The 134,200-nt window shown below is 37.9% G+C and overlaps 10 protein-coding genes across 16 annotated transcripts; 7 read left to right on the forward strand and 3 right to left on the reverse strand.

The window, feature by feature from the left end:
• Positions 1 to 819: 819 nt before the first annotated feature.
• Positions 820 to 11,322, forward strand: cdc37l1 (cell division cycle 37-like 1). The gene is made up of 7 exons (XM_067483741.1): positions 820 to 1,157; positions 2,261 to 2,560; positions 5,651 to 5,744; positions 6,413 to 6,528; positions 7,026 to 7,148; positions 7,668 to 7,838; positions 8,803 to 11,322. The coding sequence occupies exons 1-7, from the start codon at positions 1,053 to 1,055 to the stop codon at positions 8,917 to 8,919; spliced, it is 1,026 nt and encodes a 341-aa protein (XP_067339842.1). The 5' UTR covers positions 820 to 1,052; the 3' UTR covers positions 8,920 to 11,322.
• A 792-nt stretch (positions 11,323 to 12,114) lies between these two features.
• On the reverse strand, positions 12,115 to 19,385 carry ak3 (adenylate kinase 3). The gene is made up of 5 exons (XM_067483748.1): positions 18,985 to 19,385; positions 17,256 to 17,375; positions 16,727 to 16,899; positions 15,123 to 15,241; positions 12,115 to 13,235 (listed from the first exon to the last, which is right to left on the reverse strand). Exons 1-5 carry the CDS (start codon positions 19,130 to 19,132, stop codon positions 13,124 to 13,126), a joined length of 672 nt encoding a protein of 223 aa, XP_067339849.1. The 5' UTR covers positions 19,133 to 19,385; the 3' UTR covers positions 12,115 to 13,123.
• A 265-nt stretch (positions 19,386 to 19,650) lies between these two features.
• On the forward strand, positions 19,651 to 29,251 carry rcl1 (RNA terminal phosphate cyclase-like 1). 2 transcript variants are annotated; one of them, XM_067483738.1, is made up of 9 exons: positions 19,651 to 20,155; positions 20,636 to 20,707; positions 21,195 to 21,370; positions 22,096 to 22,170; positions 22,749 to 22,873; positions 23,234 to 23,359; positions 23,469 to 23,625; positions 28,058 to 28,161; positions 29,078 to 29,251. In XM_067483738.1, the coding sequence occupies exons 1-9, from the start codon at positions 20,026 to 20,028 to the stop codon at positions 29,229 to 29,231; spliced, it is 1,119 nt and encodes a 372-aa protein (XP_067339839.1). In that variant the 5' UTR covers positions 19,651 to 20,025; the 3' UTR covers positions 29,232 to 29,251. The 2 variants fall into 2 exon arrangements, with proteins under 2 accessions (XP_067339839.1, XP_067339840.1); XM_067483739.1 differs by lacking the exon at positions 19,651 to 20,155 and adding an exon at positions 20,243 to 20,442.
• Positions 29,229 to 35,599, reverse strand: anxa3b (annexin A3b). 2 transcript variants are annotated; one of them, XM_067483742.1, is made up of 14 exons: positions 35,462 to 35,590; positions 35,024 to 35,059; positions 34,888 to 34,935; positions 34,649 to 34,736; positions 34,448 to 34,542; positions 34,205 to 34,318; positions 33,757 to 33,847; positions 33,541 to 33,620; positions 31,392 to 31,448; positions 30,891 to 30,984; positions 30,506 to 30,601; positions 30,370 to 30,428; positions 29,888 to 30,010; positions 29,229 to 29,749 (listed from the first exon to the last, which is right to left on the reverse strand). In XM_067483742.1, exons 2-14 carry the CDS (start codon positions 35,033 to 35,035, stop codon positions 29,690 to 29,692), a joined length of 1,017 nt encoding a protein of 338 aa, XP_067339843.1. In that variant the 5' UTR covers positions 35,036 to 35,059; positions 35,462 to 35,590; the 3' UTR covers positions 29,229 to 29,689. The 2 variants fall into 2 exon arrangements, with proteins under 2 accessions (XP_067339843.1, XP_067339844.1); XM_067483743.1 differs by lacking the exon at positions 31,392 to 31,448 and having other exon boundaries at positions 35,462 to 35,599.
• A 1,556-nt stretch (positions 35,600 to 37,155) lies between these two features.
• si:ch211-282j22.3 (ER degradation-enhancing alpha-mannosidase-like protein 3) lies at positions 37,156 to 52,369 on the forward strand. Of its 2 annotated transcripts, none has more exons than XM_067483735.1 (20): positions 37,156 to 38,055; positions 38,204 to 38,249; positions 39,015 to 39,115; positions 39,811 to 39,850; positions 39,983 to 40,095; positions 40,506 to 40,659; positions 40,902 to 41,036; positions 41,170 to 41,275; positions 41,451 to 41,578; positions 41,735 to 41,860; positions 41,991 to 42,074; positions 45,987 to 46,070; positions 46,193 to 46,317; positions 46,485 to 46,650; positions 46,798 to 46,955; positions 47,062 to 47,179; positions 48,896 to 49,069; positions 49,231 to 49,396; positions 49,484 to 49,675; positions 50,297 to 52,369. In XM_067483735.1, exons 1-20 carry the CDS (start codon positions 37,904 to 37,906, stop codon positions 50,563 to 50,565), a joined length of 2,637 nt encoding a protein of 878 aa, XP_067339836.1. In that variant the 5' UTR covers positions 37,156 to 37,903; the 3' UTR covers positions 50,566 to 52,369. The 2 variants fall into 2 exon arrangements, with proteins under 2 accessions (XP_067339836.1, XP_067339837.1); XM_067483736.1 differs by having other exon boundaries at positions 41,451 to 41,548.
• Positions 52,370 to 53,984: 1,615 nt separating this feature from the next.
• On the forward strand, positions 53,985 to 70,586 carry npdc1a (neural proliferation, differentiation and control, 1a). Of its 2 annotated transcripts, none has more exons than XM_067483745.1 (9): positions 53,985 to 54,305; positions 61,946 to 62,095; positions 67,377 to 67,493; positions 67,670 to 67,888; positions 68,217 to 68,283; positions 68,646 to 68,736; positions 68,865 to 68,944; positions 69,055 to 69,154; positions 69,315 to 70,586. In XM_067483745.1, exons 1-9 carry the CDS (start codon positions 54,197 to 54,199, stop codon positions 69,384 to 69,386), a joined length of 1,005 nt encoding a protein of 334 aa, XP_067339846.1. In that variant the 5' UTR covers positions 53,985 to 54,196; the 3' UTR covers positions 69,387 to 70,586. The 2 variants fall into 2 exon arrangements, with proteins under 2 accessions (XP_067339846.1, XP_067339845.1); XM_067483744.1 differs by having other exon boundaries at positions 53,986 to 54,305; positions 67,667 to 67,888.
• Positions 70,587 to 74,786: 4,200 nt separating this feature from the next.
• Positions 74,787 to 79,063, forward strand: pou5f3 (POU domain, class 5, transcription factor 3). The gene is made up of 5 exons (XM_067483737.1): positions 74,787 to 76,694; positions 76,772 to 76,883; positions 77,148 to 77,278; positions 77,533 to 77,697; positions 77,770 to 79,063. The coding sequence occupies exons 1-5, from the start codon at positions 75,936 to 75,938 to the stop codon at positions 78,028 to 78,030; spliced, it is 1,428 nt and encodes a 475-aa protein (XP_067339838.1). The 5' UTR covers positions 74,787 to 75,935; the 3' UTR covers positions 78,031 to 79,063.
• Positions 79,064 to 80,085: 1,022 nt separating this feature from the next.
• fut7 (fucosyltransferase 7 (alpha (1,3) fucosyltransferase)) lies at positions 80,086 to 85,288 on the reverse strand. Its single transcript, XM_067483740.1, has 3 exons — positions 84,508 to 85,288; positions 82,852 to 82,951; positions 80,086 to 81,798 (listed from the first exon to the last, which is right to left on the reverse strand). Exons 2-3 carry the CDS (start codon positions 82,852 to 82,854, stop codon positions 80,716 to 80,718), a joined length of 1,086 nt encoding a protein of 361 aa, XP_067339841.1. The 5' UTR covers positions 82,855 to 82,951; positions 84,508 to 85,288; the 3' UTR covers positions 80,086 to 80,715.
• A 3,098-nt stretch (positions 85,289 to 88,386) lies between these two features.
• On the forward strand, positions 88,387 to 92,345 carry clic3 (chloride intracellular channel 3). 2 transcript variants are annotated; one of them, XM_067483746.1, is made up of 7 exons: positions 88,387 to 88,545; positions 88,728 to 88,824; positions 89,553 to 89,662; positions 90,144 to 90,269; positions 90,385 to 90,491; positions 90,884 to 91,059; positions 91,264 to 92,345. In XM_067483746.1, the coding sequence occupies exons 2-7, from the start codon at positions 88,789 to 88,791 to the stop codon at positions 91,426 to 91,428; spliced, it is 720 nt and encodes a 239-aa protein (XP_067339847.1). In that variant the 5' UTR covers positions 88,387 to 88,545; positions 88,728 to 88,788; the 3' UTR covers positions 91,429 to 92,345. The 2 variants fall into 2 exon arrangements, with proteins under 2 accessions (XP_067339847.1, XP_067339848.1); XM_067483747.1 differs by lacking the exon at positions 88,387 to 88,545 and adding an exon at positions 88,569 to 88,610.
• A 529-nt stretch (positions 92,346 to 92,874) lies between these two features.
• On the forward strand, positions 92,875 to 119,077 carry pnpla7a (patatin-like phospholipase domain containing 7a). 2 transcript variants are annotated; one of them, XM_067484111.1, is made up of 36 exons: positions 92,875 to 93,000; positions 94,273 to 94,324; positions 94,450 to 94,524; positions 94,936 to 95,023; positions 95,134 to 95,216; positions 95,437 to 95,537; positions 95,641 to 95,781; positions 95,860 to 96,019; positions 96,565 to 96,645; positions 96,893 to 97,021; positions 97,199 to 97,279; positions 98,101 to 98,230; positions 98,308 to 98,367; positions 98,529 to 98,605; positions 98,734 to 98,889; positions 99,083 to 99,160; positions 99,786 to 99,991; positions 101,679 to 101,810; positions 102,028 to 102,151; positions 103,413 to 103,526; positions 103,850 to 103,916; positions 104,059 to 104,208; positions 104,449 to 104,512; positions 104,666 to 104,834; positions 108,044 to 108,226; positions 108,386 to 108,504; positions 108,672 to 108,828; positions 109,733 to 109,849; positions 110,022 to 110,091; positions 111,016 to 111,132; positions 111,322 to 111,470; positions 111,616 to 111,768; positions 111,898 to 112,011; positions 113,679 to 113,763; positions 114,292 to 114,407; positions 115,987 to 119,077. In XM_067484111.1, exons 1-36 carry the CDS (start codon positions 92,981 to 92,983, stop codon positions 116,113 to 116,115), a joined length of 4,047 nt encoding a protein of 1,348 aa, XP_067340212.1. In that variant the 5' UTR covers positions 92,875 to 92,980; the 3' UTR covers positions 116,116 to 119,077. The 2 variants fall into 2 exon arrangements, with proteins under 2 accessions (XP_067340212.1, XP_067340213.1); XM_067484112.1 differs by having other exon boundaries at positions 114,292 to 114,420; positions 115,987 to 116,117.
• The last annotated feature ends 15,123 nt before the right edge of the window (positions 119,078 to 134,200 follow it).

Raw genomic sequence — 134,200 nt, forward strand, 5'->3', positions numbered from 1 at the left:
AGAATAGTAGTAAAATGACTAGACTAATACCCCAAACTAATTTTACCACTTAAATGCGCAAGAAATATAAAAAAGTATCCAAAAAGGCTTTTATTTTTAAAAGTGTGTTTCCTATGCTACACATCACCCTCTTCCAACTTTTTTGATATGTGCTGCTGCCATCCTATTCAAAATGAACTAATATTTTCTATGAAATGGTAATATGTCACAGTTTTAACATATGTTGATGAGATTTGGAATTGGGGTTGTATTACAGGTTATCATGTTTCATCTACGCGAGGCAAAACAGTCAACATTCAATTTTACTTATTTTCTATTCTTATCAAATTGCTTTAGATTATTATAGTAATTATTTCAACTATTTCAGCAAAAGCAAACCTTTCAGCAAAAACTTTTCAGTTTTTCTTAGCTTTGCTTGGAAAATCCTTTCAGTGCTGAAACATTCACACAGCATTTTCTTTTTGGAAATGTTTATTTTAAATTACGAGATATGTTTCTCGTAAATACGTAATTACGTAATTAAGCCTTACAGACCTCATAAATATGAGGACGTTTCAGAACGTGCCTTAGAATGATCAGGTTTTTAATATGTGTTCAGAATTACAAAACTATATTGGGAAACGATAGATAATTCGGTGGACTTCCCGAAATGTCAATAAATAGACTATAAACTGAGCCTCGCATTATGCTTTAAAGGCTGTATAAGGCTACAATAATAATAAGATAGGAACAAACTAGAAGTCAGTAGAACTCACGAAACGCTTGAGATTAGTGTCACGTGGTCAATGTTGTTTACCACGTGTTGTGCGTGTCACCTCTTAAATATACGGAAGCGGGTCACTGAACAGTCAGCGGATGTTGTTAGCTGGTGCTGTTGTTAACGGTGGCAGCAAACGTCACCCCTTCCATTATACCAAAATCAGTTCTGGCTGAGTTTTTGTTTGGCATTTATGTTATCCATATCTCTGGCAGAGAGCTTTTTAAGATATAGCTAGCATTAGCTAGTGGGTACTACAACAGAGCTAACAGCTAACGTTGGTTGCTTAGCAGTGATGGAGTGGCTGGATAAAGGAGCTCAAGTTTATCCAAATGAAGAATCGAGCAGTGATCCAGGTGCCACGCCCACGGAATACAGAGGTGTTTATCCTCAGTTGCAGGTAAATAACAAGCCAGTTGTTCGGTGATTGGCGGATGACTTCTACATTGTTTGGCAGCTCAAATGTAACTTAACAGCTTCAGCGCATGCTAGCTAGCTAAGGGAGTTTGAGGATCATTGAAGTGAGTTCATGCCAAGTGACGTAACATGCTAGTTAGTAACGTATGGGCTAACTGTGAACTGTTATTGTTAAAGCATAACATTTGTATACTTTTACCGAGTAACCTCTACAGCAAATCATCAGTGCCAGGCTGCACACTACACCTACATTTATGTTCAGTTAATGTTAGACTAGAAATACTCCATTTTATTGTGTAGCGAATGTGCCGATCGCTGCGATTGTGAGTTAATCGTCTTTTCGGCAAACTGCTAAAATCAGAGTCGGAAAGATTGCAACGACACGTGGGATAGGTGGTGACATCAGATACTACAACAGGACATGAAGCAGCAGCAGCAGCTTACTTTCCTATTAACCTAGCACTTCGGTAATATCCCACACTGACGACTGTGTGGCTGTTGGAATGAGAAAGGGCATGTGGTTGTTTGAGTGGCCATAGATAAATGGAAACACGGATATATTTATTTTTAGACCTGTTGCCCACCCTCTACCTAATACAAGCATGGTTGTGGTCATCAAGGCTTAAAAGCCTTTGGCCTAGATTTCATTGGAGATTCAGAGTGAGTGGGTAGATTGTAGCTGTCAGCATTAACGCCTTCAAGAGACAAGAACTTAATCTTGTGTCTTGTGACTATATAAACACAGGTTTAAAGGATTAAGATTATAAATTAAAAGCAAAGCTTCCTTATAACAAAACCGAATATAATCCCTTATTTACTTTTTTCTCAGCAGCATGATGTGATCTTGGATCTTTTGCCTGTTTCATCAGAACCCAGTGTAGATGGATAATTTTTAAATAAATTAATGCATCACCACAACATCTACAAATTCATGCTCTTATATTCACATCTTAAAAATATTGATGCACCATATATTGCTTTCATGTACTCGTACAGAGTATGGAAAGGCAGTTTAACTTGAGTCACAGACAGCATGTTCATTTCTCTAGTAATACAATGTTTTCCTCTCTATTTACCTTATACCAGTCACCATCATCACAGCTTTGTGATTGTGCCATGTCATCACTGTGCCAGAGTCAGCAGCGGTGTGTAAAGGCCTCTATCGTCTCCAGTTGGAGACTGGCTGAGGCACAGGACCAGCTGTGTTCACTAGGGGTCCACAGCTCAGAGTCACTGGAGCAGGAACGTGCTCGGAGTCAGGCCTGTCCCACAGAACTTACACACAATGAGGAGGAGTGGCGCCGCAAGGAGAGCATACTAGGGGGTCATGAACCCAGTCGCAGTCCCCTGCTCGAAGCTGTCGGAAGTTGGGATGTTTTTGATAAGGTAGCAGATATCCTGTCATTGTCAGAAGATTAAGAGAATACAGTGTGTTTTTTTGTTTTTTAATCAACACAATATTTCATTCTCATTGAGCTAGTACAAATTCTTCATGAGAAGTAAACTGGTCAACTGTATACAACCCAAATTCCCAAAAAGTTGGGAAGATGTATAAAACACAAATAAAAACAGAATGCAATGATTTGCAAATCTTATCAACTGATCTTTTATTCACAATAGAACATAAACCACTTATCAGGGGTTGAAACTGAGACATTGAAACATTTCATGGAAAATATTAGCTCATTTTGAATTTGATGGCTCCAACACATCTCAAAAGTTGGAACAGGGTGATGTTTACCGTTGTGTAGCATCCCATTTTCTTTTAACAACTGTCTGGGAAAAGAGGAAGAGAAATGTCCCATCTTTGTCTGATGCAGGATTCTACCTGCTCAACACTCCTGGGCCTTTGTTGCTGGATTTTTTTTGTTTTATGATGCACCAAATGTTTTCTATTGGTGAAAGGTCTGGACTGCAGGCAGGCCAGTCCAGCAAATGGACTTTTCTGCTGTTGTGATGGCTGCAGTATGTGATTTAGCATTGTCTTAATGAAATATGCAAGGCCATCCCTGAAAGAGATTTTGTCTGGATTGGAGCATATGTTGCTCTAAAACCTCTGTACTTTTAAATATAGATGGTGTCTTTCCAGATGTGTAAGCCGTCCACGCCATAGTCACTAATGCAACCCAATACCATCAGAGATGAAGGCTTTTGAACTATCTGCTGATAACAAGCTGGATAGTGCCTCTCCGTTTTAGTCCAGTGGACATGGCGTCCATGGTTTCCAAAAAGATTTTCAAATTTGGATCCATCTGACCACAGAACGGTTTTCCATTTTCCTCAGACCATTTTAAATGAGCTTTGACCCAGAGAGCACGCCAGTGTTTGTGGATTGTGTTCACATATGGCTTCTTTTTTGCATCGTACAGCAACAACTTACATTTGGGAATTGCAATTTCTGGAAGTGTTCCTGAGCCCATGCAGTGATTCCCGGTAGAGGATCGTGCCTGTTTTTAATGCAGTGCCACCCGAGGGGCCAAAGATCACATGCATCCAGTTTTCACCTTCGGCCTTGTCTCTTGCACACATACATTCCTCATGATCCTCTGAATCTTTTGATGTTATTATATACTGTAGTCAGTAGGGTCTTCAAAGTCTTCACAATTTTATGTTTAACATTTTTCTGAAGCTGTTCCACAATTTCTATACCCAGTCATGTTACTGACCTGTTGCCAATTAACCTACTTACTTGTCAAATGTTCCTACCATTTCTTTTGCTATTGGCAGCAATTACTTTTCCAGCTTTTTGTTGCCACTGTTCCAACTTTTTTGAGATGTGCTGCTGCCATCAAATTCCAAATGAGCTAATATTTTCCACGAAACTGTAAATTGTCTGTTTCAACATCTGATATGATTATGTTCTATTGTGAATAAATATGAGTTGATGAAAATTGCAAATCATTGCTTTGTGATTTTTATTTACATTTTCACATCTTCCCATAGTTTCAAGTAGGTAGATATCCGGGGGGGGGGGGGTGGAAATGTGGCCACAATAAGACTCTTCTAAGAAAAGTAACAGAAAAGTGCTGGTGATGGTTTGGGGGTGTGTGTCTCCATCAGGCACTTCCTTCTATAAAGTGGAAGGAAGAATGAATATAATCTAACACAGAAGATTTTAAAGCAAACGTTCCTACCATCAGTCAAAAACACTGCCAATGAAGAGGCAGTGGATTCCCTAGGTAAAGGGTGATCTAAAGTACAACGGAAAGTTGACTTTGGTATGATTTTTAAAAGAATAAGGTACAGTGCATTCAGAAAGTTTTAAGACCCCCTTCACTTTTGTAAATTTTATGTTGTAGTCTGACACAGTTATTTTTTTTCCTCATTGATCTACACTCAGTACCCCATCATTACAAAGTGAACACTGATGGCATTAGCCTAAGTATTCAAACCCTTTGCAACAACACTACACTTCAACTAAAGTTCTCTTGATTGTGACTGAGCTGTTTCTACCTTGACTGGAATCTGTCTGTGGTAAATTAAATTGATTGGACAGGATTTGGAAAGGCACACACCTCTATACAAGGCCTCGCGGCTGACAATGCAGACTATATCGGAACAAGAACCATGAGGTCAAAGGGACTGCCTGCAGAGTGCAGAAACATCAAAATTATGTTGCACTGCAGGTTCCCAGGAGCACAGTGGCGTCGATATTTCTCAAATGGAAGAAGTCTGGCAAGATTCAGGCAAGGTTCTCTGGTCTGATAAAACCAAGATTGAACTGTTTGGCCTCAATTCTAAATATTAAGTCTGGAAGAAACCCTAATGAACATCTCTGGAGAGACCTGAAAATGGCACAGACGGTCCCAATCCAACCTGACACAGATTGACAGGATTTGGACAGAAGAATGGCAGAAAATTCCCCAATCCAGATGTGCAAATAAATGTTTTAAATACATTTACAGACATCTGTTTTCAGGGTGCTGAGTATGAAATGATACTGATACTGATACTATAGTATCAGGCTGGAATATAACAAAATTGGTAGACAAAAATGATGAGGGTCTAATTATTTGCTGAAGGCCCCATTTGTTTTACCATGGCCTTTTCCTATATCCAGACTTAAATATCATTGAGAACCTGTAAATAGATTTGAAGATGCTGTACAGGGCAGAAACCCAAGCAATCAGACAGACCTGGAAAAGTTATGCCCTGAAAAATAGACTAAAATTACAATCTGAAACATTTCATAAAGGGGGATGCAACTTTTGAAATTAGATTTTATATTTTTAATTGTTTTGTAATGCTCTCCTTAACCAGTTTTGTTATTTCTGATGACTAGCTGAATGTGTTAAATGTTATGTTGATTTAAAATAAGTCTTTGCTTTACTCTTTGCAACTTTAAAATAAAGGGATGTAAAGTCTTGCACTCACCTGTAGTTACATTGTATTATCTTTTATTGTCACAGTTTGAATATACTGTCCCATGTGGTTGCATCATAAACACTCTTCAGTAATGTCTTCTCCCTCCTACAGAGTATCATTAATGTCCAAAATCAACCTGTCGAAATGGATCAGGACAAGTGCAATTCATTCCTCCAAATGTACGAGCAACAGCTCAGACATTTTGGTAAGTAAAGTCCGAATTGTTTGATCCTTAAAAAAAACATTTGGCTGTGATTTTAAGAAATTCAGCCAACTCCCTTTTGATTGTTAAATGGTTTGGTGACCTATCACATTGTTCATTATGAACTTGTCCCACATTGTTTAGCTTTCACAAACATAACAGAGAGGTAAGAGGTACTGGGATGATTACTGAAAATTTTCAAATCATAAAAACATACAAGATGCTCTAGAAATTGGTGTGAAGAATATGTCTGAATGTGGAGAAGTGATGACAGAAGTGTGGGTAGTTAAAAAGTTAAATTTAGTTTTTGTGATTTCACCCTTGTCCACAGACCAAGTTCAAATGCATAACACTAAAAATGAATTAGTTGTGCCATTTGTCAAATTTTAGGCTGCTATTTTGGTCTGCTGTGCATGAATAAGTGAATTGGTGAGAAACTATGTAGTCAGTGTGTATGATGAGCAGCATGCTCACTAATTACTAGCTAAACATGCAAATACTCCATCTTTAAGATAACATTTCACACTTTTGGCCTAGAGTTAATGACTACTTCTAATCTGATCAACAGATAAGCATTTTAAACACAAATTATTAGTCTGTCTTTGGCTACTGTTTTTATAGTTAATTTTTAACAATACAAACTAATATCTTCTGGGTTTTTTATTTGTCAGGTATGTTGCGACGGTGGGATGACAGTCAGCGTTTCCTTGCAGATATGCCTCAGCTCATCTGTGAGGAAACGGCAAACTACTTAATTCTATGGTGTATAAGACTACAGCAAGAAGGGGTAATGTTAAAAGTATCCTCCTTATTGAATTCCATTGTTTAGTTTTTTTTATTCGTAGTAGAGATTTTGACTCATTTATGTAGGTGAATCAGAGTTGTTATTAATGACAAAAATGGCTCTTTTCTTATTGCCCCACTAAGTTGTGACAGTAAAGTGCAGTCAGGGCTAAGGTTTAGTTAAGGTTATCACTTTATTATTTTAAAAATAGGGCAGGCAAAATGAATGCAAGGCACATCATTCAAAATAGAGCAGCTACTCTGTCTTTTAAAAATGTGGCCCTCATAGTCCCCTATACTCCATTTACCTTATTCTTTTGTTCGAATATCTGTAAATACCATACATATGCAACAGCATGAATGATAGGGACTCAGTCATTTTAAGCCAGGTGATATAACTCACAACTTAAAGGCTTAACATCAGGAGTGAACTGCTTAAGAGGGGTGACTCAAACACCTTCTGTTTAATTTCTTCATTTATTTTTGTATTGCGTCCTTCAGAAAGAAGCACTGATGGAGCAGGTGGCACATCAAGCTGTGGTGATGCAGTTCATCCTGGAGATGGCGTCCAACTCTCAGCAGGATCCAAGAGGCTGCTTCAGACAGTTCTTTCACAAAGCCAAAGTGAGTTGCTCACAAGTGTTCACCATCCTGTGTACCCCATATATTTAGGTCACCATTTCAAATAATTTTTAGAGTTCATAGCTCCATCACTAAGTAATCTCAATACATTCCATCAGAAGCATTGTAAATATGTGTGTAGGGACAAAAAAGTACTTTTAAAATTGTCTGGTAATGTTTGGCAATGTGGCAATGTTGCTTCTCATTCACTTATTCACACACACCAATGGCAGTGGCTACCATGCAAGGTGCTCACCAGACTCACCGGGAGCAACTTTGGGTTGAGTGTCTTACCAAGGTCACTTAGACACATAGCAAGCAGGTACCGGGAATCGAACCACTGACCCTGTTGTACGTGGATGACTGCCTTACCAGCTGAGCTTTAGCCGCCTTTATATACCTGTGTATACATGAATTTTTTTTTTAAAGCATTATAGGACATTTCAGACAGATATTGTTTGCTTCAAGCAAATGCAGCATGCATCAAGTTTTCTTACTTGTGTTGTCTTTTCTTTTTTATAGGAAGGACAAGAGGTCTACTTAGAAGTTTTCCATACAGAACTGGAGGCCTTCAAACATAGAGTTAGAGAATATACAGTCAAGTGTAGAGGTGATATCAACAATGTTGAACAACTGAACACTTACACAAAGTGCAGGCTCAACCCCAAAGATTCTCTGGGCTCTTTACATCCAGTAAGTGTTCATCTCTTCTCTTGCAGCTGAGACGTATAGGCTGCAGCAGTTAACCTGCACAGCTGCCACATGGCATAATAGAGGTAGTGTTTATTAGTCATCTGACTTTGAACTGGTAAAGGTGTCATCTCAATTTTAAAGCCCAGTTTCTCCAAGTGAGTAGCTCCCAATGCACAAAAATGCCCCATTTGCATCTTTTTGTTCCTTGTTGCATGACCAAAGCTTTACACACTGCCATTTTGAGGCTGGAATTCACCAGTGTGTCTCAATGTTCAATCCTGAGAAAAAACACCTTCTGTATGTAACATTGTAAACTAATTACAGACATGTAGGAAAGAAATTCAATATTCAGATGAAGTGGGGTGTGAAAGTGGGGTGTGGCATATTCCACAACCTTTTTCACTAAAACTTGATCTTTTAGTATGAAAGCCTTTTGTAAGTGAGGAAGAATGAAGGGCTCTCTTCCCGTTAGTTGGCCCCACAACTTGGCTAGCTGCCAAACATCGACTCACAGAAGTGAGGGGATAAACACCCTCCTCCTCCTTAGGAATGTCATTGGGCCTGTTGAAACTGAAAATGTTGTGCTCTTTTTTTATGTACCACCTCTCATCTCGTAGCATCTCTCTTCAACTCACATCCAGTCTCTGAGGAGTGACTGGAGGTGCATGCATAGAGGATGAGCTGTATTTCTCAAAGAAAAGATTTGTTTTACGTCTTAAGAGGAAGGAGATATTGTGAATGCAAAATTTGTATTTTAGTAGTAGCTCTGATTTGAGCTCAAAAAATGCTGAGGAGGCAGAGTATTGTTGCGTAACCATTATAATGCTCTAACTAGGCAGCAGTAGGCAAATTCCTAAGCACATGTCTCTCTGGCTTGATTTTTTAAAAACTATTTTGGATTTTTATGTGTGGATTGCAATACTCACTTGTGATCGTTTCTGATCCTGTTTTTATCTTGCACCAGGTGTCAGAATACCCAATGATTCGTTGTTTGGAGGCTGGATTTTGGACAAGCACAAAGAGTTGGGCAAAAGAGGACAAGACAGAAACAGACGATATACGGATGATGGAGACTTCTTAGAAAATGCTGGACTTTTCTTCTTTAATCTCCACTGTCTTTCCATTTAGGAACAACCTACGTTTTAAGCCCTCTTTACGCAGCAGACCAGCCTGTTAAACGCCAGTTTAGAGCAGGAATAAACTGATCGTGATCAGTCTTTGTATGTCACTGTAGTTGGCCTCTGGTGAGTTGTTTCTTGCAGTGCCTTTCGCCAGCAAAAAGCGACTAGTTTTGCATATCTGAAGTCATGCTTTAAGTCTATTTTTTATTTCTTCTGGAAAAAAAGACATCCTCACTGAAAAGCAATGACAATGGACAAAAAATTAAATTCCAGACAAGACAAAGGAAACTAAACAAAACAAGTCTCTGCAAAAACAGTTGAAGCCAATGGCAGGAACAGAACTTAAGCTAGAGGACATGAGAATTTTTAATGGTGCTTAAATTGAATTATGTTAATTTTTAACGACGTAATACCGACAGACCATTGGCATCCTGTGTATATTTCAGAGTAATGCTGAAAATTTTACATGTGCAATATTTGAAAGTTAGTATTCAAAGGTAAAATTTATCATGTCTGTAGGTACAGTAACAATTTCAAATGTAGAAGGTGAGGTGAAAGGTCAGCAGGTGTGTTAAATCATTTCTAAATCATGAGGAAGAAAAGATGTTTAGTTTATCTAAAGTCTGTGTTTGAAGTTTTCTGGTTGGTCATGTCATGCATTTTGATTAAAGACTGAGCCTTGCATCTTTTAAACATCTCTTACTTAGGCCTTCTTTTTTCCATTACGGGTGAACTTGCAGGCTCTATACAAATCTGCAAAGAGCACTTTGAATCTGTTCAATAGCACAATTTCAGAAATTGTATCCTAAAAAAAAGCAAGAGGATGTCAGTTGTGTGACCCAAATTTGTGTCCATTCAGCCAAGAATTTCAAAGGTCTGGATAAAATTGCAATAGAGATTTAAAAGCTCCTTTTAGTTGGGTCAGATTCACCCCTCAGGCTTCGGCTCTTTCAGCTTTCAGGCTTACAACTGATCTGCTTGTATAGAAATACATGCAGATCTCACAGGTTATTTTGGGCTGATTATCAGGAGAAAATAATGTGTGTGTGTGGGTGTGTTTTTTTTTTTTTTCCGCTGACACAGGTGCATTTTTTTCTGTCAGAAACACCATGAAGAGCACCAGCCTTGTTGCTTAGAGTGAGATGTTGTAATGTTTGATAAAATATACTACAAACCCAGTGTTTACAGATGCAAAATGGGAATTGAAAGCATGAAAAAGTGCAATAGCTCAGAGGATGTTATACCTTCAAGTTGGAGTAGTTAAAGTATATCATGAAAGGCAACAGGAGTGATTTAAGATTGCAAGAAAATATACCTTTTGTTGTGAGGTGCGGCTTAATAAATCACAGAAGTTTTTAACATTTTGCTAGATGCGTTCACATCTGCATATAGTTTTGTCTGTGCATAAAAATGTGTCTAAATTGACTTCATACATAATGCCTACAGCGATTGCTTCAAAAAAAGCTTCAGTTTCAAATTAAAACGGAAGATAAGTATATTCCATTGTATTATCTGAAGTGAATGTTGTTGCACACTTGGTTATATTGGCTCGTGTTGTCTCTGATTTCTGAAAAATAGTTGATTTCTTAAAAATGCTTGATAAAAGGCAGAGACAAATATTGCATGCTTCTTAATAATTGTCTGCAGGATTATGTTTGAGGGAGTATATATAACTGCATGACAAAGCACTCAGCTTCTGATTCACATACATGTGGTTAAAAGGATAGGATCAGACCAACTTTTACCAAGACATTTCAGGAAATTTTTACTTTACAGTCAGAATGTGAATTAGCCAAATTGAGTGGCATTTGTCACTTTAGTTGGTTATTATTCATCAACTGAATTATGCTTCTTTGGAGTTTATTTTAGGAGTTATTCGAATTTCAAGGGGTTCACAAGTGCAATGGTTTCACCCTGAAAACAAGTGGTCATATGGTTTACTAGGTCTGCATAGGTCTGTCCATTTTATTTCTGTCTGGTTATGGGAGTTGCCAGGCCATCTTTTACCCATTATCCTAAACTTGGTCAGAACTACTAGTTTAAGTGGTGGTGTGGACTGTTGTCAGCGGGGTCAGGGTGTGTAGTTAAACGTCTCAGTTCTGTGTTCTAAGCCAGAGTACGTGACAACAAGCAGCAGTGAGGAGGAAAAGAAGAAGGGCTGAGGTTTTTACGATGTATCTCCATGCAGAACGGAGCTCTTTGCATCCGAATGTGTCCGGCACTTTATATTTCTCTTTAAAACAGAACCATTTAAAACCAAACAAAGTACAACGTTTTAAACACGACTTAATGCCGTTTTATTTTTCGGTTTTTTTTTTTTGCTCCCAGTCATCCACAGTTTAATTTCAAATATTTTCAGTTTACACTCAGCCTTAGTTAAGTTTATGGGTAGAACTGTGTGATATTTTGTTTTGTGAGTTCTGTTGTGTTCTGGCCTTTTTGTGTGTGTCTTCAAAAGCATTGACAGATTTATTAGGATTTCAATTACTTGTCCCTCTTATTTTAACAAAGCAACAAAAACCTGTATTAAAAATTGCAGCGTGACACAAGGGTTTTACAGCAGACTGTGGAATTAAATATACTATATAATGCAATAAAGTACAGGTCATGTGTCTGTATCTTTAAAACTGCTGTGTGCTGTGATCATTTCACCTTTCTGTCATTTCAGACTTACATTTGCTCTGCACAGTACTGGAAATGGTCAGATCATATAAGAAGCATCATAAATACTGTTAAATAGTGGATGTGTAAGCAGTAAAGGCAAAATGTGTTGTAGTGCACTTGATGTCTTTATGGTTTGCCTACAAAGACAACTATGCAAACCTATTTGGGCTTAAACTAATGTAAACCTGTGGCCAATGTCTCTGGCATCCTGACTTCCTGTTATAAATGTTTCTGAAGCGAACCACAACATTCAATACTGCAATACTCTGTTGTCATTTGCTGCTGTATGAAACTTAAGACACAAACTTTTAGCACTAGTTTAATATTTAACGATTACAGTACTTTGTAGACCTAAAGAAATTCTACCACTAGCCCAACTTTTATTATTAAGTTGCAAGAACACTGTGTACAACTTTGGAAAAGGTTCTATGGTACATTGCAAGTCAAGTTAGCATTTGTGGAGTGCAACACAAGACCAAAATGCAAGAACATGGAACTGCAAATTAACATTTAATAAATGCTTCTAACAAGCTGATAACCATGTACACACAAGACTTTAAATGTTTTAAGTTCATATATTTATAACCAAGTATTCAGTTGTCAAATCACATTAAATGGCAACTATATGCAGTATGTTTACAGGCGTTGACAGAATACCTGGTTAAAATGGAAACAATTTTGTATATTGAAGAAGCAAAACTTTTAAGACTTCAGGTGTTTAGTAGAAGCTGTTATGTGATGGTTTAATTAAGATTAAGACATGTAGTCACTTCATACAATATTCAGTCAGTGGTCTATATTCATAAAACCTATTTAAACACGACATTCTCTGAGCTATGGTGTGTGTTATTTCAAAAGCAGTAAAAAGGCACTTGAATGCAAAAGCAAAATTACAGTAGTTAATTATGGCAAATTATGGCACATTTAACATTTGTGCAGTTATCCACTACACAGATGCCCGTCCCAATAACTAAGAACGTGGGAATAACTCATGATTACAATTAAATTTTTTAAAAACAAAAGTTAAAATGTGTGGATAACTCTACTTCTTAAGGTTTGCTGGATTCACCAGAGTGGACATAGCTATAACTATTTTCATATTACAATATCTTGCAGGAATGTAAGCTAGATTTTTCTACTGTTAAAAATCTTAAAATTTAAATCAGTGGTATCTCCTGGTTTTTTAAAGGCACGCTATAAAAGAGAGCCTTTGTGTGTTCAAACAACATGCTGATTGAAGGTCCTGAGAGTTTTCCAAAGTTTTCCACAAACTTTTACGCAATCAGCAGTCCAAAAGTGGGGTTTTTCTCAACATCTATAGTCCTGCTGTTGCCACCCCACACAAACTGTGTGAGCCTGTTCCTCACTTTGAACATTTAGAATTAATGCTAACACAGATGGCTCTCCTCTTGTTTCACTGACATCTGCATTAGACAATATGTACAGAATGATTTCTGCTGGTAAAATCAAATCCTTCCTTTGCCTTTCTGTGGAGTCTTTCTATGCAACCTTCTGGTTGACAGAGGTGAGTTTTCTGGAGAGGAAAGTCTCAACATGTGGCCAGATCTTGTTGGTTTCTGTCCCAGAGAATGTCTCTAGTACACCTTTACTCCTGGAGGGGCAAAGAAATGCAAAAATGGTTTTTCACAGTTACTATTCAAATTTTCTATCAGAAAAATGGGCAAAATCTAATGCTTAAGATTTTTACTTTCAGTATAAGGACAAGCAAATAAAACACAAAGAGAAATCAACAAATAAAGTAATTCATTGTCCTTTATTCTAAGTCTGTAGATGTAGATGTATTCAAATGATGAACGGTCTCCCAAATATTGTAGGCCACTAGCTAAGCAAATCCCTTTGATTTAAGGGAGCACATCATAATACGTTTCCCTAAAGTGTCTCTGGGCGAGACACTGAACCCCCAACAGCCAATTCCCATTTCATTATAGCCATTAACACTTCTGTCACTTCATTAAATATTCAGACCCATTAATTTCTTTGTACACTTTTCCTTTCAGTCTGATAATGACAGGACAAAACAATTAATTTTTTCTAGTCTAATCTAATAACTGAAGTGAAACACAAAGTAAACAGCATTCATAGCTGTGGCACTGCAGGATTTTTAGACGATGTAGACATATGCATCCTATTGTTCTTGAAATGTTTCTGATAGTATAAGGTTATCTGTGGGACGTTTAAACGATGGAGAAAGTATAAAATGACACACACCTATGTGTACAGGGTCCCAAAATTCACAATACATGTGAGGACAAAAAACAAACCATTAGGACTGCCACAATAGAACTGTGAGGTAAGTAATCTGGTTGAGAGTATTTTAAACACCGTTTGTAAAGCTTTTTGCACAATTGTGAACTGTAAGAAATTTCGAACCACCAGGACCCACCCTGAAACTTCCTGAGTGAGACGTTGTTTGTCCAGACAATACCAGGCCTTGTTTAGGTAGATGGCAAGAACCCAACACTCACTCTGGCATCTTCACAAGTCCCCTTTAAAGATGGGAATACTTGCTGCAATGATGACAATCTCAGCATGTTATAAAATAGTTTTTCATGGTGACATGGAGGATTTACTTAAAGGTTAGACTGCTTTCTTCTGTGTCAGAGAAGTAGGCTGGATTCTTCTTTACTCCTTTGTACTACTTGTTTTGCCTCTTAATTTACATTTCTTCAACTCTGTGTTTCAAGGGGCCAGAGACTCAGAGCCGACAACCTACTGATATTATTTGTATTGTATAGGGTGTTAAGTACAAGGAAACAAGGCTATAAATAGATCTTTCCTAATAATAAAATAAACAATGTATCTGAATTTAAGACTTTTGAATCATGACTCGGGCAGTACAATTGTTAAACTCAAATCACTCTTTAGTCAAAGGCATGAGACAGCACGCATAGAGTCTGCCAAATGGCAATAATAGTTCTCTGAAAGCATGTGGGAAAAGATTCTCTGATATGATCATGAACATTTGTTTTACTCTTTTTGTAGAACCCCAAGCACTATGCCTGGCCAACACTGGTCATTTTCAGCCAATAAAGGGAAGGATGAATGCAGCCAATACACATCCTTGAAGACAACCTGCTCCAGAGTGCAAGAATCAAGTTTCGCAAATCCAAATATCCAAAACATGTAGAGAAGACTCAAAGCTGGAATAAGTAGTGAAGTACTGAATCAAGGGTTGGAATGTTTTTTAAAAGATTATTGAGTGTCGATCTACAAAACCATAAGTGTGCAAAAAAAATGAAGGGTTCTGAGTATTCTTTGAAGCCGCTAGATATTAAAGCATCTGTGTGGACTTCACTGCGGTGAGATTTGATGCTGGAATGCATTCTAACATCTGCTAATTTCGGCCTCTTTAATTTATCTGTGCACCCATACTAAATAAATAATTGTAAAATACTGTGAGATGAGTTTAGAAGGTGTGATAGAGGGACAGATATGTAAGCAGGTTGGTGCATATTGAAATTTATTTGTGTTGTTCTACCTGTAATACTCTAAGACAGGCTCTGTCTGGGTTTTGTAGGCTTTCAGTCTCCGTGTAACTGTCTCAGGTGTGTCATCAGCCCTCTGCACCAGAGGCTCCCCTGTCGCATCATCAAAACCCTTGAGAAAACACACAATCAAATGTTGAACAAACTACTGACTGAATAATTAAAAACAACAAACTGTACAGCTATCACAATACTGTGTATACTGTATGACATTGCAGAGATTTGTTGATGCAGTCTGTGTTCTATTTTTAGTTGTGGGGCTCGGAAGACGTTTTACATATTATTGTGCTCACAGTGAAAATACTAACGTGCTTGTAGTGAGCCCAGCAAAGTCGCTACTATAGTTTAGCATGTTAGCATACTGTGATTTGCTTAAATGGCATAAAGCACAAAGTACAGCTAAAGCTGATAAGAATGCACTGCTTTTGCAGACATTTAATCTTTAAGTATTTGAAATAAAAGACATTTTTTATGGGACCCTCATAATAGATTATATGCTTTTCTAAATGTCTAAGTTTTAACACATCTAGACCAAATCTAAAGCCACACAAATAGAAATGTGCACCATATGGCACAAATTAGGGGTACTAATAATGGTGTGAGGTGCATTGACATTGTGATCCTAACACCAAAAATTCACTATCTGATCCAAATTAACCAACTGCACCCTCATAGAGGAATGTGTGCATATATATTTATATATTTCATGATAATGTGTTGTGACTTAAATAAACATGCATACAAGGTTACAAGAATGTGACATTATCCTCAGCTTACTCAGGGAGAATACACAGTCCATTAAGAGCACTGTGCTGAGCATGAACATGAACAGCATTTTATGAACAGCTTTTATAATAATAATAATAATAATAATCTTCATTAATGATTCACATGAAGAAAGAAGGATGTTTGTAAAACCTTCAATTTCTACTTCAAACAATGGCTCAAAGCTCATGTCAGATCTCTGTTACTAAGAAGATATAAACTACCTGTAACAGTCTTCAATGTTACTTTTTGAAGGGCAGATAATAACTTAAATAACAAGAAAATTTTAAATGCTTGGACTTTAAGCATTAACCTGATTAATGTTACAGGAGATTTATGTCTGTTTTGTCATACTATCCTGTTTCAAACAGAAGAACAGCAAGAAGCCAATGATTAACAGTAAATGTGCTGTTATTCCCCAGGGCTGTGGAGGAATGTGCTGCAAATCACATCCTCAGAAAAAACAAACACCTGACCACAAGTACTGTGAATCATCTATTGTTTACCCGGAAACAGTTTCAGAAATTGTGCTTAAAACCTTTTTGATGACCTGCAATTCTATGATGTAATTCATGACAAAAGCCAGTGAATGTGGGAAATTTCATGTTTCATTTGCATTTATTATAAAACTATAATATCAACATAAGGACAATTTTAAGTTACTTTTTGTCTTTTTAGTGGGTTCTTTACTTTATATTCCTCTTAGGCTTTCTGTTTCACTTTGGAAAATATACAAATGTGATAAAATTAACCACTGTAAAAAAAAATAAAATTAAAAAAACTGTCAGAAAGAGAAACAGCAAGTAGTAAGTATGGAAGGGTGTATATTTACAGAGACTTTAGGTGGGTTGAAATCTATGTTGTAGACTCTGCCACTGGGAAGGTGAATCCAGCGAGATGTCAGTCTCTGTTTGATGATCTCAAAGGGTACATTGAGGTTGATGACGGTATCTACACTGTAGGCATCATCCAGAGCCTCTGCCTGGTATATTGTACGAGGAAAACCTGGTTGGGGCAAAGAGGTGAAGAAACCTGAGGTGAACGGACCACAGAACAAGGAATTTCATGAATAGCCAGCTTATTGTTTAAATCAAAACCTAAAGGGGTTTATGTACTCATGGTTAAGTTTATATGAAGCCATAAGTGTAACACAATGACTGGTATGTCCAGAAAGATACCGTGAATAATCTGTTTAACAAGTGGTAACTGCTCCTATCTAATAACATTAAAATATCACAGTAGGATAAAAGCACTACATAGGCAGAGCCTTAACAATTTAAATATCAGTGAAGGATCATTGATCAAACAAACAGTGCTGAAAAACCTGGAATGGGTAGAGATACAAACTTGTCTGTTCCTACCATCAAGCAACCAGCTGCTCTGGTCCACTGCTCTTAGGTCACTTAGGATAAGACGGGACATGACGTCATCCGGTACCAGCTGACCCTGATCAATACAAGCTTTCATCAATAGACCAAGCTCTAACACACACACACACACAGAAAAACAAAGACAAAGAGAGGTGATACTAATCAATCAATTTCCTGATCAGACTTTTAAATTTCCTAAAGGCTAATTTAATCACAAAATGAAAGATAAGCTGCACCTACTTGTTAAAGCATCTTCCTCTAAATACATATTTGGTTTTGTATTGTTTAGCTGCTTCAGCACTGGAACTTGTGTCCATCATTGTAAAAACATTCTGTACAGCCAAGCATTTTATTTTAACACTGCAGCTGTTAAGCTCAATATAACACGATGCCTGTGTGATCTACAATAGGGGGTGAGTGTGACACAAAGTTCAGTGTTTTATTTTTTTTACTCTAAAGCTACAGCATCTTCTTCCTATGAGGTTGAGATGAAGAAAGTGATTCCCCAACAAGCCTCACAGAGATAACTCCATGGTGCTAATATACTGCTCTAATGTCACTATGAAAGTTTGTATAAACCTTGAGTATAAAATCAGATTGGCAAACCAGGGAATAACCAACTGTGGTCCTCTGACAAGATGTTTCCTGTGTTGAACACATGATGATTTCACTTTTGTAGATTTGTGGCTACACACTGATCCCATGGTGTTATGGCTTTAGTGAGTAAAGTATTGGCTAAAAGACAAAAGTAGCAGGATTTGCCTATTGACAAACACTGACTCTGTGGTATAGTTAATAACGCTCACACCCAATTGCTTTTCTATTGCTCAGCAGGTCAGTTGCAGGAAGTCAAAGGTCATGAGTTCACACCCAAAGACTGTTTGAGAAAAAGCCCACAGGGAAAGTCAATAAGAAGAACTGTTTTAACTGCCAGCTAGTTCAGAGGAGATGCTAAGCTGCCAAAAGCTTAGTTAAACAGGGCAACGTGGAACATGTATGCACGTGTACCTTTAGAAGCTATAACAGCGGGAAGAGAAAGAAATGTGCATAAATGATGGTTACAGCTTGGCTTTTCGGGAGTAACCACGGCAGATGACTCCACGCCTGACTCTGCACTGCTGCTGTGTAAGTGTCCAATCTTGGTCATACAGCTGTAAAAACCCTTCTTCTTCTGTAATCCCTCCTCCCAAGGGACAAAGGTGGCTTTAACACTACCTCCTTGTCTTCATTCAAGGTGATATTGAGGAATGCTGGTTTCCTTCCAAAGATCAGATAAAGTTGGTTCAAGTATTTCCAGTATCAACATCAAAGAATAGACTCTATAACCTTGGGGGACCACCTTGTTCCCTGCTAACACAAACTCTTTACCATTCTGTCATTTTACCCCGGAGAGGCATGTGACAGCAAGATAAGAAAATAAACATGCAGTTATAGCAGGGGTTTTATCGCAGTGGGGCAAAAACTAACTTCAGTGGCAGCGTATTTGTTTTTCACACTGTAGTGATCGTTGAATTTGGGGTTTTGTCGATATGTCTACCAGTGTAAATACTGCAGGCCTGCTGCCCAGAACAACAATGCTGAATGATGACTAGAGCATAAAAGTTTGTATTTTAACACGTCTGAGCATAGCTGGGATGGCCTTATGTTGCAGCCTACTTAGTTTTAAAAACACGTTGACTTAGACTGAGAAGGTTTTCGAGATAAGACACAACGGTCTTACCGGTTCTAGCGTTGATGTTGGCTCTCAAAATGTCCCCACTTGAAATGTGTTTCAGTCCAAAAGTTTTGACTATGCGCCCTGACACCGTTCCTTTGCCCGAACCCGGAGGTCCCATAATGACAGCACGTACAATCCGTTGGAGAACCATCTCTGGATGAATATTGGTGAAACTGAGTTCCTAGGAGCAGAGCTGTCCTTTCCTTCCCATGAAAGCCCCTCTAGATGCTCAATCCGAGCTGGATCGGAGCAGGTAGCTACTTTCTTTCCCAAGAAGTGCAGCGTAATCAAGAGTAGGCGCGTCTTTCACAGCTATTCTCGACTCTGACTGGACCTTGAGTTTTAATGTTCCCGATCATCACAGAAAACAGAAGGAAGAGGAGGAGACGAAGGAGGGGGAACAAGAGGAAGATAAGGAACGCGACCGCTGCCGTGCCTGTAGGGGCACGTAAGGATACGACGCACAGTGAGGAAAATGAGCTCCTCATCTGTGCAGTATGTCGGGAAACTTCTTCGTTTAGGTCACAGATTACGGTCTAGGGGAGATATATTTCTTGTATAACATTGTTATGTAATTGGCGGAAAAAGCTTGCGGTCTAGCTTGTGGCGATTAATCCCTTCCTATCCTCGACTCCTTTCAGCTGACAGACCTGCAGACTGATACGCATTAGGAAATGTGCGACCATCAATCTGTTCTGAAACAATTTTATGTGCAATTACATGTTTTCACAGATGCTTTTAAGGCTCTTAATATACGTTGTTCTACACATCTTCTTTTTTAAATAAAGACATAAATGAAACTTTGGTGGCTGCCAAACTGTTTACAATTGGAACACGTTTAAAACACAACGGTATTTTTCAACCACTCCCATGACGTTTCAGTTAATGGTATTTTGGTGGCATCTAGTGGCCCATTGCTGCGACGTGCGCATTTATGAAGGCATTTTGGACCCTCCTGGCTTGCCGTAACCTCACCTCACACCAACGTCTTCCTGGACAAACACACGTGGACTTCTACTGACGCCAGGCAGAAACAACAATAACATGGCAAGCCAGGGGCTCGTATACGACGGTTGCAATTTCTTCAGACAGCGGCTGGTCTTGTCTACACTAAGCGGGAAGCGTGTTAAAATAAAAAACATACGGTCCAAAGATGACAACCCAGGACTCCGCGGTGAGTTGCAGCTTTACTCTGCATGTGGCGTCGCAGCTAGCTTGGCGGGTAACAGGCTAGCTGTTACGCAGTTGGGTGTCGGGTCAGTCACTGGGTGTGAGAGATGGGGAATCGATGAGAGATTAATGTAAATGTAGGATAAATGCTGTCTTACTTTATTGCACGAAGTTGCGTCGGTTCTTTGACTACAAAAATAGAAAAGTGTTGAGGGAAACTTTGTCTAAACCTCACGTTGTTTAAGTGACTCATTGGCATATGTGACATCAGAACTTTGTTCAGTAGTCAAGGTTAGAGGCCTTACTCTACTTGTGTATTTTAGAAGGTTTTGATACTGTATAAGAAGTTTAAATATATACAACCAATCCAATTTATTACTTTAACCTACTTGTTGACCTCTAAAGTGGTGGCAGAATTGGCCTTAATCAGTATAAAGCCTGTCGTCTTTTCAGTATTTTTTTGTTTTCTGTTTGTCTTCTCCAGATTTTGAAGCCAGCTTCATCAGGCTGTTAGACAAAGTGACCAATGGTTCCAGGATAGAGATTAACCAAACAGGTGAGTCTTATATTAAGTATATGACTGCAGAGTTGGCTTTGTCACAGACTGTAGTTTAACTAATAACCGTTTACTGGCAGAATGTAATTGTGTTGATATTTCAGTATTGTGAATCTGATTATTAAAATTTTAGAACATATGCAGTCTATTGCACATTATTTTTGCTGTAATTCTTATGTATGGCTTTTTCCTCATATGTTAAAGTAGCTTTGGGCTGTTATTATATTTTATTCTATTTTGGCCAAATCTGATTACTGTAAACTTCTGTATGTGTGTGTATATATATATATATATATATATATATATAGAGAGAGAGAGAGAGAGAGAGAGAGAGAGAGAGAGAGAGAGAGAGAATAAAGTTACAGCTAAAAATTTAACTGTGTCAACGTCTTGCTGGGTTAAATGCCGAAAATAAATTTCATTTTACATGTAATACTCAATGAGAGTAAAAGAGAACATCTTCTTTTAATGTTTCTGTCTTCACAAGGTACTGTGTTATTCTACCAGCCTGGCTTATTGTATGGAGGCTTGGTAGAACATGACTGCAATGAGCAGCGTTCGATTGGATATTACCTCGAGGCCCTGCTCATGTTGGCACCATTCATGAAGTCATCTCTAAAAGCCACACTTAGGGGAGTCACAAACGACCCAATAGACCCTACGGTGAGGGACACGCACGTATCAGATTATTCTCTTAACTCATAGCTTTTGTTTTATTAGTCCCTTTAGCCTAAAACCTCCAAGTCATGAATGCACTGGGTGGAGCTGAAACATGCTTGTCCAAAGAAATATGTAAACTATGTTTTGTGGTTAAGTGCACAAACAGGCACTGCCCTCTAGTGCAGACATCTTTGCATGCACTTATATTTCAGCATGGATATTGTTGCATAGAAAAGCTAGTGTCTGTACAGGTTTTTACCAACCTAATGCGTGACATAATTTAACTGGATCCTAGTCATGTGTTTATAATAATTAAAAAGGGATTTCAACAAAGTGTAGAAGCATCTGCAGCTTCTGGTCCAGGAAATGAGCAATTATCTGTGAGCTTCCCCTCAGTTTTGCCTCAGTTTGTTTTTTGCACGTTTGAACGTTGTTATAGCAGCCAGTCACAAACACTGCGTCATTAATTATTTTCACTCTAAAGTGTTCTGCATTGTTTCAAAGTGTATAATGTTATGTCAAGAGACCACAGACTAGGAAATGGGGAGGAATGTGAACTGGGGACGTTGTAGAGAGGGGTTGTCATGGAAACTGAGCAGCGTCTGCGCTTGTTGTTGTGATGTGTAATGGTTCATTGTGGACTGTTGCCATGGCATTGTTTTAAAAGCCAGTGGCTGTTCATCAGAACACACAAGCAATTTTCAAAACTTAACCTCTGTTTCCTGCAGGTCGACCTGCTAAAGTCCACAGCCCTTCCACTGATGAAGAAGTTTGGTATGGATGGAGAGGGCTGTGATCTCAAGGTGAGGAAACATTGGTGGCCCATTGAAAATCATAGTATAATGTTTTAAAGTGGGTATAAAAAGTCCCCCCCCCCCTCCTAATGTAATACACCTAAAAAAAAATTGGTTTTTAATGTCACAAAATTAGTTACATAGAGATCCCCTGAGAGCCATAAATGTGTTTAAGGGATTGTAGTATAACCAAACCTTCATCTAGAAGGTCCAGTCCAGGTGAATCAGTATCCTGGAGCCAGCCACACTATAAAGACAAAAGTACACTCTGATTACTTGAAGAGCCTTATGACATCCCCATATCACAAGGCACATGGGGATTTTGAAGCCAAGTGAGAGAAGTTTTTATTATTATTATGATTGAACTATAATTGAGTTTTTGGCAGTCATACTAGATGCTACGATTGTTGAACAACCTGGGCTGTAGCTGCTGTAAAACATCTAAATGGTGGTGGCTAAACCCTATTTCCACTGTATATTCTGGGTGGGATGGGGCGGCTCCTAATATATACTGCTGCTTTTAGAAAGTAAAGCAGTATGACTTTGCTCTACCCATTTGCTCTATCAGTTTTCTGCTGTGCCCTCAGGTGGTTAAGAGAGGAATGGCACCTGGTGGGGGTGGAGAGGTAGTCTTCACGTGTCCTGTCCGCAGGACCATAAAGCCAGTGCAGCTGACTGACCCAGGAAAGATCAAGAGGATCAGAGGAGTGGCGTATCCTTGTCAGGCTTACATTTCTCACCTTTTTTCACACAAAAATTGTTCACTTTAGTCCTGCAGATTACTTGCATTGCTCTATTGAAAAGCTCAACTTTACAGCTTCACATCACTTGTTTTATTTTGTTTGGACTTGGCACCTGGTATTACAGATTGCCAATGAATTGAAAATTTGTTTATTGCTGTATTAAAAAACCTTTTATTGGTTTCAGATGTTTGTTTCATATGGTTGTTGTTGTTTAGTAAGTTAATATTCTTTACATCCTAATTTAAGCTAATATGTTCATTGGTTTGTTTGCACTACACAATAAAACCACAAACTCACACCATCAAACGTTCTTGACAGTTTAAACTCAGTTATTCGGTGCGAGTTTCTCCTCAGATGGCCAACAGGATAGTGGAGTCAGCCAGGGGCATTCTAAATAAGTTTATTCCAGACATCTACATCTACACTGACCATATGAAAGGGGCTAACTCAGGCAAGTGAGTATCTCAACAATCATTTATTTGGTATGTTTGTATGTTTTGTATGTATGTGCATCGATGCTGGGTCATACAGAAAGGCTTTATAATTCATGGTTCTTGACTACAGGTCTCCGGGTTTTGGTCTCACACTAGTGGCTGAGACGCTGAATGGCTGCTTCCTCAGTGCTGAGATGTCATCCACACCGATAGGGCAGGGAGATCCTGTATTGCCAGAGGATCTCGGTAGGAAGTGTGCCAAACAGCTTTTGGATGAGATACACCGGGTAAGCACTGCAAAGGGCCCACATAAAAAGAACATGCGCATTTCATGTACACATACCTTTTTGAAGTTAGGGTCAGATGCATTTTAGTTCTTTATATTTAGTAATTGGTTAGATGCTTTTTCTCAAAGTGACTTGCAAGTAAGGTACAAGGGATGCAACAGTCTAAGTCACTGAGAAAAAATTAAAGCAAAGTGATATAAGAAGAAGTGTTTCCATTTCAGGAGCTACTGCAAGTGCAAAAAACAAAATCACAAACACAAATCTTTTTTTCAGATTTAGGTGCATAGGAAGTTGCAGAAGAGTTCAGTTTTCAGCATTTTTTTCGATAGTTTGGAAGCTCGTTACACAGTCATGGGACCACTCAGCTAAAGAATTTTGCTGGGGATGTTTTGTGTGGTGATGGGACCACCAGACACCGTTCGTAGGCAGAGGGGGGAGGGGTTGTAGAACTGAATGAGGGAATTGAGGTGGGGCAGGTGCTGTTGAGTTGAATACTCAACAGCACCTGTCTACAGAGCTGGGAAACTAATGCGTGCAGATACAGGATGTAAAAAAATCTAAAGAGTGGTATGATGTCCTTTTTAGCTGAGTAAAAATGAGACTATCCTGGTGCCTTTTGTGTAATCTGGAGGGGTTTGTTTGTGGATGCCAGTAACCCCTGACAACAGGGGATTGCAGTAATCGAGATGTGATATGACCAGTGCCTGCACAATCAGTTAAATTGCATATACGAAAGGTAGGGTCTGATCTTTTGACGTTGTTGTAGAGGGCAAATCTGCATGCCCTAGAGAAAGACTAGAGATGTTGTCAGCAAAAGCTGAATTACATGCATTAATGTAGTGTTTCGACAGCAGTTGTGCAGGTTCTCTAAAGGTAACTCTGCAGGCAGCTGAAGGTTTATCCAGCACCTAACTGATCTAGAAAGCAACTGCCATCCAAAATATCAAGCCTGTCTTGCTATATTTGCATAGTTCAAGCAAGTATAGGTATTACCTTTCCAAAGTCTTTTTCAACATGTCTAATGATGGTTTTCATAAGTTTGTAATGTATTAATTTTTTTTTAATGAAAGTTTTTGGAGGGATGCATATTTTTTGTATGCCTGTGTGCAGAGTCATTTTATTCTGAAAACAAAAATATTTTAATATAGTACTCAGATTGAACTTGCTCAAAAATACACTTTTTCAGAGAAACGTTTCCGTTGTCATCGAAATTGGATATCGGGTCATGGTTACCGTACACACAACAGCTGGTGAACAAGTTTGCAGCCTGTCGCTGCCCATTTCAGAATTCTTGGGGAATACCTGACACAGTCAAGACACACTCTAATCTCTGAATGCAACAATGACATTCACTACCCTTGTTTACTGACATTCTCAAATAATGACCATCAGCCCTAGTCTAGAATTCATGTGAGAAACTACTTGTGGGCAGAGCACAATGCAGAAAGCTACTTAAGTGTATTGCTGTGCACGAAAATAGATCCTGGTTAACAAACCCATTAAAGTCTGCATGTTGGAAAAGTTAGCCTCAACTTAAAAGCCTGAATAGGTTTTACATTTTATCATTGACCTATTACTGCTTATTTTATGTGCTCCATGCATTGCTTATATTAAATGCACTTATGAAGTCACTGAATGGTTTCACTAAAGTCAATCAATAATGAATATCAGACTGCGCTCATAAACTTTGTTTTATTGATGGAACACACATGATTTGGTTTTGTGTCTACTACATTGTAGTTATTTATATCTTTCTACCTGTTGGTGTGTCTCCATTATGTGTAAATCCCTGTCAGACAACGTACACAAAGAATCTTACACAGTTACAGGAAAAAGAGCCCACTTCATCATGTATAATTCCATTTGTTGATTTTTCAGTTTACTTCCAGATGGCTCTGCCTGTCATAGGAGCCATGTGAGTCCAGTTAGCTGGTCAGGGTAGTGGTGATTAACACTGAAAGAGCAATATTGTTGGATTCACCCTCTTAACTCCAAGCAATAGCGTGGGGAACGTTTCTGTGTAGCAACCTCGCAGGGTGGTCGTTTAAAAACATTTTAAATGTTTTAGTTTTTAAAAGACTGAAAGTGCTGCAAGAACAGATGGTTTCACCAGCTACTTTTGGAAAATGTATCATTTGAATATCTACTGATTTTAATACCTAACTAAAGCAGGAGAACAGGTAGATTACTGTAGCTGAGAAGAGATGGATGTTTGACTCTGCTACTGGATTTATTTTTGAAAATGGAGAAAGGAGAAGATATTGGCTGGATTCATATTAAAGGCCATGGCTGCTCTGTTTGTGTGCCTTTTGTTTATTTTATGGTTAATCAGTACAGTCTTGTAGTAAATCAAAGCTCCACGATGGACATTTTAAAAGCAACGTTGGACAGGAGCTAATGTAAGTCATTAAATGTAAAGTTGTTTTTGATGTGAAATGACCTTTTGGTTTATATGAAATGTAAAGATGAGCTTAATTTTGTGTATGATTGTGTCAAGAGTAAGATTTTTTTTCATTGGCAGAATGTTTGTGCTTTTGTTTAAACTACATGTGTAAAAAAAAAAAAAGTTTAGGTTAGTAGTTACAGAATAGGGCTGGAGGCATTCACATCCGCAACAAGTGTCCAGTAAAGTTATGTATATATGAAGTATAACTTTTTTTTTTTTTTTTTTTTAATCGAGGTTGGTATTTGGCAGACTAATTGACAAAATTCTTCCTTTAAGATGTTAGTAAAATTGTGTTTTTGACCTTACCTTCTGATATTGTTCACCATTAAGCGAACAAATGGAAAAATATAAATTTCTCCACTTTGTGTTAAACAGTTTTAGGTTAAGAAATACTTGTTACATTTGGAAATCAAGTCTCTGACCTAAACATGGTTATTGCATTGTAGAACCAAGTAATTTACTAAGTCTGGATTTTTAAATTTGAATGTAGGGAAACTGGTTTGCTTTTTGTTTGAAGGATTCAAGGTACTTTTCCATAAGGTCCTGTGGCCAGTTGGTGGTGGCCGGCCTCTTGGGACATCTTAATTCTCTGGCCTTTTCCTTTGAAAGGCAGAGCTTGACACTAGCTCTCAGAAATTGTGTTAGTTTGAACTGGAATTAAGCTGCGTTTTAAAAAATGGAAAAGCATGTTTTGGACAATTGAAGATGAGCAACACAAAAAAGGTAAGGTGCTAAAATACAAAACATTTTCATTGGTTAACTTTATCTGTGCTCCAATTTGTGTAAAAGTTAGTGAAACGTCATAGAAGACCGTTATTTCATGTTCTTAACTGTTGAGCAGTTGAAAGGAAATTAGTATGACTGGTAAAATGTCTAGATTATTTAATGATAAACATTAGGATGGACATGCATTATGACAATCTTGAAATCTTGATCAATATGGTTTGTTAATGGAGTAAAAAGGTGGAAACGGTAGTGATAAAGATGCAATTATACATAGGGCTGGATGGGTGAATTCGTTTTTATTTGAGTTCCTGTTCACTGCGTTCCAAGAACAATGTCACCATAGTTTTGCCATGGTTTTAGTGGTATAAGTTTTGTTATTGAATCATACTTCAGCTGACAAGTTCACAATGTATGAGAGCTACATGCAGGCTTGGTAGGAAATTGTGTAGCTGCAGTTAAGCTGTTGCAAATTTGTACACCACATTATTGCAGAACTTTAAACTGTCAGTGTCATGTCAAAGCTGTACATATACAAGGTTTTAAGTTATTTTAGTTTCTCCAATATTATTCGGTGTGTCCTTGTCTTTATATGCAGTGGGAAAGGCACTCAACTGTTGTCTAGTGATTCCAATGGCATGTGATGACTTGCACACAGTGAACTGTCTGTCCTGCAAATATCTCATACATAGAAAATAAATTGGTATTAGTCAAAGTCCAGCCTTATTTGGGCAGAAAAACAAAACAAATCTAATAGGTTGCAGAAAGTGTCATGATATGAGAAATGCCAAAAGGCAAAATGTCTCGTCATTAAAAGCTGGTGAAATAACAATGTTGTATTTAAGAAGGAGATATACTAGTAAGTTTTGAAAAATGTCAAAGAAAAACTTTCAACTTGACAAAACATGATTAAACTGTAAACAAATGTGCTTCAGACTTGTGTGACTTTGATTAAATATTAGGTTTCAGTTGGATGAAGATACACCGTCACCTTACCTTTAATTTTTTTTTTTTTTTTAATCTTTTGAGTTTAAGGTGTGTGTATTTTTTTTTTTTTTTTTTTTTTTAAAAGGAAACACATTTGACCCACATTCACCTATTATGATTTCCAACTTTGTTTTGCACGTGTAGCTGTCTATCAGCGTCAGATATGAAAAAAAAAAACATTTCTGATAAGAGTTTGGAGTTCTTTCCAAACATTTTCACTGCCATGACCTATTTCTGTTTTGTTACTAAACAAATCACCATATCACTCTGTTTTAGGGTGGTTCTGTGGATTCATCCAATCAGAGCCTGGCGCTGCTCTTCATGACCCTTGGCCAGCAGGATGTGTCAAAGGTTTTGCTCGGACCCCTCTCCCCATATACGTAAGCCACTGTCATTCAGTAACTGACACACACAAGTTAACTTTACAAACAGGCCCATGGCTTTTTTATAAGTTAATATACAATTGGGCTTGGTCCAAATGGAGCTTGCTTTTATTTTTTCTTCTACAAGTCTGTTCTCCTGCTATTGCCTCCCTTTTTAGGATACTAAATAATTGACAAAAAAGAAATGTGACAACTGCAGTCAACTGTGTGTTATGCAATATGATTTAAAAATACCTGGATTAGCAAACTAAGCAACAGTTTAAACAACCTAAAAACAACCATTGTCCATTTTGTTTGTTTTTTAAATGTGGGATGTAAATAACACCTGAAAATGAATATCTGCAATAACACAGCTTAGCCAGCCATATATTAAGTTTTACACAGACCACGTCTGTAAAGACAATAGTGCTTAGTGAAAGTGTGTTGAAGATGTATATTTACAATTAACAATACCTATTAGCTAAAACCAATTCAAAGAATGAAAGGAGAAAAATGAAAGTGGATATCAGACATTGTTGTCCTTGTGAATGAGAAGTGAACTATGAACTGTCCATTTTCAGTTATCATGGTACCGGTGCTGTGTTCTTCTCAAGTACAGTACTATGATAACTGAAGATTGGCAGTGCCATCACAATACACGCTTATTACCCTTACACAGGTATATGAGGGGTTTTTTTTGTTTTTTTTTCCCCTCCCAATTGTCAGTGTTTTTAAAAATAAAAAAAAGAATTCAGTTTTACATCTGCGTTTTGGGATATTTATTTAGAACTGAATGTGCTAAAATATCTGCTAAAATAACAGCTAAAATGTTTTAACATAGGGTGAGCACTTCCCTGTCTGAGCTTGTGAAGAAATGAGAAATTGTATCTACCATTTCTAAACTTCGTTTTTTCCTTCACCGCTGTCCCTCCAGGATCGAGTTCCTCAGACACATTAGAGATTTCTTCCAGATCATGTTCAAGATTGAGGTTCAGAAGCCCTCTGAAGATGAAAGGAAAGGGGGAGACAAGGTCCTGATGACCTGTGTAGGAGTCGGTTACAGCAACATAAACAAAACCCTTAAATAAAATCTGTATTTTCTTTTTTATTCATGTCATGGTGTCACTTTACATTTTGTTAATGAATGTCAGAATAGATTTTAATGAATTTTAGGACTACATGTAGATTGCCAATACGTGGGCTGTTTGTGTAAGGATATACAAGGATATTAAATGTGCACCTAATAACTATGCATAGGTAAGAACAGCACATTCCTTATTAAATAAATGTACTATTAATAAACCAATGAAATATAGTCAATAAACAATTTTATGTATTCCAAAAGACACTAAACAACATGAATATAAAACTTCATCTTATTTTCTTCAGTCTGCAATGCCACAGTATCTGATTGAAAAGCATTTCTACATTCAGTAGTTGAAAAGTAATGAAAAGGTCATTGTCTAATAATCATCATTACATGCAGTTCTTCCCTTCTGCTATAGTAGCGTCACTGCAGGTTTGTCATCACAGAACTTGGGAGGAGTTAGTCACCTTGGCCACACAGGTGCTTAAGGGTGTCACCGTAACTACCAGACACTTCAGACTGCACAAAAGACAAAAAGACAAGAACACGGAATCACAACTGTAGTTTCAGAAAGTATAAAACCTATAGCTTCTGATGGCAAATAACAAAACTGATGTCCAATTTCTTAATGTCATCTTTGTGTGTGTTTTTGCTGACCTCTAACTGGGAGTACAGGGAACTTCCAAACAACTTTTTGTATTCAGCTCTGACGTCCAACAAATCTATCTCTGAACGACAGACCATTATCCTGGTCAGAATGGACTCTGTGGTCCCCAGACCCTGGAAAACGTAAAAAATTGGGAAAAAAGCAAAGTCACACATTGTTTATTCATCTATCAAACAAAGTAAAGCTTTTTCAGCAATGGCAGAAATTGTTACATTATCTTGTGATATTGTCAGCCTTTGGTGGTCTGCCTATTGGTAGTTTAGAACAGATGTGCATTCGTTCAAAGCAGCAGCAGTGAAACCGTGGCTTAACATTCTTTTCCACTCTATCGCTTCACAACAAAGCTGTGTGCTGTAGTTGTACATGGAGCAACCAAACAATATGTGGATGTTATCTGGGGAGCCACTGGTAGATCTGTGGGCTCTAGGGTTTAAATGGCTGTCACACTAGTGAAGATTACTGCACAGCTTACCTTCATGCTCTGGAAAAGCTTCTCAGCGAAATATGCAGGAGTGCTCTTCACACACTTAACTAAAGAGAAAATTGTGTCATTATTGGTTTATGGTAAATGTGTAGCTCTAATGGTATGAACTGAAACTTTTCCTCACCAACTGCCACCAGTAGTTCTTCCAGGTTTCCAGACATCTCGCTCTCAATGCTCTCCTGCAGAGTCTTCTTGCTGATATTCTTGTACTCCACCAGAGCTGCCAAAACATAACCGACACAAGTAGTAACAGGTTTCTTTTATAAACACGTTTAATGCTGCTAGTGTTTGTAATCTGGGTAGAGCAATGTAGCATTTATAGTCCCCACCATAATGAGGTGGACAGTTTTGACTTTCCCAAAAATATTGATGGGTACTAGAAAGATTGCCTTAATTTTGGCATAACTTTTCCTTATGTTATTTATTTTAGGTCTGAGTAACAGTTGTCAGTTTTTGTTTTTTTTTAACATGTGCATCTACACAAAAAGTTTGTTTAAAGGGCAACTCACTTTGGCGAAGCTGAGGAATACTCCTGTGGCACAAGATGTCAATAAATTTGGCCTCATCAGTACCCCACTTCTTCTCTCCCGCTTCATACAGAACCTGAATGGAAAAGTGGGATGAAAATGAGCGTGAGCATAAAAACCGCACCTACTCTAAAAATATAATGTTCTGTGAGTGGAAGTTTAAAAAACATGATCCAAATCCACTTAAGGTAATACAAGTAGATTTTTACACTTTAAACATGGAAATAGTTAGGTACAGATGTGCTAAATGGTGTAATGTCTTCAAGCACCATGAATGTGTGAGGTCAAGTTAAAAATGTCAAACAGAAACTAATATAAATAAGTCAAGTGTTTTGTGATGCGCCTGCACCCATTTTTATTTATTTTTTTTTAAATAAGTTTACTATGTAGACCTATGGCTTTACTGTGCATAACCCAAAAAGCCAGAACTAATTAGCTTCAAAGCAAGGTGCTAAATTGATAGTGATTAAAGTGTGAATATACCTTAGCATCTGCTTTAGCTTTGGCAGAATCCACATTGGTGCTCTCATCTCTCTTCCCCTGTAAAAGTTAATTAACTTAGTTTGTCATAAACACAATGTACACTACTCACAAAACATTAGGAATATACAATGCACTATAGTAACAGGTAACATAATAGTAACAGGTTAACTTAATTTGACCATCTATAAACTTTTGAATGCACATGTCCCACATTTCAGTGTTTCAGTACTTATTGTATAACACGCTGTTTTGTAGTAAGGTGAATTGTGGATCATGTCTGATCCATGAATAGAACTCTAAACGTTCTGGTTCAATGACAATTTGTATTTGACCAGTACTCTTCATCATGCTGTTCACATTATAACATCATGAGTCTGAGATTACACCTAACAACTGACTTGTTATTATGGCAATTACATTTTTTGCTATCGTATACCCACCGCTGTTAGCTTTTGTCTCAAAAAATTGTTTGAGATGAAGAAATTACTATTGCATGCTTCTACAACGCCAATTCCAAAAAAGTTGGGTTGTGTAAAATGTCGAACATGGAATGCAAAGCAATAAAATCTCATCAACCCATATTTTATTCACAATAGAACATAAACAACATATCAGATGTTGAAACTTACATTTTACCATTTAATGGAAAATATTAGCTTATTTTGAATTTGAGGGCAACAATACATCTTTGAAAAGTTGAAAGAGGGGCAACAAATGGAAAAATGATGGAAAAGCCACAAATAGCAAACAAATGGAGGAGCATCTGACAATTAGGTTAAGTGGCAACAGGTCAGTAACATGACTAGGTATAAAAGGAGCATTTCAAAGGCAGACCCTCTCAAATGTAAAGATGGGTAGAGGTTCATCATGTTGATGCACTGTCTCACTGACTACATTTCAGAAAAATGTTCCTCAATGTAAAATTGTAAAGACTTTGAAGATCCCACCCTCTACAGTATATAATATCATTGAAAGATTCAGAGAATAAGGAGGAATCTCTGTGCGCAAGGAACAAGGCCAAAGGTCTAAACTGGATGTGCGTGATCTTCAGGTCCTCAGGCAGCCCTGCATTTAAAACAGTTATGATTCTCTACTGGACATCACTGCGTGGGCTCAGGAACACTTCCATTAATCACTTTCTATAAACACAGTTTTGGTCCACAAATGTAAATTAAATCTGTATCATGCAAAGAAGAAGCCATATGTGAACACGATCCGGAAACACTGCCAGGTTCTGTGGGCCAAAGCTTATTTAAAATGGTCTGAGGCAAAACTGTTCTGTGGTCAGATGAATCTAAATTTAAAATTCAGCAAGACAATTCTAAACCACATACTGCATCCATCACAACAGCATGGCTTCAGAAGAGAAGAGTCTGGATGCTGAACTGGCCTGCCTTCAGTCCAGACCTTTCACCAATGGAAAAAATTTGGTGCATCATAAAACATAACATCCAGCAACAAAGGCCCAGGATTGTTGAGCCGCTAGAATCCTGTATCAGACAAGAATGGGACAGCATTCCTCTCCTAAAACTCCAACAACTGGTCTCCTCACTTCCCAGACATTTACAGAGAGTTGTTAAAGGAGGAGAGGATTGTACACATTGTTAAACATCACCCTCTTCCAACTTTGAGTTGTGTGGCCACCATCAAATTCAAAATGAGCTAATATTTTCCATTGAGTGGTAAAATGTCTGTTTAAACATCCGATATATTGTTTATGCTCTGTTGTGAATAAAATATGAGTTGATAAGATTTGCGAATCATTGCATTCCGTTTTTTTACATTACACATCTTCCCAACTTTTTTGGAATTGGGGTTGAACTTACACTCATGATATAATATCACTGCAGCATAAACTTTTTATGTTTTCCATAGATTTCACCCAAAAGTCAAACCTCCCTAATGTTTTATGAGTAGTGCATATTGCATTGGATCAGAAATGTGGCTAGACTTTCCTTTTTTGTGTGTCATTTTAAAGGCTGAGGCTTTTTTAATTTAGATAGATACTTTGGTTGTTGTTTTTTTCCCCAACACATTTTAGGAATAAGGAATATTCACAGCTGTCTTGGCCACAAGCATTGCTTTGGGTCCAATTCTAACTTTTTGGGAATATTGTCTGATATTACAGTAGAATCACAGTGTACAGTACCTCAGCTAAGATGACCAATGCTTTGCCATAATCTCCAGATACCTCGGACTGCAAATCACTGATCAGCGATCTTCCAGTTTCTTGAATGGAAAAGCACAATATGAATATCAAATTTTTTAGACACACTGCATAATGAACATCTGCATACTGCTTCCCAAACAACTGACTTACTATCTAACCAGCGTAATTACAAAACACACTGTGGACACTACCAACCTGCTAGGTAGGCATCAGACATTGCTTTGATCTGTTTGTTGGATCTTGAGGCAAAGATTTCTGTTAAGATGCTCTCTGTGGTCCCTGCACCCTGTATAAAATACATAGAATGTGTTATACACAAGTGAACAGTATTGTAGAGAATTGATGATAGTGCCTCTCTGGGTGAATGTTAAACTATTACACATATTCAGAATGTGTGATAGACCAGACTGTAATGTAGTTTGTTTGTTTTTTAAGTTAAGTTTTATTTTGCTACAAGCTCTATAAGACCAAAACTCCAGGGTACATTGTCTTATTCCATACATTTTTTAATCAGGGTCCTATATACAAAGCAGCATAAAGCTGACATACTGGTCTCTTTCCACATAACGGACCTACTGAAGCTCTTGTGCTGATATCACCAAACTTTTTGCAAACATATAACCTGAAGTGAACACAGCCTCACCTTGATGGCTTTGATGACTTCACGAGAGTCATAAACAGCAGGAGGTGTAACCAAGGCCACTAACAAGTCCTCAAAATCTCCATGGGTGTCGCCCTCTAGGTCTGCTTTAAGTGTCTAACGGGAAATTTGACAAAAGTGATAACCAAAAAAAAAAAATCTTACTCGAGCATCATCAGTCTCATATTGCTACATCTGTCTATCCTAATGTTTAGAGTAACGTTTATAACTAGCCAGTTTTCATACCCTTCCTGTTGCTTTCTCGTAAGCCTTAGCAATAAGCTGCCGCTGATCACTGCTTCTTTGGGTCAACACTTCGATTAGTGTCTTCTCTGTTGTACCTATGAAGTAAAACACAACACAAACTTACAGCTTACATACCAAACTTATTTGCATCATAGCTCAGTTAAATGACAAAGGTGTGCTGTGATAAATGTATTAGCCTACCAAGGCCCTCTATAGCCTTCCTTAGCAAAGACACATCCTCATCCACTTTGAAATTCGCCTTATCCTTCACCGTTCCTCTTGTATTTGGCTGATAAATACAAAGGAGAGTTGCTTCCAGGTTAATACCAGCGCCAGAAAAAAAACTTAAATTCAAGAAATGGCTACCTACGGTGCATCACAGTTAATCATCTCAACGAATAGATCCTGCACATTTAAGTGTAAAATTATGCCCAACTTACATTCACAGCCAAAGGGGACGGGGAGTCAACCAGCAGTTCCAAGTCATCCTACAATAGTTAATACATAGGCGTTTTCACCATTTGCTCATATTTTGGAGATCATATGTTCACTTGCAGATTGCCCACACGTACTTACCCAAACAGACATTGTAGTGTAGAGAAAAGTCCAAAACTAATAAGAGAAAGACAACATTATTAACAACTTCCTCTCTAGTGAGATTAATTTTATGGCTCTATTAGCATTAGGCTTCTGCCTGGTTGCTCTCTCCTTCCTCAACATGCTCTGATTTTTACTGCTAGCACTTCTGGCAGCCACTTCAAGAAACATAAACAACGCTGCTCTATTTCCTCTAAACATCTCATAGTTATGTCCACAATAACCATCTCATAAAAGCTTAGGTGGACAAGCTGGCTGGACACGGAAGCTGTAAGTGAACCCCAGAGCATTTTAACGTGGACCGTCTGAAACAGGCCTGCTTCTACGAGAAGTAAACGGCATAAAAGTGAATAATTGAACACAGACTGAAAAGCGTGTATACACATTAAAACGTTATACAAATATTTCTTGTCTTACCTAAAAGAAATGATAATGGATTGAAGTCAGAAGAAGAACTGCGCACAATCCCCAAATGGTCACACCTTCGGATAAGTTAGGAAGGCAACGCCCATTATTCGCAGTTGGAAGCCGAATCATGGAGACATTTCTACAAACTCCTCCTCATTTCTTCATAGTACCAATACTTTCTCTGACTCATGTCTTCTGCAGGCAAAAAGCAGATAGGATTTATATGATGCCTTCTCCTTAACTCGCCTCCCTTGCGCAACATTCTGCATCTTTATCTACAGATCAGCATTACTACAAATTAAAGTCATCCGCTGTATAGTTGTAAGCAAACTTTATGTAAAACGCAGCGTAGTGTCCTGAGAGACCATTTGACTATCTGTGTACACGGGACACAAAGTCATATTTGCTCTAAGGGCTGGGGCAAGAAAATTAGTCAGATGAAAAGAGGAAGGAAAGTGAGACACAGGATGTTTGTGATCGGCCTAACGTATTAGTAAAGTCAATTACTTTTTTCCACAAGCAGCCTCAGTCTAAACTTAAATCATGAATGTATTGTAGAAAATTCATATTTGCAATTATGCTATTATGGGGAGATACCTACTTCGTTAACTGTCCGATATAGAAGATGTGTCCTGTGTTTTTTGCATATACCGACAGCTGTGTGAGCTCAGAGGAGAAACACCACTATGTGATGAACCTACATGACATCACAAATTCCTAAAATCTAATGGAAGTATGAAAGTGAAAACTGACAGGAGAGTGGGAGCTGCGACATCAGGCGGCTGGATGTGGACACCACAGAATGAACCCGTTTGGATATAAAAACACAAAAGTCGGATGTGAGGCATCTCCCATCTTCGAGATACTCGAGATACTTTAGTCGAGTATTTCCATTTTATGTTGCCTTTACTTCACTCCCTCCACAATTCAGAGGGAAAAACACTGTTACTTCGCTATTATTTCACATATTTCGTTGGTGGTTGTATGTGTAGATTCCTAATGTAAAATAAATAGAACGTATAAGTTAAAGGACTAATAAATAATTACATTGACTATCATTATGGAATAATGACAGTACATAAAGTGTTCACAATCAGCCCCACCTTTACCAAGTGCTGAGATCTTTGGGCCTTGTGGCTTCAAAAATCTTACTGTTATTGTGACGGTTTTAACCTTTATCAATCTGTGGAACTAAAATTATGTTATTAATGCATTCTGGACTACTGGTACTTTTGTACATTAAGTAATTATGTAGTTAAATTTCAGTAAAACGAAATGGTAATTCGACTCTTGTGAATTATTCAGGCAAACTTGTACTTTTAATTGAGTATATTGGTTTGTACATCTGCCCCCTCTGCCTAGTAGTTCTAATTTACACAAAACTCATTCTCTTTGACTCCACCTACTCTGGTGCCAGTCATTTAAATTTGCATTTCACTTTTTTGCCCTAAGCATCACCAGCAAGGATAACTTCCGCCCTACCTGCCTAATATCTGACATTCTTTATGTTGCCAGACTGTAACCCCAAACTATGCCATAAACATAACCTTAATTTAGGTCTCCTATAACCCATATAAAGATCAGAAGGAAGTAACTAATTAGAGGTGAAACTTTTTGGGAGTGAGTTTTGCCTGAAATAATACACTCAGGGCAGAAATTTCACCAACAACGCCTGCTGCCGGGTAGCAAAAAAAAAAAAAAAAAAAAAACTGGCTGAATTTGACAGCTCTGAAGTCAACGGCAGGGCACTGTTCCGCCGTAGTGATATTGGGGACGTGTCATCGACCATTTAATTGTTTGGCAGCCAATATACAAAGCAATCGAGCCGTTTGTTTTTAGTCATGGATGTTGGCAACTTACTCTTGCTAACGGTAAAGCTATGCTGGCTAGCGTTAGCGTTAACTAACTAACTAACGGTAGCCTAACGGCGAAATAGCAACTTGTTAGCCAACAAACGGCTAGCACTGACTGGTAGCAGGTAGCCTCACTGCTATTACCTAACTGATATTGCCGTTAGTTAGGTAACTACCTTAATATTTTCTTTTCATTTATTCAGATGATTTATCAAGACGTGTCCTATTAGCCCTGCCTAGCGGTCCGTGTTCCCCAACTGTTACGGACTATCGAGCCTCAGCTGCAGCTTCGTAGCTCTATTGTTTACATATAGAGATACATGGATAGCGGTCAGCTGAAGATCTTTGTGGGTATGTGGTTGTCCTAAAAACGCATCAACTACAGAATAATCACCGGTCACCCATGGAAATGGAGCTGGGAGGAAGCTAACGTACGCCAACGTTAGCCACAAAACTGCAGCTGACCCTTTACCAAAATGAGGAATGCTGGGACTTTGATAGAGGACAACTGGACCATTTATTTTGTGTGGGTGTTGGACAAAGGACAGGCGTTTTTTTGTCCATATTAGAGCTTGACGTTATCTTGAGGCAAGACCCCATGAAGAGAAGAGGGAATACACTCTGCCGGGAGCGGGCCCACCTTTCTGTCACTGGGAGGATGCTTAGGATCCTTCTCATGGCCAGCTTTCTTGGCTGGGTGACATGTCAAGAGAGCCAAAGCATGACACCAGAGGAGAAGAGTGTAATTAGGTGAAGAATGTCTAGACAGACACATATTCACTATTTTTATTTGGATGTGAATTAGTAATTGTGGACGTTTTTTGCTAAATTGTGAAAGCTTTTACAGAAGGTGTGTTGGTTTGTCTTTAAAAATAATATTTCCCCTCTATATTTGCAGGGATCAGATTATTGAAATGTTTGATCACGCTTATGGCAGTTACATGGTAAGGTGTTGTTGTTATAATTGTTATGACCACAACATTTGTATGTTGGAATAGTACACAGAAGATTGCTTTAAAATGAAGAATAAGCCAAAATTGGAACTACACTCAAGAGTTTTAGAGTTTTCTGAGGTTTAAATAGAAGCTGGGTCTGAATACATAAAAACTGAAACTGTCAAAGTACAAGAGAGGAACACTGGCCAGACGTTTCAGATTTGGCCAGTTTTAGGCTTATTGTAAGTTGCACAGACAAATGTTTGTAGGAAATTAATAATTCAAGTTAAGGAGCTGTGTAAGTGTCTGGGAGAGAATGGCAAATAGAAGCACTTGTGACAAATATTGTTCTTAAATGGGGAGAGTGATGTCACTGAGTGGTGAATGCCAGGATAGTTAAATAAGTGAGATTTTCCCATTTTAAGTAAACACTGTTTGAAAGACATGGTTCAAATTAAGTCCTCTCACCGTTGATAGCGATACAAATGATACAAATCCTTTAACCCAGCACTGTGAGAATTTATATGTTTTCATACAGTTCCTGGCTGTCAGTTCTGAGTCCTCATTATCCATATTCATAATTATTTTATGTATGCCATTAGTTGCTAACTGAATACATTTATCATAAGTATCAATCCTGGAACACATATCAGTAAAATTTGTATAATGTTAATAGCTTTGGACTTCTTGTTAATATGTCCTCCTAAATTTCAACCCTTGAACCATCTTTCTTTTTTATAGTCAGTTAAATGAAGCCTGTTGTTTGGGTTGCAGAAATATGCCTATCCAGCAGATGAGCTGATGCCACTAAGTTGCAGGGGGAGAGTCCGTGGCCAGGAGCCCAACAGAGGGGATATAGATGACTCCTTGGGGAAGTAAGATGATTATCCGTTGATATCTGAAGCCTTGAACAATCCAGTGAAGTTTAAACAACCAGAGCAGTTGAATTCTCTCTGGCGAGCAAGCCATGTGTTTTTTATTAGCTGTTGTTTCGTAGTTAGTACCAATGTGTCCTCCTAAAGATGGTTTTGAAGTAAAGCTGAAAGCTAGAAACTGGCACAATACCTTTGTTTTTCTTTGGAGTGTATGTTTTTTTTTTTAACAGTACTTTTACAGTTTTTTTTTTGGAGGAGGGGGGGTTGTTTTTCTGTTGCTGTCTACATGTTTTCAATATTGTCTCAAATAACTAAATACAGTGAAATGTAGTAACACAAAAAGGTGCTGTCATCTCCTTTTAAAAGCTCTGAATATTCTAAGGAATCAGCATTGCTTACTGAATTCTGTGCTCATCCAAAATAAGATTTGATATTCTGGCTTTTCAGAAATGGATTCATTTTATGCTTATATAAGTCTATGAATTTCACAAGAAAGCAATAAATCAGGGAACTAAAATACAGTACATCCATTTATGTGCTGTGGCTGTTGCATAATGTAATCTCACTGAAAATGCTAAAGACATTTACGGTGTGTGCATTACAAATTAAACTGAATCAGTGAAAAAGTGGGACACCAGCTTCACTTAGATGTGCCAGTGGCTCCCATTAAAATATATCCTCCACCTTCTCTATAGGTTTTCTCTCACACTGATCGATACCCTCGATACTCTGGTGGTGAGTATTTGCATTTATACTGTCCATGAGAATTTTTGTTTCTCACTTCGTTTTTTAACCTTTTTCTCATCACTGCATTCTAGTTTTTGAGTTTGACCTCAGCAGACATATGTGTTGTTTGTGTTTGGGTAGGTTTTAAATAAGCTTGATGAGTTTGAGGACGCTGTGAGGAAGGCTGTGACAGATGTACGCCTGGACAATGATGTGGTTGTGTCTGTGTTTGAGACGAACATCAGAGTTTTGGGGTATGAAAAATGCCTGTAATTTATTTACTGTTCTATAAAGTATATACTATACAATTTTAGAATGTCTTGCATTTTGTGGACCTTTAAGATAATAAGCAACTGAGTTTGGATTCTAGAGCGTATATTAGAGAAATATTGACTAACAGTACTTTAGCTTTTGATTCATTTAGTTTAAGAAAGTGTGGTACCATTCATACCATGCAGTCAAAACGTACTGCTTGATAAGTCTAAATTTGTAGTCTCTGCATGTAGGCCTACACTTGTGTACCATCATCATACACATGAAAATCAATGCAGTATTTTGGAAAAGAAAATGGTATACTGCCATCATATTTTGTAAAAAGTATCGACTTCGTCTTATCATTTTGTAGTTTTAAACAAAAATTGTTCCTTCTCTTAATTTTCAACAGAGGACTTTTGGGGGCCCACGTGATGGCTGACCTACTTCGTCAGAGCGGGGGCAGAATGCAGTGGTATCACGATGAGCTCTTACACATGGCCAAAGACCTGGGACATCGATTGTTGCCTGCCTTTAACACCACAAGTGGCCTTCCCTACCCAAAGGTCTTCTTTATTTTAATTTTTAATGTCACAGGATCTAATTATATACCCCAGTATGCACATAGACAAGCCTAATAAGTTATTATGACTGATCCAAATAAAGTACTAGACTCATTGTATTGATGTTGATGATAGTTAGGACTTGTGAAGAACTAGGATCAATGAACCGATCACAAAGACAACTCAAAATGCAATTAGCCAAGGGAACTGACAAGATACATTTTTTTTGTTTGTTTGTTTACCAGGTGAATCTGCGCTATGGAGTCCTTAACCCACTTTCACGCACAGGCACTGAATCAGACACCTGTACTGCTTGTGCAGGAACAATGATCCTAGAGTTTGCTGCTCTCAGCAGACTATCAGGAGATTCTGTATTTGAGGTATTACCTCAACCTTTTTTTTAAAATATAAACTTAATGTATACATAATTTGATGTAAGATTACCATACAATATGTAGGCTTTTTTTTTTTTACTAGAAACATTTGAAGCATATAATATTTACTGTTTTACAGGAACATGCAAGGAAGGCTCTAGATGTCCTCTGGGAGAGGAGACAGAGAGGAAGCGATTTGGTGGGAACTGTCATCAACATTCATAATGGAGAATGGATTCGGAGGGGTGAGCCCGTTTAAACACAGGCATACACAGTGTAAAACCATTAAGCTTTGTTATAGAAAAGAGATGAAGTCTGGGATCAGAAGTAAAAAGTGAATTTCCGAAACATGCATATAGTACATGTGTGCATACATGGCTTGATTATAAATTAGCTGTTTTTTTACTTCTGTGTTTTCAGACAGTGGTGTTGGTGCTGGTATTGACTCATACTATGAGTACCTGATGAAGGCCTACATTCTTTTAGGAGATAATGTTTTTCTGGAGAGGTTCAACATTGTAAGTCTCCACCACCACCATAAACTAAAGGTTCTTGTCTATCCATTGAATACCTGCTGTATATCTGCTCACTGTTGCAACAACCATAGCCTAGCATTGATATTGTTTTTGTTGTTATTTTTTGGACTTTGAAAAGTTTTGAAAAGGGTTTGCTAATCTATGTTTAATTATGTTTGTCTTTAACAGCACTACATTGCCATTATGAAGTACATCAGTCAGCCACCACTGCTGCTCAATGTGCACATGCACAACCCCACTGTGAGTGTACACAGTTGGATGGACTCTCTCCTGGCATTTTTCCCTGGTTTACAGGTCAGTTTTCCTGTCTTACACTTGATTAAGTACATTTACTATCATTAAAACCATTTTAGAAAACTATAACAAAAAGCGAACAAGTGCTTTAGCATGCGTGTAGTTGAGTGACATTTCATTTTTTACACAGGTTCTAAGAGGAGACTTGAAACCAGCTATTGAGACTCATGAGATGCTTTACCAAGTCACCAAACAGCACAAGTTTCTGCCAGAGGTAAACAGTCTCTCCTCTTTATAACTTTTTAAAAATACACATAATATGGGAAATTTTTTTAGAATACTCAATACAACTCATTTTGTCAACACATTTTGTATAAAATCAATAGTAAACATAGTTGGGAGGGGGGGTGTCTTTAAAGGAATCACTACAAATTATATCTAGGGTAAGATTTAAACCTTAAACATCCCATCAATATAACTCTTATAACTCAACTCGATACAACTCTTTTTAAATGTGTGAACTATGTTATCAGCTCCAGATTACTCATCTTGCTAGACATTAATTCTACAATAATACAGTTTCAGATCTGTGTTTCCTTTTGACTACAGGTTTTACCACTCTATTCACTTATTTAGATTCTGTTAGCCATGCTTTCAAAAATAAATCCAAGGTGAAAGAGAAATCACACAGCAAAAAAAAAAAAAAAAGAGTGAAATGGTATTTTGATTCTTCAGTATATCCTGCGGATATTGCAAATTGACAATAGAAGCAGTCTTAAGTCTCTCTTGAGTCTTGAGACAGGCAACAACAACAAATCAGATTACTCATGTGTTGCATGTATACACTAATTCACAGGAACCTGGATTTTTAAGTGCATATAAACACTGTTCTCTGGTGAACTGAGAAAGCTGACTTCTTTGAGTAACCTGAGAGTGCATTTAAATGCAGTTAGTGATCTGTCCCTCATTCAGCCTTTCACTCAGTTACTTGTCCTGTCTGCAGCCTTTTGTTATGCTGATGCACTGTTGGAGAAAGTTGATTAGAATGACCAGAGCAGTGCTCCGACTATCCTGTAAACCCAAAATTTGCTTTTGCATGTCTGGGGTTTGGGACCAGCATACATGCTGTGTAAGTTTACTCTGATAAAGCAGTTATTGAAATTGCCACACTAAGAACAGGCATCTATAAACCTTTTTTTAAAGTATTATCACTCTGGTAATTCAAGATTTTAAAAAATCCTCCATAGCAGCAAATGCACAGAATTAGTGGGCTAAGCTTACCATGTAAAGAATACAACACTCCAACCAAGATTTGTCTAAATTGTCTTAAAAACATGAGATTAATATAATAATTGAAGGGATTATAATGCTAGCACACTGTTAGCACTGTTTTTGTTACTGTAATAGCAAAGGTCTAAACAAGTTTGTAAAAGTTGCCTTTACATGTGCAATTCAGGTATGCTGGTAATCAAGATAAAACTAAAATACTAGTATCTTTAACTGTATAAATATAAATCTTATATTCACAACTACTCAATATTAAACTAGAAAAACTATTTCCAAAAAGTAAATGTACTATAAATATTTCGACTTCATTTTTATTGGTTAGGCAAACTTTGAAGCCAATTATGTCCTTGATGATCAATGACGTCATCAAATCAATGATTTTTAAAAGTATATAAGATATTTAAAAAGCTGTATTGTAACAATTATGTCTATTGTAAGCTTTTGATGTTTGAACAGTGATTCTAGCTGAAAGTATGCCAAAGCAGTTAGGCACCTAAATTAGTTAGGCACCCAAAGCATACAGAAGACGTCAGAATAATAACAAGAAGAAAAAGAATAATATTGTAATTCTAATGTTAGAAACTACTTCCATACTGATAGAAAAACTCTGTGCATGTCCCTGCTGGTGGGCCTCATTAATCTGGTAGTCTGTACCAGATTGTCATGTTTTATGAAAACTTTTCAAAGCTAAACTAAAGCTTTCTTTTCAAACCATCACTGATAGCTGTTACTGGATGTGCTAAGAGACTGACACTTAGAAAAGGGGGAGGTTTGGTGGTGGTAGGGGTGGCTGCTAATGTTATGCGCATTTGTAGTTGACTGAAAGAACACTACCTGGAGAAACACAGACGGATTTTTCCGGAATTTTCCAGACTTTGGTGGTGATGTCACTCTTTTAATTACCCATACCCTTTATGACATACAGTAATGTCATTGATACTTATCACTTGATAATTGGAAAGATAACTATAGTAAGGTTTAACCTTTGAGGCATCTTGGTGGACCAAATGTGTACTTTCTGCTATTTTGACTGTCTTTTACTCTCAATATATCGGCCAATTTAAAGGCTAATTGTATGAAACTTTATCAGGATTTGTTTTTTATTATTCTTTTTAAAATTCCATCATCCCCTCTGTTGCAAGGTCTAGAGAATAACTGATATGCATATATACAAACAATCCACTGACTCCCATTATAACTACATAATTTTTATATATGGTAATCCTCACATATTATAATGCTTTTCCTATGAGTACCTAATAAATCTAAGCCACTACCTTCAAAGTACAGGGAAAGCAGGTTTTGGGTTTGATGCCCCCCCCTCCCCCCTTTAAAGAGTCCTGCCAGGGATCCTGAGGAGTCTGTTGGATACAAAGGCATGGACGAGCTTTTCTGCATCAGATAGGGTGAGACTGAGACAGAGTTTAGCAATGTTTTTGAGGTTAAAAAAAAGATGATTTACACATGTGTTTAATGTGGTTATTAAATGTTAGGTGAGGATCCAGGCTCACACCAAGCTTGGTAACTGTAGATGAGAGGGGAATATCTTGTCCAGTAAATGATAAGGTGTTTATGAAAGATGATGAAGATGTCTGGACCTGATGTTGGGTGCCAACCATTGTGGCTTCTGTTATTGAACTGTTTAATTGGAGTAATTTTTCGCTCATTCCTGCCTTTATCTCCTCCAGGCATTTAGTCAGGGTGGACAGCGGTGATGAAAGTGATGAAGATACAGCAGAGGGGGTTGAGTCGGTCTTGATGTAAAGTTGTGTTTCATCAGCATAGCAATGGAAAGAGATTCCATGCCGACAGATAACACAACTTAGGGGGAACATATATATAGAATGAAAACGACTGGTCTGAGAACGGGCCCTTGAGCTACACCACAGGTGACAGAAAACGTCGGGATTTAGCATTACCCAGGCTGACATATTCTGTCCTCCCAGAAATATAGGAGGTGAACCAGTCCAAGGCAGTACCAGACAGTCCAACGTCACAGTGGAGTCGAGTGAGTAGGATGCAGTGATCCACGGTGTCAAAAGCTGCGGTTAGGTCGAGGAGAGTGAGTAGAGAGGGATAGCCAGCATCCGCCATCATCAAAAGGTCATTTGTGACCCCAACCAGCGCTGTTTCTGTCCTGTGGTTAGAACAGAAGCCTGACTTAAATTGTTCAAACAGATTGTGTAGGTGCACATGGTCCTAAAGCTGAATGGCGACAGCATTTTCAAGCACTTTAGAAAGAAACAGGAGGTTGCAGATGGGTCTATTGTTGGCAAGGACAACTGGATCTAGGGTGGGTTTTTTACGAAGCGTCTTGATGACAACAGTTTTGAGTGCAGATGGAACAAGGCCAGACTGAAGAGACACACAAACACACACACACACAATTATTTCATGTCATTGATGTAAAGTAAAAAAAGATAAATAAAAGTTACTTAAAAAGCCATGTTCAAGCGATAATGTTCTTTGTAAGCTGAACATTTTGAAGTTTGAACAGTGTTTCTAGCTGAAAGTATGCTGAAACAGTTAGGTGCAAAGAGGAAGTAGAAGAACGTTACTCTAAATAACTAAGTCAGCCTAACTTAACTAAATGCTACACAAAAAAGTTGTGTAGTGTGTGTGTGTGTACACACCTCAGTGCAAAAAGTATAATAAATCACTATTGGTACAGAAATGTGTATATCACTATATACATAGCCAAATTGTTTTCAAAAATATAATTCTAAGCACCATAGCTTTTAATTATACTGTAGCAGTGTATAGCAACTGTATTCAGTTCTGTGTGGAGACATATATGTGAGAACTTTTGTGTGTATGTATTTGTATGTTTTTTTTAATGTAAGCATACTACTTTTAGAAGAAGCTGGTGGCACAAACCTTTTTCTGTTTCTGACTGCAGGCTTTCACTACAGAGTTCAGAGTTCATTGGGGCCAACATTTACTGAGACCAGAATTTGCAGAAAGCACTTACTACCTCTACAAGGTGAACATCTGGCAGGACAGAGAAAACATAAAGCTTCTGGTTTAATTCCTTCACTCATTTGCTGTATTCAGTAATATACAAAGCATTTTAATGGAATTGTAATTATATTTTGATTTGTGCAGGCCACTGGTGACCCCTACTACCTCAGAGTGGGACAATCCATTGTGGAAAAGCTCAATGCCTATGCCAGGGTGCCTTGTGGATTTGCTGCTGTGCAAGATGTCCGCACTGGGACACATGAAGACAGGTACTGTGTAAGAGAAATGCCAATGCAAACATAGTTTCCCTGACAAGTTACCCTAAAAGTTTTGGTCTGCAGTAAGACTTTATTTGTGGGAGGAATATTGTATTGAAACCTCAACATTTTTCGTGTGATAACATCTTTTGCATCTGTCTATATCTTTGTGTGTGTAGGATGGACTCTTTTTTTCTAGCAGAGATGTTTAAATACCTGTACCTGCTGTTTTCGGAGAAGAACCAGGTGCCCATTGATATTGATGACTACATCTTTACCACAGAGGCTCACCTTCTCCCAGTCTCTCTTTCCATCACCCAGCCACCCTGTCAAGGCAACAGTACAGTGAGTGCACTCACTTTACCACTAACACAAGATCACATATTATAGAAACATTTTAGGCTTAGAATTTGTGTATCAGCTTTGTGTACAGTTAAAATGCTAATGGAGTGTAAAAGAAAAGTTTAATTTGCTGTGTGTCATGTATTTCAGGAGACTGTCCCTCTTTCTCAACAAGAAGATCTGTTCACACACTCCTGCCCCAGCACTGAGACGCTGTTCCCCAACAACCCTTCATTTGCCAAAACCATTCGGGACAGCTACAAGTACCTCACCGGGGTGGGGCGAGCCTTTCACCCCTTACCTGTCAGGTATGTCCAGTCTCAAAGGCCTCTTGTATTTTTAATGGAATCACTGGTGTAATCTGTTAGCCATGATTGCTTTCAGTTGTAATTGGGGTGTGTGTGTACTTTACAGGGAAATTGAACTACCGCTTCATGATAATGGCATGGAGCCAGTGGAGTTTTTGAAAAGCATGGGCATTTCTCTCACACCACTGAATGAGATCATAGCAAGAGACACTGGAAGTCAGAAGGTATATTGGTTACTTTAAATAAATTATTTACATTAGGCCCAAGGGTTGGGGACGGTGAAGGTAATTCCTAGTATGCACAACATGTTTTCAGATTGCTGTTTGAAAACTTATTTGGTAGATTTTGATCTAACAAAATGCATGCATTTATATGCTTTAAGCACATTTTATTTAAGTGGAGCTATTAAAATATAGGTTAATTATGTAACCTTCAGAACCAGTTATCTTTTTGACCAAGAAAGAGCTTTTGGCAGCATGTAGAATTAGAAAATATGATGCTTAAACAAAGGATGTTTTGTTCATCATCTTACTAGCACCCTGTGTTTTCTTCAGGAGTAAGCACAGCCTCTCTAGTATTATGAGGTTTCCAACAGTGAGAGGAAAAAGGAAATGCGTTATAGTAAATAGATTACCAATTTCATCTTCCTTTTAAATAGTTTATTATATACACTGCCAATAAAAAATTGGAAACAGCTACATACTTTTGTATTTCTATTATCTTTGGTTGATTTTTATTTAATAAAATATTTATTAAGGACCACAAAACACACAAAAAAGGAAAACAATTAATTTTTAAGCATATTTGAGCAGAGAATAACAGTTAAATCAGATTTGCATTTTAAACATTGCTTACAGCAGTAACTGCCTGACAACTCCATAGCATTCTACTGATCAGTTTTCCCAGAAAATCAAGTGGGGACGCTCTTAGACTGATCATGCATGTCCCGGCCAGGTGTGAAAACATCTTGAAAACTTCATATCTAGTTAACCATTATTTTTTGGCTTTTCCTTTTTAATTAGTGTGACCTATAATTTTTAGTGTAAATTGGAACTAAAAATGGCCAAACAAAAACAGCTTTCCTTAAAAGCTCATTAGTATACACTAATGAAATATAGACACGGAATTAAATATTTTTTCAAAGGTTGCCAGGGTAGTATCCAGAGACATGCTGCAACTGGATCCAATCAGGACAGATCATGTGCAATGCATCCTTAATCAACATGGAAACCACTCCATAGTAAAGACGCATGATATTCCCTCTGGCCAACAGCTGGTTGGGGAAATTCATTTTCAGCAAGATAATACCCCAAGAATTCTTCCCAGTGTTGTAAGAACTAGAAATTAGTTGCTGGAATGCTCTTTGTAAGGGCTTGGCCAGCTCAATCACTAGATCTGAACCCCAATCGAGCTGGTGTGGGAGAATCTGACCCGAAGAGTTCAGAGACACTCCCCAACCAGTGCAGAATGCCTGCAGAAGAAATCACACCTTCATATCTGCAAATAAAAATTTGTTTTAATAAAAGTAAAGTATAACATGCAAGTTTGATTTGACAAATATTCTTTCGTTAAATATGCTTAAAACATGAATAATTTTTTGTTTGTTTTGTGATCCATTAACAACCATTTGATTAAATATAAGCAACAAAAAGTATTAGAAATAAAAAAAGTGTAGGTGTTTCCAAACTTTTCTTGGCAGTGTATAGTATATCGAATTAATAGCAAAATTGAGGGAAAATTGTAAAGAATAAAGAAAATACTGCTTTAAAAATGCATGGAATGTGGAATACTATATAGTATCACAATACCTGCAAATTCTTTGAGAAAATTTGATTAAACTTACTCATTCTTAACACAAACATTTTACTTGACATTAGTGTAAAACAGTTCATTCAAATGATCTAAGCCTTCCTTTTTTCACCCCATTTGAATTTGTTAAGGAGCATAAAGGAGTGTACCGCGTAAGACTTGTGGCAGAGGTTAGCCAGTCACCAGAGGAAGAGGAGGTGGTGCCTCATGTTGTCCAGCTTATATCACCACCATTTCTGGGTAGGACTGTCCTCACAGCAGGGCCTGCAAAGTTTGGAATGGACCTCTCCAAACAGGAGCATGCGGTGAGCTTCCGCTGTGTCAGTGAAACCGAGTCAACATCAAAGCTCCCAACAAATTATCCGCATTTATTAGCAATATCTCCCAAATATTTCATTTTCTGTTTCATCTGTGCTTCTCCAGGAAATAATGTATTAAAAATAGCATAATTAAACTTGTGCTGTAGGTGAAGGGAAGCATTGTGAAAACCTTCCCCTACACAGCTTGTGGGCCAATCGATAATGCATTGGAGCTCAAAGGCCGTATTGCCTTGGCACTACGTGGCGACTGTATGTTTGCTGTAAAGGCTCGTCGACTGCAGGACGCTGGAGCCATAGGTGTAATCTTTATAGGTAAGGAACTGAAGTCAGATTGTTTCTGTTGGAGAATAGAGTAAAACATTAATCAATTTCTTTGTTGTTTTTGTTTTGTTTGTTTAGACCACCATGAGGGGAGTAACAGTGATGAAACGCCTCTATTCCAGATGGTTGGAGATGGTGATTCCACTGAAGACATCACCCTGCCTTTAGTGTTTTTATTCAGCCGCGAGGGTGCTGTGCTCACAGCTGCCCTGGAGGAGCATCACAATGTGGATGTACTACTGCTGCCCAAAGAGAGGCAGCTTGGACACGGTGCGGATCTGGGGGGAGGGATTAAAGGATAATGCTAGCAAAATTCTGTATGTTTGTGGTGCTTTAAAAAAACAAAACCAACAAAACATAGCTCTTGACAGATTTTAAAGTTTTGTTCTTTTTTTGTTTATTTCGGCTTTCCTGTAAGATCAGGGTCGCCACAGCGCATCATTAGTCCACATTTGGATTTGGCACAGTTTTTACACCGGATGCCAGGACGTAAGCCTCCCCAATTTTCTACTGCGCTTGGGACCTATATTTGGTGCTGTGCTGCTGGGTGTTGAGTGTCTTGCCACGGGACATTTCGACATGTGGTTGAAAAGATTTGGCCGTGAACCTCCAACCCTATGGCCCGTGGGCAGCCACTCTACCAACTGAGCTACTGCCACCACCATTTATTTTATTTTTTTCTAATTAATTCCCTTAAACAGTTAGGCACTAAAGGTTCTAGTTAATTTTTTTCAAAAACTGTAGCAATAAATAAGAGTATGTTGTGCATACGTTTGAGTTTGAACTGCATATTTGTTGAGAGAGTGTTAAAGGCAGCATGATAGCGTTGCTTTGATTTAGTATTTTGATTTTGTATTGATTCTCTGATTTTGTGTTTTATTGACCGTCCAGATAAAACTGAAAAAACAGTCGGCGTGAACATCAAACTGCGTCTAGCAGAGGAGGGGGAAGTAGAGGAAGAAGCAGCCAAAGGGCCCACCCTTGAGCTTGTTTTGGCGAAAGAAGACGTGCTTTTAAAGGAAGAGGAAGAGCTCAAGGGAGAACAAAACTCCCAGTGGCAGTCCTGCACAAAGGCAACAGTGAATGACAGAACTGAACAATGTTCAGTAGATTCATCTCTAACCCCAAACTCTAACAGTGGACCAGACAGAAATCCTTGACTATAGATTCTGAAGCAACGAAGCTCCCTAAGGCCCTCATCTGTTTCTGAATGGCGTGTGCCTCTGAGCCCTTCACTGCCCTGTGTGGAGCCCTAACTGAACCTGCCTGCATGTGTATAACTGGAATAGGAGAGTAAAGCATTGTGATGACTGCAGTTACATTCTGTCTTCACTTTCAAACCTAAAGATGATTCTATAATCATAGGAGAGACAGTTAAAGCACAGATCTTAGTGTTGGAAATAGTTGTTTTTTATGAGACTAAACTAGATGCTAAATACTCAAAACTGTAGGCTAAGCTGGCTGGGCTGGTGCTACAGTACCTAAACCTAGCCTGTAGTGTTGCTATTGTAGCAAATAGGTGTAAGTGGGAATAATGATGTAGATCATCATCTAGAATATAAAACTTTAGAGAACATAGATAAGACAACAAATTTGTCCAGCTTCGTATTTTATGCAATGCAGTTTGTTTTCACATCAGTAAGTACTGTTAAATGTTCAGTAATGGTGAATGGAATATCACCTGGCCAGTAGGGGGTGTCAGCTACCATAGCTTTTCAGTGAAATAATATTGGTAGATGAAAGAGATGAACTTGGGGCCAATAGGCAAAGTTTATTTTGTACTAGTACACAACTTCAGGGAATTTCAAGAGTTAATGCAGTTTGACCGATTTGATGAAACGATTGCGAGTTTTGCATTTCCTTTTTGCTACTATGTGTATGTTTGTGTGTTTGCAAAGTGTGTTATAATTATATCTTCGGCCTAAACCCTCTAAATCTACACAAAGTCATTATGCAAGGAATTGTATGCATGTAATGTAGGATTGACCACCATAAACCTTTCAGTTGGCATTTTTAGGCTGCATGCTGCTTTTTTTTCACAAACTATAAACAGTTACATAATTGTTAGTTTGTAATTAATCATTGCAAAAATTACCAAAGCAGGTTCTTTTGTAGCCTAAGTCCAGTTGTACAGAAACACTTTTTATTTCCAGATGTAACATTACATGGTGGTCTCTAGTCCTAGACTCTAGTCCTGCACTTAGAAACACGGGTATGATCGTCTGCTGCAGATTCAAACCCAAATAACTATTTAAGCTGTCTATGCATTTCTTTTATTGTGTGTTGCAACAACGCTTAAGAATCATATTTTCACTAAACCCAAGTCCTCCTTAAAATAAAAGATCAACTACAGGGATGGTTTCAAAACCGAATAGAGCAGTGTCTTATGTAGCAGTGTCTGTCAGGTTTATGGTGAATACAGCATTGCCCAAAGTACAGTAAATGCAGTAAATTCTAAATCCAGTTTTGTTATCTTTTTCTCAAACTTAGATTAACCGTCTATTAGCTTAGCTCACAAAAAATAATTTTTGTGTAGGTATTTTTCATAGTGTATTTTCTTCTTACTAATAATCTACTGGGTGAACTTGTCAAACAAAAAATGTGATCTGGGGTTTGTGTAAGGAAAAAAAGTTTCTTCTTGATGCTGGAAGAAATGGAAGTCTTCATCCTATATGCCATCTTATTTTGATGTTCAGCTTCTGTATGAAGCGCTGCCAACAATTATATCTCAGGACTGTGTATGTTACTGTTCATACACAGAAAAGGACCATGGACCAGAATTAGAAATGTTTTTTATTATTTTTGCTTAGTTTTGTCTTTTTTTAAATGAGAAAACTAAAACTGTGCCAAAAGAGATGCATGACATGGCTCCTGTTCCTGTTTCAAACGTTCTCTTTCTGTTCAGTTTCAGACTGTGACCTGAGGTAGTGTCAATAATAAATTTAAACCTCTTTTTCTATTTTATTTCTGGATTTGAACATTTATTCTGCATTATAAATGTAAAAGATTTGAACAGCTTTAGTTTTTCATGCTGCTGCTATCCCATTTCATAAGACAAAAGGAATCACTATTACTTATGTCTGAGGAACTTGGATTTGTTTTGGCTGGGAACTTCAGTTATGAACCTCAAAGCGACTGTAAATCTATGTTTGACCCTAAATCAACATTTAAAGAAATTACATTACATTAAGCTAATTTTGTCAAATCAATGACATAACTGAAGTATTTAGGAAGGAGTGTCATAAATTATTTGGGTTCATAGTTCAGAAAGACAAAATCCCCATGTCCTTGAGCTAGTTCCCTTTCTATTAGTGAATTTATTTTTCAGGAGAATATGAGACGGAGCTTGACATCGTTTGTACCACATAAGAACAGCTACCACAGAATAGGACAGTGACGTTGGTGATGCTAACAATACACTACAAAATTTAAGATGATTCACATATTGCAGTATGCTATGTGAGAAAAGACGCATCAGTTCTCTTGTATGTAGATGAAACTAAATTTAGGTTTAATTCATGATTCATTGATGTTTAATTTGTAATACTTAGCATTATTAGGTCATTTCCACATGGGATGATTCACATAGCTACAGTTCTTTGTTTGTATACCCTATATGGCAGTAATCAGTTTTGATAACTGACAATAAGATCCACTTAAAAGTGATGTTAGTCAGCTATGTGTTTGGTTTTTGTCTTATAGTCACTGAATTAAGTCCTTTGTTTGGATGTGCTTTCAGCTCCAAGCAAACATACATGTCAGGTCCCTCCCTAGGTTTGCATTTAGCTGGTGTATGGTAAGGCATGAGTGGAGTTAATTGTTGGAATGGACAGGAATTATGCGCTATTTAATTATATATTTAATATACTTCCACTGCTGAATAAATATCCCGTGGCATTGTTTTAATGCACATGTTCTATTCTGCTAAAATGGTTAAACCTCTCAACCTGTCATTAGGCTATAAGTCAGACCATATCACAAAATGAAAAATAATTAAATACAAATTATGTGTATTAGACTAAGCCTATCTATTTTTATCAACACCAGGTACTCTTTACCATGTAACAAAACACACCATATGATTTTTTAACACAAACACGAAAACCCCACACCATATGATCTTATGTTATAAACCGGTTTTTCGCGTCATCGTGTTTTACGTACCTCCTGCGGTAATCCCCATAAGTAAACCGCTGCCTTCACGTGCTGTGTTAAAAATCAATTTCAGAAATGTCTTAAATATATTGTATTTGGCGTGAGAGTGGATACCGTATATGTCAAATCCTATGTTGTATTTAATATTAAAATACTTTATTCGTTACATTACTCTGCTGGCATTCAGTCTAAACATTTTATTAAACTACACTCATCTATCCCTCTTTTTGTGTGAAACTTCTTTCTTGACCTTGGAAGCAGCAGTTTGGCCCAAAACAGACCACCCCTGAAGGTGCTACCTTTTATGTTTTTACAAAATGATGAAAAAGCACAAGGTTCGTCTATAAAGCGTCACGTCAGAGTGGGTCGTGTAGGATTTTACGCGGAGACCGTGAAGGCGGCCCCGCTTCCCTATGAAGCTCCGCTATCTTTAGCACTGCCACGGATTACAGTGCGCAGTGTGTGGACAGACTGCACCGCGGTGCTACCTGCTCGCTTTATCGCTGTGTGTACTTCGCGCTGAAGCTCCCTCGCACCAAAAAAGCAAAACAAACATAAAAACAAAAGTGATGGGGGAATGACAACAATCCCCTCCACCCCCACCTGCGGTTCTCCGTCCTCGAGAAGACCTTAAGGATGCTGCTGCTGCTGTCTAGCCCGTGGAAAGGACGCAAGCGTCGGGCCTCACTGCTGCTGATTACCGCGGTTCTGCTCTGTGTCGTCCCTGTCAGCGCTAGCCTCCCGGGTAAATAGGCGACACACACACACACACACACACACACAGAAACAACAAGACAAGCAAATTACCCTCGATATTCTCTAAGCCTATTTCCAAATATCCCAGGATTGTCTACCTCAACATTAATTACTGAGGAATCTTTGACAAATGATGAGCTGATGAGAAAAAGAAAGCAGTGGATTATATCACATAATTACATATTTAAAACTCAGACACGTGTGTGTTTATTTACTTTTATTGTTGTTTTGTTGTTAATAAAGTAGCTAGTTAGTACATGGTGTCTTGGAAGTTTTGACATCTTGTGTGCCTTTGAGTGAGAAACAAGTGCACAGGAAAACCTGGAGCATTTTCACAAGTTGACTGCTTTTTCAAAGTGCACAGGTTTTATTACTGAAGTAGGCTACAAATCTGGCCCAAATGTGTTGACCGGGCCCAATATAATGAAAGATTAATTTGGAAACTGCTAAAATATAATAATATATGGTGATGTTTTTTGTTTTTATCTGTATTTTGTAATTATTTATTAATTTTTGATATTTATTTGGTATAAATACAGTGAACAGTAATACATCAGACATATGCTTTCCACGGTGGAGTTACTGAGTCCGAACTAGTATTTTAAAAACAATACCTTTTAGACTGACTCTCAACTATTTCTACTTTTTTGTAACTGAACAAACATTTATGAGAACAGGAAATAATTCAATAATCTGGAAACGGAAACCTGGTTTCAGTCTTTGTTTCATTATTGAAAACACATTGTATTTTTTTGTGCAGCCTTATGCTTTTATGTGTGTGATAAGGCCTGCGCAGTAATGGCTGCTGTGTGCAGGGGAGATAATCTGCTTCTCAGCATTTAACACTGAAACGATGTGGGAGAACCGCCAGCTGGACTATCAGATGTAGTGTTTAGATTTTATCCAAGGGACACACACAAATACACAGGCACATTGGAACTGAATATTTTTTGCATTTGTCTATCCCCAGATTTGTTTGAATTTATAAGTGTTAATATATTTTGTATCTGCCAGAGAACACTCCCAATCATCTTTAGCAGATCACGTCAACCCATAGCCTATATGCAGGAAATCAAAAGTGTGTGTGCACAAAAAAGAGGATGGAAAGACAGTGATGCATTGTCTGCAGTTTTTTTCCCTGTTAGGGTATGAATTTGTAAAAGTCATTTTCTGCTTTTCTCCCATTACAAAATAATTATAAATGTCATTATTTCAAAGTGCTAAAAATAAAAGTGTATGAAGACGATAGTTTGGTGATGTAAAGGATTTTTTTGGTGTCATAGAACATTAATTTCACACAATAAAGACAGACGATACTGTCAGGACACAATGCTGGATAATGTTTCATGTTTAACACATTCGGAGAAGAGTTATGTGTTTTTCTTTAATCAACAGTAAGAGGATTAGTGTGATGAATGTTTGATTTGAGCACAGCTTGTTTATAGGAACCTGTCACAGTGTGTAAGCATAAGGTTATTTTTTGCCTATGTTGAGTTAAAATTGCAACTGCAATGTAACTACACAGGAATGTTTTGGAGTCATACCTCACTTTAAGGTACTTCAATTAAAATTGTTGTATAATAATATCTATAGTATGTTAGAGGCAAAAAAGCGCATCCCGTACTGCAGTGAGTCAGGTCTCACGGTGAGACAACAGCATGAAGTGCATAGTAATCGGGTGGTTGATTTAGCAAACACTGACATATCATCATGAGTAAATATGTCAGAAAGCTTTCACAGAACATCGGGTTCTTGGGTTGGAAGTATTCCAAAATCTCCATAAACCCAGTTGATTATTTGAACTATGTCTAGTCAGCTGGCCAAGATGTGCAAGATTTGTTCTATAATTTAGACTCAGTGTGGGGCACAATGCTTTACAGCACCACTTTGTTCTTAATTCTCTAATTTTACCATTCACATCTTCTCAATATTGTAATTCAGCCTGATCATTGTTGTGCTGCCATGTTTAAATGCCAGCTTTGTCATTCCCCAAACCCACATAGAATTAGTGTGAATATTATTCAAAGAGACTCTGGCCTTTTCTTTTAGCAGCTTTTCAGAAGCTTTAACAATTTATATCTTCAGTGTATCAATCCATCTCTCTTTCACAAACACACAGACATTCTGTCTTTCTAAAGTTGTGAGGATGCTCATTGGCAGAGTACATTCAGTTCACCCTATAACCGTTATAAATGTGTCAGAAAGTAAGGATCAGACAAAATATATGCATGGTGAGGATTGAGTTCATTGAAAACTCGAGTTAAACAATGTAAGCACACCCTCCTACAGACCACTGAGCCATAACTAGATTCATATGTGATGATTTATTTCCTCTTATGGCTGGGGACTTACTGTTACTTACGTATATTAATGTGTAATTAAAAGACTTGGTATGGTCATGGCATTTTTATTTCCTTAGAGCTCAAGAAAAAAAATGTAACTCCTAAGAGATATTAAAGTGCATTAGGTTCGAATTACACTCAATCTAGATTCGTCACTTAAAATAAACCTGAACTCTCTATAGAGTGAAACCAGCTCAGGAGCTTCATAGTCATGAGCAGACTTCAGGAAACACCAGAAGGAACAATCTGGCTGGAATGAGGAACAAGGAAATAGTTAAATATTAGCTTAAATTTACTAAACTGTAAAAGTAAAACAGCTGTAGATGGTGACACAAATGATCATCCATATACGATAAATGTTCACATGTATTCACTCCTTTATATTTTTTTAACTTATTTGTGATATACATTTTATATGAACTGCTACCAGTACGTATTTTAGAAATGCAGTTTAAAGCTAAGAAGTTTTCTGGTTTCAAATGGACCTGACAGTATATGCTTGTGTGGTCTTTGAGTGATTGATTTGTCAAAGCATTGCTTCTCCACTGAGAGAAAGGCAAAATGACCACACATTTATATGGCAGTAGTCATCACAGCTGGAAATGATTATCAGTATTATTGATCTTCCCCATTGTGATCTCAACTCAGAGGTATGAGAAATTGCTAGGTTCTGTTGGCAAATAGAGCTCTGCAGGAAATGAGACAGCCACAGTTAATCAACTTACATTTCACTTACAGATGTCTGAACAAATCACAACCAGCATAGATTCAGAAGGAAAGAATCAAATTCTGCTCCTCCAGTTTCATGATTAACTTAACCTTAACTGTCGTAACCAACAGTCCTGTATGTTTTTTAAAGCCTATTTTGTAATGCATTTTAATAATAGCTAATTTACTGTTTAAGCAGCTATGCATGCAAACAGTGGCTCAGGATGTGGCTGCTACCAGGAATTGCAGCATCCCATTTAAGCAGAAGCACAAATAGTATTTGCTACTTCATCTGAAGTGCGTATACAAAGAAATCTGTTTGTTTTAGACGGTCACTTTAGTGCGATAGTTTATACTGATTACATTTTTTTTAGTAGAATCAGTTCTCAAAAGAATCTGAGTTGCTACATTTACATTTACATTTAGTCATTTAGCAGACGCTTTTATTCAACGCGACTTACAAGTGAGGTACAAGGCAAGCAAAACAGTTTGCATCACAAACTGTTCTAACAACTTAAGCAGTGAAAAGCCAACAAACATGATGACCACAAAAAAAAAAAAAAGAAAAACAACTAAATAATTTACAACCCACATGTTGCCACTGTATAAATCAATTTAACCTTTGCTCTGTTCCTGTGGAGTGTGCAGCTCTGCTTCACTCTAATGATAATGACACAATAATTATGCCCTGTGTAATGGGTTAGACTCGTCATTATCTGACATGACATGAGTTTACGGCAACGGAAAAGACATCTGAGAATTTTTTTTATAGAGATAAAGGCATGATTTGAATTTTTTATTCACTTCAGAAAGGGCATCCGGCGTAAAAACTGTGCCAAATCAAGATGCGGACAATGATCTGCTTTGGCAACCCTGAAATCACGGGATAAGCCTAAAGGACTAAACAAACAAATTCAGTTCTTTTTCACCTATTTCTTTTTCCACTCACGTAGCGACTCATATATTTCCTTCCTCAGCCGTTAAGATTTGTCTGTCCGTATGTGTTTGTGCTTGCACAAGTGCTAACGCACTTGTTAAACAGGTGTATAGTCATGCTTCATTTTCCACTGAGCGTGTCAGAAAAGTTACATGTAAGAGCCATTGCATCAGATTGTGGTGGGAAACATCACATCTGCATTAGCTGAAAGCAATAAAGTAGACACTTTCTATGCATTAGTCATGCAGTTTACGCTTGTGGCTTTCTGGCAAACTGAAGTAGTCTCAGTTGATGTGGCAGCCGTTTCCACACTGTGTTAAAAGACTGAAAAAGAGTTGACTCTTGATTTTTTTTTTTAGGTAATTGAATCTGAAACCTAAGCTTTGCTTTCATTTGACTGCATTTAACCTGGTTCAAAGACCAGTTAGTTTAGGTTTTAAAGCCTTTACCAGCAAAGCCAGTGTCTAAGGAACTTAAACTGTACGAAAGTGTTATTTTTGCTGAAAGTTTGCAAAAAAAACAAAAAAACACTTGATCCTCAAATTTTCTTTCTTGACCTACGCTAGTCATACATGCTTCTTTGGGTTTTCTTGAATCTCGGAAAAAACAGCTTGCCTGCCCCCCCGACAGTCCCTCTCCTTAATGGTGCTTGATTTTATTGTTTCTAATCTAAAACAGTTTTTTTGTGGATGGATATGTTATGATTCAATTTGTTTTTATATTTTTTACATTTAGTATAGACAGTATTTGCATACTGGGATAAAGTATCCCTGACATTAACAAATTTACATTATCTCATGGTTTATACAGTTTTGTTTTCGTTTTGTCCTTTCGGCTTATCCTGTGAGCTGAGGGTAGCCATCATTGTCCGCATGTTGATTTGGCACAGTTTTTACACCAGATGCCCTTCCTGACGCAACCCTCCCCAACATCTACCAGGCTTGGACCGGCACTGCACAGCTGGGGAGGGGAATGTTAGGGACTGTTAGGGGTTCAGTGTGTTGCCCAGAGACACTTCGACATATAGCCAGTATAATTTAGTATATCATCATCCCCGATAAAGGCACAGCACACAATGGCAGTAGTTTCAGCTGATGCCACTAAGTTGGCTCCAGCGTCAGGAATAGACTGCCTGGTACATGCTTGTATTTGTCATTTCAGAGTGAGGCATGGTGGATAAACAAGAGAATAGCAACATAGTTACACAAAAACACACCCACAAAAACATTCTCACACTGTGGTTATACATCAAGTGGAGAGGCAGAGCTCTTTAATGTTTCCACTTGATTGGGAGTGTTTGGCTTACTTCCTGCTATCAGAGGGTCAGGAAACAAACACAATGAGTGTATGACCCTCCTGGCCTACCCATTTCCTATTTCCTCTCTCACATCCCCAACATAATTACAGGTGACTGTTCATGTGCTGCTGTATTTGTAGAACAGCTTAGAGAAGCGCAGTGACATGAAACCCTGGAAACTGCTTACAAGAGTGTATTTGTGTGTGTTTTTGTCTGTATATGTATTGTATATAGGTATGTGTGAGAGAGAGTAAGAAAGAGTGTGTAGGTGTTTGCCAGGCTGTGTGAGAATGCCTCTGCTTGCGTCTCAGTTCTTCCTGGCAGAGCTGCTGCTGAGCACACAGCCTGGCAACAGCAGCAGCAGATGGTTAGCAAAGTCATTTTTCACCTGTTCCAAGGACTAGTTTCTGAGACCTGAGTTACGTAATGTTCACGCTTTTGCTGTCTTCACTGATAGCAAATGAGCCAAACATGTTTTTTTTGTTTGTTCTTTTGGTGTGTGTATCCTGTCTCTCCGTATCTCTGTCTGTGTCTTGTATTGGGTCACTAGGACAACAACTTTCATTTCTATAGCTCCTTTTTTATGTTTTTAAATGGTTATGCATCTTTTTTCTGATCTTTACACCTGTTTTACTTATTCTCACCTTCAGCTTTACTTGTTTCACACATGGAAATGAAACAGACACGTACAGTAGGATTTTAGTCTCACACAACACACCCTGTGTTGTGTGTTGTGTGAAAAGAAAAATTATCGGCATTCATGTGACTTTAATAGGTTCCGCCCTGTAAGCTTTCAGTGTGTTGAATAACATATGATGTGTTGCCGAGCTTTGGTCTGTGGCAGGAATAGAGATTAATGTTACACATTCAATTAAATTCAGCATTATTTATGAAGCGCCAAATCACAACGCAACATTTGTCCTAAGATGAAGACCTCACAGAACACCCAACAAATCCCTTATGATCAAGCACTTTGTATTTTCAGTTTTGTATTTGAACATAGGACTCTGAATGCAATGTATACAAATATTAACAGTTTGAAATAGTTTCAGTCTTAGCTCCTTTTAAAAAAATTGATTGAGGGCTCTATCATTGGCTCTGACTGGGACGGGAGATATGACATCCATATGAGATATGGATGTTTGAGATGTCAGAGGGATATCAATAAGAACATTTTAGAACGAAACCAAGGTTTGAAATCTGGAGGGAACTGAAAAAGCAGACACGTGGCAGACTGGTAAAAATAGAAGCTGTGGAAGGAAATGGAGAGAATATAATTAAGAAGGAGAATACTGATGAATGTAAATCATAATGAGGGGTGCTCAGCACAGATTCAAGATTCAATAACTTGGAATATTTTGACAACGGGATAGAGCAGGAGGGCATCCAGAGGTGACAGAATTGTCTCTAAGACTTGTGAGCAGAAAAAGACTTGTGTGAATTTAAAAAACAGGCACCTGTTCGTTCCAAATAGAAAAGTTCCTCAGATTACACATGCGTCACTCTATGAATGCAGACGTGTGTTTCCATTTCCCTGTCATGCAGTACTGAAGATGTGTAGACTTGTGTGTGTGTGTTCGCATTGATCGGTTTTGTGTCTTTGGTGTTTGGACATCTGTCGTTCGCTCCTACATTTGTAACTTTTTAGTACTTCTCATGGGAAATGTGATGAAAAAATCTATGTGTCATTCAAAGACAATAAATATCTAGATAAACATCCCAAAACACTTCTAGTCTACTAAAATTGATTCAATAAAACCCAAATTGTTTTCCTGTTTTTACAACACTGCTCCATCGCCTTTAACAACCCTGTTGATGGAGCAGGTTCCTCAAAACAATCAAAAGCACTGGGTTCAACACTCTCTTCCCACTTTAAATCACCTGCTGTCTTATTTGTCTGTAACATCACCCACCATGCTGTTCACCTTCAGCTGGGCTGCCATGCAGGTCACTGGGCTTATAGGCTTATAGTCTGATAGTGTCCCAGTGCTCCTCCTGCCCTCTGCTACCAAACACACCTGCTGTGATTCCGTGACCCACTTCTTTGTGTGTATGTCAAGCTGTGTGTGTTTGTGTACATATCTAAATACAGTGTAAAGGCTCTGCTGTGTGTCTGACCAACAATCAGGTTAAGTGATTGTCCATCTTGATTACAGGCAGATCTGAGTAGGCAGCTGTGGATTTACTTAGGTTTAACCTGACTTTAAACACCAAACAGGTGGTGCTCAGCACATTGCAAAATGAAGAAGGTTGTTATAATGTTTTTTGGTTTTTTTTTGACATTTCTGTCATATCATTCAAACCTCACCCACATTAACTGTTGTCATTCCCACTCTTTCTCCTAGCTTCCAGCAAGTGCCCTCCCCCTATAGACTGTGCCGAAGCGAGGCGCGACGTGTGCAAGCCAGGCTCCTCCCACTGCGGCCCCTGCCTCTCTACATTTGAGGAGAACGAGGAAGGACGCTGCGTGGTGATAAGGAGGCGCCATCAACATGGTACGAAAAAAAAAAGATAGCAAAAATAATTCAGACACAAATACGTGGCTCTGGATTCACCGCGCAAACAAGCTCCTACTTTTCACTGAAACATGTGATAATAATATTCAACATGTTACGAAATAAGAGAGCACAGTATCTAGAGTATTGCCACTACGTATTGAAAAAAAGAAGACACGGAGGTGGAATATGAAGATGGAGGATCTGTGAATATTCTAAGGTGCTCAGTTTAAGCTTAGAGTCTGATTAGTTTACATGAGCTTGATGTCTGGGAGGTTCTGGTACCCTTCAGACTAACATCTAGAATTATTTCAGTTGTTGTTTGTGGAGTTCTCTCATTCCAGCACATTTGAACACAAGCATTTCTTCTGTTGTTACTTTGAGACTGGCCTTTGTGCTTACTACATGAAAACGCAGAAAAGTTTAAGCTTGACAAGAGCAAAGTGAAACTCTGATTGATGAATAATAAGATTATGTCTTTTCTTTTCCTGTTAGATAATCTGTGTAAGGTTTTAATGGCGGCTACAACAATTGATTCTCTCTTGATATAATTTAATTATAACCATGCATGGATATTCACTGGGTCACTGTGATTCTTTTATTTTTAACAAAATATTACTCACATTATTTCTTTGTTGTTTCTCTTTTCTCTTTATATGTTATTTGTAACCTGTTGGCCAGATCTCTTCCTCTCAATTACCCTTTGATTCTGTGTTTTTCTTCTCCTCCCCTATAAACCTTTGCTTGGTCTCTTTATTTCATCACTCTTTCAGTATCCTTCCTCTTCCAGTTCTGTCTTTTCTTGTCCAGTTCTTTCCCCTCTATGTCCTTGTTTTGGTCCTTGCTCTTTCTCTTATCCACGTCTCCGACAGAAGATCCAACTGCACCATAATTGACCATGATTGATTATGGTGCAGTCGGATCTTCTGTGTTTATAATCTGGCCCTGCCCATACAAAAACACACACACACACACTCTTTCTACATACACACATGCACTGTCCCCTCACACAGCTGGCTTTAATCATTTAGTTGATGCATCTCTCTCTCCATCTCTATCTCTCTCTCCTGACCTTCATGTCAATTAATTAAATTTCTTTCAGTTAAAGCTCCAATCTTCCATGCACACACATTGTAGAAGGGAACTGATGAAATTACTCCAATTTTACTTGAATAAATATACTAAGTGTAGTTTTTGAATTTGAATTTGAATTTCCGGTTTTTCACTGTTCCACAGAAAAGGCAATGCCATTGTCAGTGTTTCAAAGTAAATGTTTTTAAAAAATTACGCTGAACGTAAAACATTTCATTGAGATTAGCAGCTCAAATGACAGTGTGCTACATGTGAACACCTACAGGACACTGCACTCATTCCTGTCTTTGACCACTAAAGATAGTTTCCTGTTACTCTTCTACTTCTTTGGTTCTTCTGGGTGCCTGTAGCAAGTTGCAACTAAAATCATGGAAGCTGTGTGTGTGTGGTATGCGGCTATGGAAACTACCTTTTTACAATGAGGTTAACAGGGTTTTGCCTTTGCAGTGTGTCTGCTGTTTTGATCCCTGTCGATGGATTTGATCAACTATCCATGTACCTAACAAACTATAACATGCAGACTGTATTGTGTAATTATTGATGGCAGGGGTAATATTCAACTCTCTCTGTGGTTGGTAATATCCTCCTATTCCAGTCACTGCAGTCACATCACATATTTTACAGTAATGCAAACCGATCCTACTATGACTAGCTCCCTCTCATCCACATTAACTCCCATATTGATTATAGTTCTGTGGCCCTACACTTGTTGAGCTGCTCTTCTAGTGGTATTCAGAGTTTTCTAGTACCTGTGGAAATTATATCTGATTATTAACACACCCTAACTGGGGAGGAAGAGAGTGCACAGCAGGTGAGGCAGACTTTTTATTGTAAGCAGGACTAGCTTGTATTTGACATGGAGGCGTGTACTGCCATTGGTAAACATACAATATTCCTTGAAGCATTGCCATTTATTCAGGAGAAGCACAAACAGGCTGTGAATGTTATGCATTCTTTACTGCAAATGCAGTTTGATTCCATATGTAGTAAAGGCAGAGCAGTGTCCATGTAGCCCAGTGTTTGACCCTGTCTGGCTGTCCTCCTGTTGCACTTTTGACACCCACATACTTAACTATGTTGGGCTGTGCGTGATTCCCCTCTTTTATACATAAGCACTGTTTATATGTTTTTACACCATGTTGTGTAATGGAGCTATCAACAGACTGACGACAGCAAAAAGACCAAGACACCCGGACAGCTGTTTTATTGACGTTCTAGTGACACGCAGCATGAACAAATATCCTGCAGTAATTTACTTTGGTAACATGATATCAGATCACTAAAGTTGTTGATGCCACTAGCATCAGACCTAATGTTCTTGACTTTACACTTTTGTGATCCACCTGTTAACAAAAAGGTTACACCAGCAAAGGTTTGGACCTCCTGTTGAGGCCATGAAGAAGTAAGAAAAGACAGTATCAACACCTGCTTGTAATAATCTATAACTGCTGCTATTTTCATAAAAGAGAAAAAGATAGAAAGACCTGATACTTGTGTTGCCGTGCTGAGGTATATTTTTCTTAAATATTATTCTTTATTACTATGAATTTGATCATGTTCATGGAAATTAAGAAGCTGTGTTGTATTTATAAGTGGACACCGATGTTGAACAAATTTCTAATAGCCAGGGTGAAGAGTAAGACATTCTCAGTGACTTATTTACCTTTTTTCCATATGTCATTGTATTTACTGTAAAACAGTGACAAAGGCAGCGTATTAAAGTCATTTAGTAAGCTAACTTTTTATAGCAGGTTAGAATGTGACTCACTTCCCGAATTAAAAGATACAGTAGTTTACCAGCTTTAGATGTCCTGAGAAAAATGACATTTTAACAGTGTGCCACTCCTCCGCTCTGGAAAAATACACAGTTATAAAGTAGACGTGTTTCTGTCTGTGACCTTTCTGGTTCCTTTTATTTTAACTTACTGTCTTCTAGACCTTTCCTGCAAACATGCGGGAAATATCACATGAAAGAGCTAAAAGTAGCAGGGTCCTTCTTGTATTATATAAGTTGTAAGTCATCAAGTCAGGCCAGAGATGAGGTTTCAAAGAATTTTATGATGAAAGTTAATTCCCCCCCCCCGTCGCTCATCTTCCTGGCTTCCTCCTGTGTGACCACTGGAGGGCAGCAGGCCACACTGAGTGTGAAGCAATGATCTTTTGTTCAGGTTGTTCAGAATCAATCATATAATAGATAATAGATATAATAGATATAATAATCATATAATACTTGATGGATTCTAAACTTTTTTTAATCATTATTTTAGTTTAGTGTTATTTGACTTTTTCATCAACATACTATTTACTTTAAACTCAGCAAGTACAAATTTTCCTTCATCAGAAATTGATTAAAGTTCATTTTTAAATTAATTTATCAAGGGGCATGCAAACTGTACAATTCTATCATGTGAGGTTAAGGTTTCTCCAAGCATTATTACTTGGTTTCTATGATAATTCTGTCACAGCAAGTTCTGGTGCAAAGATATAGCAACAACGATTTATTTAAAATAGATAAAACTGTTTTCTTGTAGTTCTTGTCTTGTATTAGGGAATTCACTATAGTCACAGTGCCTTTTGCTACTTTTACTCAAATGTTGGAGTGTGTAACCAGTCTGATTAATTGTTTTAAAACAAGAAGAAAAGAGCAGGAAGAAAGTAGTGTGTGTGTTCCTCCGTGTGATTTGGGGGAGGATTTAATGTGAATGGTTTTTAAGTGAGAAAAGTGAACAGCACAAATGTGTGTGACCTACAATCCCTGTTGAGTCTTTCAGTGTTTGTTTGTTGTATCCAACTGCCCCCCCGGGTGCCTCTCAAGAGGTTATGGGTCATTATCAAGCAGGTGACAACACTCTCCTACCCAAGGAGAAGTGCGCATGCTCAGTCATTTTGTGACTAAACACACACATACACACACGATTGCAACTTTTTAGGTGTATTATAAAGTTTGAGGCCCAGGTTAGGATTCCTTAAATAAAAATATAATAAAAAATATAATTTTTACATTGATACATTTCCTACCTTTTTGCTGCAGATTTTACTGGATCCACATTTTAGAAATACCTCTGATAAAACACTGAGCTTGAGTCAGAAATGCTGTATCAGGCCTGTATTTCAGCATGCTCCTGCTCGGCACATGGGCACAGTTGGAACTCTGAACCACCTGCAAAGTACAGATGGTGCATCCCGCCTCCACAGACACGTGCGCTAAATGGCCATTAGTGGAGGGGGGGTAAGAAAATGACAAAGCAGGCAGTGAAAGTGCTGGCATGTCATATCATACACATTAGCTTAGCCAGATGGCCAAGCTTCTGGAGTGAAAGTGACAGTGTAATTATTATTGTGATGGAGGCAGTTGTAATAATATGTAATAACATGTTTGTTTAAAGAGGTTAACTGGCACAATTTTCACACTGATTTTTATATCAGTGGCACATGGTGCATCTATGCAGGTTTTGGCTCTGAATGCTTAATCAATTATATAATGCTCAGCCATCATCTTACAAAATATCTTTTCAAGTCAGTCAAATTTACAACTTTACAACTTTTTGTTGTTGTTTTCAGGGCTGGTTGCAGTCTGCGCTTTAAGTGTGCACAACTATCATTTGATATTTGATATATTGCAGGGTAACTTTAGATAGGAAAAAAACAGCACATTGATTACCCCTATAAGCACTGAGCTATGGGATCTATTGTAAAGGAAGCAACTCTAACCCACTGAAGCAAAGGTTTGGCTGATTGCTCCTGCCCCCTGCCGTGCTTCCTCCCCCGGCCACACACATACTATCAGCTTTGGTCACCCTGGAGACCACGGCAGTACTGCAGGAATGTGAATCACTGTCTAGCCTTAAGGGTTGTTAATACCAGTTTAGGAATGTCCCCTTTTTTGATCACTTGACAAACAAACAAGACACACTCCTTGTCCATCATTTCAAAGGCAAGGTGCTGAAAAAGAGGCGTAATGTTTGGGACGGCACATTCATGGACTCTGTCTCCCCCTGTGTTACACACCACAATAAGCACACATTAGCTGCAGCCATCAAAGTGGACAAGTTTCAATATAGCTTTGCAAACACAAGGGTGACAGCATTTGACGCACACTAGATTTCCTGTTGCACTGTTGGTCATTGTGCACTTTTTCGTAAGCACCATCACTGTCTGTGAAAATTTTAATCTTGTATTTGTCCCTTAGGTAAAGTGACATTCTACCCAGACACAGATGAAGAGATTGACTACCTTCGCTCTTCTCTCATCCAAAAACAAGAATTGGCAGAGTTTAGTCTAAAAACAAAGCAATCCAACCCCACTGGTAAGAAAACAATCATATTACTGTATAAGTAAGAAACACTGTGAGAGACCTCAAGTCTGGTAAAAAGTGTATTATAAGAAAGTGTTTTTGTTTTCTGTGATTGGAGCAGTGCAGTTTAATATTTTTCCCACACATTCTCTGATCCACAGTAAGCTCTTTGTCACTCTTTCCAGCAGCTGACACAGATGTTAAAAAAAGCAAGACAGATGCCTCCAAACAAAAACAGAAGAGCCAGGATCGTTTCTCATCTGAAAACCAGCCTGCCACCACTACAGCTCCACAACCTGAGTTGTCAGCCCTTCCCACACCAACCCCAGAACCCAGGACCACTGGAGCTGATAACCGAGCTGGCCCTTTAGTAGTCCCAACACCCAGGAATGACAGAATTATTGTCAGTGAGTATAAGTATAATAACAGAGGAGTAAGAGAACATAATGCTAATCTAAACACATGATCCAGTTTTACACTTCTAGCCTCTTTTCTTGTGAGGCTGTTTGGTGACCCCAGCAAGATTTCACCACTAACAGATCAGTCTTTTCATCCCACTGTGTCTGTTGATTTTACAGTATGATGTGGTTCATTTTACCCAAGACAACTACTTATAATGAGCAAGTTATCTCTGGTTATTTTTACATCCCATCATAATTGTCTCTGTAAGGGCAACAACTATATCATTTACTTCTTAACATGCTCTGCTTCCCTTTTTCTTTTATCAACCCACAGTTATAATCTCATTGTGTGCTGCAGTCGGTGCTGTGGCAATGATCCTGGCAACTGTCTGTTATGTCAAGTAAGTCAGAATACAAAATCTCTTAAAATAAACTTCAGGTGCTTCATTATCATTGTTTTATTGTATTTCTTTATTTTTTTAGTTAATTAATTTAATTTTAATTTTGTTTAAACAGTAGATGCATATGTGTGTTAAAAATGTTTTTTTTTTTGATGGTAAAAGGTGATTTTGCTCACCCACTTTTATAAGATTATAAAAGCAAAACTCTTGATCTTGTATATGTAAGATACCTTAAAGGCCTGCTGCTCCGTTTGCTCTTCAAATACCGTTAGACTTAAGTGAAGTTAAAGATATATTAGTGCTAGAGGAAGGAAACAGCCATCACTGTTGCAGTAGCGTCAGACTCATGATCTACCCCACAGGTTACAGAAAGAATCGCACTTAGCTCAGAAGATCGACTATCCTGCTTTTGGAGGGGCAAACAATCCTGCTGCCACAGTTACTAATACCTCTGTAAGTGCACAGCTCTCATGTCTTTCATTGTTCTTTTCTCACTTCTTGAGATATAAAACTGTGCAAAGGGAAGTGGGCTTCTTTTTTAAAACATGTCATTCACACTTTGTTCTTCTGTTTCCCCTTAGATGGGCGATAAGACTCTGGCTCAAAGTGCTCAAATGTATCACTATCAACATCAGAAACAGCAGATACTTTCAATGGGAAGGTACGTTTTCACTCCCCTACCCTCATTTACCTTTTGCCGCACACTCATACCATATGCAGACATTTGTTAACCACATCCTCTGACCTTGACACCTTTTTTCCCCTCTTCAGTCATAAACCTGAACAGAAAGTTCTTGAAACTGAGGTCACATCAGATGAGGAAGAAGTGGGAGGAGATTTTACAGTATATGAGTGCCCTGGGCTTGCACCGGTTGGTGGACACAAACACACACACACACACACACACACACACACACACACACACACACACACACACACACACACACACACACACACACACACACAAACTAAAAGTAATGATTTCTGATGTTTGTGCAATGCTTTGAATGAATTTTTTGCCTTTTTGACAGACTGGGGAGATGGAAGTGAAGAATCCTCTGTTTGATGACTCAACTGTACATTATCAAGGGAATCAGAAGTGAATGCTGAACCCTTAAGACATGCACACACATTGGCCTTTCTATATTTGTGAGGACACTACCCACACTAAAATAACCCCAGCCCTTACCATATGCTTAGGCCTAAAACCAAGTCTTAACCCTTGAACAGCCTTTTGAAGCTGTATGGACTAGTCAAAGTGTCCCCACAATGTTGGATTGAACAAAAATGGGTCCATAAAAACAATAACCATAAAAACAATGTGTACACAAATACACACACACACTTATGCAGACAAATTATCCTTTCGCTAGAAGACAACACTTGATCTCACACTGCATGCATACAAGTGGAGGATCCTGCTAGAGGAAGAGGTGATTATGATTGTTTTCTTCTACCCCTTTATTATATCTGCTCCAGTAGAGCGTTTAATACTACACATGTATGTTAGGTTCCATGTTAATTTATTTCAATCCATGTTTTGGACAAATCTTGTCCTTCAATTTAAGCTTTTTAGAGGTCTCTTACATTAATCCCTATAGTTTTTTGCTGTGTTTCAATTTTAGAGTCATTAACATTAAGTACAGTAACATTTTCTTCTCACATACCTTTGTTATTTTCCTTAATTTCTGCAGCTATTTCCAAAGAATGTGATACATCACTAAACAAATGCACACAGGAACACAAAAAGATACATAAGCTGAAAAGCAGATGCCCTCCCTAGTTTTGTCTAGAAAAAACCAGACTCCTAACAGATCCCCAGGAAATATTTAAAATCATGACTCTGTAAAAAGTTCCATTTTACAAAACAAGGTTAAGCATTAAAAAATTTTAGCATTGATGTGGCTAATTTTATTTGTTGTCCTAAGATACACATAAAGATTTTAGGATTAATACATATAAATATATATCGAAATTAAGTACTTGATCATGTCTGTTTGCATGGTTTGACTGTACTGTGTCAGAAAACTGATGATTTATTCCGCTCTGCTTCCGCTGTGTATGCATCCTGTTGGTGGAGAAGGAATAACAGTAAAAGTGACTTCTGAGCACTTGAATGATATTTTGGAGATAAACTATAATGACTGATATGTAGGTGGTGAATATTACTGTCTTGTATTGTCCCTCTTTTTCCTCTGTCCTCGTGCTGCACAATGTACAAAGAGTAAAAGTGTTTACTTTTTATAGATATTTGTACATGCAGAACAAGGATTGGAATTAAAACTTTTTACCACATATAAAAATGACTTGTGTTTTTTTGTTTTTGCATATACTGTGTCATTGGCAAGACTACATGTTCTCCAGATCATGTGTTGTTTGGTACAATTTAGACAAGTTGAACGAACAATATGTGCTGATAAAAAAAGAAAGGAAGGAACAAAGCAAGACGATTCATTTGAGAATGGAAACACCACTGGGAATAATTTTGACACTGGCCTTGAATTAGTTGCATTTTTTAAGTCTGGTGCTGAGTGAAATACATAGAAATTATATATGTATCATATTTAACTTCATTTTAAATCCTGGTGTAAATCCAATTTTTATGTTAGGCTTTATTCAGGGAATTTCATGTAAATTCACTCACATTTAAGAATAGTAGCATGATGACATATTCCAGTTGTGAAAACATATATTTCCTTTACTTGTTCATTCTTCAGTTTAAACATTTTTTTTCAAACAATATATGACACAAACAACATATGACACTGTCAGGCGGTGTAGGAAATTCAAATGAAACTTAATGTTGCGCGGGTGTTTAAAGACTTTTCAGACACTTCTTACGAACAACATAAATCTTGTTTAAACTATTTTCTGGCACAAGTTAAGTTTTAAACATGCTGAATTTCTTGACTTGGTTTTTGACAATTTTTGGGGTATTAAGATGCCTTGAAATAGTTATTTGGTTTTATTGGATTAGCAACACGAACTGCAGTACTGTAAGGGTTTTCTCTCTGAAGAACTTTGCAGCCCTTGAAAATTTTGCTTTCCTGGCACTTTTATATTGGAGTTGCAGTGCATTTGGACCTATCTGCTGACTTTCTGGTTTTGGTGATTCTGTTTGACTTTGCTTTACCTTCAGAAAAACGGATGACTACACCCAGAAAGTGTTATATGTTGGGGGTAGGGACAGAGGGAAAGCTTGCATGTACCTCTGTGTGGGTTTTGTGTATGTCTGTGTGGGGAGGGGTCAGCCCTCTGGCCCCATTGAGCAACAAGCTATTGAGCCATCTCGATGGGTCATTAAAACCCTTTGTGCTGGTAGACAGTAGAAGACGGTAGCCATTGGCCCTCGGATGAAAACCTGGGTGGCGGGAAAGTCTGTAAAGGTGTGCGTCAATAGTAGAGCCGTTAGGAAGAAAATCAAAAAGCCACCAGACCAGTTAGTTGGAGACGCTTTTGCTGCTCAACTGGAGGGTGGAATTCCAGTGTTATCTCTTTATCAAATCAATAATTAGTGACTGAAATTGATTAATCATTTAATTGGAAAAACATTAAAATCAAACAATAAATTGACATTAAGTTTGTTTCTCATGAAGATTGAGCTAGATTGTTGTGTCAGTGGTCTTAATACCTTGTCATGTGTTTGGGGAAGATTTATAAATAGAATTTGTCAGAATGGCTTATTTTGTGTGAAACACTATGAAACCAGAACTTTCTTGTCTTTGTTTGACAAGTGCAGCTGGGCTGGACCAATGCAACACCTTTTATATATTTTACATAAACCCATACATTCTCAAATAAAAGATGACAATATATAAGAAAGCTTTGGCAATAATTAGATCAACTTAAACACCAAATTTTATTTCACCTTGAAGGTTCTGAAGATAAACTCTGGCATATTGTAGATTATTTCCCTTGAAATCTACACAGCCAATGGTGATGTTTAGAAGAAAAGGCAGAAGAAATCATTCTAGCAGTGGATTGCATTGAAATATGCACATCTTAAGCCTGCTACTGTATTGGTGTTTTGGTCAAGTACATTTTAGAAAGGAGTTTATATAGTGGTGTAGCTGTTGGTGCTGCAACAAATTCCCAATGTGTCTTTAATCTCAAACTTTCTCCTTTTTTCTTCTTTGAACAAACCTGTCCTGCAAGCAGTGGCAGACTTCTGAGGTGTCCTGAGGAGGCCACTTAAAGGGAAGCAAAGACAAGATCTGAGACAGCTGGGGGAGTTTCACCTAAATCCCCAGATACTCCCCTCACACTTCTCCTCCTCACCATATCAAGCTATTCAAACCCAACTCCCCCCTCCTGTCTTTGGACACCCTGAGAGCTCTGTGCTCTGCTGTACCCTCTTCTCTGAAGCAGTGCCTAAAGGCTTCTATCTCTCTCCCGTGGCAGTCTTTTGCAAGACAATTATACTCCCAAGTCCACGTCCCAGGACAATGCTTGTATAATTGGGGATTGATGTCTTTTAAGCTATTGGCCAGGCTCTTGTGGTCCCTTAAAGATTCAATGGTCCTTGAGGGCAGAGAGGGGCTGATCTGCTTGTGATTGTGTGTGATGAGATCTTTTATGATGTTCGATTAAAGAAATCCCTGCTTTTACCAGTCAACTTTTCACTGCATTTACTTTACCCTAAGTCTTTTAAGATGAGAAACTAGAGAACACATTGTGCAAAAGTAACAACATTGTTTATCATTTACCACAATGCAATCATCCAGGAACCATGGGGTCAATGGTTCAACTCCTGGTTCCTGCTGGCTACATGTTGAAGTGTCCTTGGACAAGACACTGAACACCAAGTTGCTCCTGGGGGTCAGGTGAAGTAACCTGCATGGCAGCCTCTGCCATGGGTGTGTGAGTTTGTGTGTGAATAGGTGAATGACCATGTTGGTGACTGCAACTCTGACTATCTGAAATGTATTAAAGTGCTTGAATAAGAGCTTTATAAGCAGACCATTTACCGTTTACTTTATAGTATGGGACAAACAGTTTCTTTAGGCCATATTAAACTGACTGTCTGACTGCTGACTCTGCAGATCAGAATGAAACTAGTACGTGTTTCTGGAAGAAGCGAGGAGGAGGAGGAGGAGGGTGTGGGAGTGGCTGTGCTACGGAATCAAAGAGCCGAGACTTTTTGTTTCAATCTGAAATTCACGGGGTGCCCCGGGGCCAGGTAGCACAATAGCATCCCCACTCTTCCCCCGCGGTGCGTCTTCCTGCCGCAATCTGAGCCAAGCACTCTCGCTAGGGGGGCGCATCTGCACTGGGGCTTCAGCCACCCAGGCTTTTGAAAGGCCACCGATCAAGGGTAAATTGGAGAAGTTCACCTGCATAATATCTACAGTTTCGCAGCTTTAATTGTAGTTTGGCAGAAATCAAAAGAACCTAAATGTAATTATCTCCAAATCCAAACTAATCTTCTCAAGACGGCGGCAGCTTTAACATCTCACGAAGTAAATGACAATACCGAAAAATAAACAAGATCTGTATTGAAACAGCTACATTAGGAAATTCACAATGCACCAAGCACGAATTCAACACATTATTGCACAAACATTCACAAGCGTAGCCACACCTTTTTATCTGTTACCATCCTTCATCCAGGTCCTTTCCGTGGACCCCCGCTTTATAAATCATGCAAACGGAGAACACCACTATTAGTTATACCATAAATTCATTAAGTACTACACAGTAATTTCTACTTATATAATGATTTATAATTTACATCAAATGTTAACAGTAAAAGTACATGGTATTTTTATTTTGCGGATTAGTGCAGTTTTGCTTGTTGTTAAATACATGTACAACCTAATTCACTGACCATCATATATCAGCATATCAAATGTCAGTGTTTCCTCACTGTGTTTTCCCCAATTATATGGTTCACACTTTGAGCAGCCTGTTTTGAAAGCCAGAACTTTTTGATGTTACATGCAAACCAAAATATCCTTCAACAAAACAACGACAATGACCAATTAGTTGACGTGCATAGATGGTCAAATAGATTTTAATTAGACAACAACTGTGCTGCTTGATGTTAACCTAGTGAGCACTTGCATGTTAACACAATGACACTATAATTGCTTAAGGTTAATAGGTTTACGTTGTTTTTGGTTGGTATTCATCAATCAATTTTTTATGTGTTTTTTTTTTGTTTGTTTTTGTACATGTTGTATGTATACGGTATGTGATGGTCTTGTAGCATCATTTTGTTATTTGCACCTGATTAAATCCAGGAAATCACACCTAATCCCACTGCTCCCTATAGCTCATGTGACCTTCTTCATTAGGAGAGGAGAACAACAAATCATTGACAATCGGTGATATTCATTTATAACTCAACAGGGACCTATCGGTGAGACTTCTCAGTAGTAACACCAAGGACCTGCTCTGCTCTTCTTTATGCCATTTTGTTCTCTCTGCGCGCATGGTCACGGAGAAGGAAAGAAAGCTCAGAAACTGTTTTGAGCGCTTGTCGTTGAACCGTGCGATCGGCTTTAACGTGACAGAGTGTATCTGACGCTGCATTCAATTATCGCCCTTTAAAGCCCCATTTTACCATGAATTTTGCAGCCTTATGTCTGAGACCATTAGACCATGACTCCAGGGGGTTTTGCTTTAGCCTTGTGCGCTCTTGCGCACTGAATGCAGATTTGGGAAAGCAGGCCGAACATTAGCAGCCTGTGAGAAATGGCAGTATAAAGATTTCAATTAATGATTGATAATGGTTTGAAGTAATGTGATTGTAATGTCTAACACAACTTACATAATTAAATCTATTTAAGTAAAGTACAGATAGGCTATACCTGCAAATTTACTTAAGTTCACAAACGAAGTACATGTACTTTCCACCACTGCAAACCTAAATTTAAATGCACTTATCCCCGTATGAGTTTGTGGCTTTTTAAATTAATTTGTTTTATGGTAGCGTTTCAAGATTACGATGTTAGTTTGTTTTGACTTGGCTTAAAATGTAATTTATTAAAATGAATCCACGTCTTTAGGAATTGTAATTTAAGTCATGCAATTTAAAAGTCAAACCCAGCAGTATGAGGTGCGCAAATTACAATAGGTTACAATAGTAATTTGCGCCTATTTAGAAATGTACCTTTTTGGTTGTTGTAGTTAATGTGTTCCTAATCAATGCTTTTGCACTGCGCGTAATGGGTTTTAAATTCACTTTTAAAACAGAAAACATATCCGCTTGGCACTAAAATGGCTGATACGCCCACTACTCACGCCCACTACGATGGGAAGAATCAAGTTCATTCACAAACATACAATCAGCTTTGCGCAATTGTTCGCTTCAGCCAATGGCACACGAGACGACACGCCCCCCAGTGTCCGAGGCTGTGATTAGAACAAACCCCGGGAAGGACAGAGGCATTTGAGCTACAGGACGAGTTAAGTGGCGTTGTTGTTAGAGACACAACTTGATGGAGTAGGCCGTGAGCGTTTGGTGTTTAAGTTGCACCAAGAAGCGAACTGCTTACGAATTTGCAAAGACTAAAACGGACTTTTCTTGGACTAGCACTGATTTGTTTTTGGACAGCCTCTTCTCTGATCACCATTTTTGGTTTGTGCGTTTTTATCCTTCACCAAGTTAATTTTACATTCTGTTGTTAACAGATCAAATTGTTTTGAAGATGTCCGAAGGGTCGGAGAGTCCGGAGTGCCAAAGCAGGCCTTATGACTTTAGCCGTGCCAACCCTTGCACACAGATTTTTGTTCAAGAGGGTCTGGGCAACGCCGCGTCGTTCCAGCTTCCTCATGGCGTCTTGCCAGATCCAAGCCTGCTCTATAACAAATCCGCTTATGGTGGCATCAGTTCAGCCTCGGCGCAGACACTCTTCCCTTTCCCACACGTCTCAAGCGACTACAGAGGATCCGACCAGCAGCCTGGAGAGTTTGTGCAGCCCAAGCACTGGTATCCTTTCGCTGCACCTGAGTACACCGGCCAGGTACCCGGCGTAACAGCAGCTACGCAGCCTACAAACGTGAGTCCCCCCATAGCTGAGACTCGGGAGCAAATAAAACTGCCCGATATAAAGACCGAGCGAGACACCGGAGATGACTATTCGACTGAGCTGAAGGTCCAGCAGTACCCAACCCCGCCGGCCTCTACTGCCATGCCCCACGGGGTCTTTTACTCTGCGGCCTGGAACCCATCGTTCTGGCCAGGGATCACCCACATGACCCCGCACAGCGGCAACAACCAAAACCCTTCAGCATCCTCTGCATCGTCACCGTCCCTGTCCCCTTCACCGCCAAGCAACGGGCTTCCGGGGAACGCGTTTTACAACGTGAACACAACACAGGCCGGCACCGCGTCCCAGACTCAGAACCCGGCCTCCTCCGCACGGAGCAGCGGGTCCTCCAGTGGTGGGTGCAGCGACTCTGAGGAGGTAAGAAACTGAATCTACAATGTTTACTGTGTGGACAAATTCTACAATTGGCTACATTGGATGTTTTTTCCTTGCAGGAGACCCTTACTACTGAAGAACTGGAGCAGTTTGCTAAAGAGCTGAAGCACAAACGCATAACATTGGGTTTTACACAGGCTGATGTTGGCCTTGCCCTGGGCAACCTTTACGGTAAGTTTGTTTCCCATATAATAGTTTACACACTTACTTCAGATGCAAGGCTTATCCCATCGGTTGGGCATCTCACTAATGAGAATTTAGATTTAGTTTTGACATATTTTAAAAGTGTTTTTCTTGGAAAGGACGGAAGAAAACTCATGTATCATCTAACAACTAGGCAGTAGAGAATATAACGTAAAATTGGAGCTTATAGCTTTTGGTTTAGGCAATTAAGTTTTAATGCCCAATGATAATTTTGTGCTTTTGTGCATGTAGGTAAAATGTTCAGCCAGACGACCATTTGCCGCTTCGAAGCCCTGCAGCTGAGCTTTAAGAACATGTGCAAACTGAAGCCCCTTCTTCAGAGATGGTTGAATGAAGCAGAGACTTCAGAAAATCCACAGGATGTAAGTTTGTAAATCGAACATCTGCCATCTACTTTGCAGGACAACAGATAATTGTTGTTCTTTTTAAGCACAGCTAACTTCCTGCTGAGCAAAGCGAGCTCTCTCTGCTCTTGTAATTCTGCCATCTAGTGGTCATTCCAAAGCTGCTGTTTGGTGGCAACTGCTCAAGCAAGTCCTGTTGCTTGTGCAGTTGCCACTATAACATGCTAGATTCAGCACTGCTCAAACTCTAACGAAAGTCTCTGGTTCCTCAGATGTACAAGATTGAGCGAGTATTTGTCGATACCAGAAAGAGGAAGAGGAGGACCAGCCTGGAAGGAGCAGTGCGTGCTGCTCTGGAGTCCTATTTTATCAAGTGTCCCAAGCCCAACACCCAAGAGATCACTCACATCTCAGATGACCTAGGCCTGGAGAGAGATGTAAGTCCTCACTCTTGAAGTCCACACTGGTTTTTACTTTCTCTTTTCATTAACAAATACCATTCTCTGCAGGTGGTACGTGTCTGGTTCTGCAACCGAAGACAGAAAGGCAAGCGCCTGGCCTTGCCGCTGGATGAGGAGTGTGACGGCCAGTACTATGAGCAAAGTCCTCCACCTCTTAACATGGCGCCTTCCCCCCTTCCCACTCAGGGCTACCCAAGCTCCAGCTACCCTGGAGCCCCTCCTCCCACACTGTACATGCCTCAACTTCATCGACCTGACACCCTAAAACAAGGCCTGCACCCCGGACTGGTTAGTCACCTGACTGGATGAATGGATGAGCATGTTCAAGTAGCCAAGCAAGAACCAAAGAACCTCAACCTAATTCCAAACCAAGCTGGAGATGAGTTTCTAAACTCAATCACCTGATCACATCAGTTTGCCAGGGGAGAGACAATGAAAGTGAGGAGGCTCCCAAATGTAGCAGTGAAGTGTCTTTTTTTTTTCTTTTTTTTTTCTTCTTCTTTTAAATGTTTTTTTAACCATGTTTTGATCATGAAAATAAAAGAACCAAAGCTAAGAGCCAAATCCTCTATCTGCAACCTGAAACTTGACACAAGCATCTGCTGTGAAAATTTGCACTGTTGAATGTGCCTTTCTTTTTGTGTTCTTGGTTTATACCTAGTAAGTTATTCCATAGCTGTTTTTTTCCTTTTCTTTTTTTTTTTGATCTGCAGTAACAAAAATAAGATTTGGTACTGGAGTATGGTGCCACCTATACTAAATCGAGTGGGTAGGGTGCTTTGGTACAGATAAGTAGGGGTCTGAGTTAGAATCACTGTTTCTGTAATTTGCCTTTTAAACAGTATTACTTGGGCAGTTGAATTGGTATTTGTGCAATACTTAAGTGCCCATCTGAATTGAGCAGTTGCAATATTGTTGTCTCAGTTGTCCTGATGTCATGCTCATTATCTTCTTATTAACTTTCTACTGTTAAATATTACAGTTTACAAATTCACATTTGTATGCTATATGCAAATTTTGTCCTATGGCTGTCATTGTGCGATATCCTGGGTATATTTTAAGTGTTGATGTGGGGATGGTGAAATTTATAGTTTAAGGAATGTGACATGATGTTTACTAGTGTTTTAGCTGCTATCCTTTTGCGAATTGCACACTCAGTCAGTATTTTCATGTCTCGGGTGAATGGTGGTGAACCATTCGCTTACTTGACTACTGTCAATATGATGCGGCAGAAGTTGTTGCTGTATTTTAGTATCTGGTTTTTGATTTTATTGTAATTTTTTTGTGTGTTGAATAACACTGTCAAATCTAAGCCTCCCTGTGAGTTATAATTTTATTTTTGACTGTAAATTTTATCAACTGAGACGCTAAACATTATTTGTGGTATTGTGAAGAAAGTCCTAGTTCTATAAACGGCATGCTATTCTTGCCTACAATAGTGAAACTGTAAGTTACACCAGCCATTTAACATAACCCGTGTTAACACATTGTATTTAATTTATTAAAAAGTAAAAAAAAACACTGAATCTGAAGCTAAACCTTTATGAATCTGTTCATCAAGTAGAACGCTGAGACTTTTGTGTTTGTGTGTGTACATGTATATGAATTGCTGAATTAATCCCTTTTTTTTTTTTTGGTTTCCTGGCGAATTTTTGCACACCTTAAATAAATTCTCAGTTTTTCTGGGCATCTGGAGGTTTCCATTTGGCTCGTGTTGATTTACAACCATATTAGGTGAATTTGGGCATTCAACAAGTGTCTCCTTTTTAAACACATGTTCATAAATGAGATTTTACTGCAACGCTTTGTTAATGGGGTAACGGTTTGTTAACGATATCCACAATAAAACCCTTTGCAGATGATCCAAAATGCAGCAGCTCACCTCATTTTTAATCAGCCAAAAGACCCATGTCACACCACTCTTTAGATCTCTATACTGTCTTCCTGTAGCTCCTTGCATCAGGTTCAAAGACCTGTCTCTTGCTTACAAGGTGGTTAACTTGACAGCTCCCGCTTACCTCAACTCACTCACTGAAGTCTACAATCCTTCCTGTCCACTGCGGTCTGCCAACGAATGACGTCTGGTGGTCCCAGCACTGCACAGATCACACCAGGCAAAACTAGCGCAATGATCCCGTGATGGTGGAATGAGCTACCAAACTCTGCACGCTCAGCTGATTCTGATCCCAATATTCAAAAAAACTGCTGAAAACAGAACTCTTCCGCATCTTCCTATGCACTTAAATCTCTTTTAAAATAAAAAAAATCCTTTCAGCTCTTTCACGCACTTGTGAACTGTGAACACATTTCTGACTTTGCTTTGATGTTTTGTCCTTGACTGATTCCTTGATTTTTGTTGCCTTGTACCTCACTTGTAAGTCGCTTTAGATAAAAGCGTCTGCTAAATGACTAAATTTAAATGTTTTGTTGTTGATTTTTGCAGTCAGACTCAATTCACATCTGAGGTAAATGTTGTTTTATTCACGTTTCACCTTTCAAGCAAAATGCAATGATAGTTATATTGATATTGAAAGTATAAATAAAGTACAATCATCAATGGCAGATTATAATATTTCCCCACAAAGAGAGAGAGGAGTAAAAGAACAGTCTCTTTAATAATTTAAGCGGGTTTATGTGATGCCCATGAGTTCTATTACTTTCAGCTTTGTTTCTAAGAAAAGATTGTTGCCTGGTACAACTAGAACTACTTTGGGACTTCAGGCCATCATGGTGTTGCTGAAAACTGACAGACAACAACATATTTCCCTAGAATGAAGATGAAATGGTCAAATGCAAGTCACACATACATTCTCAGTAAATTATTAAAGAGGCTCTCTGGATTTTTATGTTGATGGATTTAGCATCCTTTGTTAATATTCGCTATTTTTTTTATACATCAGCAGCATGGAAATGCACTACAAATTATAGAATATTGAACAATTAAACTCACGGTGTGCATGTTTAAAATGTAGTAAAAGTGCCACTTACGTAAGCTCAAGTGGGGGCATTAACCCAGGCTTTTAGGTCTGAGTAAACTTTGTGCTGAGCTAAAGTGTCGAACTGTAAGCAGATTCTACATAACCGTTCTCTCCAGTCTTTGTACAGTTTTACCTCCCACAGTTTTTTCCAATTGAAATATTTAGCGTAGCGTTTATTGTCTTGTGCCAACTTTTGCAGATATTGTCCTAACTCTATTACTGATGCAAACTCATCAACATGGATGAAAGAATTAGGTGGAGTCATGGCTCTGTAATTACTCAATGGTGGTCCCAAGACGACAGGCACTGTCCCACTTTTGTAAGCATTCCTCCACAGCTTCTCTGTGATATAATCTTTGGCGACTGAGTTCTCAAAAGCCAAATAGAAGTAGCAGTGAGAGATAGTAGGTAAGAGGGAATCAGAGGATAGTGGCCTCTTGTTCCACTGGCCATAAACATTCACGGGGACTATAGCTCTTAGCTTCCTGTACACTTCACTTCTCTTGTGCAGTTCTCTGTAGTTGCTAACCACCCAACAGACCAAAGAGCTCTTATTCAGAGGGATGTCTTCCACTCGATGTTCTTTAGACTCCTTTGGTAGAAACTCACCATAGGGTATAGAGACATCAGCATCCCTCCTGTAGGATATGGTCATGTTAAAAATGTTTGCATACTGCCGCAAGTTCCCGTTGTTAGCAGGGGACTCCAGTGACATCCAAGCCCACCTCTGGCCCTGTGGCCTGGGAAGATCCAGGGGCAGCTTCTGCTGACGCAGCATTAGCTCTCTGTTGTGGAACACCACCACATCAGCGGAGACGTACCAGGAGCGTGTGTCCACCAGTCTACAGCGAGGGATGCGGTACAGATCCCAGCACACATCACCCCTCAGGCTAAATGACCTGTTGAAGGGCCAGTACCACAGCAGAATGGTCACATTTCCACTGGTGCTATAGTTATAGAAGGTGGAGTTATTAATGCCTTTCAGGAATCCTTGTAACCATCCACTGAAGAGACTCAGTGGTAAAACACAGAGAAAGGAGACGAGGAGGAAGCACGTCTTCACTGGACTTAGTACAGTCTTTTTAGTGTTATCACCTCCCTGTCACAAATAGGAATTAAGAAGTAGAATTACGAAGGAGTAATGAAATATCTGTGCCTTTACTTTTTTGCCTTTAGCTAATATTAATGAGCATACAAGTTTTTATTGCATGTTTTAGCTCCTTCATAGATCACATCTGCTTGTCACTACACTGCTCTGTTGTAAAAGTTTTGGATGCCCATCTTTTCTGTCATCTATTAGTTTTTGATTGTCAATCATTCAATCATTCCAAATACATATTTATATTTAGATTGAGTTCTTAGACCATATCATGGATGTGTATACATAGTTTAATTTTAATCAACCAGTATTAATATAGAATTTCATTAAGATAGATTAACTTGAAGATGGTGATAGCTGTAAAAGGAAACAGCTGGGGATCTGTATGGCATGTAATTACCCAACTCTTTTCTTTCATTTCTTGTCGTCTCTACACTGACACTCCATTTACTAATGCGTTTTCTTGTTGCACATAAATAAATGGAAACTAATGCCAACCAAAATAGAAGTTAATGGACAAAAAAATAAAACAATAAATCAATGTGTCTTTTTTCAATTATATACGTGTGGGTTTGACAATTTTTGAATTTCTGTTAATTTTTGATTTAAAACGTGATTTAATCACCTTTAAAATGTACTCAAAATTACTTATGGGTGCACAGAGGCAGTAACAACACTGCTGGTATGCATGACCTTCCTTTGACATATGTCAACAGGAAAAGTAAGACACAGCCTTTTTAAGGCATTCTTAGGGTGTGTCATTTTTCACTTTCAAATGAGAAGGAATAGAAGTAATAACGAACATAATTTTTACAAAGGGATTAAGAATTATTTTAGACTTTTGTTGTTTTGTAGATGTCAGACTTTAACTTTCTGTAATTAACCATTGAAATATGAATGAGCAGAAAGCATTCAGATCATTAGAACTACAGAGCTAATTGCTTTTAGGTACAATTCATGTCAGCAATAAGTATACATATTGTTTTAAAGCAAAGTCCACTCTTCCTCCCACTGAAAATTTGTTATTTGTTATAGAATTGAAATAGGACTCACCATCAGATACTTCTACCCAAACTTTAACTGAGGATTAACAACCACCCAGTCAAATTGATTAACATCAATCCGTTCAGCCACAACTCAAGAGAAATCTTGTCTAGAAAAAAAGAAAGCATTTTAGCTTATTCACTGTTGCTATAAACAAAACCAGAAAATATTAAAATCCATCTGCTGACATTCACAAATAAAATGAAGGATTTTACATTTTACATCATGGTAAAAACCTTCAAAATGTTAATTCAGTTGTGACACTCAAAACTGTCATGATATTGGTACGGTAAGTGATATTTTAGGAAGAAATTCAATATTTTCTAACACTACAAACAGTTACCCGCATATTATGGAGCTATAGAAAGAATATATGTGTTTTGAAACAACCTGTTTGTGTCTCTTGGGAAATTACATTATGCCCTGTGGCAAAAAAAGGTAGAAGTTTTTAAATCAACATAATATCTAATACACATTTAGTCAGTATAAATGTTCTTTTGTCAGAAATTAACTAAAGTTGATTTTTAATGTATAAAGGTGGATGTATTTTACTGTAACTGTAACACTCCTTGATCATTAAAGTTACTTATTATGAGAAAGGATCACTGGTACTAACTGAATGTCTGTTATTATTATGTTAGGATAAGGGTGAATAAAACCATCTTGACGACTTGTTACACTTTGCTCAAAGACTGGGGGGTTTGGAGTAGAGACGGAATGAAATTATAAAAGTGTGTCAAGTGGGAAAACTTTGTCACCCAACTGTATATTATGAAATATAAAATATTAACAAGGAAGATTTTCACATACCACACTTGTGCAACACATCTTGAAACTATAGGGTTTCACTTTGTGCAAGAGAGAGGGAAACGAACCTGGTATGAAAAAGGAACTGATAATGCCTCATGCAGGATGTGAGAAACTTAAAGGGCACAAAGGTGAGGGCACTATAAAACTGTATTGCATGTTAAAATGTGTATTTGTTTGCATGAAAGAAAAAAGAAACATCTTTCACATCCCAGAAATTGCAATGAAACTATAAATTTTGAAATACACTTACACGTTCAAAATTTATGTTTTTGTGCACTAATTTCTGGAATATACCACAAATATTGCTTAAGGTTCATTTAGGGTATAGCTGCCGTGCAAATGGCAGCAAGCAATAAAGCTAAACAAATCAGAACTTGTCATTATTATCCAGAATTTGCATTATTATTGCATTTGTGCGATGTCAAAAAACGTTAACTTCCTGAAAAAGGTAAGGAAGTTAATACAAAAGGCAAGCATAGCAAGTAAGCTTCAATAGGCTTTTAAATAAGCAGTTGTTCCTAAAAAAAAAAAAGGTATTATTAAAATGTTTGATCAAAAGTGAATTTTTGAGCAAGCTTGTATTACTGAGACATTCTACCCTTAACAGGATGTGGTGAGAGATTTATGTTGGCAGTAGTGCTGTTCTCCTCGCCAGCTGTTGCAGAGCGTTAGTAGGTGTAAAGTTTATACTGGTTCACGCTCGCCCTAAAATGTATTAGTTCTCCCTTTCATCAAACTAAGAGCAAATTTGCAGCTCTAACCTAAAGACTTTCTTTTTCTGGTCATAAAAAAAAATTACAAGACTATATTTGAAAAGAAACCTGAAATGAAAACCCCCAAACCCCTTCTACTAACCTGCTCATGAGATGAGTGGTCCGCATCCTTTGTGACCACTGATTTTTCTATCCTTCCTGGTAAAAAACATGATGGTTAACTCAAAGCTTCAACAAACCAAAGACGCCGCCCCTTCAAAAAAAAAAAAATTTCAAGTGTGGTTCAAAAGGAGCATCATGCATGCTCCCACCATCTCTGTGAGCACACACCCTGTTCAATTCCTGCTTGGTAATCAATGTGACACTTATTTTTAGCTAGTTATCTCTATTGCAACATTGTGCAAGCAGAAAACAATTATGTGTTTTCTGCATGTACCCAATCGTGGGAAAAGAGGAAGTGTTTTTAAAATATGTGGTTTTAAAATGAAGTTGGAGCTTACACAAGGGTAATCACATTTCAGCGAATCACCACAAGTGAGGGTCATTTTAATTCCAGTTGTTTAATTGTTTTTGTAGAGGCCATCTTACTCGAACCTGACTTTCCAGCAAATACTTCCCTCCAGAGATTGTTGTATGACGGACAATGAACATTTATTGTATTTGCTTCTCAACTTAGCCAATGCAACCGCAAGGGGACACAAGCGAGTGTCTTCTTGTGCCAGTGCCAAGTCTGGATAAATGTAGAGGGTTGTGTCAGAAAGGGCATTCGACATAAAACACATGCCAAATTAAAGGTGTAAATCATTACTTTCACACCGAAAAAGACTTCCATACCCGATTGGTCGGGGGCCGGGTTAACAACGACCGCCACTTGTGCTGTTTACCTACAGGATACCAGTGGAAATTTGGGTACTGAGAAAGAGAAATTCTGGAGTGAGTTAGATAAAGTGATCCAGAGCATCCCCAGAGGTGAGAGAGTGGTGATTGGTGCAGATTTCAATGGACATGTAGGTGAAGGGAACAGGGGTGATGAGAATGTGATGGGCAGGCTTGGTCTTCAGGACAGGAATGCAGAAGGACAGATGGTGGTAGACTTTGCAAAAAGGATGGAAATGGCTGTGGTGAATACTTTCTTCCAGATGAGGCAGGAACATTGGGTGAAATATAATAGCAGAGGTAGAAGCACTCAGGTACATCGTAGATTTTGTAATCTGAAAGTGATCAGTGACTGCAAATTATTGGTAGGGGATAGTGTAGCCAGACAACACAGCATGGTGGTGTGTAAAATGACTCTAGTGCTGAGGAAGATGAAGAGGACAAAGGCAGAGCAGAGGATGAAGTGCTGGAAGTTGAAAAAGGAAGAATGTTATGTAGTTTTCAGGGAGGAACTAAGACAGACTCTGGGTGGTCAGAAGGTTCTTGGCTGGACCACTACAGGTAATTTAAGTGAATACAAGTGGGTTTTTTAAAAGGTTTGTGGATTAGAAGGATAGAGGAAAAACAGAATGTATAAATGTGCAGTATTTGTGTTAAATAAAAAATGCAAATAAAACAATTTCCATTTTATGTAACTGGAATATTTTCCTTCATAATAATTATTTTTATATTAAATTGTCTGCACTTATATAGCACTTTTCTACCTATTGGCACTCAAAGCACTTTACACTGCTTCTTATTCAACCATTCACACATATACTGATGGGGGAGCTGCTATGCAACTGGCCAATGCTCACCAGGAGCAACTAAGTTGGGGTTCAGTGTCTTGCTCAAGGACACTTTGACATGTGGAGGAGCTGGGGATTGAACCAACAACTGTGAGATTGGTGGATAACTGCTCTACCTTCCTGCGCCACAGTCGCCCATTTATATTACTGTCTGTTTAAATATATTTTAAAACTGCTTTTTGTACTATTAAGATTCTACTGGTAAATTTCTTTTGTAATGTAGCATTACCCCACTCTGGTAATGATAGCTTTACCTAAACATGTGATTACATCTTACAACACTATTCAGTACTTCTAGAAATACAGTGATGAAAAAAAAATTCCCTTTCTCAGACTTCACAGTTCTGCTTTTTTTTACTTATTTCTTTTTAATCAATTACTCAACAATTTTTTCTTTACAACTACTGTGTAGCTCTCATTATTATTACTACTAGCTAAAATGTTAATTTCCGAATAAGACAATTACCTAATGCCCAGAGAAATAAATTTCTTAGCAGAATACTTGTACTCTTGCACTTCAATTACATTTTAGACCATGTACCTGAGTCTAGACAATGGTATAAAGTGGTATTCTTACTTATAGCAGAGTACCCCTTTAGAGAAATACTTGCATTTTGCATACTTGTGCCTCCTTCGTATATTTCACTCAGACTGTGTGTTCCACTGGATGAAGAGCAACAACCTGTGTTCTATAGCCTTTAGAGGGAAAAAAAATAAATTTTACAAAGCTGTGTCTTGTTTTGAATGTTGTTTACATACTTAATTATTACATTATGCTTCTAAAAGGCTGGTGCCATCGATATTAGCCTTGTTTAAACTTAGAAAAGAATAAGCAGACGACGCAGAAATTAGCAAACTAAACTATTTCTCAAGATCAGCATTACATAACAGGTCATAAATTCATGTGAGTCCACATGAAGTTTTCACTGTGTTGAAATGTATAATGTTGTTGTGCGGGTTGTATTTGGACAAAAAAAAGGTGTGTGGGTTGTATTTCTATGCAGTCATCTTATATATTAAATTTAACACTGTCTAACGCATCTTTTCTAGCTTTGTTTAAATGTTTTGACAGCTAGTTGCTATAATGTATTTTGAAAATGTGAGCAGACGTCTCAGTGTTGCTATGTAATATAATAAAGGACCACAAGAGGTCAGCCCCCTGCAGAATGAGTGCAGTTCTTTTTGAATGAGCTTTGCCTATTGTTTGTTCTTGGGTAACCGTGAATCACCAACTGGGCAAAAGCCAGGAGGCCTATTTGATTGTAAATATTTATACAATATTCTGAGAATTTTATGCACAAATATTTTCTTTATGATGAATCAAGGCCAGAGGTTCACAGACACAAACTTTTCTCTAATGGATCGTTAGGTGACTCACTTCTCTTTGTGGGTGGAAAAACAATTTTCATTGTTTGATTTTGTCTCTTGGTCTGTCTATGTCAATACTGTTACCTTCATTTTTCATATTCTTACTTTGTACTCATTTGTACTGATGTACTGTACATAAATGGTAAATTACTTTAATAAATACCCTTGTGAATTCTACAGAACAAAGCGACATTTAACTGACAATCACACCCATGTGATTTCCTTTCTTATGCTTCCTCGCCCAGTGAATGACACTATCTGGTTTCAGCCAAATCTCCACTGATCTGTTTAAGTCTGACTAACGATCTTTATCTCCTCTTAGCTTGCAGCTTTGTTCCTCCTCATGTCAGCCTAGTGTTGACGTTGACATAGATCCATCCCTGTTTCAGCATGGCTATGTTCCAAGCATACAGAAAAATCCATAAAGAAATATTAAAGCTTCCTTAGTTTGTGGACTGGCCTCTTAGCTGAACTGGAATAAAAGCTGTGAGTTAAATATTAGTGCCAAACTTCACAAATATTGTTGTGCCTGGATGAGATGAAAACCCTCCAGCAAGGATCCACAAGTTCCACTGACACATTTTTCAGTGGCCTTTATAGATTGTCATTGTTTTTTACTAAAATATTGGTGTAATGTTTTTTTTGTTTGTTTATTTACTTCTACATGCAATGATCTTTTTAATAACTCATCGTGTAGTGGTTTCTAAATACTGCAATTTGCCCACTTCTCATATGTTAACCATATGCACTTATGCACCACCTGGACAGACAGAGAGAGATTTAGACCAACATGGAAAAATGCAAGACGGTAACAGATTTTCTGTGACAGATTTCTTTTTGAGAATATGCTGGAAGGCTGAATGGCTGAGAGGAGCAATCCAGATTTACTGGTTGGACTGGAAAAGCTGGAGGGGGGAGTAGGCCTCGACAGGTGTGGTTAGAGGATGAACAAAACACAGAGACAACGCAGGGAAAAGCAGAGAGAGTGGAGGCTGAGCGTCAAGTAAAACAGTGGAAATTAAAAAAATTACACGTCTAAAGAAGATAAAGCAGTGATCTGGCATTCGGTGCTGACTGCGACCACCAGTGTGAGTAAATGCTTCAGTGGTCTTACCACTAGCTTTATCACCATCTTTGAAGAGACAGAGAGAGGGTATGTGTGCGTGTGTGTGTGTGTGTGTGAGAGAGAGAGATAGAGATATAGAGAGTAAAGGAATGAGACTGCAAAATATTACATTGCAACAATTAGAATCATCTTTATCTCTGACAGAGAGAAGTCCTGTATAGAGGTGGACATTACAAGACATAAAGAAAAAGAAGAGAAAGAAAAGATGGCACAGGCCCCGAAGATTGAACTCTTCGTCAAGGTAAGTCCTACGTTGTGATTTGTTGTCAAAAATCACACTATATATGTGAAATATAAGGTAGAAATGCTATCTATTCAATATGGCCATTTCAATTCTATTCCAACAATAGAATAGAATCAATATTTTAATTTTTGTGGCTATTTAAGAACACAAACAAAGATAAAAAGCAATCAGATTCCATTTCAGTATCAATTATCAATACTTTGTTAATTTTTTATTATTTTTCTAGGACTTTCAGACATCGCTTCAGCTTATGAAAGTGTTTGATAAAATATATCAGTGCTGTTTTGTGCTTGATTCTTGTAGCAATTTAAAAAACAGGTGAACAGTGGAAACTGAAAAGAAGCCCTTCAAGTTTGGAAACCTGTATGCTGCCCGCCCCAAAAATTCCTTTTGCTTCAAAACAAGCCTGTGAATCAATACTCAGTCTGTAGTGAATATTATACTACATCATAAAAATTAGACATAAAACAAATACTAAATAATGTTTATTCTTGTTTGTTTGTTTTTTAATCTGGGTGTAAAGAAGCCTCAACCCTCTATTTGAAATTCATGAGTGGTTGGTTTTTCATCAACTTAGAAGAGGCTTGACAAGAATTACTGTGCCCTCAAACAGAGTACTGCACTGATGACAGAACCAGCTTACATGGGTGCTATTACACAACCATCGTGTTTACCTGTAATCAGTGACAAATGTATGTGTTTATAACAAATTATTTCTCCGTCAGGCCAGTGTGGATGCTGAAAGTGTGGGGAACTGTCCTTTCTGTCAGAGACTTTTCATGATTCTTTGGTTAAAGGGAGTCGACTTTACGCTCAACACTGTAGACATGAAGAGGTGAGAGCAAAATGTTTCTTTTTTCCATAGATGTGCTGCTCTCAAGCAAAGGATACATCCATCCATCCATCCATTTCAGTTCAGATAGGGTCTAACTAGAAAATGTATTGTTCAGACCCAAATGCTGCTGGTGCCCTTAAGTGACAGAGATAGTGTCCTACACACTTGAAAAAATAAATAAATAAGTGCCCTGGAAAACAGAAGTCTGTGAATAATCAGAAAATGAAGACTTTCTGCAAGTGAAAGTGTCCCAGATGCCTTTGAGACTAAATATTTTGATGCCGTCCTGCAACTCACAGGGACACAGTGCAGAGAAGTTAGAGTGGTCAGTGAAACAGCGATATTGAACCACAAAATGGGAAATGTATCTAAAATTAAAAAGAAGGAACTGTGAAAGAAATTTGCTGTGTGATAGGGATCTGGTGTTCATTGTCTCACCAGACTACATTTGGAAAGCCAAAAATTGCATGTTTTCTTGCAGGGCACCTGATGTGCTGAAGGCTTTAGCTCCAGGGTCTCAGCCTCCCTTCCTCATTTACAATGGTGAGGTCAAAACAGATACTAACAAGATTGAAGAGTTCCTGGAGGAGACCTTAGCCCCACCAGAGTGAGCAGCCTATTTTTTCTTTTTCAACATACAGACATATAAGCTCAGTACTTCAGTTCTTGAAACACATGAAATAACTTGTTCATTGTTGCCCCTTCAATCTTTCAATTGGCAGATATCCAAAATTGTGCTGTCGATACAAAGAGTCCATTGGTGCTGGAGAAGACATTTTCCGAAAGTTCTCAGCATATATAAAGAATCCCAATCCTGCTGTAAATGACAGTAAGGGCATTAGTTCAAAAACAAATGTTAATTATTTTCTGTTTCTTGTTGTATGTATCCACATGATGGAGACTGTGACCTGTTGTTGCTCTTTTGCTCTTTTCTTTTTTCTCTTCACTTTCATTACACCCCAACCGGTCAAGGCAGATGGCCGCCCACCCTGAGCCTGGTTCTGCTGGAGGTTTCTTCCGTTAAAGAGGGGGTGGGGGTGGGTGGGGGGGGGGCCTCTCCACTGTTGCCTAGGGCTTGCTCAAGGGGGAATTGTTGGGTTCTCTCTGTACATCTTTATAGTCTTAACTTTATTCTGTAAAGTGCCTTGAGATGACTTTGTTGTGAATTGGCGCTATATAAATCAAGTTGAATTAAATATAACACCTGCCTGTCTGTTTCAGTGTTAGAGAAGAAATTCCTATTAACTCTAGTGAAGCTGAACATGTACCTAGAGACGCCCTTACCTTATGAGCTGGACCAGAACCCGAATGCCAATAAATCCACACGCCTCTTCCTGGATGGTGAGTCCCTGACCTTGGCAGACTGCAACTTGCTTCCAAAGCTCAACATTATCAAGGTGAGCAGAATTTGTCTCTTCACTCTTTGTACAAGTACTTTACTTATACCATAAAGGACAGAAATGCGTTTACTTTTACTTGAGTGAAAAAGATCTGTTTACCATTTTACCATTTTAGCTACTGACTTTTACTTCTGATGTTTTACCTAAATACACTGATTTGTTTTTGCAAATGATACCATTTTAAAACATTTTTTTCCCAAGGTGGTATGTAAGCAGTACCGAAACTTTGACATCCCTGCAGAGCTAAAAGGTCTGACATGTTACATGCAAAATGCCTACAAAAGAGATGAGTTTCGCCAGACCTGCCCACATGACTCAGAGATCCTCCTAGCATATGAACCTGTGGCCAAGTATCTGAATAAATAAATCAGATGATCAGAATCAGAGAGTAAGACAGAAAAATAAGACAAAATGCATTAAAACCGACATGTTTTATTTTTTTTTAGCAACATAGTGAGAATGCTAACTAAAATAGTTTGCAATGGCAGTTTGTTCAATACTTAACTTTCTATAAATAATTGAGTTTTCATGTATTGGACTCTAGTAGTTTTAGAATCACAAATTGCCACATAAAACTTGCCTAAAGTTTGTATTTGTATATATTGTATGTACAATTGCATGCTCTGTTTGTACTGATGTGATTTCATATTCATTCCCTGTGAGGGTTAAAACCACTTTAAAATTTTATCTCACTTCATATGTGTGTATTGTACTTAACCATTGACTCTGTGTTGATTTCATATAATAACGTTTAGATGTAAATAAGGTAAAACAGAAAATAAATGTATATCATTTTTCATGATCAGGAATTTAATAACAATTTAATAATATAAGGCAGTTAAGCTAAAGAGCAATGTTTTTAAACTGACAATAGAACAGAATTAATGCATATCCTTAACCTTTTAAATAATTTAAATTGATTAATGGATGAGAGTGTATATGTGCTGCAATTTGAATGAAGCAAATAATTGTAAAATAATAAAGTGACATTGAATTTGAAAGAAAATGGCAGTTCAATCCAATTAGAAGGCCATTTCATTAATAAAGAATTAAGGAACATTAAGATCAACATTTTCTTTCATGAATATTTTATATATTGTTTTTGGACACAAATATTTACATTTCAAAGAATTGCTGTTGTTGCTTTTTGCATATAATTGTACCTGTGTGAGTAGTCCATCAACTTTCTTCATATTGTGAAATGTGTCATGAAATATTAGCATGCCTGTCTGTCTCTATGAACAGAAATAATTTAAAACAGGTTTAATAAAAACAAAAAGCAACAGGTGGATTTGTTATTATGAAACAGCTAAAATCCATAGGTTCATTGTTATATATAGGCTGCATGTAAGTGTACATGTAAGCCATCAAGGTAATAATTTAAATTAAGTTATATAGTCTATTCTTAGGAAATTTGTTTTATGTAAATAATGCCATTTACGTTATATATTCATAAAAATTTTAATGAACAATGTATCTAGTAATTGTAGCTGTCAAATAAATGCAGTGGACTAAAAGCCTCTGTAAACTGGTGTGGTAGCCTACATGTATAGTTGGCGCTTATAGTTATAGTTGAACACTTAAATAACTACATTCAGATTTAATTATAACAATACTTTTAAAACTTAACAATGTGATGCTGTGCTACTGATACACACATTTAAAAAATTACTGCTTTTGTTATGAAAATGTGACGTTGTTTGAAGATATTTGTTCGAAGGTTTCCTTTTAATCTCGCAAACAGGAAAATTAGATGTTTAGTTCGTTTCTGATTGGCCAAGCACTTTCAACGTCACCAACTCTACGTTTGATGTATGGGCGGGGATAATCACGCGACTATTCACAGAAAACTTTGATAGAAAGCTGTTAGCTACTTTCTCCCTTTGTGTGTTTGACAATGTTACTAAATTGAAGCAGTATGTCACAAATCCCCGAAAGGTAAGTTTGTTGTTGTTTGTACAGCGACAGTGATCTAATGCTTGAATATGAATTTGATTTTGTTTATAAAATTTGCAACACAGCTAACCTCTGTTAGCTAGCTGCTATCCAGCTAATGTTACGCCAGCTAACATTAACGTTAAGCTACAGCTAACTTAAAGTTAAGAATGTATTAAATAAATCACTTGGAATTAACAACACATTGTTATTGCTTGCCTTCCGGTGTCATGAGAAAGATACGTAAAGTCAGTTGTATTCTTTTAATGCAGAATCAAAATAGCTACAGTTGGCTTAGAGTCAGTATAACTTTGAGAAGATAATACGTTACATGAGCAATTATGAAAAAATATGGACTAATAAATAGGCTATGTCTTTGGAAGATTGACACCAGTACAGGAGAGGACAAATATTTATTTTGTATCATGATGATGCACAGACTACAAACATAAAGCCCTGCTCGGTGTGGGGTATTCCAGACACCTCTCAAATCTGCAAGTTTGCACTTACACTTCCCTACAATTATCGTCACGCTAAAGCCTTTAATATTAGAATGAAACTGTCAGCTATTTTATATGTGTGTATTGTCTGGGTTTTCATATATATATATATACTTCATTATATAGCATATATATATATATATATATATATATATATATATATATATATATATAGTATTTATCCTTGTTGCAAATTTTCTTCAGCAAACGAAAGATTGTAGATAATTTATCTCATACACTAGTCAGTGTAATGAAATTTATAGTTATATTTTATGGAAGGGTCATAAGTTGATTGGCCTACTTCACTTTAAGAGAGTGAAGTACTGTATGTTCTGTTTAAAATGCATGTGTCAACTCTAAATAGGAATGTTACTGTGGCAGCGGTGTACTTGTTCATTTTTGTCATAGGTTCCAGATGTGACTGAGTAGCTACAAATACACTTCACTTAAACAAGAATCCTACAAATACACTTCACTTAAACAAGTATCAAAAGATAATTCAAGTAGTTTTGAGAATTTATTGAAAGTAGGAATTCATTGGACTAGCTACTTCCTGTTTTGATTCATAACTATGAGTAACCACCAACACAGACATCAGTTAATGTAACCATTGGTAGATATGTATCAGCAGATTTTAATGTTTTCAAATTTTTTCCAAACACTTGTGACCTCTCCATGAATTATGTTTTTTCATATAGTCTCTGTGTGATTCTGGCAAATGTTAAGTTATGTTTGCGTTACTGGTGACGCATTTGTAAGCACTATTGTCTTACAGGATGGAATGCCGTGATGAAGATGATGGAGACTTGTGCGGCTGGGCAAGTTCAGTAAGCACCACAATTTCTTTTAACAAATATGTAAGGCAAAAGATTTGTTTTTTTATGGTAAGCTAGTATTTTTACTTATTAATAATTAATTTGCAAAACTGTACAAACCTCGTCTTCTGTCTTAGGTGCTGCTGAACAGCAAAAATGAAATTGGAGCACGAGTGCAAATGTTTGTGGAAGAGAGGATGCACACCACCATGGTATGAAATAACAATTCAACTGCAAACACTGCCTTCACAAAGCATGTTTGCATTTGTCCCTACATCTTGGAAGTAAGGAAAGTGAGTTCATTGTGCTTATCTGGTGTTTCAGCCCAGCGTGATTATCCTTTGCGCTCAGTCTAATGTTGGCTGAAAAGAAGTTGTGAATCTGTTGCTCTATCTTAATCTGAAATGATTCAGCTTGTAGCCTGAATTCATTCACATGGATAGACAGTGTTTTTAATTTTTATTTATTTTAATCACTGGGTTTTTCAATAAAGTAAAACCTCTAATAAAAAACTAGTAAGTAAGTAACCTGCTCAGAATTAATAGGTAGCAGTATTTAGTTAGGTCCAAACTTTAGATTATTTATGCTTTGCTGTATGCAACAGGGTGTTGTCTGTCTTCTAGCTCACAGGTGTACTGATTGGAGCTGCTGTTGCAGTCTTTCTGATTGGGATTGTGGTGTTCTTCCTTTACAGAAGATTCAAACTTGCCCGTGAGTAATTTAGGCTCTTTCTGAGCTTAACTTTTAGATCTTCAATTGTCATCAAAATGCGGACCTAAAACTTTCTGCATATTGTATTTGTTTCTGGCTTGCTTGAAAAGGTCAACAACAATCAGGCGTCCCTCAGTATCGCTTCAGAAAAAGAGATAAAGTACTCTTCTATGGGAGGAAGATAATGCGAAAGGTTTGTTTCCTTTTCTCTCTCACATATATATAAACACATACAGTCTGGTAGATTAATCTGTGTGGACAATTGATGTAATTTCAGTAGGATTTCATTTATATGTTTAAGTAATAATAATAATAATAATGACTATCTGTATTTAACTGTTTTTGTCCCTCTAGGGCAAAGTCTTTGAGAGCAAAATAAAACTGTTTAAGTCCTGTACATATTGTTTTTTAAGGTCCAGACCTTGTCTGCAATTCCTCCTTCCTCATCGACATCAGTATCAAAGCAACCGCAACGCATACGCAGAAGAACCAGAGTTCTGAGCATAGCTCGCAAGTATGCATATAAATTTTATTCTACATATGCAAGTTAAACATTAGACTTTTGATTGACTCTTGCACAGTATATTGATTATTTTTTTATTTTTTTTTCCCCATAGAATCCTTAGAATCCGTAAAGACCCCCCCACCCTGCAGCCAAAGGAACCGCCTCCCTCACTTTTGGAGGCTGACCTGACAGAGTTTGATGTGCAGAGCTCAAACTTGCCCTCTGAGGTCCTCTACATGCTGAAGAATGTCAGGTAGACAGATTTATTTCCCACAGATTTAGCCTTTGTAGTTTTCATTTTATAACGTGTGTGTTCTACAACTTGTTCTAGGGTATTGGGTCACTTTGAGAAGCCTGTGTTCCTGGAGCTGTGTCGCCACATGATATTTATTGAGTTGCAAGAAGGTGAATTTCTATTCAGGCCAGGAGATGACGATGACAGTATCTATGTTGTCCAGGACGGGCGACTCGAGCTCTGCATCCAGGAGACTGTACGTGGATAGTGTGTAGATTTGAAGTTAACCAAACGCTTGTCAGACCATGGTTTGGTTTTCTCTTTGTGGTTCTTGTGCGTTGTGTGTTCACACTTTTGACTAACTTACCTATCATGTACACTATATATCAAACGAAGGAGGTTTAATATTGTATGTTGACAAACTGAAAATCAAATATTTGATTAAAATTACATAACAAGATTGTAACTAACATTAATTATTTTATGATTATTATTTTTCTTTTGTTCCAATACACAGTCTCAGATCGTTGACATGTCAAAGTCCATTTTCATTAAATTTGAAATGAGAGCATACAGTATGCATGTATTGCCCTATGGAAGTTTTATTTTTTAAATTTTACTCCTTTACATTATAAGACATACACGTACCTGTGTATACATAAAAGTGTTCTTCTAGTTGCTGTTAAAGTTGTTGGCTCTCAAGAACATATTTGTTTTAAAAGTGTAAAGTTTATGTACATTTTAAATGATGACTGCTAGTGGGCCATTTCTTGAATTAATGCTTTCCCTTTTCTTTTAAAGGATGGTACAGAACCTGTTGTGAAAGATGTGCTTCCAGGAGACAGTGTACACAGTCTGCTCAGTATTCTGGATGTCATCACTGTGAGCTTATTTTTCCTGCATCTGCACATCAGACTAGCTCTTTGCTTCTGTCTTAATTTTGCCATCTGAGCTGGCCGTGTCTCATTATTCACATTGTTCATGTTTCTAGACATGCATCTTATTTAGAGTCAGTTATTTTTGCATTTCCTATATTGATTTGAATAAGAAGTATTTTTTTTTCTATTGCCTTCCTAATTTGCCACCTTTCTTTTCATGTATTGTAAATGTATTCTTTTGCCTTTGCCAGGGTTATCCAGCTCCATATAAGACTGTGTCGGCACGAGCAGCGACTCGCGCCACCATCTTACGTTTACCTGCATCAGCCTTTGAGTCAGTATTTAAGAAATACCCAGAGACGCTTGTGCGCGTTATTCAGGTAACAGATTGTCTAACAACAAAAATGTAGTGTTTGTTTTTCCTTGAGATAATTTGTCCCCCCTCTACAACACATTGCTAAACAGGTTTATTTTCATTTCTTTAGATGTAACTACTATTTGATGAATAATATGTTCTGCTCTGATTACCTAAGTGTTTGGTTTTCTGTGTGTTGCAGATAATCATGGTGCGTCTCCAAAGAGTCACCTTCTTGGCATTACATAACTATCTGGGTCTAACAACTGAGCTCTTCAATCCGGTAGGTGGGAAATTAATTAGTACACACAGATTTAGGTGTATACACACACCATCACACATAGAGGCTCACACTGACTACCTAAACAGCATCGGTTATAAATTTGTACATAAACACAGAAAACAACATACACATTGGCCACACACAAGCAAGCTAATTTCACACAACATTAAGCAAAGTGTCATTACTCTGTCCTGCATAAAGCCCGTGATTTAAAATGATTACACCTTCAACACAGAAACAAAGACAGACCGTAACCTTTAAACCTTTATGATTTCCAGAAGTACTCCTTATCGTTTTCTTTTTATGTGGAAAAATTGTGGAAGATTATTCTCTCTGTCAGATCTGAAAAGCTTTAAATATACTATTGCTTACGGTAGTAAAAACACTGTCATTAAGAAGTCACATTCTTAAATGTGTAAATAATGAATGCTATTAAATATTAACCCGTAGGAGTCTTGAACTCCTTGGGGATTTTTACCTTGTAATATACCATATTAAAAGATGTTAACCCTTGAAGCAATCAGTTTATCATGTCAGCGTGATTGTGGACCTTTTTAAGGATTAATAAGAAAATTACAATCTTCTGAAGGGTTGATAAGCAGTTTTCATTTGTTTCATTTACATCTTGTGTAGAACATTCTGAAACCATGCTACAAATATGTTTTTTGCTTTTTTTGTTTTGTTTTTTAAATACATTTGAATTTAGTAATATGTTCATTTCATGTGCCACTGACTGTAATGTGTTAACACAGTATATTGTACCACTAATTGTAATGTGGTGTGTTTATCTTTTAAATCATTTTTTGCTAATCAATTGATAGGAGAACCAGGCAGTACCCCTGTCCAATGTAATCAGTGTGATGGGAGATTCAAATTCTGGGAAGATGACTCGGCGTTTGCACTTCCACGACGAGTTACCTCCTGGTACTGCGGAGGCTCCTGGAGAGACAGGTCACACACATTTAACATTGTTTTTTTGGACATGTTCTGAGGGATTCAGTGTTGACACATGATTTTACATTAAACAGATGGTGCAAAGGACAGCAACAGGAAGCAGCGATCCACCTCAATGCCCACCGACTGCTCAGGTGGGTCACTGCCTTGGACTTGAGAGATTACCAAATGGCAAATATGCCTGTATTATTTCCTACACAGACTTAATAATGGTCACTGATCTGAAAGCAAGGACACGCACATTGTAAGAAACACTGAAAGTCAGACTCAAGATTCATAAACTGTCCACTCACAGGTAATGACCTGAATATGGCTTGTGAACGGGCTCGAGTCACTATAGACGATGTTCTGTCCAGTCCTGTCACTCACAAAGTAAGATTCTCCTGATATGTCATTTTTTCACATTGACTTAGAGGTTGGCTATGTATATGTAACTCTGTTACCTGCTTCTTGGCCTGTTATTCTTTATTAGTCACTCTCTTATGTTTTTTTTTTTGCAGTCTTATCTGAAGAAGAGTGTGACAATGCAGCACACACCTTCTGAAGTGTTTCACTACACAGATAGTGGAGGTCATGCTGATGCCATAAACTTTAGTAAGAGCAGCACTATCCTACAGGCTGCCAAGAAAGACCTTCTGGGAATCATCCAGTTGCAGGTAAGAGGTCATTCACAGAATGTGAATTAACTGGAATAAATATTTCAGGGATCAAATTTTTATGTACTGTTGTACGTAATGAATATAAAATTCCTAATGTACGCTATTCTGAAAATAGGTTTACGTAAGAAAAGACCAGTCTTGTTATGGTGTTAAAATAAGCTGATATTCTGAAAGTTTCTTTCTGCTGCAGGACCCCAGTCTACTTGAGGGCAGAGTGACTCTCCATTATGTCAAAGCTGGTTCTGTTGTGGCTCGTCAGGGAGACCAGGTTAGAATGACAATTTATAAAACGCTTCCTTTCTCTTTCATGACAAAAATTTTATGGTAAGTTAGCATTATTTTTAGTTTTTATTTTTCACTTTTTTTTCCTCTGGTGCCTGTATTTGGGAAAGTATTTGACAATAGTAGTTTTGCTCAAATAGTGCAGATGATGTTCTTCACCTTTTCTTTTGTACTTGTTATGCTTAATTTGATGGCATTGTCTACTACAGTGCTGTAAAGCATAGCCTGAAAACAGTGATGCTTGGGCTGTCATTAAGGAGTCCTAATGTTAGTCACACAGATAAATTACATTTTAAACTTTTCTCTTAAAGCATTAAAAAGTTGTATGAGTTCATTTCATGCTTTCTGTAAACTCATAGTGTCCTCCAATACTTTGGCATGGACACAAAATGCTTTCAATAACAAAATAGTACTCAAAAGTACTCTCCCATTGGATGTGCCAAAGTAATGTTGGTCTCTGCTGTAGTTCTCTCTAGTGTCTAACTATGCGGTGAGATGAATGTTTTTTTTGGCAATAAATCATTGTTGGGAGACCTGAGTTAGCGCACCTGAGGTTTAGCATTAACTCTTATACTCTCAGGGGTTTGTTCACTTCTCTTCTCTCTCTTTAGGAGGTGAGCATCCAATTTGTGATATCTGGCCTTCTCCATGTTTACCAGCGGATGATTGACCGAGAGGAAGATACACGCCTTTTTGTAACACACCCTGGAGAGGTTGTCGGCCATCTTGCTGTCCTGACTGGAGAGCCCCTTATATTTACCGTGCGAGCCCAGCGAGACTGCAGCTTCCTTTCAATCTCCAAAACCCACTTTTATGAGTCAGTAATCTAAAACTATTTGCACATACTCATCCATGCAAAATAGTAAACTTAAGATACGCAATGTTGTGCACTACCTTACAAAGGTAAACAGCAGTGAGAGTGCAGTTGAAATATGAACAAAAAAGGTTTTTAGCCAAACTGTACAAGAAATGTACATGTTCTTACATTTTTTTTACTGCACTCTGAAATCAGGAGGATCAGAGCTCTTTGCCAAACTAGATAAAGGGAAACCAAATTAAACCTTAATGTTAATGGTCTGAAGGAATGGACTCCAGTGTGTGGACACTGGTTGAGTAAAAGGTTACTGGACTAGAAACTTTGAAAAGACATATTTTGGTCTGTTGTTAAGAACTATTTTATTTTACAACCCCATTCAGAAAAAGTTGTGAGGATATTTAAATCGTAAATAAAAACAGAATGCAATAATCTAAGAATCTTATCAACCCATATTTTATCCACAATAGAACATAGTATATCAGATGTTGAAACTTAGATATTTTACAATTTCATGGAAAATAATGGCTAGTTTTGAATTTGATGGGGACAACAAAAGTGAAAAACAAATGTGCGGGAGTGTTTACAGGTTAATTGGCAACAGCTCAGTAACACAACTACGTATAAAAGGAGCATTTCAGTGAGGCAAAGCCTCTCGAGTGTAAAGATCCATCATAACAGCGTGGCTTCAGAAGAGAACAGTCTGGGTGCTGAACTATTAAAAGCAGAGTGGATACTACACAATGGTAAACATCACCCTGTTCCAACTTTTTTAAATTCATGTTTCTGCCATCAAATTCAAAATGAGCTAATAATGAAATGGTGTATATATAACACCTGACATGTTGTTTATGTTTTATTTTTAAGAAAATAGGGGTTGATAAGATTTGCAACTCATTGCATTCAGTATTTATTTATGTTTTACACATTGTCCCCACTTTTTTTAAATTGGGTTTCTATAACGTATAACGCAGAACATTCAACAGGAGTGGATGACTAACAAAGATCACACCTAGATCAAGTTTTGTAATAGGGACATCACAAGGAAACCCAGGGTAATGTGTAGGAAACTAAAGACCTCTCTTGCAGTGGCTAAATCGGTATTCATGAATCCACCTTCAAGAGAACACAGAACAACAATGGTATGCATGGCTGAGTTTCAAGAAGGAAGCCACTTCTTCCTAAAATTGACTTGTACAAGCATATTGTAAGGGGAAAATGTTAATGTATCCATCCATGAACTAAAGCTTGATCATGCAGTAAGACAAGGACCGTAAACACAGAAGTAGTTCTACCCAAGAATAGTTAAAGCAGAAGAAATATAATGCTTTAGAATGGCTGAGTCAAAGTTTTACTACAAAGAATTACTGAACCACCATACTTTTGCTATTTAAAAATATTCTAATCAATAAATATGTGTATATTTTATGTCTCGTGTAAAAATCAGATCACATTTCAGGTCAGATTTATCCAGAAATGGAGACAGTTCTAAAGGGTTCACAAAATTGTCAAAAAAATTGATTTTTGTCTTGTTTTCCTCCATTAAGATATAAATCATTATCATTAAGATGTTGGAACATCAAGAAAAGTAACATGTTTTGGATTTGTAGGGCTGTGGAAACAAAATACCACCATCAATGGTCAGAGTTTTATCTTTGCAATTTTCTGTTCATTTTTGTCTCTTGCTCAGGATAATGCGTGTCGAGCCAAAAGTTGTTCTGAATGTTGCTCACACAGTAGTGAAGCGGATGTCATCTTTTGTAAGACAGATAGACTTTGCTCTTGACTGGATGGCTGTGGAAGCTGGCAGGGCTGTTTACAGGTATTTTACTAATTGTCATGTTTATCTTAGTAAAACTTCTTTTTGAAAATTGTCAGTTGTTTTTTTTTTTTTGAAATGATAATTTTAGTGGTGAGGAATGTTAGACCCTTACCTAAAAAGTCATCAATGGAGGTAACAAAATTTGTTAATTTAGTTTCAGGTTCACAAGCTTGAATGCAGATGAGGGGTGAATTTAAGTTATTTGTATATTTTTCAGGCAGGGAGAAAAATCAGACAGCACTTTCATTGTGCTGAGTGGTCGACTGCGCTCTGTAATCAGGAAGGAGGATGGCAAGAAGGAGCTCATAGGAGAGTATGGACGTGGTGACCTCATTGGAGTGGTAAGGACTGATAGTGAGGGTGAAAACAAATGGTGGGTAGTTGGCAAAAAAAATAAGCTATATATGTTGAGGTACTTTACTTTTCAGATCATATTGAATCAGCAAAAAGTCATAGCATTCTTAGCATATTTTGCCAATATATTTTGCCAAAAAAAGGCTGTCAGTGTGCTTTTCAAAACCACAAAAAATTGCCACTGCCTGGATTAAAGGTGCTGCAAATGCATTAAATGTGTATAATATAAGTACTATAATCAAATTCACGTGTAGTTTTAATTGTCCGTACACTGTCTCATTTAGAACAAAGTGTGTTACGTTATTGTTGTGTTTTTATCAACTCTTTGCAGAAGAAATTTTAAAATGTATCCAGCATAAGGATACATTTAGAAAGCACATAAAACGGGAACATATATTTCCGAGGTATGTTAATAACATGTGCTAAGCTCTAAGAAAGTATAATACTTCCAGTATTATTTGGATTTTATGTTTAAACTCCAGAGAGCAAAGTCACTTTGTTACACTTCACACACACAACTTGGCGTCTCTGGCTCTATGCCACAATGTTTCTAATAATACCTGGGTTGATAAATTCTATGGTTACTGTTACCTGGAGGAGGAAAACTGTCATTGAAGCTTCTGTTATGGTGAGAATAACCTCGTTATGAAGGTGGCTAACATTCTGAGACATATTTAGTACTGCTGTATTGACGTCAACTCTGAATGATGTAGATGGATCTTATTTATAGCTTCTGCCTTAATTTATATTATTTATATAACAAAGTATATTTGTGTAACAGTTCAAGAGTCTCAAGAGTCATGGATAGTTAAAACTTAAACCTGCCTCGAAACTATTGCATATTAAATTAAATAATAGTGAAAGCAATTGATATTAAAATTGTGTGTACATTTTTATACGAAGTTGTCTTAAAATATGGTTGAATACATTAAAACATTCTCGGTGTAGCTTATTTAACCCCCTTAGCTTATAATGTCATTTGGCATCAGGAGTGTGCTAACCTGGAGTCAGATCTACAGCTGATTATCATTTCTCATCTACTCAGTGCAAATCATGGTGCTTTGTTGCATGGAGCATCATACTTTTGGTAGAACAGCACAGAAAGCTGCTCCCCTGCAGTTGGGCAAAGAGATCCTTGACCCTCCAACACACTACGGGGAAAATGTTTTGTGGTGTTCCAAAACAAAGGTTCAATTGTCTGGGAAAAACATGCAGTTTACATGGATAAATGAGATGTGTCTCTTGAAGGTAGAGGCCCTGACACATCAGAACAGAGCTACCACAGTGCATGCTGTACGAGACTCGGAACTGGCCAAGCTACCAGAAGGAGCTCTCAGCTCCATCAAGAGAAAGTTTCCACAGGTAAGATGAAGATTGCATTCGTGTGTGGGTGCGTGTGTGTGTCCAGTGAGGGAGAAAGCGTAACCTGTTTTCAAGAGGTTAGCCTGAACATGATTGCTTTAAATAGTTGACTGAACCTGTCCCTTTTACAATAAGCAGTTTGAATAATTGATCTAGAACTGTACATGAATTTGGATAAAGAGTTCCCCAAAGAGTTTCCCATTTTTCTTTTTCTTTAATTACGGTTCTGCCCAAAAAAATAATTTCAAACGAAGCACTGCTGTGCACATGGTCAAAAAACAGCTTCTGAGTAACACAGAATTTTTCCAAACTGGTCATCTCAGGTAGTCACCAGGCTGATCCACCTACTTGGACAGAAGATCCTCCAGCAGGTCAATGGTCCACTGACAGGTATGTGTCTACATGTACAATGCTGTCTATAATGTTTGGTTTGCCTTATCTCTGTGCATGCTGTGTCTGGCTGGCACTTGGTGTGTGTCCCACTGCCCCACGATGGAATACATGCATTGGTATATATGGTGTCTGTCTTCAGCTCGCAGTTTGGCCCTCCATACTCCAAGCAGTAAGTGGGATGCAGGGACCCAAGCCTCCAACCTCTCCACTGTAACTGTGCTGCCTGTATCAGAAGAGGTACCTCTTACTACCTTCACCCTAGAGCTGCAGCATGCACTCCTTGCAATAGGTAAAAAAACAGCAGGTATTAAAACTTGCATGCTTATCTTGTATCATCAATACTTTTAGATGACATGTTTACTAAAGTCTTTCATTTGAATTGGGACTGAGCCCACAGGACAGCTCTGGCTCTAGTATTACAATTGGGGTATACAATATTTTTATTGAAAAAACTCTGATTACATATAGAAAGTACTGATATGTCAATTAGTGCTTCAACTATATCCACTGACTTAACTTTCACATACAGGTCCCACTCTTCTACTGACTAGTGATATTATCAAACAGCGACTTGGAGCCTCAGCACTAGACAGGTATTTTTTCCTTCTGCAATTTCACATTCTACTTCACTAAATTCAGTTCAAGTATTCAAGTATGCTTTTATTGGCACAAAAGGAAAATTGATCTACTGTGTGGTGCCAGCAAAGCAATACCTCCTGTCATTAATGGACTCTTTTTCTCTACAGTGTCCATGAGTACCGTCTCTCAAGCTGGCTGGGCCAACAGGAAGACATTCATCGCATAGTCCTTTACCAGACGGACCACACACTGACCCCGTGGACACAGCGGTGCATCCGGCAGGCTGACTCCATCCTCATTGTAGGACTAGGGGAGCAGGAGCCTACTGTTGGTGAGGTGAGGTTTCAGGTGCAGCTGAGAGAGGTGGGAGGTAAATTGATGTACAGGTCCAAGATTTGTGCACTTGTTGTAGGGTCACTAATAATTATTATTTTCAAAACTAGTGACTTTGGTATGTCCTAGGGACATCCCTAGGTTTTTCTTTTAATTAACTGTTTGTTAAATAGTTCTACACATACATACATTGTAAAAAATAGCCTATCGCAGATGTCCAAAGGCCAAGATAAAAAACTCAGCAGCAATGTTCCTTTCCACACATCTTACTTGGGTCACTGTGGCGCAGGAAAGTAGAGCGGTTGTCCACCAATCTCGCAGTTGTTGGTTCGATCCCCGGCTCCTTCGGTCACTGTCGAAGTGTCCTTGAGCAAGACACTGAAGGTCGAGCAAGACACCGAACCCCCACTTAGGTGAACTGCATGGCAGCTCCCCCATTGGTGTGTGTGTGTATGATTGTGATTGGGTGAATAATGAGCAGTGTAAAGCGCTTAGAATGCCAGTAGGGAGAAAAAGTGCTTTACTTAGGATAACTAAAAGTGCTTTAGTTTCGATAACTTACTTTGCTTCTCATTTTACCCATTCACTCACTCACATACTGATGGCTGTATGCAAGGTGCTCGGACCCACCGTGACCATTTTTTGGGGTTCAGTGTCTTGCCCAAGGACACATCGATACATAGCCAGAAGGGAGTGGGAATCAAACGACTGGCCCTGTGGTCTGTGAACAACTGCCTTACCAGCTGAGCTACAGCAATTGTACATAATAGAGAAAAGAAAACAAATAGAGATGTACAGTTGAAGCTAAAACAATTGAATTTTTGTCAGAGGATATAGCTATCTAAAAATCTATAAAAATAAATTCTTTCTGGCTTCTAGTATTTGGAAGAAAGGTAGGCATAAATACATAAATTGTTTAATTTTTAGTTTATCATTTACAACAAAATATTTTACTCCCTGTGCTGATATTAAGATTTGAACTAAATAACAGTAAAAATTTCATTGATGTGGGTGTGCAATTTCTCCTTTATGCTAAACAGCTAGGCAATGTAGTTTTTAGCTAGCACCATGCAAACAGAAATAAATGGTGATTTGTTAAAGGATAACTTTGCTCACTTCTACTTAAATTATTCATACTGTCCACAGTAACCATCTAGATGCTTAAAATAATGAATCTTATCTACTGATGTTTGATTGTCAGCCTGCAGCCTGGATTCACTTGTTTGTTGATGCCATAGATCTCCTTGTTGTCTAAAAACACATCCACCAGACACACCACTTCACTGGATGACAGATTTCTTCATTCTGAAAACAAGGATCCTCATAAATATTGTCCACACTCTTCAGAGTGTTTGTAATTTCATCCTAAATGTTGCACATGCACAGTTCACTGGCTGAAATACAAGTACAAATCCAAATTGAAGCATCTGGTGATATGTTTGTTAAAAATAAGGTTGCCAGTTTCAAAATGAAGAAATATGTTATTCAGTGGAGCAGAGTTTCTGACTGACTGTGTGTGTGTGTGTGTGTTTATTTTAATTTATTTCTTTCCTTTCCTTTTTTTTAAAATAGTTTTTGGACAACAATATAAGTCTAGAGCATTGTTGGATGGGCAAATCCAGGCTGACACCTTACCAAACATAAGTAAAGAAGATCCAGTATTGGCTTAATTAGCCTTACGGTGATTGTTGACAATAAAATTTATTTTAAAAAAAATTAAAATGACCAAAATTATACTTTAACAACTGTCATGAACTGTGTAGGAACACCCAGTGCAACAGTGTGACTCAATGATATGTTTTTAGTTAAGATGATAGTGGAAGTCAGAGAAATAGGTTTTGTAGGTTACTTAGGTTATGAGTGACAGATGGTAATTGTTAGAACAATTAACTAATTAAAGGGCTTAATCCTTCAATATGATTTATTAACTGTATAAATTGTGTATCTCTATTTTTTAATGTATATAAAACAGTACTCTTTATTTGGAATATTTTTCTCCAGAAACATCATCACACCAATTATTAACTGAGCTCTGTCTGCACTCTGTAAGTCTGTTATTAAGCAATGATCTTGGCAGATCAAGTCTTTTTAGATTTCTTTTTGGATTTAACCAATTTAATAGTCACACAGGCTTTAAATGGCTTGTATTTGACCCTTAGGCATATGGGAGAAATGAGAAATTGGTGCATGGGGGTTGTGAAAAAGAGGTGGAGAAGTTGTAAGGAAGTTCACATCCAGCTGATGGAAAGGTAATTGACTTCACAAGGAAAAATGGGCGTAAAAAAGAGAGGAATTTATTCCGATTTAATCAGAGATGGTTAGAGAAATGGAAATATGGATGGATTTGCCAAGGCCTAGAATGACTCATGAGCCCCTTTCAGACATGCACTGGAATTCAGACATTTTCCAGGCTTCTCTGGGGTGGATGTATGTGTGAACGCAAATCCCCAAGCCTGTTGGCCCAGACGTTACTTGTATTTTACCCAACCAGCTCCCTAGTGCAAAGTCCGGATTATCTCCAACCGAGCTCATTTGTGAATAGAGGAGGTGATACTCCAGAGAATTCACCATGAGTGAGTTTATGTGTGGATGACGTCTATTTTCTGCAACTACCACAAACCAGACAAATACAAAACAGCCAAATGTGAAGAACTCATTCATTCAACCCAACAACAATGTTTAACTGGAAGGGCAACGAAATCTGTAAACATCTGTCAGTAAGGGCAGACCTGGAAATCGTCAAACAAATTCAAGGAACGGCATGAGGTTCTGTGGTTTATGACCAGATTGCGAAGTAAAACTCTCACTTCCCCAGCTTTGCTTTTTACGAAATGCCCTGCTCGATGTGCCCAAGCACCACCCGTTGCCCAATTACAGAGTATTTCTTCAAAAGTGAGAACTCACCCAGACTATCTCCTGACGTTTGCTACATGTTTGAAAGGGAAACTCCAGACTATGCTATAGTTCTGTGTTGATTTTATCTTTCAGGGCACAAACACCCACACACTGACACACCTCTCCCCTTGCACATAGACTGAACTTTTAGTTGAAGTCATGTTGACTGTGTAGAAGATTTTATTTTCCTCTGAGTATTAAGCCCTTTTTTAAAATTATATTGGTTGTATTGTCTCATGTGGAAGCAGGAACTGCTCCAAAGAAAGTCTCAAATGTAAAATGTACTAAAACATCTCTGCTTGATTCTTTCTCTCTAGCTAGAACGTATGTTGGAAGGAAGTGCAGTGCGTGCCCAGAAGCAGCTGGTGCTGTTGCACAGAGAAGATGGCCCCCCACCCAAGGGCACTGTGGACTGGCTCAACATGAGAAGCTGGATCTCCAGACACTTTCACCTCTCTTGTCCCAGAAGAGTTTTCTCTAAGAGAAGCCTACCCAAACTGGTAGGAATGTAAAATATGGTCAGAAAGTTGGGACAAAGTGATTTGCCTTGATCTCAATATGTCTGCCCCCCTCATACCATCATTTAGTGTGTTCTTTTTGTCATCCATTCCCATCTAACTACTTGCTACTTCCATTACAATAATTTCCTTCTTTTTCAGCTGGAGCTGTACCAGCGTGTTTTTGAGAAGCCAGCAGACCGCCATTCTGACTTCTCCCGCTTGGCTCGAGTCCTCACTGGTAATGCTATTGCCCTTGTCCTGGGAGGAGGAGGAGCCAGGTAATGACCACCCTACAGTTATTCGACTGCCAGTCTTTGTTATTTAAGTCATGTGATAAAGTTATATACACTTCATTTATTTATTTTGTATTTTTTAATCTGACAGGGTATATTGATATAATACAGGTTAAATTTTCATGCTCATTTGTTCAACCTCCTGTTCTAAGGGGGTGCTCCCAAGTAGGTATAATGCGAGCTCTCTGTGAGGCTGGTATCCCAGTGGACCTTATTGGCGGCACTTCTATTGGTTCCCTGATGGGGGCAGTGTATGCTGAGGACCATAGCCACAGTCGCATGAGGGTCAGGGCCAGAGAATGGGCGATGGTGAGTTTGTGAAAAGAATGGGAAATAATTCAAAGCTCCCTGAACAAATTTAACTGATGCTTTTGTAACGATGTGGTCTACTTCTTTGACCCTTGTGACCACTCTTCCACAATTTTATTTTGTTTTTATTTTATTTGGCAGCTATATGTCTTTGATCAAATTCCTTCAGAATGTGGCATAACAACATGCACTTCTAAGCACTTTGACAGGACAAATTACTTAAAAGTACCCTCCACACACATTACAATTTCTCCTTAATTTGTTTAAATACTTCCCATTTGCCATAGTGTCTCTTGAATAGACGAACATTCTCAAGCCATTTCAGTTTCCTGTTTTGGGCTTGTCATAGTCAGATGTTTCCATGTGTGAATGTTGTTATTTTTTGTTTTAGACTTCAATTGTGGTATATAATGAATCATGCTGTGCTGATCAACTATTAGATGTAATGAGTTAACATTGCACATAGAGCTCTGGATGGTTTTCACATTAAAATCATGCAGAGAACATTTTTAATTGTGATGTGAAATGGCTAATTTGAGACCCCAGCTCTATCTTCATATCTGGAGGCAGAGCATGTGGTTGGATGTGTGTTCTCACTGTGTCTCCAGCCCCACCTCCACTGGCTCTTTTCTTGGTTCTGTATGCATCCTGCAGAAACACCTTGCTGGGTTGCTGCACTCTAGTATCAAATTAGAAGAACCACTGAAGAAATTGAGTGGTTTGTCCTTTGCAAAATCACTTGTATCAAGTGGGAGCAGGATAGTTTGATTTGTTAAAAAAAAAATCAGTTTTTAATGGAGACTAAATCTTTTGAAAATGTTTTAATTCGAAGAGCAATGTGTACACATTAGAAAATTCATGTTCAAGAAAGAAGCAATTTGGTCTTTCTTGTCTTTCCTTTTAGGAAATGACATCAGTGTTTAAGAAGGTTCTAGATTTGACGTACCCAGTCACCTCCATGTTCTCTGGTGCTGCCTTTAATTCAAGCATCAGCAATGTCTTCAAGAATAAACAGATTGAGGTGAGTAAAGTTAGGTTACCAATGACTGCAGAAACAGAACAGAAATGGGGCTGAATTTGTTTTTCTTGTATTGTTTTTGGTACACAATTGTGGTCTTGCAGTATATGTAAATGTATCTCGTAAAACTTCCATTACTGTGCTGATTTGTTTGATGTAACTTTTTTTAATGCAGGATCTTTGGATCCCGTATTTCAATATCACAACTGACATCACTTCCTCGACCATGAGAGTACACACTGATGGTAGGTACAGTAATCTATTAGTTTCCTCTATTGGGTCAATTCAGTCAAACATATTTTGTATATATTTTTCTATTTAGTATCTGCCCTTGCTGTCCTCATGGGTAAACTGACCTTTTATTAGTCTTGTTCATTTGTTTGTTTTATCATTAACTTGACGTGGTTGACTTTACTGCTTAATAGACATAAGATTTAAGAGCTGGTATGCAAGGCAAAAAACCTCTTTTTGAGGATTAAGGCGATGGCAGGAGCCTCAAAGTACTGAATTCAATATCTTATGTTATTTAAAATTTTGAATCACGTGCTTGGAGAACAACTGGTGTTGAAGCTCTGTGATAATACACTAGTTTTATGTGAGGATAAGCCCATGCCCCTGCCCAAAACTATGCTGATGCTACTCCGTTTGCACTGCAGCTGAATTAGTAGAGGAAGTGTGCTTTAAACACTACCTGAAAAACATTTAAAACAAGCCAAGTTATGAATAATTCTGTTAATCAGCTAAACAAATACAGTGCAACTGGTCTATTTATCTGCAATCATACCCCAATTTATAACAACTACGGTCTTAAATCATTGAAATTTCTAGCAGCTGCCCTATATAGGTAAAGCAGCAACATAAGAGAGTATCCATTATTCACTAGGTTGTGTTCCCATTGGCTGGGGTGAACACAGAGGCCTCACCTCCAGCCATTCAGAGAAGGAGCATGTGACTAATGAAACTTCTATGTTAAAAACTTCCTGATTGATTAATAGAGGATAGAGGACATAAGACAATCTGGGCTGTTTGTAATGATGGATTTGGAAAAATCTAACTACTTTCAGTGAAATAAAGGACATAGAAATATTTAAAATGCACTCAAAATCAGTAAAAATAGTAACAGTAAAAAAATAGTCCCAGCTCTTAAGAGTTGTCTGTTTGCTGTTTAGGTTCTCTTTGGCGTTATGTTCGTGCCAGCATGTCTCTGTCTGGGTATCTGCCTCCTCTCTGTGACCCCAAAGATGGACATCTATTGATGGATGGAGGCTACATCAACAACCTACCTGGTTTGTTAGACATAGTCTTTTTAATTTTAAAACTTAGCATACTGTCTTTGTCACTCTCTCTCCCCTTTAACATGTTCAAACTGCTGTTTTTGTTTCATTTTGACAATTTTACTATTGACATTTTTATTTTTGCATTTTTCTTTCCGTTTTCCCACCTTTTTTTGTTTTTGTCTCTTCCTCATTTCTCAGCTGATGTGGCGCGCTCCATGGGGGCCAAAGTGGTGATAGCTATTGACGTGGGAAGCCGGGATGAAACCAACCTCACTAATTATGGCGATTCGCTCTCAGGTTGGTGGCTGCTATGGAAACGCCTTAACCCCCTAGCTGAGAAAGTAAAGGTAATGATTGATTAAAAATAAAGACATAATATACTGTGCAAGGATGTGTTTTAAAAATAAATGAGTCCGATGAATACGAATGAGAATATTGTGCATTTTTTTTGTTTATTGATGCATACATTCAGTTCTACCCATGTGGTCCTAGGTTTTGAACATGGCAGAGATTCAGACTCGGCTGGCCTATGTGTGCTGTGTGAGGCAGCTGGAATCTGTGAAGAACAGTGACTACTGCGAATATATCAGACCTCCAATTGACAGATATCGTACTCTGGAGTTTGGAAAGTTTGATGAAATTGCTGTAAGTTTAAGAGAGGCTATAATTTAAACAATAATTTGTTTTTACATTTTCTGCGATATTAAATGATTTTTGACATAAGTGCAGAAAGCAACATTAATATATTTTGTGCGTGGTGTCCGTGCTGTTTAGGAGGTGGGATACCAGCATGGCAAGACAGTGTTTGACATATGGAGACGCAGTGGAGTGGTGGAGAATATGTTGAAAGACAAACACCAGGAGTACCACAACACCCAAAGCAACAATGTAAGGATGAAAGGAGGGGGAAACGTATCGGGATGCTTTAGACTTTATGGCAAGAAATACATTAGGGATAGTTCAAAGCTGGGCTTTATTTTGCTTTTGTGAATCCCCACACCACTGTAGACCATCATTTTTAGTTTTACCAAAGATGTGCCAATACAAGCAACTTGGGTATTAAAATGTGTTAAAGTCCCAATGATTAATAATTAACACTATCACAGTGAATATTAAATTAGAGGCTGTGAACGTAGTTATACTGTATCACAACATTTTCTGTCGTTGTGATTCCTGCTATATATCCTCATTGTCTGCTGCATTGTTAACATCATATTTTTGACTGTGGGCTGCATTGCTAAGTAAAGCAGTTTTACTGAATACCAGATTTGTCCTGCAGCAATGTCAAAAAAATCAGCTAAAGATGTGAACAGGAGAATGACAAAGATGAAGGGTTTACTTCTTGTCTGAGCAACATTTAGAGGAGGATGAAGGAAAGAATGGATACTAAAAAACCCTTAATGCAACATACTAACAAATGCACCTGAGCAACATGGGACAGGATGGGGTTACAGTTAATATAGAAACAATAGTGCTTAAATCTGTCTTATAAATAAATCCAGTTCTCATTCTTTAAAACAATAGCCAACCCACACATGCATTTAATTGGTGTGCCCTATCTATTTTCAGAAGCTAGTGTAGGGTGCAACTCTCAGTGGAAATAAAGTCTTCGCTCGATGGATCCTACATTGTACTGTTTGTTCAGTTGTGTTGCTCAAAAGGAAAAACATAGAACAAATGTTTACGTGGCTAGCATAGGTAAAAAAAAAATTTAGAAGTAGTTGCAAAAAATACACTATTTATAGCTGAAAATCACTTTATTTGTTTGCTAAATAATATTTACATTTCTACCTAAGGCAATCTAAAGGTACATTAAAGTGAGTAAAACAGAGCATGTTTAGATTAGATCTGTTTGACAGAAAAAAGGCAAAATACAATAAACAATTTCAATCAGAAAGCTTTACCAGCTCTTACTGGCTCTTTTCTATGATGATTGGTATCATGTTTTACATAGGGGAGACAGGCTGCCAGTCTTGTGTGTACGGTTTTTTGTTCTGAAATTTAAAGTTTTTGAAGAGTTCAAATGTATACACAGTGTGAGAGCTGCATATTGTTCCCTAAAAAAGGTGACACACCAACCATATGGTGGGCAAAGCCAACTTGGCAGAGATGTGTGGGTCCTTTGGTTGCTGCATCTTATACAAATAATGGTACAAGGTTTCTAGCAGATTTAAATGCCAAGACTCAGAAGTAGGTAGAGGTAACTAACTGTATTGTTAAATAGCAATGAGATGACATAATCTGAAATGAAAGTACCTCCAAGTGATGTCATCTGGAGGGATTTTTCAGCAATTTTTTGGATGGCATTTATTTACATGTATTACCCAAACTAGAACCAAAAGATGCAAATTCAGTGAAGTGATCCTTTATTTTCAAAACAGTGAGAAATGTTTTGATGGGCAATGGTCTATGTTGAGTGATTGGTCCTTTTGGATTTCAGATTGTCCAAGATATTGAAACCGAATGCCTCAGTATTCCTTTAACTGCTGTTTGACTTAAGTCTGTTTTAACAGTAAGTGTGTATATATACATTTAACGTGTTATGTTTCTTTCAGGTGGTTACATGTCCTAATGCTTCCTTCACTGACCTGGCAGAGATTGTGTCCCGTATTGAGCCTATCAAGCCAGCTTTGGTGGAAGGTAAAACTACAGACACACTCATTTTTAACCTGTGATCAAACTTTTGTTTTGGATGTTTTTTTTTTTTGGTTTTTTTTTTCTTGTCACACTTTTAGCAAATTAACCTAGGTTTCTTGCTGCATTTCAACTGCAGAAGAAATTTAAAAATAAATTACATGCTCACACACCCAGGTGGTAACAATCTGGACATTTGAGCATACTGATGAAAAGCAAGACCTGTACACATTTTATTCATTACAAATTAAACAGACACTTAAAATATTTAAATTATACGTACAAACAAGTTGTCAGTGCAACATAATCCAATATTTCCTTGCTTCCCTTCCTTTCACCTTCTATTTATAACCTATTTGTCATCCATCACTTGTCAAACGGCTTTGTTTGGCTTCTCCTAATATTGCACATTTTTGGCTTTCTGACTCATTCACCTGTTAACACCCACTTTCATTTGTCACCTCTTCTGCACTCCAAATACTCCAACTTATTCACCCACAATGTGCTTTCTATGCTTCCTGTCCTGTTCATCAGCTGAGTCTGACTACCAAACTGACTATGAAGAGGAGGCAATGGAGAGTGCTCTGTCTGATATGGAGCTTTACAGTCGTTACGGAGAGCACACTGAAGGGGAGGAGACTGCTGACACGGTGTGAAATTCTGGTTATAAGGATAAGATTTTAATGTATTGTAATTTAAAGCACAGGTGAAAGTTGCATTTTAGTCATGTATACACAGGCATTTCAGAGAGGCCTGTGCTTATTTGTGCATGATGCTTATTTCTGTAATGTCATTTATATTGGAGTTCATGTTATACTTTATCTTTGAATAACACATTTATTTAGTGTTATTAGAAAAAATCATGTTTTGTTACATTAAGACTTTGGGAAAGTCAGAAGTCTTGTTGGCCATTGTACAAAATGTTCACCCTGGAGTCATGCCAAATTATACTAAGTGATTAAAAAATAACATAAAATATATTTTAAACTTAATTTGAAAAGACTGAAAAGCATCTTTAAATAAAATTATATGTTTTAAAGCCAGGGTCTGAGAAAGTTGTAGAACTATGACTTTCAGGAAAAGAAAAAAAGTACGGAGGTCAAAATTTGATTAAAGCTTTAAAAAACATTTTTCAAATCAGAAAAAAAAAACATTGAATCATCTCACAAATAGCTCTAAATGTAATGCGCACTTTCAAAGCTGATGGAAAGCCTGAGACTGGAAAGAGTGTTTCTTCACAAAAAAGACGTTTTTATCCATTGAAATACACAAGTCTGCTTTACACTCCATAAAATAGTAGTCGATAGGAATTGCTTGATTTTAATGGCAAGAACAGTTGTATTGTCTGTGTAGCATAGTGTTATATAACACAAAACTGAAAAAAGAATATAATACTAAGGTGGAATTGATAAACACAAATCATTAAAAGATGAAAAAATATAAGATCCCTAAAAATGTAAATTCTTATTTTGATCACTTTTCGAAAGAGGCAAGAAGTGAAAGTGACACTTCCATAAAGCAGAGATGGTCTGTAATTAAAGCTTTATCAGTATATTTAAAACAGGAAAAAATCACTTTTTGTTATTCAAAGAAGGTTTTCCCCCTAATTGATCAGCTAATTATACACATCTGTCTCTAGTAGTTTAGACACAAAGTAAAGTAAAGATATATTTAGTGAGAATTGATTTGAGGCAGACCAGATCATTAAAGAAGTGTCTGGGGAAATGTTTATTTAAAATGGCCCTTATACTAAAAACCTGTAGCCAATGAACTGCAGGTAGTAAAGACTATGATCAAGTTACTCAGAGATATAGGTGGAAAATCGGAGAAATGTGAGACTAAAGTCCAATATTGTACCGTTGATTAAGTAAATTATAACGCTACAAGAAACATTCTAGCTTAATTCTTTCTAGATTTCAAGGCAGCACATGATAATTTTAATATTAATAAGCACTTTAAAGAATGAAATAAAATTTTAACCCATAGGGAAATGCAGATTGGTAAATACATTGAATTGAGAACAGCAAGTAGAGGTTTGGATTGTAGACGCTTGATAAAATTACTAAGAAGAAACATAGGCCACGTATTGAAGCCATTTGAGATAAAGCATCTTGTTATGCACCACCTTCTCTTTATAATTTGCTTGAATGTTTAAAATATTATTCCGATGAACCGTAATTTTAACTCCTCATGCTTTCATTTATCCATGATCTTGCTTCTGATTTTCAGGATGAAGAGCTGGAAGGCAGTAACGCACAATACATTACCTCAAATACTGGCAGTCACCTTCAGTGCCCTGCCCTCACTGACAGACTATTGGACATACAGTCAAAGCAAAAAGTCCTTTCGACCAAGTGAAGTCTGGTCTAACGAACTCCACCCAAATAGGTCATCAAAATTTACCCCTCTAGTATGTCTTATATGACTCAAAACCTTTTCCCTTCCCTTGACACTGTTGTAATGACTGCTTTTACCAATTTTCCCTCAGTAACCTGGTCATGTTAGCTGTGTGGCTCACATAGCAAAAAACAAAAACACTGAATGCAGGCATTCCTAGGGCCATTTCTCATTTCTCCTATTGAGATAGTCAAAAGTTTCTACTTTCTTTAGCTTTCCATTAATTGGACTAGTGGGAAATAGAAGATTTAATCACAGTGATAATTTGAATTATTGTTTCATTTGGAAGGCAGATTTGAGTTTGAAGTAAATTTAATGGTTAAAGAGTCAGTTCAGCATAATTTTCTCTTCCTTATTTTCTAGACCTGCAGATAGCATGGATATGATTTTTCCCAACCTTCAGAATTTTACAATGTATATAAAAATGCATCAGCAAAATGCATAAAGGGACAAGAAAACTACAAGTTTATTTTGCACTTTGTTTTTAAATGTTGGTATTTCCAACTTTTTTAGGAGACCAATCAGTCCTCAAATAAAGGCATTTCTGCTTAAATCAACACCACTTAGGTCCAGAATATTGTCCATAACCTGTAATCACTTTACTACATAACAATACAACCAAAGCTGTCTGCGGGGCCAAGACAAGGTCACAGAGTGGCCACTTAACCAGAAATGCCTTTATAGTTAATTTATTGATAATTAGATAAACAAAACCTTGAAGACATACTGAGACATCAGTGCATGTCAAAAAACTGAACACTATACCAAATAATAGCATCCAGTTTTATTTTAATTATTATTCAATATGAATGCCTGCGTCTAAATTGTAATAGTTTATCAGTTCTCCAATCTGTGCTTGCCATACGTTGCAGCATATTATAGCAATTTGGGAGAATTAACGCAAAGAAATTGACCCTGATTAAAAAGGTTGTGACTTTAAGACAAATGGACTCGGTGAACTGTTTTTTGCAATATGCAGCTCATGTGTTACCTGCCCGCCGAAAGTGCACAGTAATGTGGTGTTAAGAGGGCTGTTTGATTCAGCAGATGTGCCATAGATCCTGTCAATCCGACATGTAATAGGCAGTAGTAGTAGTAATAGATGGGTGAACAAAGCCACGACTCCGATTGTGAGCAAAAATCCATTTACAAGTTTAATCAAAGCTAAAAAGAAGTTTCATCAGGTTCACTTTATTTTATTTATTTATTTTTTATGTTTTACTCACTGACTATTGATCCTCACTGACTTTTGCCCTACATCATGAACATTTTAATTTGCAATTACACTTTTGTCATACCTTGTATGCCAGGACATGGAGGATGTAATGATTGCAATCCTCATCAAAGCATGCGTTTCCTTCTAGCCTGGTTCGAAAACCTCCCCCCATGTTTTTTCCTGGCTTGAATGTATCAGACTGACTGAGCAACAGACAGTGTGGATCTGTTGGGAGCTACATTTGTCCCAATACAGGCACACCAGCTATTTGTAGCAGGAGCAGGCCAGTTCTTCACAGGAACATCATGTCACTAATTCTTTGGCTTATCAAGATGTGTTTTAGCTTTTTTTTTTGCCAGTGATCAAATTTTTTTGAAACAAACAGTAACAAAGTTTTGTAGCCTGTAACATGACCAGATTTGTGTTCCCTGTATATTTTATACCTAAACAAGTAAATAATTGAATATATTTAATTTTTTGGGCCAAGCATGCACATGAATCAAGCCTTGGATGATTTTAGAGATAAGGGCAACTGGTCAATCATTCCATAACTGCAATACAATGCACAATTATCTAACAATTCTGTATATAGACTGACTTACCATGTCTTTTGGCACTGTACCATTAATATCCATGTATACACTAACAATTACTTTTATTATGAGATAATTATTTTTTAGGTTCACTGATTGATTGATTGATTGATTGATTGATTGATTGATTGATTGATTGATTGATTGATTGATTGATTTTATCAAGAAAAAAAGAAAAGGAGGGCTGGGAATCTCACTTTCTTAGAGCACAAAACTGTATATCTTTGTTGGTGACACCCTAGCCTGGCCAACAGTCCAAAACCAAAAGAATGCTGCATTGAACAGTGCTGCATTTTTGATATTGATACCAATAAATATACGTGAGAGTTTAAAGATCATATAATCCTTAGGCCAATAAATTGGTGTTAATATTAATGCTGAGGAAAACATTTATTTATTTAGCTGTTGAAAATAAATTTGCCAACAGACAACATAATTGCAATGGTTTTTAAACTAGCACAAAGAAACTTTTTGCATTTCTATATTGCAATTAACTATTATAATTATTTACTGACACATCACTGTACCTGTATACCTTCAATAAGCTAATATCAGTTGGGCAGTTTATTGGATGGCCTCTCGTCATGACTTTATCAGTGCAACTTTTTATGTTTGTATTTCATTGTCACTTGATGTAGCACCCTGTAAGCCTTTCTGTATGAAGCTGCAATCTTCACTAACGTTGGTGCTACCATGCCAGCAGCCTTACATGCGTAAGAAACGAGAAACCCTGTAATGAACTCAACAGGGATGCAATGTGGTGTTGAGTAAATGGAGTCTAGACACAGAACATGTGAGCAAGGTGGAGAAGGGAAAGTTGCTGCTTTTCTGTTTTGGTACATTGAGTAACCAAGCACAATGAATGTCACTACTTTATTTAATGTGAAAAGGTAATGGATGCAGTGTAACTGTGCCATGGAAACAAAGCCTTACATGACCCATATGGAAAAATTACCACTCGTGCCGTCAAACTGCATTCGATCAGATCAGAACCCAATGATGAGACAAGTCTAATAAGCCTGTACTTTGTGAGACCAGTTACTTGTCTATATTTATGTATTTCAATAAGTATTGTATTTGGCATTTATTACTAATAAACCACTTTTCAGTTGTACCTTCTGGCTTTGTTTTTTGCCACTTGCAGTTTCCTTTGGAGAAAGAACTGTCAGGTTTCAAACGTGACCACATGAGCTGCAGTGAAAACTGATGCACAGAACGCTAATGTAAGAGCAACACTCCAAGCAGAGACAACAAATTGAGAAAGTGCTACTTTAGCTATCTACTTAGTGCTATTGCCTGCACACCTCTTCAAATAAGATATTGATGAGACGCATCAGAAAATGAACTTAGTTGAGTAAATAAGATTTGCACCTGATTTGGTGGCTGATTTTGTATTTATTTACATTTTTAAATTAAAATCATTTCAGTGGGAGGATGCTGGATCGAAACTGGAATGGTAGACTGACTATTACAATTCATGGTTAAATATTACAAGTTGAAGTTTTAAAAATGACTATACAGTGTAATCAAGGCTAAACTGCACTCTTTATGCAAATATTTTTGCCTATTTTTCATATGTTTTCCTATTCCTTAAAAGGACTTGTCTCCCTGCCTAGTACTGCAGCCTACTGGCAGAGGTGGTACAAGTACACAAGTAAAAGTGGTGTATTTGCCTAAAAAAATAAGTCGTTAGGTAGAAGTACCACTTCAAATTCTTTAAGTACAAACTAAATGTTCAAAAGTACAATAAGAAAAATGTATTTTAAATTGTACTGAATTTAATCCTGTTGATAACAGATGTACAGTTGAGTGCATGATTAATTTTGAAATAAGAGTAAAACATAAAAAGTTTTTAATATAAAAAATGTATTAGTAAAATTATGAAAATTGCAGAAGTGCAAAATGTTATGCAGATGAAAAAAATTGGTGGTTTTACTCTTTTCAAAATAAGGGGATGCAAATTTCTGCACAGAAATGTAAAAAGTAAAAGTATTTATGAAAAAATATGGGCCAAATTTATATAGAAACTTGTGCGGAATGAACAGCAGTAGCTGGTAAAATCTTTTTATGTATCGGCCGGTGGTCTAAATTTGAAAAATTAAACTAGCTATAGCTAGATAAATGTAGTGGAGTACAATTAGTAAAAATAGCTGAAAATGTAAATACTCTAGTAAAGTACCAAAAATTGTACTTAAGTACAGTATTTGAGTAAATGTGCTTACAGCAGTTACTTACACGTACCACCTCTGCATAGTGGCATATGCTCAACATCCTCCCAACCAGTCAGAAATACAGACTGAGGGAACCAGAGATGTGTTATATTAAACTTTGTGAAGAGTACAAAAATACAGCTTTATCACACTTATGGGCCTACTACAAATTCACACACACACACAGAGAGAGAGAGAGAGAGCTATGGATCACATACACTGATGGATGCTTAATCCCACTTTATTGATGTGTCCTATAATGAGCTTTTTCAATCTCCCATTCTCCCTGGGGAACGCAGACTTACATCAGCTAATTAATGAGCACACGGGAGGAATTCAGGTCACAAGAAGGGCCAGGAGATGAGAATGAGAGGGGAATAAGCAGCACTGCCTTCAATCAATACATCAGGGAGAAATAGAGAGGCTGAAAAATGGGGCAAACGTGTACAGGTGTCCCTTTACATTAGAGTCCTTTGACAGAGAAAATAGTGAACAAGTGAAGCCACAGTGCTGTGTGTTGTCAAACGATGACCCCACTCTGGACTGAACTACTGTGACAAGCGGATTTGGTGATCCTTTTATGGAAAAGAGTGAAAATGGGGGCGGGAAAGGAGGATAAGTTTCCACTGCTTGATAATTTGGTTTATAGAAAGCCACGTATAATGCTCCACGGCAACACGTATCTCTCCATCTCTTCATCCATACAGTTCTGCTCTTTTCAGTACATCTCTATGATATCCTCACCTCCCACTCTCCGTCTCTTTGCTGGAAGATTTTGAAAAACAAAAATGGTGACAAAATGGACTTAACAGGTAAGTACTTGTACTTACTTGTACTTTGGTCTGCTGCTGTGGAAGTACCTCTGTGATGCGTAAACATTAAACTATCTTCCAAACACAGAAATGGAGATTTTCTCCAACGTGGGTGATTACAGATTTATTAAATTAAAGTACAGTTTGTAACAAAGAGGACAAAAATTACCTGCACAATACTGTCTCACTACTACAGCACCATGAGAATATTTTTATACCCTTTTCTTAAGATGATGTCCTCCTGCAACAAAATCTGACTGGACTTCCTGTTTTTACATCTTGGATGTGGGTTCAGGTTGGACTACACTTGAGATTCTCCACAATAACACAAAAATAATTTCTCCCTGATTTGAAGGGCCAAGGGCTTTTGTAAACCTTCATACGTCAGTATGTCTACGTCATACATAACGTGCTTTGTTCCAGGACAGAAACCGCAGCAGCAAATAGAAACGTTCCCCCTGCTTAGAGAAAATCTATTGATGGATGCGCTTCTAGTAACTGCCGCACTGAGACTCATTTGAGGCAAAACTGTGTCCATGGCTGCAGACTAATTTCTGGGACTGTCTGTCTGGGTAGTGTTTTATTGCACATAATCTGTTGTGTGTGTGTTTGATGTTCCTGTCTGCAGTTTAGCACAGATGCAAATTAAATGTTTTCAATACTATTCTTGTAATGGCCGAGGCTTGTCATAGGTGTGAAGCAGTATCTTTTATATTTTTAAAATATACATGGACACACAAATGAGAACATTTTAACAATAAAAGGTTACTAGACTAGAAATTTTTAAATGACGTATTTTGGGCTGTTGTTAAGAACTATTTTATTGTACAACCCCAATTAGAAAGAAGTTTGGACGATTTGTAAAACCTGAAAAAAAAAAAAACAGAATGCAATGATTTTCAAATCTTATCAACCCAAATTTTATTCCAACGGAAAAACATATCAGATGTTAAGACTGAGACATTTTACCATTTAATGGAAAATATTAGCTCATTTTGACTTTGATGGCAGCAGCACATTGAAAAAAAGTTGAAACAGGGTGATGTTTACCATTGTTTAGCATCCCCTCTTCTTTTAACAACTGTCTGTAAACATCTGGGAAGTGAGGAGACCAGTTGCTGTAGTTTTAGAAGAGGAATGTTGTCCCCTTCTTGTCTGATGCAGGATTCTAGCTGCTCAACAGTCCTGGGCTGTTGTTGCTGGATTTTTTATTTTATGATGCGCCGAATGTTTCCTATTGGTGAAAGGTCTTGACTGCAGGCAGGGCAGTTCAGCTCCCAGACTCTTCTCCTGCTAAGTATGGTACAGTATGTGGCTTAGCATTGTCTTGTTGAAATAATTAAGGCCTTCCCTGAAAGAGGTGCTGTCTGGGAGGATATGTTGCTCTAAAAGCTCTACGTACTTTTCAGCATTGATGGTTTTTCCAGATGCGTAAGTTGTCCACATCATAGGCACTAATGCACCCCCATACTATCAGAGATGCGGGCTTTGAACTGTCTGCCGATAACAAGCTTGATGGCCCCTCTCCTCTTTAGTTCGCGGGACATCAATGGTTTCCAAACGGAATTTCAAATTTTTATTAATCTGACCACAGAACAGTTTTCCATTTTGCCTCAAACCATTTTAAATGTGCTCATGCAAGTGTTTCTGGACCATGTTCACATATGGCTTCTTCTTTCCATTATACAGATTTAACTTACATTTGTGGATTGCACAGCAAAACTGTGTTTACAGACAGTGATTTCTGGAAGTGTTCCTGAGCCCTTGCAGTGATGTCCAGTAGAGAATTTAATGCAGTGCTGCCTGAAGGCCCAAAGATCACACGCATCCAGTTTTGACCTTTGTCCTCATCCCTTGTGCACAGAGATTCCTCCTGATTCTCTGAATCTTTTGATGATAGTGGGATCTTCAAAATCTTTGCAGTTTTACATTGAGGAACATTTTCTGAAATTGTTTCACAATTTGTAGATGCAGTTTGTCGCCGATTGGTGAACATTTTTCCATCTGAAATGCTTTTTTTATACACAGTCACGTTACTGAGCTGTTGCCAATTAACCTAATTAGTTGTCAAATTTTTTTTATTTGCTGCAAGTACCATTAAGTGGGCTGTGCAATCATTTTATTTTGTGCCTAGTTTTCTTATCTCGTTGTCATGTTACTGAAAGCAAAGTTAGAAAAGGTAAACACACGGTAAGTACATAAAGTAGATTTGACATCCTAGTGTTAGAATAAAAATTACAGGATTATTTTGTGTTTCTCTCTTTATGTTTATGTAATTTAACCCTTAGATGCACGAGTGACTGAACTCTGCACTCTTCCATAAGTGGGTCAAAAATGATCCCTGTTAGAATCTGTGTTTTTATGCCACTTTTTTCATTTTGGATACAAAATAATTATTTGTATTTTATTTTGTATTATATGCTTGTGATTTCATGTTTGAAATATTTTTATTTTTCACTTTTTTAACATTTTAAAATTTTGAGATTTTTAAAAGGAAATTACAGAGCAGCAATAGAACAATGACACCATCTTTTGTGTTGGTGTCTTTACACTGTTGCTTCTTATTCACCTATTCACACACACACACACTCTCTAGGAATTGATCCACTGACCCTGTAGAAGACCAACATAGTGTACACAGTCTAGTGCAGTGAATGTGTTCAGAGCTCCACACTGGAGAAACTAAGTGTCTATCGCCTGGCACGGAAGGGGCATTGAACCTCAGCATTGAACCTGAATCTGAGGGACACTGGGAAAACACCATGTACATAGTTTGGACAAAGAAGAAAAATGGTATGAGAGAGGCTGAGCCATTTATGTTCCGATGGAAAAACAGAAGAAGAGGTCTCAGGCAGAATCTGTCTCCTATTTTTCATGCTGCCCTTTCATCCATCCCCAGGAAGATTAAAATCACTTCACACAGACACTCCTAGAGATCTCTTCTAAGGGGATGACAGAGTTGTGATTGTTACATCACTATTGTGCACTTAATATGGGCTCCATACAGGTCAGATAGGAAACAAAGACCACACTGGAGGATATACAGTTTTCCTTAGACTTAAGAAACAACTGGGATAAGTAACAACATTTATCATGTTCATCATGAATGATATACACAGTGCATAAAATATGACTCTGTAAGTGACAAAGCAAAAACTGAAACTTCACTTAAGAAATGTGTGTCATGTAGAGAACATAAGTGTCATGTAAGGCCCAGATTTATTTAGTGTGAAAGATCCAAGGTCCAGTAAACAAAGTAATTCTTCACTAAATACTCGTCTCAGTTTACTTTGTCAGCTCTGGGCTCAGCAGGGTCCCAGAAATTTAAGATTCTTTCTGTTGCCTCTAGAATTTCTTTGTCAATCTGTCTCAGTGTGACTCAACTGATCACACACCAAGCCTGTGCAGGATGAAGCAATGAGACAAATATGCCTGTTGTACCAGCACAGATGCAGTAACCATGCAGTTGTTGCTTTCAGGCTTTTTATCAGTCAGTGTATGTGGGCCCACAGAGGCGATGATTCATATATATACTGTATATATATTTTTTTTACATAACTTAATAAATTCTATCTCTCAGGCACACATACATAGGATGCTTAATCATTTGCAGTAAACGTAATGAAATACTTAAGTACTAACTGCACACACTGCTCTTCCATGGAGTACACCACTTAAGCACATTTGTGTTAATGCACACGGCAAACCAAACACATCATCACACACTACTAACACACTCAGTCAACTACCTCTGATCACAGTGACAAAATGTATAAATATAGCTGAAATTTCTAGTCCACCTGTGAGCACATGAAATGACAGAGTATTTCTAGAGTATTACTGTCTGAGAGGAACTGAATTTATAAATTCAGTAATTTATAAATGTATATATCAATACAGTATGAAATGCGTTTATTCTTAACTGATCAAAGGACAAGAAGCATAAGGCACAAAGTACTGTCTGATGGAATAAAAAGGACAGTTAATGCACAAATACATTTTGTGTCAATTATATCTGATGATGTACAGCACTATTACAATGTATTTTTATTCTCTTTGATTTCATACAAAAACTACTAAATATCAGTATTAGTTTTATAAACATTAAAAAACATGCATGTGTAAGGTTTCCCCACAGAAAAACCTTGCACATTCATGTTTTGTAATGCTCATAAATCAATAATCTTAGTAAAAAGCTTTACTTTATTTTTAAATGTTCAGCTTTTAGTGTAAGGGCCCTAACCCTAAACCTAACCCCATGTCAACATTATCAAATACTGTAGTGGATCTCGTTTACATTTACACAAACTAAACCACATCAATGTCACGTTTGTGAAGTAATGACTGCAACAGTCAAAGCCTCTGAGACTGAGCTAAAATTTAATACAAGATTCTTAATTTAGAACAGCAAACAAACGCATGCCTTAGAGGTGTCGTGTTACTTATTGCCAGAGATGGATAGACTCCTGCCAAACAAAATGAAGACTTCTCTGACCCGAGAATTTGATTAATTTGCAATCATGGAAGGTATAGTTTCTTAATTGTCCAGCCGGATGTTAATATACAATAACGCATCACTGTGGCTTCTGTGTGTCGAATTGTCTGTCAACAGTGTGACAGTTCACATTTTCACACAGAAATTTTAATTGTCTGTACGTCTGTCAGAAAAGTAATGTTAATGTCACTCAGTGTCAAATAGGTACAATACTTAGTTTAACATATTACTGTGCTATCAATTTTTAATTGGTCTTAAAGTACAGCTGAGATTGATGGTGATACACCCACATCCTCCTGACTCAACTTTCAAACTTTAATAGAACAAACTTGAGACATAAAAATCATCAACATCAACTTTCCATGGACATATATAATACAGCATGATTTTATTTTTAGTTGCCAGCTGAAAATAAAATCATACCCTCAATGGTAGCATATGTGGTCCGGGATATGCATCTGCAGAGACCCAGTAGGAATAGGAGTATGGCTACAGATATGTGTGTGGGAGTGCAGGGCCTCTGAGCTGTGTAATACAACAAACACCCAGCTATCAGAGGTCACGATGAATACAAAGATGGAGTCACAGCCAGGGTTGATCCTGCATAAGGTCTGGGCAGAGCTGTTGCTTCTCTCAGCTGTCTGCCATGCTAATAATAACCTGCTAACATTGCTGATTGGAAGCACGAGGTGAGAGCACCTCACTGTCCAAGTACGTCACCGGTGTTTGCAGCTGCTAAAAGAATAACTTTTCTACAGATAGAAATGGGGCCATGGGCTTTAATATTCTTTAAACCCAACAGGATCCAGTAGAGAATGCAATGACGTGAAACGTATTTTTATACCAAGTTTGCTTCAGTCAGATGTATTTTGGGGTTGGATTTAGACAAATGCAAGACAAATCAAGACTGATGACTTGTAGTGACGTTCACCTTTATAGTCTGTGGAAAAACTCCCTTTCAGCTCAGCTTGGCAGCTTAGTGAGTGTTCTGTAGAAAACTGTAAGTGATTGTCTTTGCCAGTTGAGTCAGAAATGGACCTCCATGCTTTTGAGGTCACAGATCAACAGTGAGACTAATGTTAGAGTCATGGTACTCTTTAAGAAGAAAAGCTTAGATATGGATATGATCAAGTCCGAGGAAAGTGAATTTTTCCCTTCGATGTTTTAGACTCAATTCGTCAATTGTGTATTTTGGTGGTAACATTTTAGGCAGCTTTTGTAAAAAGGTAGGAGCACCCCAGATTTTAGCCACCGCTAAATACTGACAGCATTCTTTAATGTCTCTGTAGAATTGCCCTTGCCTTTGCCCTTGAGACTGGTGGAGGAGAAGGAAATGTGTGTGTGTGTGTGTGTGTGTGTGTGTGTGTGTGTGTGTGTGTGTGTAGGTGTGTGTGTGTGTGTGTGTGTGTGTGTGTGTGTGTGTGTGTGTGTGTGTGTGTGTGTGTGTGTGTGTGTGTGTGTGTACAGAGTTCACAGCCTGTCAGCACCAGGTTCTCCAATATTTCACCCACCCAGTTTTCCAATGGCCGCTCGTTTATCAATTTGTTCTCTCTCACTTCACTCTCCTGTTCATGCGATTCTGAGCTGGATGGACTGTCACCACCAACCCCCTCCTCTTCAACTTAGTCTTCACTGGATTTTACTCTCCTCCCCTCTTCCTACAGTAAAGGATCTGTTTCTCTGCCTCTCATTGTTTGCCAACCCACAGAGATCTGAGCCCTGTTGGCAGGGCTGCCCTGAGAGGCATTAGGTCAGAGTGAGTGAGAAACCAAGTCAGAAAGAAATGACCTTTTCCCAGCCGAGCAGCCAGAGAGAGCCGGGAAGCAAAGGGGCTTAATCAGATCAATGTGCCCTTTGTCATCTTGCTGTCTGCTCTGTCAGTCTGTGTATCTGTCGGCCATTTGTTGTCTGTCTGCTCCACAGTGTATTTATTTCTGTGTGTCATCCATCTGGCTGTTTACCTGCCTTTCAATCTACCTGATCCGTTTTACCTGTGAAACCACAGGTGTCACGTCAGCACCCTTTCTATAGTACCTGAAGGATATTTTTGGTGTTTATGCATTTAACTTTCTTTTTAAATATTAGAGTATCTGCCATATGAAAAGGCCTTGAGGCTGGATAATAGTTCAGTATGAATAATTTGATGTATAATAATAAAATTAGCATTTAATTGCAATTATTTTTCTATTATGTGTAATTCAGGTGTAATTCTATATTTACATTAGTATAATTACCAACTCAGTTTAGCATACTAATTAGCACTAAGTACTGTATAAAAGTCAGGGAGGATCACAAAAGTCATTAGGCTGCCTCTCTGGAAACCATTCATCCATGCATCCGTGGTACTTATTCAAGCTGTTGTTTGGAGAGAGGTGAGGTACGCTGTGGACAGGTTGCCACTCTATCCCAGGGCTTGGCAATAAATCCTAAAAGTCTTTAAGATTCCTGCTCTAAGCACCAAGAATGTCTGTAGTTTCTCGACAACTTAAACGAAATCTTGAGCACTTAGGACCGAGCTGTTGACCGACCAACAATTAATACTGCCGTTCAAAAATGGCTAGAAACTACCATGGTGTTTGGGCCATGAATTCATGTTCTTTAAGCATCCTTTTTAATGTCATGATACTGATCGCAACCATATCCACCCAGACTTACAGAAGTCTTAACGGCCTTCATGGTGAAAGAAAAATCTGACAGAGAAAACTGCTTTTATCCAGTAGAAGTGGACCCAGTTCTCTAAGAAATTAGTTTATACCCACAGAGCTGCTGCACACAGTGCCATGCTGTCCACAACCCACTGCGTCTTACTCACATTTGTGTGTGTTTTGTGAGATTTCTCTACCCATATGTCACTTCACACATCATGGTCTGTATGTGTGCTGTTTTCGCTCTTCTCGTCTACGACTTGTCTTCTCTATGGCTGTCACTTAGTGTCTTTCTGTATACATTTGTGCATATATGCCTGTATCTCCAGATGTCTCTCCCTCTGTCTGCCTGTATGTTGCTGTGGAGGGAGTATAGCTGCAGCACAAGACAGACATATGCTTTCTGGCACTTTGGATTCACTTCCAACTTTATCATAATGTACACGGAGCAGCAGTAAATCACTCCTCACCCTGAAAAGGACACATTGTTCCTGATGCTTTTTTGTATGCACCAGTGCTCTTAAAGTACAGGCCAGTGGGTTTGTGAATGTGAAAAGAAAATCTATTGCCAGCTGATGCCTGGTGACATCACTGAGATTTAGTCTTTAGCATTCCTTCCCTCTCCTGAATGAATCTCACAACAGAGACAAACAGGCCTCCATAGCTCTTCATTCAGCCTCTGGGAGGACAGCCAGCCTTGGCTGCAGTCTCGCATTAATCTGCAGTGTAACACCAGTGTACCGTAGAGGAGCCCCATTCACTTTGGGCAAAGCTTAAATATACCCAGTGGATGCTTCCTGAGGAACCACTCAAATTTGTTTACATTCTAATACCTGCTAACTCTGCAGGAGTTACAGCAGAGGGATGCACACAGGGGTGAATGCCTGATAAGACATTAAAAAAAAAAAAAACACATTTCTTATGTTGTAGTCATAAATATTGACAATGTAATAAGCTGTTTTGTGGTCGTGGGATTGTTTTGCAGTTTTACATGGTACAAACACACACCTGAAATATGACATTCCCAGCTTGGCACAGGTGCACTACTGCCATTTTTGCTGCTTAGCAAAACTGTAAGTAGCTCTGGAGCCCTGCTACCTGCTACCTCAAGAGAGGAATTCAAGGCTTCTGTCTTGAGGTAATGCTACTGAGTAGTTACCAAATTTTATAACATGTGTCTGTGCATTCAAAGGTTTAGAAGAGTATATCACATTCATATTTGGTTGTTAAACAGTACAATTTCTACTGCTATGGATTAATACAATGCTTTTCATCGATATGTCATTACGTTTATGCAGTTTTTCTTCCGAGTTTGTAGCTCAAAAACCTGTGCTATTTTTGGCAGCTGATTTGCTGATATCAGATGTCTTGATAGCTGTCTTCGATTATAGTTTTAATAACCATTTTAAAATGGTTATTGCTTAATTTACAGGCATCAACAATGGACTTTCTACAGCCTGTTTCTAACTTTCTATGATTGAAAATGGAATACTTCTTGCCCGTGTGGTTTTAGCTAAACAAGAAAAGCAAATAAACAAGCTAATTAAAGATGCTTTGTTCACATTGCTCATTCAAAACCTTGGCCAGTGAGCAGTTGAAAGACCTTTAGTGAAACTATATTTTTGGAAGGATTGCTTTGAGGGTTGGTACAGCCAATATTCTCAGAGGATGAATATCCTGAACAGTTCAGTCTCTCTCACCTCCATGACTCTTATCATCTGGAGTAGATGAGTTAGATGTTGCCCTAAATTACAATGTGCTTTTTCTATTTCCTATTATCCATACTGTTTCTCCACTTTTATACTCATTATATCCAATCCTTTCCACTTTCCACCCTCTGTCGATTCTTTCTTTAGCTTTCTTTGTCTCTCTAACAGTCTCTCCTTAACTTCTCAGAGTTACCACTGCTCCCCAGCCAGAGAGTTCAGAAATCTATTTAGCACCATAGTGGAAATATGTCTCCTGGGAGTCAGTGTTACGAGCAATTTAGTGAGGATGAAGAAGAGGTGAAATGGAAGAGAGGGGTGTGCTGCTGTACCAAGGTTAAACGAGGTGGAAATAGGCATGGGTGTCACGTACAGAGAAGGCCTTCCCCTCTTCTTTCTCTCTCTGAGTACCACACACACACACACACACACACACACACACACACACACACACACACACACACACACACACACACACACACACACACACACACACAGTAGCTAAACTTAAAAGCCAACACAAATGTCATTAGTTTCAAAGGTGATTCTACATCAGTAATGAGATTGGACGAATGTCCTTGTAGAATTACATCATCCTTTACAACACTGTAAATTCACCTGCTTACACCACAGTAGGCACAGATACATGACAACTTATTGTCTACCACATATAAAAAGAAGTGACTTTTTTTTCACTTTACTTAGACTATTTTTTATTTGTTCTGGACGGCTTCTTATAGAAAGCCTTTGACTGAAGAACAACAGATACTAAGTTTTTGAAGATATTTACTTTTTAAAAGAGATTTCAAAATTTTAATGTTTCATTTAGTTTTTTGTTTGTTTGTTTCTTCTGCAATGTTTTAATGGGAATGGCAGTGCCTTTGATTTAAAGCCAAAACCTGCACTTGATAATGTGTAAGTATGATGTATTTTCACTTCCAGTTTCAGTGTATAAGCCTAAAACCTAAATCAGGTTATATCAGCTTTGCAAGTTGGACAAGTGTCTCCCCCCACTTCAGCAAAGTTACACTGGTCCTGTTAAATGGAGCTTCTCTGTGTCAGTTTCTGAGTTGATTTCTTCCTTCACACTTTCCTCATCTCATGCTCTTTTCATTTGTGCATTCCACATCTCAGCTATACTGTGTTTGTCTGTTGGTTCTGTAGATATCTGGAGGGATTTATTTTGCTGCATTTAAAGCCAACAGAGATCACTACTGTGAAAAGAAATACTGTCAAAATAAATTCCTTAACCATTTTTGTAATAAAACGGTTAAATCTCATGTAGATGTCACAAAATGTGAGAAAATAGGAGAAAAACAGAAAACCTGTCACCCACTAAAAAAATCATCTGGAGTATTATGAGGTTAAAAAAATACAAAAGAGGCCCTGAACTGTTGAGCAGCTGAAATCCTATATTAAACAAGAAAGGATCCAGCAGTTTCCAAAATTGCATTTTAATTAAACCAAGAGCTGTCCCTGTTTTTTGAAACCTGTAACTGAACAATAAACATTTTACTGTTTCAAATATTGTCTTTGTAGTATATATAATAATCAAAAATATGTTTCAAATCATTTAATCATTGCATCATGTTTCTAATTTTATTTTATACAACCTCTCAACTTTTCTTGAAAAAAAAGTCTACATTTTAGCATTTCGTTTCTATTATGTGCCTATTTAATACCTTTCAGCCTCTAATAAGTGATGTTGTCTTTTATCATCACATATTCACCAATGGCACACAGAACTACATTTCACCAAGTACTGTGTGTGAGAAATAACAGCCTCTGCTGTCAGAGATCGTTGCAGCAGAAGATGCTGCTTGACCTTACAACTAGAGGGGCTTTGGCCTGACTCTTCTCTTCTACGCTGTTTGAAAGAGAGCCTGCTTCTGTTTCAGATGACAGAGCTGACAGTGATAACTGCCTTTGTAGAGCAAGCCCTCTCTACAGTGTCCCACCATGCAGAGCTGCATTATGTTGTACACACCCCAATTCAATAATAGCTGGGATGATGAGTTGGACGTAAATAAAAACAGATTTGCAATGATTTGCAAATCTCATCAATCCATATTTTGTTCACAAAAGAACATTGCATAGTGAACTGTGTTCACAGGCAGTGATTTCTGAGCCCATGCAGTGATGTCCAGTAGAGAATCATGCATGTTTTAAATGCGCACAGATTCTCTAAATCTATTGATGATATTATATACTGTAGATGGTGGGATCTTCAAAGTCTTCACAATTTAAACATTTTCTGAAATTGTTCCACAATTTTTAGACGCAGATTGTTGCAGATCGATGAACCTCTGTCCATCTTTACATTCCAGATGTTCTGCTGCTCTGAAATGTACCTTTTATTCCCTGTTGCCAGTTGATTGAATTAGTTATCAAATGTTCCTTCATTTGTTGTTTCATCTGCAGCAATTACTTTTCACTGTTTCCCCAGATCATTTTTGAGATGTGTTGCTGCCTTTAAATTCAAAATAAGCTAATATTTTCCATGAAATGTTTCAATTTTGCAATTTCAACATCTGATATGTGGATATGATAAAATATGGCTTGATGAGATTTGCAAATCACTGCATTCTGTTTTTATTTAGGTTTTACACATCATCCCAACTTTTTCTCAATTGCGGTTGCACTTGCAGTGCTCCTGAAAGAACTTACTGAACAAACTAAGGAGTAGGTCTATTTGTATAAAACTGATTTCAAGAGTAGAGAACATTCTCTCCAAAATAAATGCACAAGTAAGTACTGCTAAAGGAAATCCACAAATAAGCTTTTGATTTAATCCAAGCTTTTGATTTACTGAAAGCATTTGAGAAGATGACGAGTGAGGAATGAAAGTGAGAAGAAAGCAACACAGGGTGATGACTGTGATTTGTCACTCGCTGTGTTGTGGTCCCCTCTCCTCATGCAACTGAATTAAGACCTTTAATCCTCCACATCATCTACAGGATTTCATGGCTCATGTACTGCTGCTATCTGAATGTTACATGGGTGTGGGTGGACAACGTGACAGCGGGGATTCCCGTTAAACAGCCAAAATGACAATTACCATCTCGCCACCTTTGCCCAGCACAGAAGAGACCGGACACTGAGCGATTGCGGGTGAGTCACCCAGAGAGAGACCATGGTTTGGTCCTCTAATGAAGCTCATGTCCACTGCTGATAAATAACAAGGGCTGTCCTTCGTCTCTTGGGAGGTAAGAAGAAAGTGGAGGAAGGCATGGTGTGTAACGGAGATTCACTTTTTAGACATGATGTCCAAATCATCTATCAGGATCTATCAGGAACAGTTAAATGCCCCATCTCTGTTTGTATAACATCTTACTTCATTAACCTGACTATTAAATCCCTGTTTCCCATCTGCCCACTTACTATCCTCTATTTTGAACTCTCTCTCCTTTCTGGATTCTCTCCTTGGGCTCATTTAGGGTCAGCCAGCTTTTTCATACACTCTGCCAAATGCTCTGTCTAGGTTGTTTTCAGCATTAGTATTCATGGCACTTATTTGCTTTTGTGGTTCTCCTTCCAAAGTCTGGATTCAGCCCCATGGAAAGCTACACAGACTATCACTTCAGTTCTTCACAACCAAAACAAAGAACATGCTTCATCTGTATCAATGAGCAGTAAGTAAGAATAATACAATATTTACCCAAAGAAAGCTGTATATATCTATATAAATTATACATTTTGGCTTTTTTTTTTTTTAGCTTTTTAAAGATTTAAATCGTCAGTAGAAATTATTAGGCAAAGGAGTGACCACTATAGGCAGCTTATGAAGAAGCTTATGAAAAGAAGAAAAATATCACCGTCCTTATTTACGGTGGACCCTATGGACAAAACACAAAGCTCAAACATTAGGGAAAAGTGCTGCAAATGGGAAAAAACACACAAAAGAAGATGTTTTGGAATTCACAGCACGTTTCTCTAATGCTTTTACTTGTATCTGCTTTGTCCCATGGGTCACTAAAGTTATCAACACTGGAATAATAACACTTACTAACTGGGATATGAGACATTTGGTATTCACACATTTGGAGCAGTGTTTTTAATAATGAATTACTTCCTTTAAACTTTTTATCCTTTCTTATTAAGTTCACAGTTGATGTAAATGAACAACACACATCTATGCCTGATGATGACTATGGAACACTTTAAAATGACATTGCCATTTTAAATTGAGCAACTTGTCAAAAGGGACATTAACATAATTCCCAATTACTTATTTAGACAGACCAAACAGCTCATTTAAGCTGCTGCTGGCAGCATGTCTGCTCTGTGTAGCAGACGAGTACGAGGCACTGACATCCAGTACAAAATCTGGTGGAGGCTGCAGGCACAGCTCTTGATACGGATCAGCCTA

Source organism: Channa argus, chromosome 18, assembly GCF_033026475.1.
Source record: "Channa argus isolate prfri chromosome 18, Channa argus male v1.0, whole genome shotgun sequence".
NCBI classification, from domain to species: domain Eukaryota; kingdom Metazoa; phylum Chordata; class Actinopteri; order Anabantiformes; family Channidae; genus Channa; species Channa argus.

Excerpts from the sequence above, each read along its gene's own strand:
- cdc37l1 (XM_067483741.1), top strand. The coding sequence starts at position 1,053 with ATGGAGTGGCTGGATAAAGGAGCTCAAGTTTATCCAAATGAAGAATCG. Across the intron at positions 1,158-2,260 it reads GTGTTTATCCTCAGTTGCAG|TCACCATCATCACAGCTTTG; the intron begins GTAAATAACAAG and ends ACCTTATACCAG. Across the intron at positions 2,561-5,650 it reads GTTGGGATGTTTTTGATAAG|AGTATCATTAATGTCCAAAA; the intron begins GTAGCAGATATC and ends TCCCTCCTACAG.
- npdc1a (XM_067483744.1), top strand. The coding sequence starts at position 54,197 with ATGCTGCTGCTGCTGTCTAGCCCGTGGAAAGGACGCAAGCGTCGGGCC. Across the intron at positions 62,096-67,376 it reads AAGGAGGCGCCATCAACATG|GTAAAGTGACATTCTACCCA; the intron begins GTACGAAAAAAA and ends TTTGTCCCTTAG. Across the intron at positions 68,945-69,054 it reads CAGATACTTTCAATGGGAAG|TCATAAACCTGAACAGAAAG; the intron begins GTACGTTTTCAC and ends TCCCCTCTTCAG.
- anxa3b (XM_067483742.1), bottom strand. Across the intron at positions 33,848-34,204 it reads AAGTCATCAAAGCCATCAAG|GGTGCAGGGACCACAGAGAG; the intron begins GTGAGGCTGTGT and ends TATTTTATACAG. Across the intron at positions 30,602-30,890 it reads TATTCCTCAGCTTCGCCAAA|CTCTGGTGGAGTACAAGAAT; the intron begins GTGAGTTGCCCT and ends ATGTTTTGGCAG.
- si:ch211-282j22.3 (XM_067483735.1), top strand. The coding sequence starts at position 37,904 with ATGAAGAGAAGAGGGAATACACTCTGCCGGGAGCGGGCCCACCTTTCT. Across the intron at positions 39,116-39,810 it reads ATAGATGACTCCTTGGGGAA|GTTTTCTCTCACACTGATCG; the intron begins GTAAGATGATTA and ends CCTTCTCTATAG. Across the intron at positions 46,071-46,192 it reads GCACTTACTACCTCTACAAG|GCCACTGGTGACCCCTACTA; the intron begins GTGAACATCTGG and ends TGATTTGTGCAG.
- ak3 (XM_067483748.1), bottom strand. The coding sequence starts at position 19,132 with ATGGTTCTCCAACGGATTGTACGTGCTGTCATTATGGGACCTCCGGGT. Across the intron at positions 17,376-18,984 it reads CAACATCAACGCTAGAACCG|AGCTTGGTCTATTGATGAAA; the intron begins GTAAGACCGTTG and ends TGTGTGTGTTAG. Across the intron at positions 15,242-16,726 it reads TCAACCCACCTAAAGTCTCT|GGTTTTGATGATGCGACAGG; the intron begins GTAAATATACAC and ends TGTTTTCTCAAG.
- pnpla7a (XM_067484111.1), top strand. The coding sequence starts at position 92,981 with ATGTCACAAATCCCCGAAAG. Across the intron at positions 103,917-104,058 it reads GGTCAATGGTCCACTGACAG|CTCGCAGTTTGGCCCTCCAT; the intron begins GTATGTGTCTAC and ends GTCTGTCTTCAG. Across the intron at positions 108,227-108,385 it reads AGAGAAGCCTACCCAAACTG|CTGGAGCTGTACCAGCGTGT; the intron begins GTAGGAATGTAA and ends CTTCTTTTTCAG.
- clic3 (XM_067483746.1), top strand. The coding sequence starts at position 88,789 with ATGGCACAGGCCCCGAAGATTGAACTCTTCGTCAAG. Across the intron at positions 88,825-89,552 it reads AGATTGAACTCTTCGTCAAG|GCCAGTGTGGATGCTGAAAG; the intron begins GTAAGTCCTACG and ends TTTCTCCGTCAG. Across the intron at positions 89,663-90,143 it reads AACACTGTAGACATGAAGAG|GGCACCTGATGTGCTGAAGG; the intron begins GTGAGAGCAAAA and ends GTTTTCTTGCAG.
- rcl1 (XM_067483738.1), top strand. The coding sequence starts at position 20,026 with ATGGCAAGCCAGGGGCTCGTATACGACGGTTGCAATTTCTTCAGACAG. Across the intron at positions 23,626-28,057 it reads TTTTGGATGAGATACACCGG|GGTGGTTCTGTGGATTCATC; the intron begins GTAAGCACTGCA and ends ACTCTGTTTTAG. Across the intron at positions 28,162-29,077 it reads GGACCCCTCTCCCCATATAC|GATCGAGTTCCTCAGACACA; the intron begins GTAAGCCACTGT and ends CTGTCCCTCCAG.
- pou5f3 (XM_067483737.1), top strand. The coding sequence starts at position 75,936 with ATGTCCGAAGGGTCGGAGAGTCCGGAGTGCCAAAGCAGGCCTTATGAC. Across the intron at positions 77,279-77,532 it reads CTTCAGAAAATCCACAGGAT|ATGTACAAGATTGAGCGAGT; the intron begins GTAAGTTTGTAA and ends CTGGTTCCTCAG. Across the intron at positions 77,698-77,769 it reads ACCTAGGCCTGGAGAGAGAT|GTGGTACGTGTCTGGTTCTG; the intron begins GTAAGTCCTCAC and ends CATTCTCTGCAG.